The sequence below is a fragment of the Adiantum capillus-veneris genome, chromosome 25 (assembly GCF_014529385.1).
Source record: "Adiantum capillus-veneris isolate H3 chromosome 25, ASM1452938v2, whole genome shotgun sequence".
Taxonomy (NCBI): Eukaryota; Viridiplantae; Streptophyta; class Polypodiopsida; order Polypodiales; family Pteridaceae; genus Adiantum; species Adiantum capillus-veneris.
Window position 1 is genome coordinate 1,028,923 of NC_140955.1, and position 143,578 is coordinate 1,172,500.

The 143,578-nt window shown below is 43.3% G+C and overlaps 2 protein-coding genes across 5 annotated transcripts; both read left to right on the top strand.

The window, feature by feature from the left end:
• The first annotated feature begins 9,248 nt into the window (after window positions 1–9,248).
• LOC147424310 (NAD(P)-binding Rossmann-fold superfamily protein) lies at window positions 9,249–98,800 on the top strand. 4 transcript variants are annotated; one of them, XM_086499925.1, is made up of 8 exons: window positions 9,249–9,548; window positions 31,714–31,815; window positions 71,293–71,374; window positions 71,452–71,533; window positions 95,711–95,750; window positions 95,834–95,900; window positions 96,124–96,261; window positions 96,346–97,188. In XM_086499925.1, the coding sequence occupies exons 1-8, from the start codon at window positions 9,316–9,318 to the stop codon at window positions 96,367–96,369; spliced, it is 768 nt and encodes a 255-aa protein (XP_086356051.1). In that variant the 5' UTR covers window positions 9,249–9,315; the 3' UTR covers window positions 96,370–97,188. The 4 variants fall into 4 exon arrangements, with proteins under 4 accessions (XP_086356051.1, XP_086356050.1, XP_086356049.1 ...); XM_086499923.1 differs by having other exon boundaries at window positions 9,258–9,548; window positions 95,834–95,968; XM_086499926.1 differs by lacking the exon at window positions 9,249–9,548 and adding an exon at window positions 98,104–98,800 and having other exon boundaries at window positions 31,640–31,815; window positions 95,834–95,968; window positions 96,346–96,556.
• On the top strand, window positions 82,856–83,494 carry LOC147424311 (uncharacterized). Its single transcript, XM_086500553.1, has one exon. It carries the CDS (start codon window positions 82,856–82,858, stop codon window positions 83,492–83,494), a length of 639 nt encoding a protein of 212 aa, XP_086356679.1.
• Window positions 98,801–143,578: the final 44,778 nt, after the last annotated feature.

The following is a 143,578-nucleotide window of genomic DNA, read 5'->3' on the forward strand; positions in this document are numbered from 1 at the left end:
CCGTTTCCACTACAGGCAGTACTGCACAGGCTATTTTGTCATTTTGTGCAGAATTTCTATCAGTGCCGTTTTCTGCATAACGGGTGCCTTATAGTCTTCTACGGTTTGTGCTATATAGCACGTGTTGTTCCCGCTCCGTTTCTCCTATTTTCGGGCAATTTTCACATCAAGTGCAGCATTTACCATGGCTGACAACAACAACACAGATGTGTTCAAGATGTTTGCTGCTGAGGGCAGGTTGGATGGGGACAATTACCCTATGTGGGCTTATATGATGCAACATGTTCTTGTGTCAAAGGGCGTCTGGAACATTGTGCAGGGCATTGATGTACGTCCTGGTTCTGAGGATGTAGGCGATGTTGAGGATGTTGCAGGTCTTGCAGCAAGGATTTCTTCTGTTAGAGTTGTTTTGCCTACGGCAAAACAAGCTCATTGGGATGTTAAGGATGCGCAGGCTCATGCATTGATTGCATTGTCTGTGAAGTGTACCATTGTTCCTCACATCCGTTCAGCAAAATCGACAAAACATGCTTGGGATATATTGGCTGGTCTTTATGCAAGTCACAATGAGGCTAAAATTTCTTTGCTGCGTAAAGAGTTGGAGTCGAAGATTATGCATGAGGAAGATGATATGGACACTTTCCTTGCTAGTGTCAAGGATATCAATGAGCAACTTATTTCTGCAGGTGAAGTTATTTCAGACAGTTCCCTTGTGTAGACTGTTCTTGATGCCTTACCAGATTCTTACAAGACTTTTGCTAGTACTTGGAGACTTATGACCCAAGGAAATCCAGAAGTTGTCAAGTTTGATGCATTATGCACATTGCTATTGCAAGAGTCACTTTCCAAAAAAAACAAGACTAGACAGCGTGCAGTTGAACAGGCTTTTATTGCTTCTCAAAGAAAGGGTGGTAACAACAATGCAGCCACTTCTTATGGTTCTGCTGCGAGTGGCAAACATTCTCTTCCTAATGCTTCTGTTGGCAGCAATTCGTCTGGAAATTTTGGTGATAAGGGCAAAAAGAAGATGCGTTGCCATTATTGTAAAGCCAATGATCACTTGATCAAGTCGTGTCCTAAGTTGAAGGCCAAAGAGGCTAAGAAGAAAGAGGGTGGTTCCACTGTAAATGCTCGTTCCACTACAAATACAGCCATTGTTGAGTCTTCTGTGAAAGGAGACTGTGTTGCTGATGTTGATGCAGAATGGGCTTTTAGCGTAGAGTGCACTTACAATCCTGCTGTCCATGATGCATGCTTGTCAGTTGCTGTAGATTCACATGTGTGGTATTTCGACAGTGGTGCTACAAAGCACATTACCTCACATCGTGAATTGTTTACCTCTCTCGAGTCTGTCCCTCATGGGAAACCAGTCACTTGTGCCAACAATGCCTCTTATCCAGTTCAGGGAGTTGGAAAGATTGTGCTCACTGCTGCTAATGGTAGCTCTTTCACACTTGTTGATGCACTTTATGTACTTGGGATCAAGAAGAATCTCTTGTCTGTATCCGCACTTGCTAGACTTGGACTTGTAGTCAAATTTGTGGATAACAGATGTACAGTTCATGATCTCAGTTTTGGTGATGAAATTGTTGCATCTGGACTTTTGTGCCGTGGGCAATATAAGCTCACTTTGTATAACAAGTGTGGACAAAATTTTGCAAATGTTGTTGTAGATTCAAGGGCTATTTCAGATGCAAAACTTTGGCATGCACGTTTTGCTCATCTGAATTTTCCCAGTTTGCTGCGTTTGCAGAAGTCTGATATGGTTGCTTCTTTGCTGCCTCTTGAAGCACCTGTCAAGTATGTTTGTGAAGGCTGTATTTTGGGTAAGATGCAGCGTTCTAAGTTTCCAAATGATGGTTCAGTTCGGGCCACATGCAGGTTGCAGCTTGTGCATAGTGATGTTTCTGGGCCCATGCAAACTCCGTCCTTGGGCAGTTACCTGTACTTCGTGACTTTCATTGATGATTACTCCAAGCATGCATGGGTATTTCCGCTTAAAGCGAAGTCCGAAGTTTTTATGTGCTTCAAACAATTTCTGGCTATGGCTGAAAATGTCTCAAAATGTACTATGGGCACCCTCCGTTCTAATCGAGGGGGGGAGTATATGTCTCATGAATTTAATGCATTTTTGGCTAGTCGTGGGATAAAACACCAATGTACAGTGCCTTATACACCTCAGCAAAATGGTGTTGCTGAGAGGAAAAACAGGTCACTTACGGAAATGGCACGATGTATGGTCAAAAGTCAAGCTTTGCCGCATTCTTTTTGGCTTGAGGCCATCATGTGTGCCACTTATGTACTTAACAGGTGTCCTAAGAAAGCTTTGCAGTCTATTACTCCATATGAATCATGGCATGATAGAAAGCCTTCTATTGAGCACATGCGTGTTTTTGGCTGTTTGGCATATGCTTTGGTGCCACAAGTGCAGCGCAAAAAATTGGATGATAAGGCTGTCAAATGTATTTTTGTTTGGTTATAGTGCTGAAAGCAAAGGTTACAGGTTGTATCATCCGCAAAAAAAACATATTCTGGTTTCTCGGGATGTAGTGTTTGTGGAAGATTCTGTTCAGCCCTTGCTGTCATGTACTAGAGACAGTAATGTAGCTCACAGGACATTTATGACAGTTTGTTGCCTTTTTCAGTGGTGGAAATACGAATGTAATTTCCAATGAGGCAAATGTACAGCCTATGCGGGTTTCTGAAAATGTTTTAGATCAGCCTATTACTGATGCAGATGTACATGATGTACTTGATCAGGAAAGGGCTGAAAATGAGCAGGCTAGAGGTATGCCAAAATGGCTGGTGCACACTTTGCGTGACAGTAAATTGGATCCAGCTTTGTCTAGTCGAACGCGTTCAGGCTCTCGCCATGTATCTTATGCATTAGATTGTTATGATTTGGCTGTGTCTAACTTACATGATGTTGAGGAGCCGTTGTCTTTTGATAAAGCACAGAATTCAGAAAATTGGATGGCTGCCATGCAATCAGAATATGATGCACTTATAGAAAATGACACATGGACTTTATGTGATTTGCCTCTTGGCAAAAAGGCCATTGGTACAAAGTGGGTTTACAAGTTAAAACTCAAGCTGGATGGTGAGATTGATCACCATAAGGCTCGACTTGTTGCAAAGGGTTATGCACAGCAAAAAGGCATTGATTATGAAGAGACTTTTACTCGCACTTATCGTATGACTACTGTACATTTTCTATGTGCATTGGTAGCTCATTTTGGTTGGGATGTACATCAATCAGACATTGTTACTACTTTCTTGAATGGTGACATATTTGAGGAAGTTTATGTATCTCAGCCTTGCGGTTTTGTCATAAAAGGACAAGAGGACAAAGTGTGCAAATGTAAGAAGGCTTTGTCTGGGTTGAAGCAATCTCCTCGTGCTTGGTATGAGAAAGTTGACACTCATTTGGTTAAACGAGGCTTTCGTAACAGTCCAACAGAAAGCACATTGTATGTAAAGCGTGAGGATGATGTACTTCTCATTGTGGTTCTTTATGTCGATGATTTGGTGATCACTGGACCAAATGAGAGACATATTGCTGAATTTAAGGCTGATTTGAATGCTACTTTCAAGATGAAAGATTTGGGGCTGTTGCATCATTACTTGGGTATACAGCTTAAGCAGTGTGATGGTGGTATTGCCTTGTGTGAGAAAAGTTACATAGAGACATTGCTATGTAAGTTTGGACTTGAGGATTGCAAACCTATTGCCACTCCCATGTAAACAGGTTTGAAGTTAAGTCTACATGATGCTGGCGATCCTGCTGATGTCACTCTTTACCAAACTGCTGTTGGCTGCCTCATTTATGTATGCAACACGAGGCCGGATATTCAGTCTGCAGTCTCACAGGTCAGCAGATTTATGCATAGCCCAGGGTCTAAGCATTGGCAGGCTGTCAAGAGGATTTTCCACTACCTTAGTGGCACTTTACATCTTGGCTTGTTTTATCCCAAGGGGGGATCATTGCCGCCAGACTTACATGCTTTTTCGGACTCGGATTGGGCTCGTTGTTTTGACACGCGAGTGTCCACAAGTGGTTTTTGTTTCATGCTTGGTAGTTCATGTATATCATAGTTGAGCAAGAAGAAACCTACTGTGGGAACTTCAAGTTGTGAGGCTGAGTACAGGGCAGTCTTCACAGCTACGGTTGAGTGTGTATGGCTCAAACGCCTTATGACTGATTTCGGTGTTGGACAGGACACTGCCAACACTATCTACACTGACAATCAGAGCGCATTGGCAGTTGCGAGGAACCCAGTTTTTCATGCTCGCACAAAGCACATTGAGGTGCATTACCACTATGTCAGGGAGAGGCTCTCAGCAAGAGAGATCAGCTTGGCTTATGTGCCAACACAAGACAACCTTGCAGATCTTTTCACAAAGGCATTGTCTAGTGAGAAGCTTAAAGCTTTCCGCAAAGCTTTGGGCTTACTCCCCTTTGTGGACTGATCATGTCCTCAGGGCATGGCTCTTCCCTTTACTCATGTGCCAGCTCTCGTTCACTGCATCACTCCAGGGGAGATTTGTTACCATATACATGTGGTAGTGATGTGTGTGAACACACTAGGACCGCCGGGGCATTTTTTCCCTCTTTAGGAGGTTTTTTCCCTCGTGCATTGTATATACGCCCATCACTCTAGGGCTATCTATCTTTTCCATTGCATACTAAGAAACACACTCTCTATTGTGTGCCTTGAGCTTCCTTCGTCTTCTCCAAGCTGTGTGTGTTTCTCTGCAACCCTAATTCCAACACCTGATTGTGTACATTTTGATGACAAACATATCAACAACTCTTCCATGTTCATGACCCATTTTAAGAGTTCTTTGGATGTCTGGATACATTTCTGAATGTATTCATGTTTATTATGACTTTTCTAATTTTATGCGATAGACTTTTTGACTTGCAATTTGAGTTCGTGGGATTTAAAATATTATGTTCATATTTTAGAGATTGTAGTTTGAATATGTCAATTCTACGCCTTAACCCTCACATTTGTGAGAGGGTAGGTCCCTATGCTTTGTGTGTGTGTGTGTGTGTGTGTGTGTGAGAGAGAGAGAGAGAGAGAGAGAGAGAGAGAGAGGTGCGATAAGGAAGGGAGAAAATAATGCATGTTGCTAAGACGCGTGAGATAAAATCCATAATTTTTGTGTCTTTTTTTTTAACTTACACACCTTATGCTTTGTTTAGATAATGTTTTCTTTTGTATGATAAGATGTTACATTTGTAGTATATATTGCACAAGCGATTGTTTCCTTGGTGGTAATTAACACAGAGTTCATCTTTATATGCATTGTGATGAACTTTTTAATGATACAACTATGGAAAACACTAATAACAATGCCATCATTGAGAACGAGTTTGATGGTATTGAGTTCACTCCTCCAAGGTTTGCCAATGTTCGAATGGCAAAGAAAAAGGCTCAATGTGTGGGATCCTCTTCTGCTCATCCTATGGTACATGATGGAAATGACCAAGTTTTGGCTGCATTGCGGGACTTCTTTACCCATAGTGAGTCTAGGCAGTTGGACTTTGAAAGACACTTAGAAGCACTCCTAGATGTGACTCAGCAAGCCAATGACAACAAATTGTAGACCTTCACAATGAGGTGCGTTCATATGTAGAGCTCTTCAATGGCGGAATGAATCGCATTGAGGAGAATAGGGCCATCATGTTGGTGCAATGGAGCAACAACAATTTGAATCAATGCAGGGCTCACACATGACCAATAGGGAATTCCAGATCCAAATTGATGCACTTAAAGAGCAGGTTCGAGCTCTAGAAGGAGAGGTGGCGTAGCTCAAGATCCACATAAATTGATTGAATGCATTAATGACAAAGATGGCTCGAGCTTCTGATGCACGCTCCATATAGATGCGTTAAGTCTTGGCTACTAGAAATAATTGAACTTCTGGTTTTGTATGTTCATTAGATTGAATGTCGTGATGTACTAAAGCATAATTTGCTTTGAACTGTGTTGATAGGGTAATGTAATAGATGTTGTTTTGTTTGGTTCTATAATTGTGTTGCTTGATGCGCATGGCATGAAGCCATGTACTTAGATTAAAATTTTGAGACCTTGGTTGAGATTATATTTGTGTCAAAGCAATATGGAGTAATATCTTTGTGGCTTGGGAGAATAAAGTAACAAAAGAGGCTTCAATTACTACATTTATGATTAGCTATGTGAGCTTCAAGATGGAAATGAAATATTTGAAAGCTAGATAGATTCTAGAATATTTTTCTACTATCTAAACTTCATTGTGAAATTTATCTTTAGGTTTACATGTAAAAGTTGCCTTGCTCTTTTAGATTTGAAGGACTTTTTGCTTTCTCAAATAATAATTGGGTGGTAGCAGTTTTTAACTCCCATTAGAGTTTGTAATGACCATTGTAAACATCTTTAGACAACAAGTAGAGGTATGAAGAGAGCTTTTCGAAGGATCTTTTTTCTCATTTTTACTTGCACTAGAAAAAATAAAAAAACCTTCTTGCAAAGCTCCCTCGTGGAGAGAGCTTTAGGGGGGAGCTTTCTCCAATTCTCTCTCTCTCTCTCTCTAACTCCGTCTATCTATCTCCATCTCTCTCTCTCTCCCCATCCCCCCTCTCTGATATATTTTTCCGCTATCTAAACTTCATTGTGAAAGTTATCTTTAGGTTTACAGGTAAAAATTGGTTTACTCCTTTAGATTTGAAGGACTTTTTGCTTTCCCAAATAATTGGGTGTTAGCAGTTTTTAGACCCCATTATGATTTTGTAATGACCATTGTAAACAACCATCCCCTCTATACCCCCTAGACGAGTAGAGGTAAGGAGAGAGCTTTTTGAGGGAGCTTTTTTTAATTTTTACTTGCACTAGCAAAAATAAAAAAATAAGCTTCCTAGAAAGCTCCCTCATGGAGAGAGCTTTACACACACACACACACACACACACATACATGCATACGTATATACATACATAAATATATATATATATACCCCTTAAAGGGGGCTGTAGCTGAACGGTCACATAAGCTATTTCCCAAGAAGTTACAGTGCCCCTCTGCATGTCATTATGCTACAACTCCCTTGAAGGGGTTTATATATATATATATATATATATATATATATATATATATATTACATATATATGCAGTGACTAGTGTAAACAACCATCTCCTCTATACTCCCTAGACGAGTAGAGGTAAGGAGAGAGCTTTTTTCTAATTTTTACTTGCACTAACAAAAATAAATAAAAAAGCTTCTTCGAAAGCTCCCTCATGGAGAGAGCTTCACATCCACACACACACACACACACACACACACACACACACACACACACACACACTAAATACATAGATATGTATATGTATGTATACATACATCTATATTATATCTCTTTGCTTTTTTTGCATGGAGACATGAACAATGTCAATCATGAATAAATTTTTCTGGTGTTTGAAGGTTCATTGGTATTGCAGTTGAGGTTATTTGTTTTCAAAAAAGGCATCAAAAACTCAAATCTAAGAGTTGTCTTCCATTTTAACTTTTTTGTATATCTGTGGAATTTCTACTTTCATAAATGATAGATGTTTTACATGTTTTTCATCTCATTATGTGGGAATGTTGAAAGTTTGTGGCTTATATATACATAAATGAGTAGATTTGTGCAGCTCTTTATGCATGTCTACGAGTGCTTGAGAGCTAATGTTTAACTACGGATTTAACAGTTTTAGTGGTACTAATAGTGCACTCTTTTGGTTTGCACCAACACATGGGTGCCATATTGTAGTTGCTATGTCGATTTTAATTCTCTACGCACTTTCATTGTCACGATGAATCTACAAAATGCTAGGTGGTCAGGCTGATCCAAAAACGCTAGGGCTGAATTTGAGTCCTGCTGTTTCTTGGATGGGGTGGAATGTTCTATTTATAGATGCCCCGTCTTAGAAGGCATTGGACAATGTCTACGTTTAGTTGGATGCTTCATCATCCACCACGTCACATCTATGGTAATGAGCTCTAATTGTATCCTTAGTAAAATTTTGAAGTTGATGTTCGAATTAACAAATATTCTCGTGTAGATCCACCTGGTTGGAGAGGCCCACTCACTGTGTATGATGTAGTTCACATTATTGAAAGCTTTGAAGTTGTTAGGTAAGGAATATCAATGAAACACAATTTCTTTTCATATTTTGTTTTGTTGTTGAACTTATTGCTTTTAACCTGTTGGCTTGTAGGAATCACTATTATTGTGATAACATTTTGATGAAAGTGCATGAGTTTTTTGGAGGACCCCAAGGATATTTCACAATCCATGTGGCATTGAACCATAATGCAGGTTCAGCTCGCATACGAGTTCGTGAGCTTGGCGATCGCTTGCCTACCAATGCAATATACTCTTATAAGGATAGGCATGAGAATTGGAGGATTGTATTGTACAGCTTGCACAAGGGGCGTTGTCGTTTTGGTAGGAGTATTCGTTGTGTGGGCCCATGGATTTTGCGGGTGCCAAATGCAATGTCTCGCAAATTGTCGTTTTGAAGTCACAAGTTTTTTGTAAGTTAAGATTTAGTGGCTTTTTTTTAAAGAGACCAATCACAAGTTATGCTTAAAGAGACTACTTATAGTTAAGATTTAGTGGCTTTAAAAAGAACTTTTTGTTTAAGAGAACGATCACAAGTTATGCTTAAAGAGCCTACTTATAGTAATGGGAGTGGATTGTTGTTTTTCTTTTAATCTCCTTCTCCCTGTCTCTCTTTCTTGCCATAAAACTAAAAGCCGTGTTCTCCTACTCTTCTCTCTCTCTCTCTCTCTCTCTCTTCTTCCTACCTCCATTGCATGTAATCTTTTTAGTTCATGCACTTTCTATTGTGGCACCAGGTTGATGTGATTTAGAGCAAGACAGTAAGGGATGCAAATCTTATTGCAAATAATGAAGAGAAGATATGGTTGTCATTGCCTTGAATTGGATGCATAAAAAATACTTGCACATGTTGTCACCTTAAATCGGAGGGGAAAAAAATTGAACCATACTCCTTCTTGGCCGCAGCAACGCGTGGGTCACATACTAGTTCTTACTGTAGTGGGACGAGCCAACTACACCACTTCGAGGAGTAGTTGCTCTACGCCTCCTTTTCAAATAACTATAACACCTTTCACCTCGTGTGAACATCCCAATATACAATTATTTTTTTCCATCTTACAAATTACCCCCCTGCGTGTGGGGGGTACCTTAGCTTGCCCGGCCGTCCGTCTGTGACACGTGCCTTGTATTTGAAATTTGGTGTGGGAAGGATGGGTTTCAACCTGTTGTGATGGAGAGTCTGAGCTCAACGGCGACGTCTGATCCATTTTCCTCGCTACGAGTACCATTTTTGTGTGAACCTGCGACTACGCGGAAAGTGCTATGCAAGTTTGCATGCAAGATGAAGATACAGCAGAAACCGAATATTATTTGTGCTCTTCCACAGCAAGACAAACGCATGTTCATCTTTGGGTTGGGCTATGTTGGCCTTGCCTTGGCTCGCCATCTCCAAACCCATTCTTGGTATGTATTCCCATCGAAGTTTTGCTGTCACTGTCTTTTTCGTTCATATTTTTAAGCTTTCTCAAGCTAATGCAGCTTGGTCTCCATTCTGAAAACTCTACTTCAAGTTAAGTATTTTCTTATGTCACCAAGCAGGGCCTTTGCTCACGAGAACAAGCAGAGACTGCACCTAAAATCCCTCCTCCTTGCTATGGCCTACCTTCGCAAACTTTGACCCTAGCGGGTGAAGTGATTTAGGCCAATGCATGGAGCGCTCCCCATGTAGCTGTAGTCTCACCCTCATGAATTCAGCTTTTGGGTCTCGTCCCATTTTTGCACTCTCCCATGCAGCTCTCGCCTATATAGGACTGCCAATCCTCCCGAGCCTCTGAAAGTACACCTCATATGTAGTTAATCCTACTCGCTAGCGTCTTGGACGGCATCCCTTGCCGGCAGTTTACAAGCTCCCCAACTTCCCTGCGCTTTGAGATGTTGGGTTGGCAGCACCCGACGGCGTCGGCAATTAAACATCGCAGCCTTTTGAAACGTTGCCTGGAAGCATGTGCTAGGCGAACAACGGCCCTGTCTCCTGTGCGCACTTTGAAATGCAGCCGCCGGCGACCTTTGTTCCCAGTGTTTCGGCACGCTGTCTCAAGACCCCTTCCATTCCAGCGTTTTAACACGCTGTCTGCCAGCCCATTTACTACCACCCAACCCCCCCCCCCCCCCCCCCCCCCCCCCCCCCCCCCCCCCCCAACAAACCCTTTGCTTCATCCCTTGAGTGCCAACTTGGCACTCCACTAGTCAACCATAAGAGAGAGAGAGGAGTTTGAAGAGGCCGTTTTGAGTCGGGAGGAGTGCAATTAAAGTTAGAGAGGGCGAGGCAAAGTTTTGATTTGCAGAGCCTTGATTTGTTCGAGGGCTCCCACACGGCAATGTCGAGGCAGATTTCTGGAGCAGAATTGCGCGGCGAGCATTGTATGTGGGAGCGGCTGCGTGCCAATCTTGCGGCTCGGGAGAGGCGACCGGTTTGGAGTTTCGGACTCTAGAGAGGGATAGCGAATTTTGCGAATCGGCTTGGGAAGTGGAACTGCTTGGAGATTTTGAGGCTTGGTTCATGCGGCCACCTTTGGAGTGCAAGAAGGTTTTCCCCAACTTCCAGGTCTTGCAACTTCAACTTGGCCCCCCCTTGCTCGAGCACTAGCAACTTAAATAACCAAAACCAACAAGTGGCTATGGATAGCGGATCCACCATCCAGATAGCGGCCTATGCATCGACACAGTTCTCAAAGAACCAGACAAATGGTTTGACTCGAGATTGGGAAGTCAAAGCAGAATGGACGAGTTTGCTAGAGGATAGCGGCAATGGCAAGCTGGACAAGGATGGTAGTACTAGTACTCAGTTAGCTGCCTCGGTACCCAAGAGGTACGACCATAGCTGTTATGAATGCGACTCGACGTTTGGCTAGGGAGTTTTGAAGCCAAAGGTAAAAGAAGGAACTCACTGATAGACAAGGATAAAGCCTTAAGGCAAGCTGGACAGAGATTACTGTAATAAAGAATTGATAGAGGAGATTGGCATGGCACATGTGGCGGCGGTCACAGTGGCCTCGATATCAGATTTCTAGTCAAAGTGCAAGTGTCACCACTAGCTTCAACCAGAGAGACGCTTATGAGTGGTAGAGAGGGGCAAGCAGTGCTCCCTATAATTAATTTGGACCCTTGTGTTGGAGTTCAAGTTATCGGTGTTTGGACCCGTAGGCCGGAGTTCAAGGCACATGCATCTGGTAGGGAAACAATCAAACGTCTAAAACACTATGGATGGGCGTGCCAATTCATTGTTATTGGTCGGATCATGGACAAGATGTGTTCCACAGTTCATTATCTTGGAGTATTATATTTTAGACGTGATGTGTTCACAGTTCACGAATGGGGATTATTGGACGTAGTGTGGTTTACAGTTCTAGTTTTCTACAAAGGCAACCGATGCTCAAGATGACATTATTTTTAGGTACCAAGTTGAGGGGAACAACACCGAGGTGTATCCAGTTGGTGGCCACTTTTGGGGTGTCCATGGTAGCTTCTTCATCGACTTGGTCTCACTATTGATGTCCATTATGAGTTGCAGAGAGGGTGTTGAGTTTTGGCATCTCAAGTGAACTGCACAATGTGATCCCATTATTTAGTTTGGCTTTTAGGCATTTATTTTACATATTTGTCAAAGTCTGGGTAGGGCAAGAGGTTGCTATATAAGCAACCCCTTGCCTCTATTGTATAGACATTCAATTATTCATTGCCAAGGTTGATTGGTTCAGGAGACTCTCTCTCTCTCTCTCTCTCTCTCTCTCTCTCTCTCTCTCTCCCCTTGGTCTCTACGCTTCCGCATCGTCGACTTTGACACCTTTACCTCTCGGACCCTACTTTCATGCCTCTCCTTGCTCAAGGACTGCAACTCCCTATCTTGGGAGTTCCACAGAGCTGAGATAAGTGGTGATGGCCTTGCCCCTTTTAGGCGACGGTGTTTTTGCTCCATTGTTTTGGAGGTTCCCCGTCAAAAATAGTGTTGCGCGCGCGGCACGAGAGAGAGAGAGAGAGAGAGAGAGAGAGAGAGAGAGAGAGAGAGAGAGAGAGAGAGAGAGAGAGAGAGAGAGAGAGAGTTAGTTAGTTAGTTACAGCGTAATGGCGTAGAATCGACTGTAAAAAGCGGCGCAACTTGCGAGCCGTACTACTATTGATGTGATAGGTTGCACATGTTGACATGGTAGTTGTGGGGTAGCCATTTTGCGAGCAACTTTTGGGAGCGATTTGTTGCTAACAGCTTCTATTGTTGGGGGCGCCTAGTTTTTGCAATCTTGTTTTTGGGCCATAGTGCCTATTAAATAGTTCCTTGGGGGTTTGTTCTAGCAAATCTGTGCATGGTTGCACAGCTGTAGAGTAGACTCCCTTGCAGTTGTTCCTAGTGATTCTTAATGTAAAAAGAGTACTGAAGGAACGCTAGACTTTGGGGCTAGAGCATCTGGAAGTGGAACTCCGCCACTTCGTGTCGCGATTACAGTTTGCTTCAAAGGTCAATTGTTAAAGTTTTTCAGTTATGCTCGTGTGGCTGTGGAATTACAGCCTTGTCAGTGCAAAGCCGGTTATAGTGGTGTCATAGATTTAGTTGATTCTTCTACTAGGGAGGATCTGGTCTGACTTTTTGTAGCTTTTGTAGCACATGGCATGGATTCTAATAGAAATCCAATCAAGAATAGGAAGGCATTCCATTTACAGTCTTTCGGGATGAAGAACCCAATGGCAATGGAGATTTCAACAACCGCAATCGGTTGATGAGGAGTTGGATGATCAGTCGAAAAATCCTTGATCGAGGATCCACAACTTGGAGATTTTTCAATGGAAATTGTAAGTTAGCACTTGCGGAAAGCGACCCATGAAGTATTTGAAGGATCCTAAGTATCCAAAATATGTGAAGGAGCAGCCCTCGCAAGGGATGGAAGTCCAAGTCTTTCCTTGGTTTTCTTGGCGGACAGTCAACTCTCAAGAATTTGGTAGAGAAAGGGTCTAAAAGCAAACACTGCTTACATGTTCACCTTGAGGAGGACTCTGGTTCTCCTTCTACTTCTCTTTCTTTTTCTCCTTCTTCTCCTCCGCCTCCTTCTACTTCTAGTTCCAATTTGAGTGAGAGAAAGACAGAATTCGAGCAAACAAAAGTACCTTAAACAAAAGTTAAGAAAACATCACAAGAAATCAGGTCGTTTAGATACGGAGACTCCTTCTAACGAGTCAACGACTCTAGCGATGACTCTTACACCTTTGGAACAAGTTTTGGTAAAAACAAAATCACTTGATATGAGAATGGAAGAATGACAATTTGGAGCCGAGAAAGGGCAAGAAAGAATTCAAGAACGGTGGTGAAAGCGCGCTTGCCACAAGTCTATAGTTCAGTCATGGCGTCGAGAATCCGTTATTCACTTCGGAGTGCTTATCAATACCAACCGTATGCTGTGACTCCTAAGCCTTTTAGGCATAGTAACAGGGAATGGGCGGAACGGACCCTAAACGTTCCGAAACGATGTTCTGGATGGGTCTGGCTCCCGAAACGGAGTTGGGAACGGAACGTCGTTCTAGAACGGGGTGTAACCGGAGGGGGGGGGCGGGGGACGGGGCGGAAAGGCACCCGGAAGGTGGAATAGGAATCCGGAACGATCAACCAAAAAAGTCAACATTTTTTTAACTAGCCATATGGGGCATGTTTGGACTTTGGGGGCAGATCTGGGGGCTATTTGGAGGGCTGATTTGGAGCTGTTTGGGGGCTCGTCTCACCTCCTCAAGCTCTTAACATCTGTATTGAGCTACTCTCCTTGCTAAAGCTTTAAGCTTGGACATGGAGCTCTAGCTTCTACCTGTTCTTTTTTGGCGGAAAGCACAACACCCTTAAAGAACAAATGTGGCTTCTACCTCTCTTTCTCAAGCTCTATTCCTCCCTCTCGTGTCTCAAGCTCCATCTCCCCCCCCCCCCCCCCCCCCCCCCCCCTTCCCTCGTCGGCTAGATCTTTAAGGTCTCTTGGGATAGTTTTCTACGACGTTAAAACTCTTCTTCTTCTTCTTCTTCTCTCTCTCTCTCTCTCTCTCTCTCTCTCTCTCTCTCTCTCTCTCTCTCTCTCGTGAAACTCCATCCTTGTTTCAAGCTCCGTCATCGTAAAACATGTCTAAATATGGCTCTAATTAGGATGGTCGAATTTGAAAGCTTAGCTTATAGTTTCTCACTAACATATGAGCCTATAATACATATAATATATATAGTTTCTTTTGTCTACCGTTCCGGCCCCGTTCCTGTCCCCATTCCGGCCCCCCTCCTCCCTCCCGTTCTCGTCCCGTTCCGCACCCTCCCGTTCCCGTTCCCGTTCCCCGTTCCCGTTCCCGTTCCGGTTAACTGTGCTTTTAGCTTCTACACTGTGGTAAGCCGTCCATTGTTGGTCTCACATAGCGATAATGTGGCAATACAACCTGGCTCAAACAGAGGGGAAAGCATGCAGACCAACGTGATGACATGGTAACTTGTGATTTGTGCCACAAATCACGTCGCAAATCATGGCGCAATTTACGGGCTACTGACATAACTGGGGTCACATGCTTATAAGCATGAGTTATGAAAGCAATCAACTTACACGACTTTCGGGCTACGAGTTTTGGCTTTACAAAGCTTTTGGGGGCTTCATTGTTTTTAGCAATGTTTCTTTTTGGCAAGAGCCTTTATAAGGATGCCTTGAGGGTTAGTCTAGGAATTAGTGCATGGTTATGGAGTCACAAACGTGACCCTTTAGTGGTTGTTTTCAGTGATCTATGAATCTGTCACAAGACGGGCACCACGTGCCAACGGAAAAGAACAGACTGAATAGACTTTTAGCACATCAATAACAACTGAACTGAAGGAGAGAGGGGACACGCGACATGGAGGGGCGGAATTTTACCCCAGAGAGTATTGGCCCCAAACCTTGGAGCCCCTTTCGGTATTTCTTTATATTGCATCAACACAGTACAAGCTGGTACCCCACTCTCTGCACCTTCTCCCAGAAGAGTGCCAAAGAATGAGCCCTAGCCTCATATTTAAAGGCCCTAGGCCCAAAAGCAGTTTACATGAAAAGCCTTAAACTCAAAAGCAATTGGTCCAAAAAACATCTAGCCCTAAAAGCAGCCAATGCAATTTACAGAAATCCGTACAATCTGCCACGTGAACAAGCCAACGTGAATTGCGAAAAGCTGTACAATCTGCCACGTCAGCAAGCCAATGTGAATTGCGGAATTCCGTAGATCTGTTGCTTCTGCTTCTTCACTTAGGGTTTAGGCCCCTCGGTCGGGATTTGCAAGTTGGCTCCGTTCTTCAGTGGCTTGACACGTCAGCAGTTTGTGACAGAATCTAGTACCAAAAAGAGTGCTTGACTTTTGGGCCAATGCTTCTAAGAGTGGAACTTTGCCACCGTGTGTCTCGTCTACTCTGTGATGTTCTCTCTTTCAAGTTCAAGCGTTTGGTGTTTTGGTTCAGCTCAGTGATTGTTGTAGTGTTAGGTGTAGCGGAAGTGATTGATAGTGATAGCTCAGGATGAGCGCTTAGTACGTACACAACGTTTCTTTTATTTCATGAGAGAAGAAGAAGAAGAAGAGAATTTTTAACGTCATGGGAAACTATCCAGAGAGAGAGAGAGAGAGAGAGAGAGAGAGAGAGAGAGAGAGAGAGAGAGAGAGAGAGTAGCAAGAAAAGTGTGATGTGTTCTCTACAAGGGGTGCTCCTCAGTGCAGTATGTGAGAAACCTCACTCCAACAGAAAGAGAATATTACGCAGCAATGGAACAACAACTCAAAGCACAACAACTGACTCAGAACTCACTGGAACTCGACAAACTCATAGAACCATACACTCTGGCCGGCAGCACACTCAGCCCCAAGCCCAGGACTCAAAGGTACAACGGGGGTGTCGAGGCTTCAATGTGCAGATGTGCGGTGCTGGACTCAATACTCAAGTCTCAAGATGCTAGACCATATAAAGTGGAGGACGATGATATCGACGACCAGAACCAACTACAAATATATACAATCATAAAGAGCCATCGACGGCTAACAAAATATCTCAGTTCAACTAAGTCTATCCCCAAACTGTGGTTGTGGTGACCTTTCCACGGTGTCAACCACCACTCGTATCCGTCCACGTGTCACTGACTAGGCGAGAGTCCGTCCAATGTGAACTCCAACCCAATTGTAACTAACTGCTTGTCGCATGTCAGTGACACTGTAGCCCTACTACAAATTGCCCGCCACAAGACCATTCGCCGTTTGGGTGAGAGAAACACTGAAACTACAAGAAGACACTGGAACTGCAAAAAGAAACCACTAGTGCACGGAAATAGTTGAAAAGAAGGAATTGCATATGTACAATAGAGAGGCTAAGGTGAGCATACCGATCGTTGAAAAGAAGGAAGTGCTTATTTTAAATGGAGAGGCTAAGGTGAACATACCGATCTTGTTACCCAAGAGAAAGAGTCATCGCCACTACCGCACCCAAGGTGTCAGCCTCTGGAGGTGGAGCCATGAGATCGATGGTGGGAGCCCGTTGTTGGACTATAGGCTGTTGCACTTTGCTCTCCAAAAACTGGCTCTCTGTGAAAGGAGCAACCACCTGTCCCTCAACAGATGGAAGCACTTGTCCTGAAGTATTCTAAGGCTGTCGACTGACACAGCCATGGTGACGCGTGCACTAGCAAAGCCGTCGCAAGGAACTCTCTATGTCGGCTGCATGTGTGTCATGTGGGTCGGCTATTGAAAGCTCAGAGAATAGTATGGGAAATGCTGAGGCTGTGCACCTCCCATGAACTGTGTAGAAGGTTCCATGAAGTGTGTAGAAGGACTTGGCTGTGCATACCCTATAGGAGTCTGTACGTGTCCCATTGGACCAGTCTAGCCATACTCCATAGCAACAAGAGCCTGAGCCCCCATATCTCCGTCTAGTAGTATCTCTCGAAATCCTTGCACTTCAGCTTTGAGGTCATTGATGATTTGAGATTTTACCTTTAAGGCTTGTCAGAATGCAAAAATGATAGCATCTTTGTCCGCGATTGCATTCTCTGCGACATGCAGAGACCCCTCCATGGCCGCGTATGTGCCTGAGTGGTGCTGTTGAGAAGCAGCCAATCGCTATGCTCCTAGCTCAATGGTAGTGAGAGTATTCTTTGACTCTTGCAGTATCTCCTCAGAGTGCCGAAATAGTGAGGTAGAGTGCCATCGCGGAAGATCCAACAGAGGTGTCTGGTGGTATAGGGCTTGCAAGTGGCACAACTAGTGTGCTAGTAGCATGCATAGTGGCTGAAGCTGAGATAGGTATGGGAGAAGAGGTAATTGCAAGTGGGGTGAGGGAGAGTCACTGTGGTAGTGGTAAAGAGAAGTAGGGAGAGGAGCATGTCAAGGAGAAGCCTCAGATGGGACATGAAGAGGGTGTTCGGAAATAGCATAGCAGATCAACGGCCGAGTAGAACTAGGGGTGGAAGTAGAAAGGGAACGTTGTGGAAGGTGCACCACCCTAGTCTGACTCTGATACTGGCAAATGGAGCAGTGACTGTGCAGTGTCTTTTACCACTGTTCCCATGTTTTTCTTGTTCTTCTTTAGTGTGTGATCCACCGCATTGCCAAGAGATTTCCTCTTCGGTTTTGAATGCATTTCTTGCGTATCCTCATTCACATCCAAAGGGCCAACACGTATGTTGATGACCCAGGCCAACATAGGAGCTACAAAACTCGATTCACATTTAAAGCTCGGTTGCACGGATTGCACCTAGGCTCGAAACCTTTGGCCCCTCAATTGTAGTGATGTATATAGAATCCGATGAAACCCACATGGTATAGTGTGAATCCGGCAGTAGAGGCCATCACAATGTGGGAACGTCGTGGGTACATCACATCTTCACTTAGATTCGTTAGCATCTCTAACCAGAAAGTAATACTTGAAGATTACTTAAAGCTCTTTGTTCCTCGCGTAGTCGGGGTGATCAGCACGAAGAAACTCTTTACATGCTTGAATGGTAGCATCTTTAGAAAGCTCGGAATTGTCACGTGCACATCTGTCACAAACTGCTGACGTGTCGAAGCCGTGAAGAAGGGAGCCAACTTGCAGATGTCGGCCAAGGGGCCTAAACCCTAAGAAGAACAAGTAACAGAAGAAGAAGTCCTACCAACTTATGGGGACCCCGTCTGATGGGGCCCCAAGTGACATAAAGGATTAAAATAAAGCAGGACCCACACACACACACAGGAAAGGCTGGCAGAGCAGCTGATGACGTGGCAGCTGTACGGGAATTCCGGAAATTGTGCTGACATGATGATGTGGCAGACTATACGGATTTCCACGTTCTGTGTTGAATGCTGTACGAAATTTCGTGATTTACGCTGACAGCTTTTTGGCTTTGCTTTTGGACTAGATGCTTTTGAGTTTGAAGGCTTTTTACTGTAAACTGCTTTTGGGGCCTAGGGCCTTTAAATATGAGGTTAGGGCTCATTCTTTGGCATGCTTCCTGGAGAAGGTGCAGAGTCTGGAGTACAGGCTTGTACTGTGTTGATGCAATATAAAGAAATACTGAAAGGGGCGCCAAGGTTTGGGGCCAACACTCTTTGGAGTGGAATTCCGCCACTCTGTGTCGCCTGTCGTCTCTCTCTCTCTCTCTCTATCTCTCTCAATTCAGTTGTTATTGAAGTGCTAAAAGTCTGTTCAGTCTATTCTTTTCTTTTGGCACGTAGTGCGCGCCTTGTGATAGTGGTATCAGAGCATCATGCGTGTGCTTTTCTGAAAGCATACCGGTCCTATCAAAGAGTAGACAGAGCAAGATCACACTTCCAAAGTTCATTGGAAATTTTGGCTTTGTGCTCTGACCTCGGACTTACTAGCCACTCTCACCCTTACTACATCGCGCATCGGGCACGCTCCCGTCTTCACCGCTCATGTCTTACAGGGTATAAGTCATAAAAATCACTTGCAAGAGAAGGATCCAAGATATGTTTTGAGTCACTGTTTTTCTCAAAAGCAGTGCCATGTAGATGTCGATGTCTATAGCTACCAAGTAGGACACTAAAGACTTGGCAAGCTTTCAAGAAAATTTTTGTCCGAAGTTATATGGTTTCTGACATCTTCCTTCAGAGTGCAACTTCTGGTAGAGTGGGGTATTCTGAAATGCTTGCCATGGAAACTCTAGCAGAGTATAACTTGAAATTTTTCGACATCTCCCAGTAGATGTCTCTTCACGAGTAGATGACCTTGGAGGTTTAGTGCGATTGCTATCTTGGGACTAGCATCGCCACCAAAGAAACAAGAGCTGATGGACCATGTTGTGCTCGGCTACGACCCTATGGAATGAACCTAACCCTAATTTTTTTGGTCCAGGTTTCAGGATGGAAAGTTAGTCGACTTTTCGAGCTCGATTGATGTCGAGATTGCTTTTTTAAGTTTGAAACCGGTTTGAGATTTTGTTTGGTGATCATGTTTGGAATTTGTTTGAAATGGATGGTATCTGTTTTGAATCTGTCTTGGTGCCGATTTGAATTGTTTGACTCTGGTTTTAATATTGGTTTCAATGATTGGTGATTTTATTCCCGGGTGGAGAAGTGAGAAATATTGTTTTGGTATTGTTTCAACCTCGGAACGACACATGCCTGCTTGGGGAGCGTTTGGTTGTATGCTTGAACCTCCAAGCGACACAGACTACGGTCTGGGGAGTGTTTGGTTGTATAGTCTTCTGAGCTCATGGCCCGGACCTCTTTAGGTTATTTGCGGGGGGAGTGACGAGGTAGTCGTTCAGTAGCTTCATACCGCAGACCGTTTGTCTCGGGGGAGTGCTCAGTGGCGCTGTTTGTTGTGTCTTGTAACATGCATATGTAAGCTTTTGTGTTGCATTGTGATGTGCCAACTACTGAATATTCCTAATTGGATGAGATTGCCTAGGTATGTAATTTTAGTGCATCAAGACACCCAAAAAAAGAGCCGAAAGGAGAAGCTAACTCCTTAACAAAAAGAGCAAACTGACTGTCCCTCGGAAATTTTTGAGCTAACTTGAGTTGTTTTGCAGATAAGTTGTAATCGCGGACGATTACTCTCTTTCAAGAAGGGGAGATGTCACAAACTGCTGACGTGTCAAAGCTTTGAAGAAGGGAGCCAACTTGCAGATGTCGGCCGAGGGGCCTAAACCCTAAGAAGAACAAGTAACAAAAGAAGAAGTCCTACCAACTTATGGGGACCCGTCCGATGGGGCCCCAAGTGACATAAAGGATTAAAATAAAGCAGGACCCACACACACACAGGAAAGGCTAGCGGAGCAGGTGATGACGTGGCAGTTGTACGGGAATTCCGGAAATTGCGTTGACATGAGACGTGGCAGATTATACGGATTTCCGCGTTTTTCGTTGACTGTTGTATGGAATTCCGTGATTTACGTTGGCAGCTTTTTTACTTTGCTTTTAGACCAGATGCTTTTGAGTTTGAAGGCTTTTTACTGTAAATTGCTTTTGGGACCTAGGGCCTTTAAATATGAGGTTAGGGCTCATTCTCTGGCATGCTTCCTGGAGAAGGTGCAGAGTTTGAAGTACCGGCTTGTACTATGTTGATGCAATATAAAGAAATACCGAAAGGGGCGCCAAGGTTTGGGGCCAACACTCTTTGGAGTGGAATTCCGCCACTCCGTGTCGCGTGTCGTCTCTCTCTCTCTCTCTCTCTCTCTCAATTCAGTTGTTATTGAAGTGCTAAAAGTTTGTTTAGTTTGTTCTTTTCTATCGACACGTGGTGCCCGCCTTGTGACAACATCTATGATCTAACCCTATGTGCATGTGGACAAGATGTTCCTACTTCTCTGGTTTAGGAAGCCTAGGAAGTGTTCTGGCAGCCTTGTGAGCCTGTACACAGGCCGTGCATGTCCAAGCACTTAGAGTAGCTGTATACCCTCTTGCACACCTAGCATGAACATTTTTTACCACTACAATTTGCACTGCATATGAACCACCTCTTAAAAGGTCATTTTTATTAAGTGTCTTTTTAATTAATGCAATCGTGGGGGCTGTCAAGGAACTGCTTGACCTAGTTTGTGGGGAGTACATAAGCAGGGCCACGGGCACATGGAGAAGGCAGAAGATAGACAAAGCATAGGCCTTCCCGCATGCTCTCAAGCGTTTTCTCAAGCAAGCCTTGGCGTTTTTCAGCAGCAACATCAGCGTTTTCAGCCCTTGGCGTTTTTGCCCAGCAAATTAGCCTCCGGCCTTGCAGTACACACCTTCTGTACCTGCCACCTCGCCCGATTCCCCAAGCCCCTTCAGTTCAGCCAGCGTTTCCAAATCCTGAGCCATAATTTCAGATTTCAGCCCATCAGTTTTCAGCATAGCCTCGTCATCGCCGTCAACACCATCGTCGCCGGCACAATTGCAGAATTCAGCCCTAGGACAACGCTTAGATTTCAGCCAGCTTCAGCCCTAGCGTTTTTCATTTTCAGCCCCCAGTCTTCGCCGTCGTTTTCGTCTACATCATTGCCGTCGTGGTCATCGTCATTGACATCATCCTCGTCAATTACCACAACATTTGGAAGCATTGTACCAGACCTTTGTGCAATCTAAAGCAAGCAATAGAGAGGGGGGCCCTTGGAGGGGGTTTTGGGACCCCATCCGGAGTCGTCTCTTTTCTCTCTCTCTCTCTCTCTAGCACTCTCTTGCATTCTCACTCACAGTTTGCATTCCACGCTCGTTGCAGAATCATTGCACATTCTCTCATTAAGTCAAGGAAGGTTCTCCCTTCCCGTCACTAAAAGGAACTTGAGCATCAGTGATAGCTCATCCTGCCCATACACCATCATTCACTTCCGCTGCACATCACATTGGTATCTGAGCTCTTTGGTAGTGTTCGGTATCATCACTCAAGGAAAGAACCACAATATTATTATTTTTTTGCTTCTTGTGATCGCATGTAACCCAAAACCACTTGGGTGTGTCGATCTCTAATCTGTTTTTTGAAGAGTGGCATGCATCTTCTACATCAACCAACCAGCATTTTTAAGCCCCCAGTCGCAGATCCATTAGCACGCCATGAGTACCATCAAGCATCAATATTTTTAAGCCTCAAGTACTTAGTCCATTAGCATTTTTGCATCAACAGCATAGCAATTGCAAATTTCAACCTCATGGCATCAGCGTTTTCAGCATTCAGCCCTCAATCACCATTGATTGCAGATTTCAGCCATGGCCTCTCCCTTAGTTGCAGATCCCAATCCTCAGCACTAGCGTTTTCACTTTACAACACTTAGCTTTGTAGATCCAAGCATGTACTTCAAGATCCCATCAGCATTCTCAACATCTAGATCCATTGTATCAGCATTTGTGCAATCTAAAGCAAATACCTCTCTATTGCTAGAGAGGGGGGCCTTGGAGGGGGGTTTGGGACCCCATCTGGTGTTCTTCTTCTTCTTCTTCTCCTCTCTCTCTCTCTCTCTCTCTCTCTCTCTCTCTCTCTCACAGAACCTTTGCTCACAGTATCATTCCCTCTTCTCTCTCTAGTCTATTGCACATCCTTCTCATGAAGCAAAAGGAACCTTGAGTATGCACTGAGTACTCATCTTGAGTTATCACCATAAATCACTTTTGCTGCACATTATTGGTCTACTAAATCTCATTACTTCCAGATTCATATCACCTCTCACGTGAACCAAGACAAAATGTTGAAGAAATTTCATCTGACACATAATCAAACAAAGAGAGAATTATAAGAGTACACGAATCATCTCCTTTTTGGGCAATTTGTGACAAAGGAGTGGAGTGCCTCCCCTCTTGTGTAGCACGCATCGTCAACCTACTAATTTGACGTGCACTTTCACAAAAAGCTCAAGGTAAAGCTTCATGTTTGAGGAGTATCTGTAAGTCCTCCTCCTCCTCCATCCACTTACATCAAGAACTGGATAATTGCTAAACTTGTTACTTGATTAAATATTTCCAAACTAGCTTACTCTTTACTTCCCTCTCCTGGTGTCCTAGGACCTGTTCATGTATAAGGATCTCCCCGGTTTCTTCTACCTCTGGTTGCTTCCCCGTCTCCGTGTCCTATGGCACTTCTCCCCTGAAAGGTCTCAATTATCTACATGAAATGCATCAAGAATTATCCGAGTATTTTGAAATTTCATTATGAAGGATACATCGTTTATCTTTTGAAATCTGGAGGGACCCATAGTATCAAACATTTATCTTTTGTAAAAGCCTCTCCTTACCCTTCTTCTTTTCAGGGCGTGACTTCTCAAAGCTAAGAAGCACCCAGTCATCTTCCTTCAATTGCAAGTTGCATCAATGCTTGTCTGCCTCCTTCTTATGCCGTTCTTGAGACTTCTGCAAAGCCTCCTTAGCCTTGGCACATGCAAACTCCAGGTCTTGTACAAACTAATCTACCTGAAATATCTTGTCCTTAGTGCACAAAATGGGTGGAACCTTTGTGTCACGCCCCACAATCTCAAATGGTGCCTTTAAAAGCTAGAGATATAGCACTTTACACCATAGAGATATAGCACTTAATAAAATCTAACACCACAGAGTTGGTAACCTCTCAGTGTCCATTGGTTTGCAAATTAAACGACAAAGAGAATTTGAGAATAGTACCTACATGCTCACACATTTCTCTCCAAAATAAAGCGGTAAATTTGGGGTCTCTATTTGAAACAATAGACTTAAGCATTCCATGCAACCAAAGAATATGAGAGACAAACAGCTTTGCCAAATGATCAACCTTCACTATCTTCAATGGTACGAATGAGTCTGATAGCTGAATCTATCCACTATAGTCCAAATGTCATTATGCTCAGTCTGAGTCTTGGAAAGATTGAAGATGAAGTCCATCTCTATGCTCTCACATAGTCGATTTGCAATCAGTAAATCTGTAGGATTCTTGTCACTTTGTGCCTATCATATTTCACATTCTGACATACGATAAAAGTATAAACAAATTGTTCCAAGTATAAACAAATTGTTCCACATTTTTCTTGAGTTGTGGCCAATAGAGGTAAGTATCAACACCCTTAAGTGTCGGTGCCCTTGTGCCCAACAAAAGGAGGATTGTGATCCTCTGTCAACGCCTCTTGCCTCAAATCACGTGTCACACACAACACGGTCTTTTGCATCAAATACACTATTTGAGAGAATACCTTGAAACTTTCCCCACTACGTACCTTATTGAAGATCTCACCAAGATTTGGGTCTGTAGCATAGTGCTCTCGCGTTGCATAATAGTTATGATGATGATGCACCGATTTAACAATGGATATTTATGGCTTGTGAGACAACGCATCTTCCACCACATTCTTCTTTCCCTTCAAGTATACTATGTGAAAATGAGACTGCGACAAAATGTTTGCACATCTCATGCGTTTTTCAGATAACTTGTTTTGGGACAAGAAATATCTCAAACTCTGATGATATGTGTACATTAAAATTTGCCTCGAGCAAGTAATGCCTCCACTAAGTCAAAGCAAAATAACAACTAGGAGCACCTTTTGATACATTTGTGCAACCCTCTCTAGTTTTTGCGACATTTGACTCTCATATATGCTATGACATGGCTCTCTTGCGTTAAGACAACACCCAGATTACTTCCATAGCCATCAACACAAATCTCAAAATATTTCTGCAAATGTGGTAAATCAACACTGCCCAGTAGTCCGCTTCTGCGTGAGTCTCTCAAATGTTGCAATGTGTGAAGGTCCCTATCACGTCATCTATAGCATTGGAATCATGGAGCACGTATGGCATACACAAATAGGTGCGTAGATCACATTGTGTACGCAGAGTTCAGGGGTGGAGTCCACATAGGGTTTGAGGAGGCCAATCAGCCACATGGATATGTAACCGGGCACACCATAGGCTTGGTCATACATGGCTAGTGTCCGGCCAAATGTGAACGGCCAGGTTTATATAAAGGGGAGACAACAGAGGGAGAAAGACCAATAGTATGGCCCAAAAAGCACGCGAAGGTTCGCACAGCGTTCCACAAGCTGATATGGCCGGCGGCAGATCAGATTGCCACGTCATTATTGTGTGTCATACCCCCGCCTTAAAGAAGGTTACTTGCCCTCGATTACGCCTGCAAAACAGAGTTTAGTGGATAAACTCAATAGAGACTAACTTTATGCATACATACATTTGACTATTCAAACCATGCAGTAAGCACAACGGCACTAGTCACTATAACAATCACAATCACATTTACATCGGTATTCTTGTCGAGATCTCAAACATGAATCGTGATCATTATGGCTTATTTAGCAATCACATCATGATCGCGCTGATCTCTAATGGATGTCTTGATCTAGTAAATCGCGCCATTTCCATATTCATATCACCTTTCAAGTGAAATAAGACAAAATGCTTAAGACATTTCTTCTTACGCACATACTCAAACAAGACAATTGTGAGAGTGCACGAATCATTTATTTCCTAAGAAATTCCAACCATAGCCCCACAAATCATGGTCAAATGTTTCAGTATTTATCATAAAGTCACTCAGCAAAAGTATTGTCTGCAAGTCAGCACCACCAAAATGTCAAAGACAAATCGGTTAACTATATTCCTTTCAGGGCAATTTGTGACAAAGCAGCAGAGTGGCTCCCCTCCTATGCAGCACACATCACACCAAATTCAACCTGTTAATTTGATGTGCACTTTGAGAGTAGTCGTAGCTAAACCAAAAGCCTCAATGTAAAGATCTAATATATGAGGAGTATTTGCCAAGTCCTCCTTCATCCACTTTACATCAAGAACTGGATAATTCTTGAACTTGACCAAATATTTGTGGACTAGCTTACTCTTCACTTTCCTTTCCTTGTGTGCTAGGTGATGTTCAAATATAAGAATCTCCTTGGTTTCTTCTACCTCTAGTTGCTTCCCTGGCTCCCTATCCTTTGGCACTTCACCCTTGAAAGGTCTCAGTAGACTTACTTGAAATGCATTGTGAATCTTCCAAGTATTTTGCAACTTCAGTTTGAAGGATACATTGTTTATCTTTTTTAAAATGTGGAAGGGTCCATAGTATCGCATACTTAGCTTTTGTAAAAAGCCTCTCCTTACCCTTCTTCTTTGTAGGGCATGACTTCTCAAACCTAAGAAGCACCAGTCATCTTCCTTCAATTGCAAGTTGCATCGACTCTTATTTGCCGCCTTCTTATGCCGTTCTTGAGACTTCTGCAAAGCCTCCTTAGCCTTCGCACATGCAGACTCCAGGTCTTGTACAAATTGATCTACTTGAAATATCTTGTCCTGGTGCACAAAAGGGGCAGAACCTTTGTGTCACGCTCAACAATCTCAAATGGTGCTTTCCCCATCGAAGTGTGAACACTGTTATTATAAGCAAACTCTACCGATGGCAAATATTTCTCACACCAAGACTTATCTTTAGAGATATAACACTTTAAAAAGTCTAACACCACGGGGTTGGTAATCTTTGACTGTCCACCATTGGTTTGCATATGAAATAATTAAGCCAACTATGCTTCGGTAGACTGCAACAAAGGATGAGAAATTGAGACTATTCAAGGCTATCGCGGCAAGGTGGACTTTCACATTATGAAGTTAGGAAATTGTGACTGCTTGTTGGCCATACCGTGGCATCATTAGAACGATCATTGCTATTCGACAAAAACTCATTACTCTACAATAGGGTAGCATAGTCAGATCAGGGTAGTTCTCGTATGACGTACGGAACGTTTCGTTCCGTTCGGCCGGACCCGTCCTGTCCTATACCTTCCGTACGGTCAGTTTTTATGCGACTGTTTCTAGCGTTGGCAGCTTTTGACTGTTGACTAGGAACCGTCGAGCACACCTTTTGGGGCCGTTTTGGGGCGCAAATTTAAGCAGTTTAGGCACATTGGATTCTACGTGTTGGGGCGGGCCCCTTGAACTTTGGATGCTCCCCCTTCCTGTGACATGAAGCCCATGTGACATAAGGGCATAAGACATTTGATGCCACTTCTCTCATGCTCTCCCTCTCTCATCATCCATGCTCTCCCTCTCTCATGCTGGGTTTCTCGCATGATCACGCAAGAAGGTCGTCATCCATGCAGTTACATCGGCTACAACTACAAGAGGTAGAGGTGCAAGGGCTTCCACTTCCCATGGTGGTGGTAGAGGCAGAGCATCAACAACCGGCCACTTGAAATGTGCACTTAACTCCAGCCTCTTGATTCTTATAGTTTTTGGGCTTCGAAAACCAATTGCTGGTCCCCCCAAAGGTGGGCTTTGGAGTTATTGTGGGCATATGGAACTCATGTGCTTGAACTCGTCTTCATATCTTTTGTTTGTAAATAAGGATACTTTGTTTGAAATTACTGTTTGCAATTTGTTTGAACTTGTTAGGACCTGTTCAAAACTTGTTTGGCTGTTGACTGAGCTTGTTTGATATTGATTGAACTTGTAGGATGTGGTTGGTATCTGTTTTGACCTGCTTGACTTATTTGAACTTGGTTGGACCTGATGGAAGTTTGGAATCTTTATGACCCGCTTGGAGTTGATGAAATTTGGAATTGGTAAGACTCTCCTGAAGACTTGCTTTGAGCAGATGGACCCAGTGCAACGATGCTATAATGATTTTTCTGTGCGGTCGGCAGACAAGAGTCCATGGATCCTTACCATAGACCCGGTGTAACGGTCAAAGAAGAGGCCAGAACTCGGTACACAGTTACTCAAGATCCATAACGACTATTTTCATAGAACGGTCAAACAAGAATCCATGGACCCATTCTACAGACTATATATTGCACTTTATGTATTCATGCTCAAATGAATGATCTGGGACTTGTGCACTTGTATAGCATCTGAGAAACATAAACTCTAAAATTCTAGAGTCTGCCTCTTAGGGTGGATGTGTTCTTTATGCAGTGTTTAGAGAAATGGGACCCTGTATTTATTGGTTCAGAGGGGCCACCAATAATACAGTCAAGATTCGAAACGATGGATGACCGCCCTAGGATAGAGTTGTTGCTTATAGAGGCACTGATGAACAGAATCTGATGGAGGTACATAGCTTCATAGGATTTGAGTTTTTCTCACAGTGGTAAGAGTACTGGTATTTTCACAGGCAGTTACTTTTTGGTACCTTCCTTAGGTCTTTATCGTGGAGGATTATTTGATCCATCCCCCGTCCTTGTCAGTGAGGCTGTGCAGGAAGGCTGCATCTTATTTGGGGAATAGCATAGAGATTTGGTGAGATAGATGAAGGACATGCTTGAGGACAACGCAGGGGCTTTTCAGTCTGTTGGAACATATAAAATACTACAGAATGATGTTACATGTATGGTATGGTACTTGAGGTCATTGTGGCAGGGAGGGCTGGACAAAACAGTTTCAACAAAACATTTGACAGATTCATGCAGGTTTCACTAAGTCAACGGACAGTTATGGACTTCATGTCATTCTTCACTCATTGTATCATGGTTTTGTATATCTTGTGGTTGTATGGGCATTTTGCCCCCTGATATTGTTGTATATGCTGTAGGGTTTTTCCCATATTTTTTGTATAATGACCTATGGACGTTTTTACATAATGCATCATGGTACAAGCCCTCTTTTTTTTTTTTGCGCCTGCATACACACACACACACACACACACACACACACACACACACACTTTGTCACAGCAGGTGACCACAGCTACACACACACACACACACACACACACACACACACACACACACACACACACACACTCACTCACACACACACACACACTTGATCACAGCATCTGACGTGGATAGCATCTATGGGGCTCAGATAATGTTCTGGATCACTATTTCTGGCCACAATATATGACTTCCAATCTGTTGCACTCAAACTATTTTTGAGTTGTGGCCTTAGGGGATTTTTACCTTATGCTTTACATATTAAATTACTGCCTTAGGGCTGTGGTTGCTCTAGCACCTCATCTGGAGGGAGTTGTTGACTATACTATGAATCACTGTATCATCCAATTTTATGAGCTCGAGTGGATAAAATGAGTTGTTGCCTTATGAGAGATTACCTTGTACTGTACAACTGCTAGCTTTTTTATGTGGATCACATTGGTTGAAATTAGAGCTATTTACCATAAATTTAAAACCTTCCCAGCATCTTGTTTTGGGCTACCCTATGGGTACTACCCCCTAATCTATCTCTTACCCGTTTCTAGCTAAAACCTATTCTTTGGCCTCTTAAGAACTTGGGCGGCTTTCGAGTTGATTGATTCTACTTGGTTTTCATCACGCTGTCGCGGCACTCATATTGCATCACGACCACGCTCTGATAACCTCGCATAATGAAAGGTTGCCTGCCTTGGTTTCTTTGCCTCCCTCTCATTGATTGAATCTTACCTGGATTACCTCTTACACTCATCGACGCTAGGCGGCCACGACACCACCACAAATGAGCATCTTTCGGAGGGCTTCACTGCCTCCTCCATTATAAAAGGTGAGGGGTTCTTCCCTTCACTTAGGCTTGGTTTCCCTTGGCTGCTTGGAGAAATACTTGGAATGGCGACTGCTCACAGGTTTCTTTAATTTCATAGCTTCAAAACCATGCTCTGTTATCTGATTATAAAACAAGTTTTTTTATAAAAAAAAGCTTTTGGAAGAACTGGTCTTTTGGGATTTTTTCGAGGAACCGAATAATGTTTTTTCACATTAGCAAAGGGTTTTTCTTTGGCTTCTTGATTGGTACTGACTGCATACGTACTAAGCTAGAATATGACATCAAATCTTAAATGCATATTGTTATTATTTTGGTTTTTTTGACACTGATGGTGAGTATAAAGGCTGAATGCCTGGTGGGGGTGCTGGTTATGCATGCATTTTTTGGTTACTGGAAGGTGGGATACTAGTTATGCTGCCATTTTCTGATGGTTGCAGTTGGTTATGTTACATTCAAAATTGCAAAAAAAGGGGGAGTTTATACTTGATGATCTGGCCTGGTCTAACTGGTTATACACAGACTTTCCTTAGTTGAAAGCAAAAGGCTTGATAAAACCTCGGCACTAATAAATACACATCATTAGGGGTTTGTTCTGGTACTGATTACATACACTCACTCTAGCTTTTTTGGTTGCTTGACATAAAAATAGCATCAAATTGTTATTGGAATATGGTATACTGGCTATGCTGCCATATTCTGATACAGTTTTTTTATATCAGCATAGGATGTTGTTTGGCTTCTTGCCTGGTACTGACTGCATACTCACTTAATCCTCTGCTACTGAGCTAGAATATGACATCAAATACTATTTTGGTTATTTTAAATCAAATGGCGAGTATAAGGGCTGAATGCCGGTGGTGATGCTGGTTATGCATGGGTTTTCTGGTTACTGGAATGCTGCCATATTTTGATAGTTTTAGTTACATTCAAAATTGCAAAAAAATGGAGATCTGGCCTGGTCTAACTGGTTTTACACAGACTTTATATCTTCGGCTTAATATTGGGTGTGATTGGATGTTAGCTGGATCTGGTTTTCCATTATACTGATCTGGTTTGGAAAAACTAATCTTTACAAATGGATAATGATTGGGTTCTTTTGTGCTTTGCTACCTTAGTTTGGTATGGTATTGGGAGAATTATGTTGTGACTTACAAAGCTTCTAAACTTTACCTAATGCTTGGTTATCTGGCATAGATCTGGTTCTTCACTTACATCTAGTGATGAAGCTAAACAGAAAATAAATTTTGGTTTTTTTGCTTTGAATTAATGGAACCTTCTGAAATGCCAGGCTCTGCTCTGGTCCAGGTTTGATAAAACTATGCTTGGAAAACTTGGAGATTTAACCCAATTGCTACTGATGATTATTTCCTTTCTGATACTTAAGTTTATGCTGTTGGATAAACGTGCCTATTATGATTTGTTGGGATTAGTGATTTGCATTACACTCTTCTGGTTTTTACCGAGTCTCAAGATAGGGCTTGCTTGGTCAAAAGATAATCCTAGGTGTTTCTGGCTTTGAAGGGCTTGACATCGGAATACATTTTAAGGATGATATTACTTAACTAAAGCTTTGCTTGCAAGCTTTTTACTTACAATAAAATTGATTAGTCAACTTTTTTTAAAGAAATTAATAGATATGATATAATAAGAAGCTAATTGTATGTGTACTCTAGCTAAAAAAACATGATGGAGACTTTAAATATGCAGGACAGTAGCTAGTCTAAAACTTTTTAAGTTTGACATGGATAACAACTGATAGATTCCTTGAAGCCTACCATACGTAGCCAAGTCTAACATATCTGTTGTCTTGACTATATGGATGCAAGTGAGAATTCTATCTTGGCTTAAAGAGGTTTAGCTTGCTGCAGTCCGACTTTGGATACATTTAATGATGCAATTGGGATAGTTTTTGATACCTTTTTACTAATTCCTTTGGAATGATACTTCATTCTTACTATATTGTATAGTTATGATTCAAAGACTGAATTGTTTCTGTACTTATCTTTGCCTTGACATCTTTAGCCAATCGTCTTTTTGAACATCTTGTTCACTGGTGTGCTATTTATTTCGTTTAATAGACACACACACACACACACACACACACACACACACACACACAGGGGTTTGCTTTAGTAATTTTTGATGGAAATATGAAGGGAACAATTAAGCATTATCATGTCTCACCCTTTCCAATTTCTACACCGGGCAGGGATGTTTCAGGAACTTGCTCTCATGAGGAGAAAAGGATGGCTCTTCAAGAAGCTGGTTTTTGTACTTTTCTTTTCGATTCAGATGAGAGTGAACAACTAACGTGAGTAGCATAAGTACACCTCATTTTTTTTGTGTGCTTTATGAGGATAAACGCCATCAAGACCTTGTTTTAATTCAAAAAAGAGAATGTCAATATTAACTGTTGAGAGAGAGAGAGAGAGAGAGAGAGAGAGAGAGAGATTTGATTTACATCTTCAAACGCCGAACTCGACCTATGAGACATGCCGCCGTTTGCGTAGATATGAAATTTTCAAGTCCCAATCATCAAACATAAAGAGAGCGGGTTGATCCTTAAGTTTTCCGCAAGCCTTGCGTACAACTCTTGCTTTTATCTTCATGCGGTGCATCCCCTTGTACATCCGGAATCATATGCACTTTAGGCTTTGCATTCTTGTTATCATCATTCTTCTTCTTTTTGGGACAGCTTTGACAATGTGCTGTTTGCTTCCACAAGTAAAGCACTTGCCTTCGCACATATACTCCTTTTATGCTCCAAAGTAAGCCCATAAGTTGCGGGTTTAAATGGTCGCTTATTGAACAACTTCTTTTCGACTTTTGGACTTGATTTGGTGGAGGTTTGCATCTTTTAGATGGCTGCCCAGAATTTTGCAGGCTATGACTCGCCCTCTCTTTTGTCTTTCGTAGGGGTCACATCCTTGTTAGATTGCGAAATTTTCAATTCCGATGCCTCTGTGGCAAGAGCCGAAGCAATAAGCCGAGGTAAAGTATCCTTAGGAGGCAACTCTATGCCCTTTTGGTACGCAGGAAGTAATTCTCCAATGAACTTTCTCTTCTTCTCTGCCTTAGAGATGGACAAAAATGGAGAGGTTTATAACAAAGCTTTCCAAAACTTCTCTACATATTGGAGAACCTTCTCACCCTCTAATTGCCGAATTTCGTCCCATCTTTGAGTGATGGTTTGCATTGCATTTGGTGATAGGAATTAAGCAAAGAAGCGTTCTTTTAAGACTTTCCAAGTCTTGATTGGTAGAGGTGATAGCTTTACAAATATCCACCAATGTGGAGTTGTACCTTTCAAAAACATACTCACATGACGAAGCACGGATGTTTTGGTGAAGACTTCATCGCCAAAAGCAATACAATCTGAGCATCAAACTCACCATAGAATGCATCGAGCGTCACAAATTTATTCCTGTCCTTGACATCGTAAGGCTCCATGGATTTGTTTGCATCCTGAGTGTTGTGAGTCCAAAATTGACACATGAATGAAGCTGTTGGCTGATGCATTACTTCCCCTTTTGAAGGAGGTATATGCGGCTGAATATTACAATTATGCAGTCTAAATGGCTCTACATGATTTGCATAGGAACATGTTCTTCCACTTCATCCCTATTAAAATGCATACTTTGAAGCATGTATTGTATGGGACTTGTGACCATGGTGTACATGTGACCAATTATGCAGTCCATCACTAGATCGATGCGCATTAAGTTTTTCAGCTGAAAGTTGTGCAATTTCTGCTTCATGCATTGCTTGTGACATTCTCGCATAATGTGAACTGACGGAGGGTTCCTCCCTATGGGCATCCATCCTTTGCCTCTTTGGTTCATTGTCCTCCAATAAAAGTGTGCGCTCAATTACATTTTTCTCTCCTACACCTTCATGACGAGCCAAGTACACACAGGCTCGATCCAAGGGTTGCATACATAGCTCCCTCGCCATATTCTCAATATATGTGAGCTGGAGAAAATGCTCTGTATATGTAATCATCATCGTGCCGGGCCCCTGTATAGGCTGTATCCATGTCCTCTGGGTATCCAACTGAAACAAATCCCATTGTATAAGTCTAGTGATCTCCCTCCACATGAGAGAGAGAGAGAGAGAGAGAGAGAGAGAGAGAGAGAGAGAGAGAGAGAGAGAGAGAGAGAAATGAAATGATATATTAACGTCTACAAGAGGCCAAAATGACCTATGAGACCAATCAGAGAGAGAGAGAGAGAGAGAGAGAGAGAGAGAGAGAGAGAGAGAGAGAGAGAAATGAAATGAAATGTTATATTAACGTCTTCAAAAGGCCAAAATGACCTATGAGACCAATCAGTTACAAAATAGTGAATCTAATACCATGTCTGGGTACAAAAGAACTAGAAAAGAACTAGAAGTGGAACAAAATACTACTACTACTACTACAATCTAAAACTACGTGGGTGTAGCAGCTGATACAATAGGTACCCGGTAAACTGGATGTAACAGTGTGTGAAACAAAGATGGAAGAAATGGTGAGGATCCATCCTCATCTGCACTCTGAATGTCGAGAGAGTATGGCTCGAATCTTCTGTTGTAGTCTCCGTCGATGCTGTGTAGCTCCTCTCCTCAGTCGCGGTCGTCTGTATCTCTGTAGCTCCAATGCTCGGTCGATGAGAGTGCCAGTAGTGGTCGAATGAGTGTGGGACGAGCTCTGCAGTGGTGGCTGCTCCTCTGGCTGTCCCATATCTAGTGAAAAGAAATCTGTAATGTGTCTCTGGGACTGCCTCTCTCTAGCTCTCCCCAGTAAAGTGTCTCTATACCTGTGTAACTCAAGTAGATATAGTCCAAGACATCTCTGATCCTCATAACTCATGACCCTAGATAGAGGACCAAAACCCTCTCTGAATAAGCAGTGGAAACGCCCCCGTATCTCATAGAACACTGTGCAATGACATATGTAGTGCAACTCTGTCTCTGGCTCTCTCTGGCATAATCGGCATATCCTGTTGTCTGCTGGTATCCCCCTGAATCTACCAGTCTCAATCTCGAGCTGATGTGAGGATGTGCGTATCTGACCAATGGCACAACGCAAACCATGAGACATATGTGTGTCCATGTAGCTGGGTCGAATCACAAACCCATCTCCTGTGAGGTGGAGAAGATGCTCTCTATAGAAAGCCATATTCGTGCTCAACTCTTGAGGCGGCTCTATCCATGTCCTCCTGGTGTCGAGCTGGATCAGGTCCTGACGAATGAGTCTAGTGATCTCCACCCGTGTAAGAGACAGCGAGGGTGCCTGAAGAGAATACTGGAAAGGGGGCAACCTGTCCATGGTGAAGCCATGCGTCTGAAACCATGAAGTCATCTGTGCATACCAGCATGAAGTGTCCCCCTGTAGAGCTAACTGTCTGGAAGACTCAAGGGCCAGTCTAGCATATCTGTCTCTAGTAGTATCCCATAGGCTGTGCACAAAGGACACTGATCTGGTAAGCGCCTCAATCTCCATGCGGGGGGCAGCTAGCTCTGCTCGAATGATCGCGTGAGGTACGGAGGCCTTGGCTCTAATCAATCGGGAGATCATAGATACCAAGGGCCTCTCCATACGTCTCCAACCATCCTGGCCTACAGGAGGTCCCCATACCTGTACCCCATACATCATAGCTGAGGCTACTAAAGTATCAAAGAGCCATAACTTTGTCCGAGGTTCCTGGAACTGAACCTGCGAACACATCCTCTCCAAGCCTCCCAAGGCCGCATAAGCTCTGGTCAGTCTAGTCTCTGCTGCTCTCCCCAAAGAAAACCTCGGCCCAGTGAAGACTATCCCAAGGTAAGTGTATGCATCTGTATACTCCACAATCTCTTGACCATACGTGAAGGTCGGTGCCGATCTCCTGATCCACTGCGGTGTGGTGTTAAACACCATGACCTTGGTTTTACCAAGGTTTACAGACAATCCACTATCCTCTGCAAAACTGTGTAATGCATCCAACTGTCGCTGCATACCCTCTGGTGAGTCAGAGATCAAGACAATATCATCAGCATATAACAACAATGGGATCCACGTCCCTGCCAGCTGGGCACCTCTATCACCCTCTCTGTCAATGTAATCAGACACCTCATCAACATACATACCAAATAGAGTAGGAGACAATGGGCAACCCTGTTTCACCCCGATAGTGGAGTGAACTAAGTCAGATATCCCCTCTGGGGTGCGTACATGTCCCATCACTGATCTGTATAAAGCCATAATCCCCCAAATCAACACTGTGGGCACCCCCATCTCCTGCAGTCTGCGCATCAGTCGAGCTCTCGGTACCATGTCAAATGCTTTGCGGAAATCCACAAAGCTACAATAAATCCGTCTCCCATGTGACCTGCCCTCCTCAATGATAGCTCTGAGTGTCAGAATATGGTCAAGAGTGGAGAAACCCCTCCTGAAACCTGCCTGTCCCTTTGCCCGTACACCCTCACCCTCTGCCCAGTTACTCAACTGCTGCTCAATAATGGATGCATACAATCGTGCCAGTGTGTGTCCAACCATAATAGTGCGGTAATTTCCAGGCTCTGTAGGATCACCTGCCTTGAATATAGGCACAATAGTAGACAACCTCCAAGTCTCAGGTAATCCCTCACACATGGCACGATTGAACAACACTGCAAGAACCTCCATCAGCATATCCCTAGCATGTATAAAGTGCTCCGCCACTAGACCGTCATGATCGTAAGCCCTCCTAGTCCTCATCCTGTCAATGGCTCTCTTTACCATCTCAGTGGTAAAGAAGGTGCTCGTAGGTGGACATGGCTCTGTAGGATCTGGAAGGGGATCCTGCCCAGGAACCGTATATAACGATGTCGCATACTGGCCCCACACATCAGGAGAAGTAATCACTGGGGGAGGGGAGTGCTCATGGAAGAGTCGCCATGCCTCGCCTGAGTCTCTACTCAAGAACAACTGATACAAGTCTCGCTCCATCTGGGCCAGGTAAGCTCGTTTCTTCTTTCGCACAAGACGCCGGAAAGCAATCCGCGACTGTCTGTAGGTGATGACTCCTAAATGAAGATCCCTCTGAAGCTGGGCTCTCATCTCTCTGCACTCCTCATCATACCAACTATTCTGGGGCATGCTCCCAGAATGTCGCCTCCGATCCGGTTGAGTGTGTGGGTATGCCTCTGATGTTGCATCATGTAGTGTCTCAGTCAGTAAAGTAGTGCACTCCTCTACTGAGAGGCCTGGAGCAACTGTGCATAGACGATCCCAGATCGCCTCTGTATAAACCGAGTCAGTCTCTGGTGTAAATGTATAACGGGTGTGTGACCTGCCTCCTGATTTCTGGGCTGTACTAAACTGAAAAGATACGGACAGTGTCAAGAGAGCATGATCCACTGCTACGCCCACTGGTCTGGCTCCCACTGTGAAATCTTGAATACAAGGAATAAAGCTCGGCTGTGTCATAACATAGTCCACTGTACTGGCCCCATGTCTGTGTGGAAAGCATGTGAAGCCTGCTGCTCCAGGAAACCGCTGTAAGCCATTAAGTATGGCTAGCCCATGTGTAGTCGTCATCTCCGTGAGGTATCTCCCATACTCAGTCTGCTCTCTGTCATGTGAGCATCTGTCAAACCCCAGCTCACCCACATCCAACTCTCTAAGCATCTCATCTGAAGTGTCGTAGAAGACTGTCTGACAGTTGCCCGTTCGAGCATTGAAGTCTCCTAGGAGGATGATATCACCATCCCTAGAAAACTCCCATATATCATCATCTAGAATTGAGAAAGGCGACTGCCCTCTGGATACAGCATATACTGACGTACTGGGGGGGAAGTAACATATAGCAATATATAGAAATCGACCTGTGTCAGCTCTCAGCCTCACCCACATGTATCTAGCCTGATCATCTCTCCGTACAATATGTAGTAGTGGCTGTAGCTCCTCCCTAAACAACACCGCTACTCCTCTTGAACCTCTACTCCCATGCTCAGATCTCGTGACTGTTCTGTGGGCTGTCTCCCATTTGTATCCCACCACATGTGGCAACAGTTGGCCAGGGGCGTGGTGAGTCTCTGAAAAGAAAACAATGTCCTTGTCTCTGAAACTGTCCTCAAAGGCACCAACATCCAACCTCATAGACCCATTACAATTCCAAGTCGCCATCCTCAATGTGGTCCCATAGGTCTCGCACCGTCATGTAGAGCGCCGCTCTACAATCACCACCCGACCATCTCTGTAAAAGGCCATCTTCCCCTTCTCCCTTGCCGCTTGAATCTCGGGCATTACTTCTCTCATATGCGCAAGTTGTGAGAGAGTGAGGTCATCGCCTAAGAAAATACCTATCTTCTTGAGAGTAGGTCTCTTCCTCAAGAATTCCTTCTTCTCTTCCAATGAAGGGAAGCGTAGTATGAGAGCTCTTTCCTTTGAAGATTCTCCGGGGCCCTCACTCTTCTTGCCCACTCTCCATGCCTTTGTGTGTGAAGGCTTCTCCACCCCCATCATTGATGTGAGGCTTGTGACCTCTTTTTCCACATTGTTTATGTCCTTGAGGCCGGTTACCCTCACATGTAGAGCCCGCACCCTCCTTCTTTGTTCCTCTTCGAGGGTCATGTTGATAAGAGTGGGTGTACAAGGAGCTTCCTTACCTTTCCCTTTCTTGGCAACCTCAATCCATTTTTCGGCCTCCTCTACTTTCTTTTGCGTTTCGGATATGACCGCGGCCCATGACTTCTTCTCCTCATTGATGTTGTCAATTTCTTCCCTCAAAGAGGGCTGAAATTCCCCCTCTTCAAGCCCATTTTTTGACCGTGTTTCCAACACTTCTTTGTGGAGGTCCAAAATGCTATTCTCCAACGTGGCGATCTTGTTGAGAAGATGATCCTTCTCGTCCTTCCACCTCTTCTCCTTTTCTTCATTTTCTCGGAGGAAAACGGTCTTCGCGTTCCTCCAATCTTCCATCTCTTTTCTCCATGCTTTCATTTCCAATTCAATGATGGAAATTCGTTTGGAGTGAAGCATATATTTGAGTTTGCTTGTTGCCATAGGTGAGGTTGGGGATGACATGAGAGAGAGAGAGAGAGAGAGAGAGAGAGAGAGAAGAGAGGAATGATGTTTCTAAAGTGCAGAAAATGCAGCAAACCCTAAAACGCAGATCTGTCCAACAACCCCCCCAAAAAAAAAAAAAAAAAAAAAAAAGTTCGCGAACCCTAAAATACAGGTCGCGAGCCCTAAAAACAGGTCGCGAACCCTAAAATACAGCAGCGAACCCTAAACGAAAGCATGGTAAAGAGAGAGAGAGATGGCGTGATGTGAGAGAGAGAGAGAGAGAGAGAGAGAGAGAGAGAGAGAGAGAGAGAGATGCATCTAGAGAATACTTGGGGGTGGGCGGGGGGGGGGGGGGGGGGGTTGTCCAATAGAGAAACCATGTAGCTCAAACCATACGGCCATTTGTGCGAGCCTGAGAGGGGGGGAGCTTCTAGTGACCTCCCTCTGTGTGAGAGAGAGGGTGCATCTAGAGAATACTGAGGAGGGGGGAGCCTGTCCATAGAGAAACCATGTAGCTCAAACCATGCTGCCATCTGTGCATACCAACATGATGTATTTTCGTGTGGTGTCAAGCGCCGTGAGGACTCCAGAGCCAGCCGACCATAACAATCTCATGGGGGCGCCCCTAAGATATGTATGAATGCCTTTGATCTCGTAAGAGCCTCCACCACCAAAGGAGGGGCAGCCAATTGTGCTCGAATGATTGCATGGGGAACTGAGGCCTTAGCCTTGATCATCCCGGAGATCATGGAGATAATTGGCCTCTTCATGTCTGACCACCCATTTGAATGTCCATGCTAACGACAATGATGATCTATTGAGAGTCCCCATATCTGCACTCCAAATAACATAGCTGAGACAACCAGCGTATCAAAAAGCCATAGCTTGGTGCGAGGCTCCTGGAATTGAACCTATGAACTTATCCTCTCCAAACCTCCCAAAGCTGCGCATGCTCGAGCCAGTCTAGTCTCTGCTGCTCTCCTCATGGAGAAAATGGGGCCACTAAGAGCCACCCCAAGGTAAGTGTACAAATCCACATACTCCACTCAGTCCTGTCCATAAGTAATATTGAGTGCCGATCGCTTGACCCATTGCATTATAGTGTCGAATACCATAACCTTGGGCTTCCCAAGGTTAACAGACATACCAATATCTTGTGCGCAAATGTGTGTAAAGCATCAAGATGGCGCTGCATCACCTCAAGTGAATCTAAAATAGGCACAATATCATCCGCACAGGACATTAGGGGTATCCATGTCCCTTCCAACTGTGCTTCTCTGTCACCCTCCCTCTCTATGTAGTTTGAAGGCTCATACACATACATGCCAAAAAGAATGGGGGATAGTGGGCAGTCCCGTTTCTCCCCAATAGTGGAGTGAAAAGTGTTTGACATCCCCTGTGGCGTACACACTCGTCTTGTAACTGTTCTGTACACGGTTATGATCCCCCGTATGAGTCTACAAGGTTATGAAACCAGCCTGGTGTGGTGCTCGGATGCCCTCTGTCTGTGCAAATTAGCTTAGCTCATGCTCAATATAATCTAGCTAGTGTGTGTCCAATCATGATAGTGCAGTAATTCCCAGGTAAACTAGGGTCTCCAGATTTGAAAATAGTTACAATCATGGACATGCTCCAAGTATTAGGAGAACCCTCACACATAGCTTTGTTAAACATTAATGCAAGAAGATCAGCCAATAGATGCTTCGCATGTATAGAATGCTCAGCTACCAAGCCATCATGATTATATGCTCTCCAAGTCTTCATCCTATCAAAAGCCTTCTTTACCATCTCTGTGACAGGTTTTAAGGTTAGGGTTTTTGTGTCAAGGTCACAGACGCTTCGGTCCAATGTGTTTGTTTAGCCTGCATGAGACTCACTCAACCTAGAAAGGTTGTCCATGCCAATTTCTAGGTCAGATTTGGAATCCTATGTGCCGTGTCAGTTTTCCCTAGGTGGTAGTTGCATTTGAATGCCATCTATGTGATGTCAGGATTTCTAAGGGGCCTTCGGGTCCTTGACGAACTTGACCGGTTTTTGCAAGAACTGGCCGAGAGGCCTAAAATCTCGAAGAAGAAGAAGCAGAAAGAAAACCCAACTTGTGAAGTCTTGCCGAGGGGGCCCAAGTTCCTAGGGCCTTAAAGCAATATAATAAAGGAGCGCGCACACACACACAAACACACAAGGTCTCCCACGCTGAAGCTCATGATGTGGCAGATCTGTACAGACAACCCGCAATTCGCGCTGACATGCTAGCATAGCATTGTTCGGAGTACTGCAATTTGCGCTATTCACGTGGCACCTGTACGGAATTTTTGCTTTTTGAACTGGCTGAAACTGGCAGTTTTTAGCGCTAGCTTTTGAGAGCGGATGCTTTTAGGAATAAGTGCTTTTGAACCTAATGCTTTTGGGGCTCTGCTCTTAGCATCCCATGTACTCTTTATAAGTTCCCTAGGGCCATTCTTTCAGGAATCTGGACGCAAAGCTGGAAGACCTGGGCCTAGCGCGAGTTGTACTTTTGCAGATCAATAATAAAGAAATACCAAAAGAGTTGCAGCCTTTGGGGCCAACATGTCTTGGCGCGGAACTCCGTCGAGTCGTGTTGTCTTCTCTCTCTGTTATTTAAGCTGTTTGAAGTATTGAAAGTGTTGCCAAGTATGTAGTTTACAGTTATCTTTGTGTTTCCGTCCGATCCCTTGCCGGAAGTAATTACAGTGGTATTAGAGCTTCGGGCGTGTGCTTTTTGGAGAGCATACCGGTTCTACCAAAGAGCAGACAGAGCAAGACGGTGCTTCCAGAATTTATAGATTTTTTTAAATCAAAGCTTCTTCGTTTCCTTGCCCCGGATTTACTAGCCACTCCGCCCTTAGTTCATTGCACATCAGGAGCTCTCCCATCTTCATCGCTTTGTCTTAAGGGGCATAAGCCATAAAGAACCCAAGATCCTGTCGAAATGAAGGAAGCATTGGGAGATCACACACCCAAAGTCTCCCTGACGAGACACATGCCCAGTATGTGGTACGATGATTGGTATATTTAGCAGAACAACAAACACAAAGGCCGAAGATGATAGGATTGATTTGGAAGCTTTGCATAGCTATTTGAGCACCTTGAATCCCCTTGCTAACCCTGTTATGCCACCCCGATCTTCCCAGATTTAGTCCTCTGATCCTCCCCGAAATTACCCGACTACTCCTTCACGATAGAATTCTGGAGATGCCTCAATTTTTAGGAGGCATTTTCAAGGACATGGCTTCACAAGAACAGCTGCGTGTGGTCTCCGAAGTACCATTACAGATTCCCCCCCGCTCTATGTTCCCCCACCACCAAGTGCATCCACTTATGCAACGGATGGGCACCATCACCATTATTACTATTACTTAGCACCTCCTGTGGCAGAATCATGTCCAAAACCTTTCAAGGATGGTGGTGCTACGGTTAAATTTTCACCTTCTCAAGCATCCAAGATTCCTACAATGCTGTCTAGTTCTTACAACAATTTGACGTTCTGTTCAATAACGGAAACTTTACAGAAGAATCCAAGTTGGTACAAGTCACTTCTTTTCTCAAAGATAGTTCTTTGACCTGGTGGGCTGCCCTAACCAAGAAACCGGAAAGTCCGAAGACTTGGCATGACTTCAAGCTCGCTTTCTGCCCTTCAGACATTCTTCAAATTTACAATCAAAGATTTTGGGACGCTTATTTACCGATTTCCACCTCTCGAGACATTACTTTTGCACAACAGGTTGAGAAGTACATTGTGGGCCTACCTTTTCCATTACGAGATTACTATATAGGAAAAGTGGTATCAAATATGCGACAACTTAGGCCACATGCAAGAGTGGGCTATCACATTATGAAGAAAGAATTGGTATTCACTGACCCTTCCCAAAAGAGAAATCCAAATCCTCGCTTCTCTACCCAAGATACCCCACAACCAAGAGTAGATTCAGTTTCCAAGAGTCCTCGAACGCTCAATTCTAAAGAGATGGCACAGTACCGATTAGAAGGAAGGTGTTACAAATGTGGCCTTCATGGTCACATTGCTTGGGATTGCCCAAAAAACCCCAATAACAAAAGACCCTCTATGTATGAAAGCACAAGAAATAAGAAGTCTTGACCTTTAGTTGGATTGATTTCCAACTTGATGGGTGTTCCTGCCGTTGATGCATCCAATGAACCATGTAGAGCTATGGGAGAAGTCAAAGATCAAAATGCCCTTATCTTGATCAATAAGTAACTGAGCGAGCTCGCTGCTGCTCTCGTACGCCTCCCTCGCCTGCATCTGTCGCCCCCCTCTCGCCATCACTAGCTGCTCTCCCTCCCCTGCCCTCGCGCTGCGCGCCGCCCCTGCCTACCCTTGCCTGCGTGCTGCTGTGCTTGTGCCCAACCAACGACCTGCTTAGCTCGCTCTCCCACTCCCTCGCTGCTCGCCATCCCCCCTCCCCCCCCTTTTCGTTTGTTGCCCTCAGCCCCCGCACACCCTGTCCCCCCCCGGCCCCCCCCCTTGCTGCCTATCTCTTTACCAGCAGTCGAGAACCCAACCCCCCCTCCTCGGTTTTGCTCGAAGGACTCGCCCTACTACTCACTCGCAGTTTGGTGTGCTCTCTTTAGCAAGGCTTGGCCTCGCTTTCACTCCTTTCGCATTTCTGTTAGCAGCAGACACAGATGGAGGCTCATGCTCCGCCCCAGAGGGACTCTCCAGAAGCCCCCTCGCCCGACCCTGCAAAGCCCAACATCCGACTTGCTCTCTCACTGCCAGAGCAAGCGAGCCTAGCCGCAGAGGTGGAGCGACTCCAAGCGACTTCCATCATCTGCAAGATCATCGGCACCCGACCTAGCAGTGGAGAGGAGCGTGATCTTCTTTAGGCCCGCCTTCTAGCCGAGGTCGGCAAGATTCTCGATGTTCAATTTCCCGGACGTGGCTACTACCAGATAGAGTTTGAGACTCCCGAGATGGCGTCCAAGGTCATTGCGATGAGCCTCTTGCCATCCGAGAAGTTTGCGCACACTTTCGACATTGGCGCCATGGTTTCGATCCAGCTACCGACGTTCTTGTCGAGGGCGTAGACCTGCCCATCTCAGCGTGCTTCCCCGGCCTGTGTAGGGAGTACCTTCCGCTCCTTTCCAGGATAGGCTCAGAGATTGGGACTGTCTTGGAGACACCTTGCACGGCAGCCTCTGTAAGCTGCCAAGGCGGCCGACATCCCCACAGTACGTGTTCTGGTTCGGGACACTCGTCCTCTCCCGAAGGTCATCCTACTACCTAGGGTGAGTGGAGGTTGGTTCCGTCAGAGCGTGGAGTATTCGGGCCTCCCGGATCAATGTCTTATTTGTCGTTAGATGGGCCATCTTGCGAAGGCCTGTCCACGGAGGAGACCCCGACCTACACCTCAGGCTCAACCCCAGCCTTCAAGGGCCGGCCAGCATCAGCAGACAGAGTCACAGGTTACGCAAGCAGAGCCATCCTTCGAGCCTGGGGCTCAAGCGGAGGAGGGTTGGCAGCAAGTTTGTGGTCGACGTCAACAGGGGCCACCTCGCCAACCTGTCACTCAGAGTGGTCCCCAGGCTCCAGTCCAGCAGTAGTGGGTTCCCACAGGGGACGGTTCCGACCCTCTTTAGCAGGACGAGGTCCTTGCTCCACCCTCCACCTCAGCCTCACCTCCGACAACACCTCCCCTCTCCGAGTTCTCCCCCCCTCGTCTCCTCCCTCCGCCTCTCCACCTCGCCCTCCTTCCTCTGTCGCTCCCCGCCCCCCCTCTCCTCCTCCCGCTAGCCCCCCTGCTTCCACATCTCTTCTTGCTCCTTTCCCGCAACCGACCTAGGGGGCAGGACCATCCTCGGCTGCTAGGAGATCTCTTGGCAGCGCTTTTGGCACGAGTCGCTTGGCGAGAGAGGGACAGCCTTTCTTGCATCCCTCTTCTGGTGCAGACATCCCCCTTTGCAGCAGTTCCTCGTGGACTGACGAGTTTCAACATTCGTCGTCGTTGGGATTTCTTTGCCTACGATTTTACACGGTTCCTCGGTGACTCCTCATCAAACTTTGAGGCAGCTTGCTTCAGAGTTCATGTACTATTCCTTGTAGCTAGAGGGATAGAGGCCCTGGACTCAGCAGTTGGCTTCTTTTTCCCCTCCTATGCGGTAGGGACCAGCCTCAGTGGACCTTAGACTCAGTGTTGCGCGGCTGCAGGCACATGCCCTCGAATTCTCGCATCACATGGGAGACCTAGGGGTTACAGACTTGGTTCAGACTCTGTGGCCGTTGGCCAAGTTTTCAGTGACACCTCCAGACTCGGCAGGATGTAGACACATTGTGGTTCACTTCTTTGTTGACACGCAGAGCCCGCCATGCTATGTACACATACATGAGGACTCCTGGACAGAGGAGGTTGCCTTGTGGATGGCTCCTTCTTCTTGGGCTTGGGCTAGACACTCTTTGCAGTCACGCCTATCTCGAGGACGCTCGGATGCAGAATATTCCACATCCAAGCCAGCCTCGAAGATAGCACGGTTAGCTGCTGCTGCTGCAACATCAATTCTCTCTCGCTCTCCATGAGGATTGTCTCATGGAACGTGCAAGGATTAGGTTGGCCCTAGTTTCAGTGCCAAAGGGACTGACCATGTCAGGAGCTTCAGCGATGCCTTGTGGGAGGAGAGATTGACCTTCTTATGCTACAGGAACATCATCTGTGTGAGAGCCGCATTAGACGACGTGGTCAGCTTTTGCGTGGGCGGTATGAGACATTCTGGTAAGCTGCATTTGGACTTGGTGGCATCCAGGGCGGGGTATGGATGACTATTGCGGACTCTTGGCAGCAGGCCATCGTGGACAAAGGTATTATTGTGCCTGGCAGGGCTCAGTGGATTACTGTCCAGTGTTCGACTGGGACGTCACATACTGGCAGCACGGAGAGAGGCTCGCCCTACTGTAGCACCTCATTGGTAGGAGGAGGGTCTCACAGCTAAGTTCTTGTCAGCTTTTTGAGTGAGGTTGTGGGATGCAAGACAACCGCAGCGAGTCACTTTGTTCAAGTGGCTGGTTGCACATAGAGCTACAGCAGTGGGAAGCTGGCATGTACATAGTGGTCTCTCGGTAGCATGTGCAGCTTGTGACCATCCTGTGGAGAGTCAGCGCCATTGTCTTTGGGACTGTCCTATGGCACAACAGGTTTGGCTTCGTGTCCTTCGGCTGATGCCAACTCTTTTTCCACAGCACGACAATACACTTGGGGGGTAGCTGCTTTGAGCTGTCTTCCACCAACAGGATGATAGTGATACAGGGGGGTCGATCTACACTCCAGCCTACTTTAGAGCTTACCCCACAGGAGTGGTGCAGTGAAAGAGAGGTGTGTTGGGAGCTCGTCTGTGGCCTGACACTTTGGTTCATCTGGCAGGCCCGTTGCTTCCGCATCTGCAAGGCTCGCCTTGTGCCACCAGTGGAGACTGCTCGGGATTTTTGGCTGGAGCTGATCCATACTCTCAGGGGACAGTTTGAGAGACTTTAGGGCAGCTTCGACCGCATGTGAGAGCGCAGAGAGGGAGTTCCTTCGACTCTGACGCCCTGGGCATTTCTTCACCGTGGTTCGGGGGGAGCTCAGTTGGCACTACCGTCCACTTGTGTGGCTTTTTCCTCCTCCCATCTCTTGATCTAGCCTCATTGTACATATGCTGTTTTTTCACTGGGAGAGTCTCCCCTTATGAGTGTTGTAGCCCTCTCTAGTAGAGGTGGTTGTAGCCCTATGGGCAGTTTCATTAACTAATAGAAGGATCTTTTTCTCGGAAAAAAAAGATGCCCTTACCCTCTTATCTCCCCAGAATTAGCTGCAAGATTAGGTATGATGAATATGTCAAAGGGACACAAATTGAAGCACAAATGGCTAATGGAAGCTACACAACATCGACACCGTTGATCGAATCACTTCGACCTTAGAGACCCATTATAGTTCCAAGTAGCAATGTTGAGTTTGGTCCCATAGGCCTCGCATTGTCATGTGGTGGTATGCCTCTCCATAAGCACAACACGATGTCTCTATAGAAAGCCGCTTACCCCTTCTCCCTTGCTGCCCTGATCTTTGGCGTGACCCCATCATGTGTGCTAGCTGTGCCAAGGTAAGACCATCTCCTAAGAAGGCACCTCTCTTTAAAGTTGGCCTTTTCAAGAACGCCTTCCCTACTTCCATTGAGGGGAAGCGCAAAATTAGTTCCATTTCTTTGACTGAGGATATACCTATATGTGCCTTCTATTTCCTCACCCTCCGTGCTTTGTTATGTATATGAGAGAGAGAGAGAGAGAGAGAGAGAGAGAGAGATATTTTTTAACGTCTATAAAAGGCCAAAATCGGCCTATAAGACAATTCAAAGTACATGAGGCGGGTGTCCTCTGTGTATCTGTAAAGGATAAAAGGTACAAAAGTAAAAGTGACTATCTTGTATGATGACTGGGGGAGAAAAGCGATACAAGGGTGGGGATGGAGCTCCAAAAGTGAGTAAAAGATGCAATCCTATATGCTGGGGTAGAATGTACAATCATAAGATGGAATGCTATCCTATCTCTAGCTCCATCCAGTACCATAATCCGGGTGTAGTACAGGATGCATGGGCGGATAGGGTGTGAACAATCCTTGTAAGATGGCTGCTGGATCTGCAAAAGCCCGGAGGCATCTCTCCTCCAAAGATCTATAGTAGTGCTCCTAAATCTCCTGGATCTCGCTCTGGTGTAGGCGAGGCGCCCTGCGTCCATGCGTACGGGGGCGTTTGGGCCTCCTCAGCCTGCTGCAGAGTCACTCCTCTCTGGATAGTCGAAGGTGATGGTGCTGCTATGGTCGTCTGAAAAAAGTCTGTGAGCTGTGTTTGGCGCTCATCTCTCACAGCTGATGCTACCTGGAGGAGGGAGTCCCGATGCTGCTGTATCTTGAGGAGAAAGCGGCCGAACTGTCGCTGGCCTCTGGCCTTAAAAATCTGATGTAGAGTGGGCTGATCTGCAAACAAGGTCGGGTATTTGCCTCTGATCTCCTTATGTGCTCTAAATCTGCAAACATAGTGCTCCTCGCTCTCAATCTCTGCTGCGGAAAGTCTGCATATCCTCTCTGCTCTGGGGATATGTGTAGCTTGTCCTCTCTCAATCTCTAACTGGTGTGACGATACTCCGAGCTGGTCCGATGGCGACCCGTGCTCTATGTGGCATGTGGATATCCATGTATCTCGGTCTCTGGATGAATCCATCTGCTAGGATAGTCAGGAAGTGATCTCTGTAGTATTGCCTCTTCGTGGAGAGAGGCTCTCTGGGTGTGATCCATGTCTCCCTAATGTAGAGCTGCCAGAGGTCCTGTCTGAGTACACGATTCCTCTCAGTGTGTGAGAGGCGTATATGAGGAGAGTCAGGATCATAATGAAAAGGGGGCAGGATTGTGATGTCCAAACCATGGGATGTAAACCACTCTAGGACCTGTGAGTACCATGCTTACGTGTCACCCTCCTGATGCAGCTGTATCGATGCCTCAAAAGCTCTACGGGTGTACATCCATCAAGGTTTTTCCCATATTTCTTGTGTACGGACAGATGGTTGATTTTATTTAATGCAAAGGGTTAAAGCCCCACTTTCAATGCAAAACACACACAAACATACTTTTTTTTTTTTGTAATGTCAGATTGAATTACAAATGGGAAACCTCAAGGCGAGGAAAACCCATAGAAAGTATTACAAACTGTAACTCAGAAACAGTCAAAGTAGAGCTGGTAATGGGTAACAGGGAGCTCGTCCAAGTCATAGGCAACTTGAAGAGACTGTCTAAGAGATATCTTGAAGAAAGAAACATACTCCACTTGAATCTGCTGAAACATGAGGGAATTCCGTGCTCTTCACACTATCCATAGCACCCAGAATCTAACCCATCCGAAAAAGTATGCATATGACCGAAGCAAAGGCGGAAGCACTCCAAAGATCCAGAAAAATTTACCAAATTGTGAGCCAGGGAAACGGAGCGAAGAGCTGAAGAGATGCTATCCACAAATTGTCGCATACGAGAACAAGACCACAGTAGGTGTGGAATATTCTCAATGGCTGCACCACAGTGAATGCATTGCGAAGAGGCCAATCTCCTAGAGCGCAATAATTTACCAGTGGGGAGAACCCCAACAATACATCTCCGCATGAACAAATGCTCCTTGAGAGGTAGCTTAGCATGCCACACTTTCATAACTTTACTCCGCCACCAAGTAACACTCTTATTCATATTCCATACCTTGTTACAATGTTCTTGGATCCAGGAAGATGACTGCAAATGATAGTGCACTTTCTTTGCAGGTATCGAACCAATCAAAGAACCAGCGTAGAGCCAACCGCAAATTCGATTGTGTTCAACCAGCGGCGGGATGGGAGATATAGAGTCGACAACTCCTTAATGGTGTCCCACATGCGCCTGTAGTGTAACCCAAGTCCAAAGGTAAGAGCAGCTTGTCTGAACGAGAGCACCCGTCCTTCAACGTCTATTACATCTATCATCCTGTCAATACCTTTGCGGGAGAGATACTAAGCCTATCTAGGAGAGCGTTGAACAAGAGTCTGAGCAAAAACTCTACTCCAATGCAAACTCTCTAATCGCAGTGAATTTCCACAGGCGTCATCTCTACCATTCCACAACAATTCCCTCGTGACCAACTTCCAATCTGCCACTAGAGTGGAAGCAAAGGGACATCCTGGAATTGTAGTTTCAATTTTTCCAAAAACTACATCCCAATACGACGGTTGCCAATGGCCGAAAGCTGGCGTGGAAACCGCATGAGAGCACAAAAATGCAAGCATCTGTGTCCAGGGCTGTTTTTGCTCAACCAGCACCAAGAACAAAGTAGCCTTCCTTGCTGTAACATGAGAACTCAAATGAAGGATATTGAGACCACCACAACGTTTTGGAGTACAGAGCTTATCCATCGCAAGCAATTGCAATCCTTTTTTGTGAGAGGAAGTGGACCAGAAGTCCTCCAGAATCTGAGACATGAAATCCCGAAGACGACGGGGTGGCCAATGCAACAATGGCAAGAAAAATTGCATGTATGCCACCAAGATGGACTGCATTATTTTGAGTCTTAAATGGAGCGGTGAGGTAGACAATTTCCAGTAATGCAATTTAGACCTTAGTTTATTCTCAACCCATTGTAACAACTTCGCATTGTTAATCGACCAAGCCAATGGATAACCAAGATGCCTCTCACAATTTGATCAGGCTTCACTATTTCACCTGGCCATAACATAGCATGCCAATCCATTTGATGCAACAACAACAATTTAGATTTTTGGAAATTTATTTGTAGACCTGCAGCCAACCCATAAACATGTAGTGCTTCCATAACACAACAAACATCCTCAGGTTGATTTCTTGGCCAAAACATGGAGTCATTCGCTTACTAAAGTCGTCTCAGATATCTTTGGCTCTTTAGCAATAGGCTTTAGGGTCATTGGCTGATGCCCTGATGCTTGCGAGCTAATAGATTTAGGCTCAACAGACACTCTTTCTCCTTGAATCATTAAATTATCCTCCAATTGGATCGCATTGGTGGTGATTGCTTCCCAAGTGGTGATACCTCTAATGACTAGGCCATTGTAGATATCCTCATGTCGTAGTCCCCTAATGAATCTATCAAGCATTTGGTTATTGTTGAAGCGCTTGTGCCACAAAATGATCATGAGCTGGCAGTTGCAATCCATGTAGCCGACCAGAAGCTATCAAGGAGTCCACATACAATAGAGAGGATGTGTAGCAACAGCATACAACATGGCACTCAAAGGGCATCCTTGCCTGACCGATCGACCAAGATCCCATAACCAAGTAAGCTCACCATCAAGAATTCCGGCGGATTGACTGTTTTCATAAAGAAAATAGACTACTCGACGCATCGTGGGCCCAAAGCCCAAAGCCGTCATGATCTGAGCAGTGAAGTCTCAATGAACAATGTCAAATGCTTTCTCTATATCAATTTGCATAATGAGCACATCTTGTCGCAATATATTTTGCATACGCAATTCCAATAAAAGCGTTAGCAAAAATATCCATAATTTGCTGGCGAGGGATAAATCCATATTGAGCCGGATGTATGCCTGAAAACAAATGGTCAGCAACACGTGTAGCTATCATTTTTGACAACAATTTGTAAACGACCGGCATAAGCGTTATTAGATGCCAATGTGAGAAGGATTCACACAATGCTTGCTTAGGCAACAATTTCACCAGTCCTTTCGATGATTGCGGCAATGATGGCGTGGTCCATGCATGATTTATCATGAAAAGGAGAGGCTGCTTAAGAGATTCCCAAAAGCGAAGGAAAAATTCAACCGTCAATCCGTCCCATCCAGTCGATTTCCAAAGGCCAAGATGTAACAAACTATCGTGCAACTCATCCTCAGTAAAACTGGCCTCAAGGGAAGCTGCATCATTCATTGTCAATATAGGTTGTACATAAGACAACAATAACTATTTGGCTTGCAAAACCTCACTCGAGGGAACCTCTGACGCTTGGCAAAAACTCGTTGAAAGTGACCCACCATTGAGTCCGCCAATTGATCTTTCTTGGTTGTCCATTGCCTAGCCTCGTCTTTAACCCTTTTGATAGAGGCAGATATCCTCGAATGATGCAAGTGCTTAAAGAATTGTTTCAATGAACAACCTTTATCCATAAAAGCGTATTGCCTAGATCTAATTTCCATTTTTCAAGTTTTCTCTTATCATTATGTATCAATGAGGTTTTAGCTGCGCATAATTCCTCTTGTTTTGAATCAGTAAGCCTTCTAGTATCTGCAAGACTTCCCAAGGCTTATCGCCTTATCTTCCTGTACTTTATTTCTCAACTGGTACATGTACCACGAACCATAATCCTTTATGATTGCCTGGGCCCGCGTGCACACACACACACTGTTAGGCTTGAGTCTATGGGGGGTGATGGCGTGCAGCCATGGCAAGAGAGCATGTAGAATTGCAGAACGAGAGAGAGAGAAGAGGCTCGACACCAAGAAACAAAAAGCAATGCTTGTATATTATTTTTCTTTGTAAAAAAACCTTATATAAAGTAAAAGTGCGATGCACACTCCACATAGATTGGACTTTTCTCTGCATGCTAAAGGGGAGTTTCCCACGGGCTTAGACCACAGGGCATGAACCCAACAATCCTTCCCTCAAGCCCGAACTAAACAGGCCACTCTCATGATACCTCGAGTTTTTGGTGTACTCTACAACCGTGAGTTTTAGGTTCTCTCCCAACCAAGGATTTTGGTGTATCCATAACCTGGTGCTATGATAGTAAAACTCCCCCTTGAACAGATAGGTTATAGGTGGAAAAATTAGCTACCAATAAATGGAGTTTTTGGTTCACAGCCAACCTTGGGTTTAAGGTGTACCCAATAACCTCATGAGAAGCAAAACAAAATAGGACTTGAACAAAAAACTGATATTTTGGGAGGTCTTACCACTCATGTGTGGCAGTGTCTATAGCCCGTATAATTTATTTTGACGAAGAAAAACATGAAAGGAGTCTAAAAAGCTTGATTGTCTACAGAATATATTGGAGATTCAATGTCTCCCTCAATCACATGAATTTGATTTTTACCCTTTTGAAAGCATCTATTTGAAGGATGATTTGTTTTACCACAGTGAACACAAGGATTCTTCTTGAAACAATCTTTTGTTTGATGATTGTTGCGTCCACAAATGGCACAAGATCTGGTACCAATGGATGGTCGAGATGAAGCTCAGGTAGAAGCACAATTAGTGATGGCATAGGCACTGGAAGTATCAGAAGAACTGATGGGGTATACTGCATGGGAGACGATATATGCACTAGGAATAATGGGAGAATTGGTACGGGATACCCTTCGTTCTTCTTCCTGCAATAAATTGATGATACCATCCAAGGAGGGCAGTGAATCTTTCTCCTTTAAAACAATAACAATTTAATGGAATTTATCAGGCAAACTTTTCAATAAAACAGCTATGAGATCTTCTTCTGGCACTGGGGCTTCGACATAAACAAGTTGAGTTTTAATACTCTTCAGTCGGTTAACTAAAGATATAAAGTTATCATCAATACGCATAGCAAGAGAGTATAACTCCATCTTTAGACTCATCATTGAATACTTAGCTTTAGCACCAAAAACCTTCTCTGGCTGTATCCAGGCAGCGTTGGCAGATTGCATGTCATCCAGATAATGAATAAAATTATCTTCGAGAGATGTCAGAATAATACCTAATGCTTGCTCGTCCTTGCGTTGTTGCTCGGCAGATAACGCTCTGGTAACTACTGTCGATGTGTCAGCTTTGTCAGTTGACAGACGCTTGACCACGCTGCAAAGATTCATTCGCATCAGATATCCCTTCACTTTGATTTGCCAGGTGTGGAAGCAGGATCCGTTGAATTTATCCACTTTGAATGCCATGCTTGATAAATTTTTTGGCTATAATTACTGTCGTTGAAGTCAAAAAATGATGTCAAATTCTTGTTGCTTGCTACTATTGTTGATAAGAAGCAGTTGTTGAAGGCAAACATTGAGGGCCTATCATTTATTATGAGAATTTTTGTATAAGAACTTGTCCTTGCCCTTGAGCTTTTGAAGTTGAGTCCTGCATTGTCAACAAGCCCTTCGCAGACAACCTTTTGAGAAGTTGCGTTTTTGAGGTTGTTTGTCCCTTGTACACAGCAACATTTCGAGACGCAAGCTCTACAACGTTTCAATATGCTGCGGATTTCCCTGCGTGCGGACAACGTTTTGAGACGTTGTGATTGGAGAGACCGCCTTGTGCTTGTTGCCTTGTTAATTAGCTTAGCTGCTGCGTTTTGATATGCTCGCGTTGGAGCCCCTTCACCTACCGATTGCACTGCGTTTTGATATGCTCGCCTGAGAGCCCGCCACACAATGCCGATGCCTTGCCTTGCCAGCACCAAGAGCACCAACAACTGCCTGCAGCTCTGCACGCCTTAGCGACGTCTTAGAACGTCCTGCGTCTCTGTGCCTTAGCGCCACCTACCAACGCCTGTGGCTCTGATACCAAGTGTTAGGCTTGAGCCTATGGGAGGTGATGGCGTGTAACCATGGCGAGAGAGCAGGCAGAATTGTAGAACGAGAGAAAGAGAAGAGGCTCGACACCAAGAAACAAAAAGCAACGCGTGTATATTATTTTCCTTTGCAAAAAAAAACCTTATATAAAGCAAAAGTGCCATGCACACTCCACATAGACTGAACTTTTCTGTGCATGCTATAAGGGGAGTTTTCCACGGGCTTAGACCATTGGGCTTGAACCCAATACACACGCGCACACACACACACAGAGGAGGAGAAGAAGAACAAGAAGAGAGATAGATAGATAAATAGATTTTATTATCGTTCTTGGAGGTCAAATATGACCTATGGGACCAAAGTTGCATGTGATGTAGTATGTGTATGGCTGATGAGTAACTTTCGATGCTCCAAAATTGTGGTGATGAGAGTCGTAATGGAGAGCCCACACTGTGGCCGGGAGAGGAAAGTGTGTAGGTCTAAGTTATGGCTGAAAATGTGAGAGAAGCAAGTTCGGATGTGACCAAAACCTGAGCACTCTAGTAGTGTGTGGTACTCAGACTCTCGAACTTGCAGTGAGCATAATGTGCACAGTCGATTTGACTCTTCTCCATTGCCCCAACGCCCTATCTCGCATCGAAGGAAATGGGAGCTAAGCCGAATGGTTGCGATAGTGCGTATCGTGGACAAGGGGATAAGCTCAAGCATGTAAGTGTCAGTACGGTTTCCTCTTTCAGCGAAGAACATGGTTTTGTAGTTGGGGGCAATATGGGTGGTGTAACGTATGAAGCGTGACCCACCGGATTTCTCCCAAGCCGTAATACATTGGCGTTGTAGAAAAGCTTCATTCACTTGGGTGTCGATTGAAGCATTATGTAGCAAGTGTAATGCATCCCATCTCCCAAACCACTTCTTATGTCTTGCATCCATCCCGTGCTCAAGATCTTGCTTTCATGCGTCTTTTGAACTTTTTTGCTTGCTTTCATGCAATTGTAGGAAGTCGATGTGAGGGGTTTTGACACATCTTTATCATGTACTCCACAACCCTTTCCATGCCCATAACCTCAATTGGAAGAGATTCTGACTCAAGAAGTAAGAGCATATATGGTGTTTGTTTCTTAACTTGGAGAAAGTTTGTAAGAAAACGCCTTTGGACATTCTCAAACTCTTTCCAAGTAGACTTTGAGATGCTCCCGTCCGACACTTCAACTCCATAAAGAAGAACCGGTGTCACCAATGCGTCAAAAAGATACTTCTTGAGAACCCAACACTTGATGTTTCCCACATTACACATGTTCTCAAATGCATAATATGCTCTCTTTCCCGCTTCCAAATGACGCATAGCACATTCATGCCACTTGTGATTGGACAGAACCTCAAGGCCAAGGTACTTAAAGCTCTCAACAACTTCAAGTGTCTCGTTGTTGTACACAATGCATGGCTTCTCCTTATGGTTGGTTTTCACAAGCATAACCTTTGTTTTGGATAAAGGTCGCTATGCAAGCAAAAGTTCTCAAGGACAACCATAAGCCTTTGTGCATCTTCTAAAATGTGTGCTAGAAGCACTACATCATCTGCATACAACAAAAGCATGATTACCGCATTGCAAATAGTGACCTCTTCAATGCCTTCTTGCATAAAGTAAAGTACCATTTGTTCCGATTGATCGATGCATAGACCAAAGAGAGTTGGTGACAACGGACATCCTTGTTTAACCGCAATAGTGCTTATAAAAATTTCTGAAATTTCTCTTCTAATGCGCAATTCACAAATCACCTTCTCGTAGATTCGAGAAACCGTAAGCATAAACTCACTTGGCACTTGGAGTTCTTTCATCCTTCTCCACAAATTGTTACGTGGAATGATATCAAAGGCTTTCTTAAAGTCCACAAAACAACAATACAATCGCTTGCCTTTCAACCAAGTTTCCTCCATGAGAACAGGAAGAGTGACAGGATGAACAATGGTGCTATGGGATCGACGAAAACCCGCTTGTCCCTATGCACGCTTGTCATTCTCTTCAGCCCAATCACTCTATCTCATCTCCATTATGCACCCAAACAACTTTGCTATAAGAGACCCAATCATTATAGTCCGTTAGTTGTTTACATTCTTTACATCCCCTCCTTTATGCAAAGGGTTAACCCAATTAGTACTCCAATCATAAGGCATACCATGTTGAAGTGCAAGATTGAACATATCACACATCCACTCATGGGTGAAATCTCCCGTCCATTTGATCATCTCCGGCTTGATACCTTGAAGATCTCTTGCTTTGCGAGTGTCAACTTTTCAAGCCCACCGCATACATCCTCAATAGTAGAAAAAGAAGGCATACATGGGAGTGAACCATAAAATGACATTTTTTCAGCATTTGCTTGCTCATATAATTGCCTACAATATGTGTATATATCGACAAGACTCAAGTTACCAAAATTCTCAACCCGCTTGTCCCTCAAGTTTCTCTAAAATCTTCCACATGCATGTGCCTTTTCTTGGACTTAAAAAAGTTGTTGCTTTACTTCCCATCTTCTTCTCTTCTTTTGAATCAATGCCTTGTATGTATGCAAATGACTTTGATAGTTGTCTTTGTCCATAGTTGCATCAAGCTTTTTTTTTTTTTTTTTTTTCCGAGAAAAAGATCCTTCTATTAGTTAATGAAAACTGCCCATAGGGCTACATCCACCTCTGTAGGAGAGGGCTACAACAAGCATGATGGGGAGAATCTCCCAATGAAAAAACAGCATATATACACTGGGGCTAAATCAAGAGATGGGAGGAGAGAAAAGCCACACAGGTGGACAGTAGTGCCATCTGAGTACCCCCTGGACCATGGTGTAAAAAGGCCCAGGGCGCCAGAGTCGAAGGAAAGCCTCTCGGCGCTCCCGGCATGCGGTCGGAAGCTGCCCTGAGTCCCTCAAGCTGTCCTCTGAGAGTATGGATCAGCTCTAGCCAAAAGTCACGAACAGTCTCTGCTGGTGGCACAGGGCGAGCCTCAAAGATGCGGAAACAGCGGGCCCGCCAGATGAACCGGAGAGCTAAGCCGCTGATGAGCTCCCAACACTCCTCCCTCTCATTGCTCCACTCCTGTGGAGTAAGATCTGTAGCAGGCTGGAGTGTAGGTCGCACCCCTTGGATCACTATCATCCTGCTGGTGGAAGATAGCTCAAACTGAAGTGCCGGGCCCGTGAGGGTGGACCAAGCCACTGTCCCCCAAGTGTACTGTCGGGCCGTGGAGAGGGCAGGCATCAACCGAAGAACTCGTAGCCACACCTGCTGGGCCGAGGGACAGTCCCAAAGACAGCGACGCTGACTCTCCACCAACTGGTCACAGGCTGTGCATGCGGCCGAGAGACCACTATGCACAAGCCAGCTCCCAACTGCTGTGGCTCTGTGTGCAACCAACCACTGGAACAAAGTGATGCGCCTCGGCTGTCTGGAGTCCCGCAGCCTCTGCCAAAAAGCTGCCAAGAACTCAACTGTGAGGCCCTCCTCCTGCCAATGACGTGCTGCAGCGGGGCGGGCCTCTCTCTGCGCTGCAAGTATATGACGTCCTAGCCGAACAGTGTACTGAAAGAAAGGGACTCCTGGGCGGTCTGCAGAAGAGAAGGTGTCACCAGCGTGTGACTACTATCTATCCTTTTTGTTGATTTCTTTCTTATTATCTATTTACTTTCACTTTTTGGAAACACCCCTCGGGAAATCTAACTGCCCTGCATTGCATAGCTAGTGTGGAACTGTCCAGAGGGAGTCGAGGCCTGAGGGCAAGAGAGCACTAAGGTTGGACAAGGACTATGGTTAGCCAAGTGGGGTCATTGACTAGCCAAAGTGGAATCCTTTGCTACAGAGGCTACATTTCAGTTCTGGATGTGGCCGCAGTGTACAAAGAGGGTCGGATGACCTAGAAAGATACAATGGCAGCATCTCCTAAAATTTAGGGAACTGCTATTTTGGGACCTGAAAATGTGTTGACGTCATTACCTTCGGAATGACAAGGGGAACATTTTCTTACTCTGCCGTGAAGTCAATTGGGCAACCGGTTGGGAGATTTTTAGGCGGCAACCCCGAAACGGGAAAATGCTTATAAATGTGCCAAGTGGCACATTCTGGTGCACTTGCCTCATGCAACAAGAAGTGGCGCTGAATTTAGGAGGGGGAGAGCCTCATTTTCAGCTTTTGTCACAGGTTAAGAGCTATGGAGTGCTTGCTTTCCCTCTTATGCACAGTGCGGTGCCAGGAGTGATGCCCTGCATGCTACGCACTGCCCTCTCTCTCCCCTTTGGCAGTATGTTATGCCCCTCTAGTGGGCTCTTCATTTGACCAATGTACAGTTGTGTGGGTTCATGCGCGATCGCCGAGGCAAGAGCCTCTTGCACAGGTACTGGATTAGCTAGCGGCTAACCCCCCCGCAGGTACAGGTGAATTCGGAGAGGTTTCACGCCAGAAATCTCGTCCGATTCAGAGGGCAAGTAGCCCTACAGGTGCGGGAGCTCGAGGACTTGCTACGGATGCGACCGGCACGCGAAACGGAGCCCGAAACAGTAAATTACAGCCTGCTGTGTAATTTTGCAGGTTTAGGGTTTTGGCCCTAAACGGACCCTAATACCCCCAGGAGGTTCGGGGACGCAAGGGGACCGCTGTACAGGTGATCTGGCGCAATTTCAGGGCTGAAAACAGAGAATTCAGCGTGCTGCAGATTCTCGCCAGGTTTTGCAAAGTGCCCGTATGCGTCGGGAAAGTCGGTCAATGCGTGGGAATATTGACTGTGAAGGGTTCTAGTACAGTTATGCTGCCGAAATCGCGCTGGAACAGTGGAAATTCAGCCGAGTTTGTGCGGGGCAGCTTGTAGGAACCATAGCGTTTATTCCCTCTTTTGAACAATAAAGAAATACCGAAAGGGGCGCCTAAGTTAGGGGCCAATCTGGTGTCCGTCTACTCATACAGGTGCAATCTAGCAGCCTGTATCCCTCTCCCCTTTGTTGTGTCTTGAAAGTACAGGTAAAATAGACGACTAATAATGGGTGAAAGCTAAATCAAGGTTTAAAGTAAAGTCTACCGCCCTTTTTGGATTGAACAGGCCGGTTACAGAAGGGGTCCCTCCATAGCCACTCACCAGGATCCCACTGTACTCGTGCCAATGGACAGCACTCCCAAGCCCATAGCCTCCAGTGTCCTGTCTCAAGAGCTGCTGGGTCAGGGTCTATGACGCAAGTTCTCCCACAGATGCCCACAACACGGATCCTCTGGAAACAACACTCTGCTACCTGCGGGGCCTCTACTGCAACTCGTTGTAATCGTCCCCCACCCTGAAGCTCGAAGAATAGGGCTGGGATAGTCTCTGAACAGGCCCTGACTGAGATGAGAACCTCCAGTCGTGTGAAGGTTCCCATCCATCGGGGTGCTACTGGCTCGAGAGGCGTGAGCCACTCAGCTGGAACTGACTCTGAGATGTCCTAACACATGCTCTGAACCCCTCTCATGCCCTGTAGCTGGACAGACTGCACCTCCTCTGACAGACCTGTGAACTCTAGCCAGTCACCTAGAGAGCGCGCTGGACCTGCTGCCATGGGACCCCAGGAAACATGAGGCCTACTCCCAACCAGGTGGCCTCTCTGAGTGCTAACCATGGGGTTCCAGACGAGGGGCTGTCGTAGGCGCTCCTCCGTGCATGTCGGCTGTCTCTGCTCTAGGCCATGCCGTAAGAGCTCCCAAGAACGAAGCAAACTCACAGCGAATCGGTCCTCCAGTCTCCTGCTCAAACCAACTCGGCGCAACTCTGTAAAGATCCATCTAGTTGAAAGTTGCCAAGGTCCTCCTGACTGATGCACCCTGGCACGAAGCCTCTGCAGCAAGAAGTCCTTCCAGGGCTCCTCGCCTGGAAGAAGTCCTCTGACGACGAACTTCCCAAGAAGGGCTCTGCTCTGTTGTGTTGGATCAATGATCCCAAGCCCTCCCTGAGAGCAAGGAAGTGTGATGACCGACCAAGCCACCTTGGCTCGGGCAATCTGAGTGTCGCGTCCTGACCAAAGGAAGTTCCTGATCAGCCTCTCTACCTGGCTGATACAAGAACTCGAGAAGATCCAGCAAGAAGTGATGTACCACATAGTTGCCAACAACACCTGGTTGGCAACTACTACTCTACCAGCCAGCGAAAGTCGTACTGAGCTCCAATGTAACAGCTTTCTCCTGATGGACAGGAGAAGAGGAGCAATCTGCTGCTCGGGGGACAAATCCAAACCAACCTGACCCAAGTATCGAACTGGAATCCATCCCTGCACCTCTCCTCTCTGCATCCACTCTGGCACAAGAGCACTGCCAACCGAGAAAGCCACTGTCTTTCTCCAGTTGATCAGTGCGCCCGATGCACAGCAGAAGGTCTCCAGAGCCTGCCCACACCTGTGTAGATTGGCCTCCTGGCCCTCTAAGTACAAGGCCGAGTCGTCGGCAAACTCAGCATCCATAAGCTCATCTCCCCGTATAGGGAGTGCTAAGCCCCTCAAACCAACCTGCTGTGACACCAAAAATCTGCTCATCGCCTCCGCATAGAACAGAAAGAGAAAGGGGGCAAGAGGACAACCCTGTCTGACCGATCGTGTGAGCATGAAGCGCTCACCTCTACCTCCTGCCAAAAGCACTTGACTGGGAGCCTGTCTGTACAAAGCTGACACCCCTCTGATCCAAGCATCTGAAAAGCCCATCCTGCGAAGCGTGCCCTCTAGAAAGTCCCAGTCAACTCTGTGGTATGCCTTCTCAAAATCGAGAAGAAGAATCACAAGGTCCTCCCCATGGAGACGTGCCAGGGCAGAAGCCTCCCAGAAAGTGAAGATGTTGTCAAGAATACTACGTTCCTTGACAAAACCTGTCTGAGTCCCATGAATAAGGCTCTCCAAAAGTGGCTGAATCCTCAAACTCAGAGCCTTGGCAAGAATTTTGTAGGCTGAGTTGAGGATGGTGATAGGGCGCCACTGTCGAATCTCATCCAAGGAGCCACCCTCCTTTGGAATGAGGTAAATCAGGCCCTCACTCATGCTATCCGGCATCACTCCTGTGTGCAGAATGTACTGAAAGGCACTACAAAGATCTGGGCCAAGCAAGTCCCAGTACTCCAAGAAGAAGCTGGGAGTCAGCCCATCCTCACTTGGACAGCTACCATGAGGAAGGGCCCTAAGAGCCGTGTGCAGCTCCTCAAGCTGAAGAGGTATCTCTAGCCTCTGGCGCATCTCCTCAGTCACAAGACAAGGCATCTGCGCCCAAACCTGCTCCCTGCATGCATCCTGTCTCTCTGTCTGAGGCTCAGCCGACAGTAGCTCACGGTAAAAGTCAGTAGCAACTGCACGCATATCCTCAGGCTCACAAACAACTGACCCATCGGGTCTCCTCAGTTGATTGACCTTGGCATGCGAGTGTCGAGGTCCCACTGTCTCAAAAAAAGCACATGTCACTCTGTCACCTACCTGAGTCCACTGAGATGCCTGTCGGTGAAAGGCAAACTCATGGCGCCTCTCCTTTGTGCAAGCAAGCTCCTGTCGAGCTTGCTGTAACTGCTCCTCCAACCATGGATTGTCTGGATGCTGCTCCTGCATCCTTTGTAGTGAAGCAATGCCTCGTCTGAGACGTTGCTCCTCCTCTCTCGCTGCAGCCCGTCGAGCCAAAGACTCCTGGAGAAAGAATTGGCTAAGCTGAGCTAGGCCTGAGGCCACTCTGTCTGCCGGTAGAGCCTGGCTGTCCGTGCCCTCTGTCCAAAGAGCCTCGACCCTCTCTCTGAGTGCTGAGTCCAACAAGACCCGCTGTGGGATGCGAAGCATCGTGCTCCCACTCCTCTGCCTGTCTGCCACTGTGAGGATCACTCGTGCATGGTCCGAGAAGGATGTCCCTGCCAGGATGCCCACTGACCCCCCCATGTCACTGAAGTGGTCACTAGTGTAGAAGCGATCTATCCGCGATAGATTCACTCCTCCCACTCTGCGGTCCGATCTAGAGAAGGCAAGACTCTCTGGAGGCCTCACAAAGCTAGAATGCTGCCATGTATCCGAGACCCTCAAAGTCATACACAACCTCTCCCAAGCTGCTAACTCAACTCCATGCACAGTAGCATGGATGCCTCCGATCCAGTCAAAGGGGTCCTCCAACATGTTGAAGTCCCCTCCTACACACCAATGGTCAACCTGTGGCAAAGACTCAACAATCTGTGACCAAAACTTTGCACGAGCACTCGCCACATTGGGCGCATAAATGTTCAGGAAGCCCACAAGGTCACCCTGAACCTGCAGAGTGATCCACTGAGCCGTGCCTGGCACAATAATCCCTTTGCCCACAATGGCCTGTTGCAATGAGTCCACAATAGTCATACATACCCCACCTTGGATGCCTCCAGGTCCAAAAGCAGCTGACCAAAAGGTATCATAACGTCCACGCAGAATCTGACCACATCACCGAATGCGGCTCTCAGACAAATGGTGCTCCTGAAGCATAAGGAGATCAATCTCTCCTCCCACAAGGCAACGCTGCAGCTCCTGACGCAATCGGCCCCGCTGTCGCTGAAACTGGGGCCCACCTAATCCCTGCACATTCCACGAGACGATCCTCATGGGGAGCGAGAGAGAACAGATGCTGCTGCAGCAGCAAGACGGGCTATCTTCGAGGCAGGCTTGGATGGGGAGTAATCCGCATCCGAGCGTCCTCTAGATAGGCGAGCCTGTAGTGAGTGTCTGGCCCAAGCCCAAGCAGAGCGAGCCATGTGTAAAGCAACCTCCTCTGTCCAGGAGTCCTCATGTATGTATACATAGCAAGGCAAACACTGCGTATCAGCAAAAAAGTACACCACAATGTGCCTACATCCTTCTGAGTCTGGGGGTGTCACCGCAAACTTGGCCAGTGGCCACAAAGTCTCCAGCAAATCTGTAACTGCAAGTTCTCTCATGTGGTGAGAGAACTCGAGAACTTGTGTATGCAACCATCCCTCCACTGAGTCGAGGGACCACTTCGTCTCGGTCCTACCACAGAGGGGAAAGGAGAAACCAACTGCCGAGTCCGAGGCCTCTGTCCCCCTAGCGGCGAGGAACAGAGCGTGGACCATGAAGCAGGCTGCCTCGTGGTCTGTTGCGGAATCGCCTAGAAAGCGAGTGAATCCGTAATCGAAGAAGTCCCAGCGGCGTCGAAGGTCAATGCTCGTCAGACCACGAGGGATAGCTGCAAGGGAAGATGTCTGAATATGCAGAGGGGGCCGCAAGAAGGGCTGACCCTCTCTCGCTAGGCGACTCGTGGCAAAAGCGTTGCCAAGAGATCTCCTAGCCGTCGGCGAGGGACCAGTCTCCTGAGTCGACTGAGGTACTGGAGCAGGAGGAGGGGGAGCAGGAGTAGGGGGGGGCGGAGGAGAAGAGAAGCGGGGTGGGGCGACAGAGATAGGGGGCGAGGTGGGGAGTGGGCGGGAGCAGAGGGCGGGGGAGGGGATGAGGAGGAAGAGGGGAGATCTGGAGGTGGGAAGGCTGGCGAGGGTGAAGCGGAAGTGGAGGCTGGCGTAGGGGACTCCTCTTGCTCAAGAGGACCAAAGCGGTTCCCCGTGGGAACCCACTGCTGCTGAGTAGGCACCTGAGGGCCACTCTGCGTGCCAGGCTGTCGCTGTGGCCCCTAGCGTCGATGGCCACGGGCCTGCTGCCACCCCTCCTCCGTTGGAGCCCCAAGCTCGGAGGGTGGCTCAGAATCTGTGCGCTGTGTCGCTGGCTGAGGCTGCGGCCTAGCCTTGGCAGGCTGGGGCTGAGGCTGAGGTGCAGATCGTGGCCTCCTCCGTGGACAGGCCTTCGCTAGGTGGCCCATCTGTCTGTAAATGAAGCACTGGTTCGGGAGACTTGAGAACTCCACACTCTGTCGAAACCAACCCCCACTCACCCGAGGCAAGAGGATGACCTTCGGGAGCGTGTGGGTATCTCTGACCAAAACTCGAACTGAAGGGATGCCAGCCGCCTTGGCAGCTACTGATGCTGCCGTACGAGGTGTCTCCAGAACAGTCCCGATGGCGGAGCCAATCCTGGAGAGAAGTGGAAGGTACTCCCTCTGTAAACCCGGAAAGCAGACTGAGATGGGGATGTCTGCCTCCTCTACTAGCACATCCGAAGTCGGGTCAAAACCATGTCGCCACTGTCGAAAGTGGGCGCGTGATGCTCGGATAGCCAGTGGACTCATCGCTATGACCTTGGAGGCCATCTCAGAAGTCTCGAACTCGATCTGGTAGTACCCCCGTCCGAGGATCTGAACATCCAAAATCTTGCCCACCTCTGCGAGAAGGCGGGCCTGGAGAAGGTCTCGCAGCTCTCCTCTGCTAGGACGGGTGCCGAGAACCTTGCAGATGACAGAAGTCGCCTGCAAGCGCTCTACCTCTGCGGCAAGGCTCGCTTGCTCTGTCGGCGAAAGAGCAAGTCGAATGGTGGGCTCAGCGGGGTCGGGCGAGGAGGCTTCAGGCGAGTCCCTCTGTGGCGGAGCTGGAGCCTCCATCTGTGTCTACTACTAAGTCGAAGAAGCGGACGGAGAAGAACAATTTGCAATCGAGGACGCCGAACACTTGTCCGAAGAACAAATGTTGCAGAGCCAGGCGCAAAAAACCCTTCGGGGATAATGCGGACAAGGGGGGGGGGGGATGGAGGGAAGGGGGAAAAAAAAAAAAAAAAGCGAGCACGGGACCAGAGGGCTGCCGGGGGGGGGGGGGCGGGAGAAAACAGCCAAGGAGTGGGGGGAGGCAGAGCGGGCGGGCTAGGGGGCAGCTAGGGGGGGAGGGCGGCGGGCAGGGCTAGGAGGGGAGACAGCGCTAGGCGGGAGGGGGTGGGGGATGCAGCGCAAGGGCGAGGAGGGGGGGGCAGCGCGAGGGGGGCTGAGGGTAGCGCGAGGGCGAGAGAGAAAAGGGGGGTGAGGGGAAGTGATGGCGCAAGGGGGGGGGAGCGTACAGTAGCAGCGAGCCTGCATCAAGCTTTATCAAGGACTTTCGAGCATCTTGACATTCTTTATCAAACCACTTGTTGCGTGATCCATCTTTGTTGATACCATGGAGATGCTTCATGGCAAAGCATTCTTCGACACAAGAACAAATATGTTTCTTGAAAGCTCCCCATTTAGTTTCCAATGGTGCATCATGTTGAAGCTTTGTCATATATAATTTTTGCTCAACCATTTCAGTGTACATTGGTGCCCGTTTGAAATCCATACATAGTGATAATTTCTCTTTCTTTTGGCTGAGATTATCATGCTTAGTTGCTTCTCCACATGAAAAGTCAATACATAAGGTGCGATGGTTGGATTCCGAGGTCCATTGGCTAAACATAAAACTCTTTATGCGATACACGATGGCTTCGAAGAGTAGCATATAGTCAATCACATTGTCCCCATTATGTCTCCTTCATGTAAATCCATTGGTTCCACTTCACAAAGATACACCATGGGCAATGAGTATACTCGTGCTATTACACATGTCTAAAAGTAACTTCCCATAGTGATCCGGCTCTTGCTTATCCATTGAAGTACGATCATACAAGTGAACTTCCTCCAACTCCCTTGAAATGTATGGCATATCAAGTTATTGAGTATTATGTTGCAATGTTTTTGTGCGAGCATTCATATCCCCAAAATACAATGACATCACCTTCACCTTTGAAATAAGCAATGTCCTCTTCTAAATAAAAAAATGGCTGATTTCTATCCATGCAAGCATAAAAGGGGGAATCATGATGAGGAATGTAGCAACCGGCTACAAAAATGGGTGCTCTTTTTTGTGTTATAATTTTCAGCCATACATAACGTTTGTACTTGTCATCTTTCACAATTGATACAAAATCTTTCAATCCTTTCTTAACCATACATGCTACTCCTCCTTGTCCTCTTTGTTGCTTGAGATTCTTTGACCACATCAATGAATGTACATTGTAATCCTCCAAGCCGTTAATCCTTTGTGTATCATGCTCCCAAGTTTCAACAAGTACACATCGGCTTTGCTTGTTAGTTCATCAGTGCCAACCCTCGCATTCCATAGGTATCCATTACAATTCCAAAAGCATATTTTCAATTGTAACTCGGTCTCATAGAACACGCATTCCTATTTTTGCTCGAGGGTCTTGCCTCCTCCTTGGGCACATTTTCTTCATGAGAGATCTCCTTGTTTTTATTATTCTTTTTCTTATATGCCTTGTGGCGTATATTTTGTTGCTTAATAGTGTGATCTTCACATACAAAACATTTTGTATCCCTCAAATAGATCCAACTATTATCAATGATAATCTTTCGCTTGGTCTCATCCGGCGTGGTGCATACAATTGGCCGTTCTCCCAAGCGAGGAGCTCCTTGCTTCCCTACTCTATGTGCTTCATAGACCATAACTCCAGATGGCAGACATGCCAAAGTGGGTTTTGAAGAAATCTTCGATAACAATGGCAAGAGAAGGAGGTGTCTCTAACTTCTCTTTGGGAATTCCACAAATAACAATGTTGTTGGAACGTCGCTCCCGTTCCTTCAACTCTTGCACATCCACATTCTCAACATTCTTTGTTTGAACCATAGCTTGCATGAGTGAGGAATTAGAAACCACATTGCCACCACATACATCAGCCCAAGACTTGTTTGTGCATACATTTTCATGTCGTATATCCTGGCTCATGGTGTCAAATTTCTCCTCTTTCAATACATGGTCATGCTCTACTTTGCTCATCCACTCCTTCAAAGCATTCAAGTCCACAAGAGAGAGTTTACATTCCTTGACTTCCTCTTCAAGTTGCATCAAACGTGTTGTTTGCATCTCAAGTGTCCTCTTGAGATTCTCATTCTTAACCACAAGTATCCTTAGTGTGCCATTCTCCATTGCAAGTGCTCGTAAGTCTTCGCCTTGTTTGTTTACGATCTCTTGCAATGATACCAAGTACGCCATGATCATGGTTTTCGATGTCGTTGGTTGGGTGGTTTTGTGGCTATCTCCACACTTAGGAGATTTTGGATCATTTTCCACAATGGTTGTGGAGCTTGTTGAAGGAGAAGAACCCTTGCGAGTGCCGGAAGACATTGCATGTAAAACAAGAGATGAGAGCCAATTTTCCTAAACCTGTTCACTTCGGAAATGCTGCTACAGAAACGCCTTCCATAACTCTAAAAATTTTCGTGTTTACATCAATGCGTAGAGGGCTTCGTGCTCTTCGATTGAGGCTATAGATCATCCAAATCGGAGTTCGGATGAAGAAATTATGATCAAAAGAGCGAACTGTTGTTTATAGAGAGAGAGAGAGAGAGAGAGAGAGAGAGAGAGAGAGAGAGAGAGAGAGAGAGAGAGAGAGAAGAATAGGATTTTAACGTCGTAGGAAACTATCCCAAGAGACCTTAAAGATCTATTTGACGAGGAGAGTTGAACTCAAGACTTGTTATTCAAGAGGGAAATGGCATAACCAATCTACCCCACTTGGTAGAAAGAAAGGTTATACCATTTTTCTCTTTTTATTAGCGCGCGCGCACACACACACACACCCACACACATCTGAGAAGAGAATTTTAACGTTGTAGGAAACTATCCCAAGAGACCTTAGAGATCTATCTGACGAGGAGAGTTGAGTTGTTATGGGGGGGAGAGAGAGAGAGAGAGAGAGAGAGAGAGAGAGAGAGAGAGATGAAATGTTATATTAACGTCTTTAAAAGGCCAAAATGACCTATGAGACTAGAGCATTACAATGTGGTGGATCTGAAACTGAATAACAAAATGAAATGACAAAATGATGAAATATAAATACTATGAAATCCTAAGCTAGTAGGTGTGAACTAAGCAGCTAGTCGGGATAGCTAAACCACAACTCACAAGAGATCCAGCATTGGTTGCTAGCGGATCTCATCAATCTTCTCCATGGTAAGCAGTCTGACTGGGCGTCGTGCATGTCGGGCCAAAGCGATCCAGATCCTCTGATGTAGCCTCCGTCGATGTTGTGTAGTCTTCCGTAGTCATGGGCATCTGGATCTCCCCAATTCAGTCGCTCGGTCGATTAGTGTGTCTCTGGTGTGAGGCGACAAGGTCTACTGTGGTAGTAGCTCCTTCGGGTGTCCAGTGTCCGTTCTAAAGAAGTCTGTGATGTGTGAGACTGACTGGCCTCTTCTCTCAGCAGGCTCTCTTTGTGTCTGCGCAGCTCGAGCAGAAACAAACCCAGGCATCTCTGATCCTCGTACCTCATGACTTTGAAGAGTGGTCCAAAGCCCTGAACAAGCAGTGGAAGCGGCCTCGTATCTCGTAGTAGACGGGGCAGTTGCATGTGTAGTGTAACTGTGTCTCAGGCTCCATGTCACACAGGGAGCATGTCTTGGCCTCTGTTGGTACTCCGCTGTATCTCCCAGTCTCGATCCGCAACTGGTGTGAGGATGTGCCTATTTGGCCAATACCACACCGTATCCTATGAGACAAGTGGGTGTCCATGCATCTGGGCCTCGTCACATAACCGTCCGCCATAAGCTGGAGAAGATGTTCTCTGTAGAAATCCATCTTCGTGCCCAGCTCCTGTGCTGGCTGTATCCATGTCCTCCTGGTGTCTAGCTGAGTCAGGTCCTTGCGGATGAGCCTGGTGATCTCGGATTGTGTAAGTGTCATGGAGGGTGCGTCTAGTGAGTATTGGAAGGGGGGCAATCTGTCTATACCGAACCCATGCACCTGGAACCATGATGTCATCTCCCCATACCAACATGCTGTATCTCCCTGCATGGCCCACTGTCGAGAGGACTCAAGTGCAAGGCGGGCGTATCTATCTCTGGGAAGTTTCCACATGCGGTGTATGAAGGAGACAGATCTGGTGAGCGCCTCAACCACTAGTGGGGGGGCAGCTAGCTCTGCTTCGATAATGGCACTTGGTACTGAAGCTTTGGCTCTAATGAGCCGCGAGATTATAGAGACCAGGGGCTTCTCCATGTCCTCCCATCCATCAGTGGGACCTGTCCTCCTGTGATGATCCAATGAAGGCCCCCAAATCTCAGCTCCATAGAGCAATGCAGAAGCCACTAATGTGTCAAAGAGCCAGAGCTTCATCCGAGGCTCCTGAAACTGAACCTGTGAACACATCCTCTCCAATCTCCCCAATGCCGAATAGGCTCTGGTCAATCTAGTCTTTGCTGCTCTCCTTAATGAGAATGCGGTCCACTAAAAACCACTCCAAGGTAAGTGTAAGCATCTGTATACTCCACCATCTCCTGGCCGTATGTGAATGCGGGCGTCGACCTCCTGATCCACTGTGGGGTGGTATTAAATACCATGATCTTGGTTTTGCCAAGGTTGACAGACAGACCACTTTCATGGGCAAACCTATGCAAAGTATCCAAATGACGTTACATTCCCTCCAGAGAGTGGGAGATCAACACAGTATCATCAGCGTATAACAATAGCGGGATCCATGTCCCCGCCAGCGGTGCACCTCTATCCCCATCTCTCTCAATGTAGTTAGAAACCTCATCCACATACATACCAAATAGAGTAGGAGAGAGCGGGCAGCCCTGCTTGTGAACCGGTGTAGATAGACCCCTTTGAGGTGCGTACATGCCCTACTACTGATTTGTACAATGCCATGATCCCCCAAATGAGCTCTGTGGGTATTCCCATCTCTAATACCAATGTAAGGTGCAACGGAAGTGAATGTTGAACTTTGCTCAAGATGAGTGCTCCGAACTGTGCTCAAGGGTTCCTTTTACTTATGGATGGGAGAGCCTTCCGTTCCTTTAGTGAGAGTGTGCATATGATCATAAATAAAGTGGATAAACACTGTGAATGAAGGTGCTGAGACTGAGAGATAGAGAGAAGAATACGACACCAGAATGTTGTCAAACCCTCCTCTAAGGGTCCCACTCTCTATGGCGAGAGAGGTGTATGCTATTGATTGCACAAATCTCGTACAATGGTCTAAATGCAATGGACTTGCTGACGATGACGACGACGAGACGGGCTGAAATCTGGAAACGCTAGGTGCTGAAATTTGCAAATCTTGTATCTGCTGAATTTTGACTCTATGTTGGTGACGACGGTGATGACAAGGACGTGACAACGATGCGCTGAAAACGCAGATGCTGAAATCTGTGAATAGCGGGCTGAATTTGCAAACGGTGGCTGATCTGACCGTGCGGCCAGGATCTGCTATGGGAAGGTGAGGTATGCGAGGTTTGGGGCTGCTATAGTGGAGTCTAAATGCTGAAAATTGAAAACACTGATGCAATGGATGGTTCTGTCGCGGGGAATTTGCAAAACATTGGGCTGATCTGTTGGAAACTGCTAACGCCAAGCTGATCTGCAATCTGCAAAACGCTGGGGCTGATTTGCAGTTGCTGAAAACGCTAGGCTGGTCTTGATGGCTGAAAACGCTAGGTTCTCCTGCCGGGGTCTTGTTGAGAAGGTGCACTGTCAGACACTAGGTCTCTGCTGCCTCTTCTGTCAGAAAGTGCTAGCGCTAGCTTTCTTAAATAGTCCCTTGCATAATTGCCTTTCCCAGCTTCCCAACAAAGTCACTTATTAATAATAAGTGAAAAATGGCTAAAATAGGGAAATAGGTTCTATGCATTGTAAAATTCTCCTGATGGGTACTGACTGTAATCTGATGATCATGCTGTGTGCAACCAGAGGAAATGCACGGTCTGCGAATAGACTCACAAAGGTGCCAGAACACTTCCTAAGCTAACTAAACCCTTGTCATGAAGTAGCTTGTCCACATGCACATAGGGTTAGATGTGCATGTGACATCCCCTCCTTTTTAAAGTGAGGTACCAGTACCGAACTGTATGGCGTCGAGGGAGATCGCCAACAACGTCTGGATGAATCCTGGGAAGGACTCTTCGCCGGTCCACTCTGATGTGTGGGTCGTGCGATACTTGAACTTCATAGAGGTTTGCAACGCTTGCTTCTTTGGGCAACACCGGAAGCGCACAAAGTCATCTGTGGCTGCGTCAAAGCTCCAACTTCGGCTATAGTCGTGGATCGACCTTCTTCAAGAATCTCCAAGGACGAAAATTCCTGAAACCACTTCTATATATATATATATATATATATATATATATATATATATAGAGAGAGAGAGAGAGAGAGAGAGAGAGAGAGAGAGAGAGAGAGAGAGAGAGAGAGAGAGAGAGAGAGAGAGAAATGAAATGTTATATTAACGTTTTCAAAAGGCCAAAGTGACCTATGAGACCAGAAATTTACAATGTGGTGGATCTGATACAAAGTCAGAGTCAGAGTAACAAGATGACAATAATGACAAAAATGAAATGACAAATGTCACAATAAAATACTATGGAATCCTAAACTACTAGGTGTGAACATCAGCTAGCTGGGATAGCTAGATCACAAGAGATCCAGCATCGGTCGCTGGCGGATCTCATCAATCTCCTCCATGGTCAGTAGTCTGACAGGGCGTCGTGCATGTTAAAGTGATCCGAATCCTCTGATGCAGCCTTCGTCGATGCTGTGTAGTCCTCTGCAGTCGTGGGCGTCTGGATCTTCCAAGCTCAGTCGCTCGGTCGATCAGTGTGCCTCTGGTGTGAGACGACGAGCTCTGCTGTGGTAGTAACTCCTCCGGGTGTCCAGTGGCAGCTCTAAAGAAATCTGTGAATTGTCTCTGGGACTGGCTAGCCTCTCCTCTCATCAGGCTCTCTCTGTGTCTGCGTAGCTCGAGCAAAAACAAACCCAAGCATCTCTGATCCTCGTACTGCATGACTCCAGAGAGAGAGAGAGAGAGAGAGAGAGAGAGTGACTTTTTCTCTGATAATTTTAGTGAGGAAGGGCTTCTTGCACTACAAAATGCAACTCATATGATTGCAACCATCCCCCCAGTAGCTGATTTTGATAAAGACCCGGTACATCTTTACAAAGAGCTCATGCTAAGTTACTCATATTTATCTTTTTGCTGAGCACCTTGTTTATGTTGCTATAGGTCTTATCAGTTTACAGGGAGCAAGTCTCTCAGATTTCTAGACACTTGAATTTGCATTGGATTGGCTATCTTTCTTCTACAGGTCAATTAATTTGTTTCAACTTGTCTTTCCCCCCCCCCCCCCCCCCCCCCCCCAAGTAATGTGATGAGGTCTTAGAAAGGGGACATCATGGCCAAAAATTCTATGCTCAATACTTCAGTCCTGAAGACTTTAACTGATAAAATAGAAAACACCTTATTTTGTCGTGAGGATGATATGTTGTCTAAATTTTCACCTTGCCTTTTCGACATCGAAATCATACACCCATATGGACCATTTTGTACATAGGCCAGTTTTCCATATGGCCATATTCAGAGGTTTGGTTGAATCTTTCTTTCTTTCTTCCTCAATTCTGCGATGTGCCTCACACAATGCTGATTTCCCTGGGTATTTTTCCTTCTCTACTAGCCTTGATTCTGTGATTAGCTGTGAAAACCCATGCTATTATTCCTAAGAATGCACGTGCAGCAGTCAAAGGGTGCATCGTTTTTCTTCGTATTACAGCTGTGTAACTACCACCTTCGCACCTAATTACAGTTCAGCCAGTATATTTATTCTAGCGAAGGTTAGTGGAAGCTAATCTTTGTGTCAAAAGCCTTGAAATTAAGTCTCTGGTGGTCCATCTCTTATACCTTCTCTATGCCTGGCTGACCATAGAAGGCCGAGACATTTTGTCGAAATACACGATGGGGTACCAATGCTTTGCAGCATTCATCTTTAGTTCTGAAAAGCGAAGGCTGTCCAATGCACCGCTGTCACTGAGGAACCATTCAATTTGACTTACTGTCTTCTTCAGAGTAGTTTGCATTCATTGACAGTCCGATGGCAAAGAGAGTTGGTGGTTCAATCTTTTGGTGGATTGATCTAGGATGCTACATCAAGAGTGGCACCATCCAAATTGCGTTATTGTCTTCTTCGGTTCATTTTGCAAGGGGGGTTTGAATTCTTTAAAAGTTGTGCGCGTTTATTGCCTGCCCAGTGGCTAAGAGGGCCAGGGTTTAGGGTTTTCTCTGATTGATACATATTGGGATGCCTGTTGCATGGAGAAATTGCCCTGCATGTTGATGAAAGTAACCGCCAAATAGCTGGGCACTTGTATGCATTTCTATATGGGAGATGCTTCCATGTCAAGGCATCCCTTGGTTGTTTAGGCACCGCCCAAATCCACTTGGCCTAGGCCTAGCGATCCTCTTTGGTTAGATTCTAGTCTCTTGCCAATGTGTGGCTGTATTATATGCATGCGATTAGCACTTTCGTGTGTGTGTGTGTGTGTGTGTGTACGGGTGCGTGTGTGATTGTCAAAGGCTCTGCATGGATGGGCATGTGGTGTATACAAGGTAAATGGGGTCTAAGGGGATACATGGACTGCGGATGGACCTCTGCTCTCTATAGTGCTCAATGCATGTCCATATGCTAGGATAGTACATTAGCATGAAAATGAAACCCTAGTCAATCCATCCTGTGGCAATGGGTGGCTGCATATGTCATATATAGGGGAGCCCTTTTGAGGGCTTGCATGATCTCTGTAGGCTCAGCCGTGTGCGTCACCACCTCTTCTAAAGGTGTTTCTGGTGTCTATTTTTGATGCTTGGATCAGCCTCTCAAGTCAATGGGTTGGTCTGTAAGCACGATCTCTTGATCATTGGCGTGCTCTAATCTTTTCTGTCCTAGTGGGGGTGATTGCCTGTTATCACCCCCTGGTGAGATGTCATTGTGTAGGTCCAAAGAAATCCGTGAGCTTGGTCTGCCTAATATGTTCTCTCCACTCTTGGCTATTGCGTTTGCTCTTGATGCTAGTACAGCTCAAACAAGAAGCGACCCATCCATCTCTGATTAGGGGTCATCTTCATTGATTGGAGGGAGAACTTTGTTCCACCTAATAATGAATAGAAGAGAGAGAGATGGCAGGGGTGAGAGCCAACAGGAGTTGATTTAGAATAGTGAGGAGAGACAGAGACAGACGCAACTGGGTAGACAGGGCACAGCTTGTTTGTTTTATAAGTCGAAGAAGCTGGGCCTGTCTGATATGATCTCTCCCAATCCCTGCCTGTAGCGTTTGCTCTTGATGCTGGTACATCTCAAGCAGAAAGCAGTCAAGCTGGTGCTGATCACACTGACTAGAGGAAAACCCAGTCCCACCATAGAAATAGGATAGAGAGAGAAATGACAGGGGTTAGAGGCTCAGAGCCAGCGGCAGTTGAGTCACAGTAAGCTAAGAGAGACAGAAGCACAGGTAGAAAGGAACAGGTGCAACCTGTTTGTGTTTATAGGAGGGTGGAGACATCAATGTCAGATAGTGGGGGTACCCTTTTGATAGACCACTGGATGTGAGTGTGCCTGTGCAGGAGTCAAAGGCTCCATTAGATTAGCTTGTTCAGCATTTTGAAGTTTCTATTGAAATTGACTGGCACTTCAAGTATAGGTAGTAGATAATTTTTAAAATACAACTCTAGACTGCAAGCAGTGCTCAAAAGGGAACACCCTCTGCTCGCATTAGAGACCACTCTCAGAATCTGACTACAACTGACAGCTGGTCTTGACTCTATAGGCCCTGATTACTAAGAGCAACTCAGGAGGCAACTGTTAAAAGCATCTTATCCTATAGATGTCACTTGTACACTCAGCTTCGCATGTAGGAGATGCTCCAAAAAGCATCCGTGACGTGGAACTGCCACTTCAGAAGCCTCGCGGCTGTATAACCTTGCCATGTCATCACATTTCTGTACCATAGTGCCACGTCAGCACGTGTATGCTGCTACAGCGCTCCATACAACTCTTTCTGACAAAGAAGAGTTGGTACAAGTAGATCTCTAGGGATGGTCGTGTGAGCCTCTCACCAGAAGGAAGTACAATGCTGTGAGAAAAGACAATGTGCAAATACTATCTGTACATCACGGTTGCATGAATGAAGAGTGAACAATGAACCACCGGGGAGGTGTGTAGTGCCGTGTCCCCTGATCCACACTGAAGAAAATTGAAGTATGAGCTCATTGCCCAAGAAAATGTCACAAATTGATGATGTGGCATGACCACTTGGCATGAAAGAGCGACCATATGGCCACTGGAAATCATGCGGAATTTCTGCCGTAAATCATGGGCTGACGTGCCAACCTTTTTTGTGAACGCAGTCGATAGTGAGAGCTTTCGAAATTTGGGCGCCTTGTTTTTAGTAGAGTTTTCTTTTGGGCGCCATGCTTTTGTATCAGTTGCTTTTGGACCACAGTGCCTATAATAAGTGCCCTGGGGGATCACTCTAGCAGATTCATTTGCAAAGCTTGCTCCTCGGCAATTGTACTTTGCGGATTACTAATATAAATAGAAGTACCGAAAGGGGCGCCAGACTTTGGGGCCAGTGCATCTAGAAGTGGACCTCTGCCACAACTACAAGTGTATCAGTCTCCAATTTTGTTTGTGTGTTTGTTGTAGACTCATCGCCTTTCTAATGGCTTGCCGGTTAGTATCAAAGCTTCAATCAATTCTTCTTCTATGGAGGATCCAGTTCGACTTTTTTCTGCACACCATGGTTTCTAATAGTGAATCTGACAAAGAACATGGAACTAACTTGGCGACAGGTCAACTACGACTTAGAGTAGGAAAGGCAGGCTGACAAATGTGAGTTAGAGGCTCAGCTTGATGGGACTCTGACCATCGATTCGAATCTGGCAGATTTGATAACGGCTGCAAGTTAAATTTTGTGCCAGTCTACTTTTGAAGTATACAAAGGATTCTCGGTATGCGAAACACATAGGGGATCAACCGCTGACCAAGTTTACAAGAGGTGACAGATTATCGAAAGAAATTCAACGCTACTGTGTGCAGCAGAAGCCTTTCAATAACATTCAACAACTTATTGACCATGCTTTGGCTAGTTATTCAATGCTCATAGGTTCCTTGATCTATGCTATGGATGAGCCAATGTCCAAAGTTGCCGAGAGAGACTCTTTAAAAAGGAAGAAGAAACGCAAGAAGTTTGTTCAGAATAAGAAATCCATAGCCCCTCAAAATGTCTGCTGAAAAAAGGGCAGAATATTACAAGCAAGGAATGTGCTATGGGTGTGGTGAAGTGGGCCATATTCTAGCAAAGTGCCGTAAGAAAGAGGAAAAGCTTGAAGGCAAACCGGAAACTTATAAAGTTGAGTAGCAAGCAAAGTAGGGAAAGACGAAAGCAGGACTTGTACCGAATTTCATGGGGACTCTTGGAGACCTCAAGATGAGAGTATATGAAGCTGAAGAGCATGGGTGGGGAAAAGTACAGGATCAAGAAGCCCTAATTTTCTTCAACAACGGAGCCAAGGCTAGCTTCGTTTCACTAGAGATGGCGGCTCTATTGGGAATCAAGCTTGAAGAGATGGGAACAGAGATGGACGCAATGTTAGCGGCACCTAGGGATGGAGTCGTTGTAACACGTGTCATTGGAAAACTTCACGTGCATTGTCGGGATTACAGTGGGGATGAGGCCTTTGGAAGGGTGTGATGTATTATTGGAGATGCATGGGCACCACAAAAACAGCGTCAATGTGGATTTTCGGGCTAGAAAATTTCATCTGAAGAATGCTAAGGATAGAGGTGTGATCATTGATGTATAACTTAAAGGCAAGTCGGTCCCTTTTATATCGGCTTGGGCCATTTCAAAATTAATGAAATCAATTCTTTTTGTCTCCTCAATCTCTCTAAATAGTATGATCAAAAAATAAAACTCGAGTTTGACAGAGTCAAAGTCAGAGCGTGAAGCTCTTGCCGATTGTTTCTTATAGGGTTTTCATGGCGAGTCACCCTTGCACGATCGGGGGATCATACGATAGAGTTGATATGTGGAAGTACTCCAAACTTTCAGCCGACCACTTTACAGAGCGAGGAGAGCTTAACAAGAAGAAATCACGAGCCAAGTGAAAGACCTTTGTAAAAGAGTTGATCCAGCACAATACTTCACCTTTTTGTTCTCCAGTATTACTTGTGTAGATTCTAGAAGAAAGACGGAGGACGTGAATCGACTTGATGGCTCTCCATAGGATTACCCTCAAGAACATGTTTCTAATACTGAGGATGGATGATATACACGATCGTTGACAGGGTTCTACTTGTTTCAATAGGATCAATCTTAAAAGTGGTTACCATCATATTAGATGACGGATTGCTCAAAGAGGTGTATACAAGACCGCGTTCAAGACATCCTTCCAATTGTATGAGTATTTGGTGATGCCTTTGAAGTTTGGTCTCACAAATGCTCTTGCAACGTTCAACAGGATGATGGACATGATCTTTCAAGAGGATAGACAATTTTCTGGCACATCCTTTGATGCCATTATTGTTTTCTTCAAATCTGAAGCAAAGGATTGAGAACGTCTTTTGTTAGCATGACACACATTCTACCAGAGATACATTGTTTGGGACACATTGTTTCATCCTATGGTTTTAGCATGCATCCAGCTAAAGTGGCAGCTATTCGTGATTGGCCTACATTGAGAAACATACATGGTATGCGAAGTTTTTTGGGCTTGTGCTCTTATTACAGGCAGTTCATCAAACAACTCACGGAGATTGCTTTCCCTTGCATATCTTGAGTTAGAAAGGGGTACCGACCACTTGCGCACCTTCACAGATTGCACCAGTTGAGAGACTCGAGCAAAAATTAACTACTTGAGGATCTTCACAGATTGCAGCATTTAAGAGATTCAAGAAAAAATCGACTACTGGGCTAGTGTCGATTTTATCATATTCAAAGAAAACTTTTGAGGTTTATTGTGATGCTTGTGGTAGTAGGTTGGGTGCATTTTAATGCAAGAGAGCCATGCCATAGCTTATGAGAGTCGAACATTGTCAAAAAACCAGAGAGGGTTGCACACATCTATGAAAAGGAGCTCTTAGCAGTTATTCATGCTTTGACTCAAGGGAGACATTACTTGCCCAGGGAAAACTTTACAGTGTACACTGATTATCAGAGTTTGAGATACAATATACTTCTTGTCTCAGTACAAATCAGAAAAACACACGAGATGGACGAACGTTCTATTGCAATTTCATTTTTAGATAGTGTATTTGAGAGAAAAGAAGAATGTGGTGGCAGATGTGTTCTCTCGTAAGCCACAAATATCTGCATTTACATTAGTGCATCCTCAGGAATTTGATGCAATGGGGGTGGGAAGCAATATGTTACAGATTAGGATATTTGATTTGAAAGACCATGTTATGTGTGACATGTGGTTTTTGGAAAAAGGTGTTGATTGAGTGTCAAAATCCTCCTTTTGTTGGGCACAAGAACATAGATGGAACACCAAAGGGTGCGGAGACTTACTTCTATTGGCCATAGCTCAAGAAGGATGTGGATGAGTTTGTTTGGGCTTGTTTGGCATGTTAGAAAGTGAAGTATGACAGGCACAAAAGTAACATGACTTCTATAACCAGTTTATCTTGGAGAACAATGTGTGAGAAAATGGGTATTATGCTCTAATTCTCTTCGTCATTGATGGACAATCAAAGATTACCAATTTTGTGGTATTAGACTTGTTGAAATGCTATATCTATGAAAATAAGTCTCAATTAGAGGAATATTTGCCATCCGTAGAGTTTGCTTACAATAACACTATTCATTTTTCGATGGGGAAGGCACCATTTGAGCATGTAGGGGGTGACAAATAGGTCTTGCCTATTTTGTGCACGAAGGACAAGATATTTCAAGAGGATCATTTTGTACAGGATCTGGGGACAACCTGTGTCCAGGTTAAGAGGCTCTACAAAAGTCTCAAGAAAGGCATAAGAAGGCAGCAAACAAGCATCGACGTGGCTTGCAGTTGAAGGAAGATGATTGGGCGCTTCTTAGGTTTAAGAAGGCATGCCTAAGAAAGGAGAAGGATAAGGAGCGGCTTTTTCCAAAGCTAAGTATGCAATACTATAGGCCCTTCCAGATTTCAGACAAGATAAATGATGTATCCTTCCGACCGAAGTTACCAAATACTTGGAAGATTCACAATGCATTTCATGGGAGTCTATCGAGACCTTTCAAGGGTGAAGTGCTAGAGGAAAGGGAGCCAAAGGAGAAACAAGAGGTAGAAGAAAGTGAACAGATTGGAATTTTATATACATGAACAGGATTTCACACATAAGGAAAGTGAAGGGTAACTAGTCCGCAGATATTTGGTCAAGTTTAGTAATTATCCAGCTCTTGATGCAAAGTGGATGGAGGAGGAGAACTTAGCAGAAATTCCTTAGATATTAAAGCTTTACCTTGAGGCTTTTGGTTTAGCTTGTAAAGTGTGAGCTTTGTCCTAGTGTCCTAAAGTACAAGTCAAGGAGAGGAAAGGTGGAATTATTCCACATACAATGGTGCAAGGCTGTACAGCTACTTAAAGATCATTTTATGAATGAATAAACATAAGTCTATTTTGCATTACATCTCTCTTGTTTATGGTGAGCTTGTGATGGCTTAGCAACAACTCAAGATCGTGTTTATGAGTCCAATTTAATTGATCTTGGAACCTAATTCGCTTGAGTGATAATCTAGCCAACACACACTCACTTGTGTGCACGATGTCTCTCTTTCATCCACCATAGCTAGCTTGATCCATTCCCATCAAGTGGTATATTAGAGCTAATATCATGATTAGCACATTCTAATCATCTCTAAGATCCTTGATTATTAGCCCTCTCTCTCTCTCTCTCTCTCTCTCTCTCTCTCTCTCTCTCTCTCTCTCTCTCTCTCTCTCGGACCACATTGAAGATGGCTACCTGGAACTGTAATGGGTCTATGAGGTTGGACGTGGGATCACTTGATTTGAGGAGAGTTTCAAAGACAAGGATATTGTGTTCTTCTCAGAGACTTAGCAGGCCCCTGGACAGGTAATGCCACATGTGGTGGGATACAGATGGGAAACAGCTCACAGGACAAATGCGAGATCTGAGCACGGGAGTAGAGGTTCCGGAGGAGTAGCAGTGCTATTCAGAGAGGAACTACAACCATTACTGCATATTGTACGAAGAGATGATCATGCTAGATATATGTGGGTGAGACTGAGACCTGACACAGGTCGATTCCTATATATTGCCATATGTTACTTTCCTTCCAGTACATCAATGTATGCCGCATCCAGAGGGCAGGCGCCTTTCTCTATCCTAGATGATGACATTTGGGAGTTTTCTAGGGATGGTGATATCATTCTCCTAGGGGACTTCAATGCCCGAACGGGCAACTCGCAGACAGTCTTCTACGACACTTTAGATGAGATGCTTAGAGAGCTGAATGTGGGTGAGTTGGGGCTTGACAGATGCTCAGATGACAGAGAGCAAACGGAGTATGGGAGATACCTCATGGAAATGACGACTACACATGGATTAGCCATACTTAATGGCTTACAGCGATTTCCTGGAGCAGCCGGTTTCACATGCTTTCCACATAGACATGGGGCCAGTACAGTGGATTATGTTATGACACAACCGAGCTTTATCCCCTGCATTCAGGATTTCACAGTGGGAGCCAGGCCCGTGGGCATAGCAGTAGACCATGCTCTCTTGACACTATCCGTTAAATTTCAGTATAGTACAACCCAGACATCAGGAGGCGGGTCACACACCCGCTATACATTTACTCCAGAGACTGATTTCATTTATTCAGAGGAGATCTGGGACCGTCTATTGGAAGGCACAGCTGGCACAAATGGTACAGGCCTCTCAGTGGAGGAGTGCACGACGCTATTGACTGAGACATTGCATGGGGCTGCATCAGTGGCATACCCACACACTCAGCCAGGCAAGAGACGACATTCTGGGAACATGCCCCAAAATAGTTGGTATGATGAAGAGTGCAGAGAGATGAGAGACCAGCTTCAAAGGGATCTTCTTTTAGGAGTCATCATTTACAGACAGTCTCGGATTGCTTTCCGACGCCTTGTGCGACGGAAGAAGCGAGCTTACCTAGCCCAAATGGAGCGAGACTTGTATCAGATGTTCTTGAGTAGGGACTCAGGAGAGGCATGGCGTCTCTTCCATGAGGACTCCCCTCCCCCAGTGATTACTTCACCTGAGGTGTGGGGCCAATATGCGACATCATTATATACGGTTCCTGGACAGGAACCCCTTCCAGACCCTACCAAGCCTTGCCCAGCTACGAGCACTTTCTTTACACCTGAGATGGTACAAAGGGCCATCGACAGAATGAAGACTGGGAAGGCATATGATCATGACGGTCTAGTATCGGAGCACTTTATACATGCCAGGGATATGCTGATGGAGGTTCTCGTAATGTTGTTCAATCGTGCCATGTGTGAGGGATTACCTGAGACTTGGAGATTGTCTAATATTGTGCCCATCTTCAAGGCTGGTGACCCTACAGGGCATGGGAACTACCGCACTATCATGGTTGGACACACATTGGCACGGTTGTATGCATCCATCCTGGAGCAACACTTGAGTAATTGGGCAGAGGGCGAGGGGGTACGAGCAAAGGGTCAAGCCGGCTTCAGGAGGGGTTTCTCCACTCTTGATCATATTTTGACACTCAGGGTCATCATTGAGGAGGGCAGAGCCAGTGTTACCAGGGAACGCCGGAACGGCGTTCCGGAGGGTCTTCATGGCCCGGAACGGCCAGACGTTCCGCAGGGGTTTTTGGTACCGGAACGGCCAGCCCGGAACGGCTCGGAACGGCCCGGAATGGCTGGGAATGGCAGATTTTCAGATTTTTGAGCTTTATCTTGTGAGGCTCCCCCTTCTTAAATGCCCTTCCCCCCACCCCTTACCTTCACAGTGCACACAAGCTCTCAAGGGTGAAAGCTCAAGCTCTACCCTCTCGAGTCTCGAGTCTTGACTCTCAAGCTCTAGCCTTGTTAGTCGGCAAGGCTCTCTCCCTCTCCCCCTCTCTCTCAAGCTCTCTCTCGAGTCGAGTCTCCCACTTTTAAGCTCTCTCTCTCTCTCTCTACGTCCCTCCCCCCTCAAGCTCTCAAGCCTATACGACATACGTTGGCCATAGTAAGGTTGAATGGTCTTCAAATCAAGTTTTCTGTGAGTATTAGAGTCAAAGGACTCTGACACTACTATATTTGAATCACACAGAGCTTAAAATTGCATTATTTGGGTGTTTTTATGCCTCCCGTTCCGCGCCGTTCCCGTTCCGGACCCCTCACCGTTCCCCCGTTCCGCGGGGGATCCCGTCGCTGTTCCCGTTCCGCGTTCCGGGTAACTATGGGCAGAGCACATGGGAGACGAATATATTGTAGCTTTGTGGACTTTCGTAAAGCATTTGACATGGTACCAAGAGCTCGATTGATGCGCAGACTACAGGAGATGGGGGTGCCCATAGAGGTGATTTGGGGGATTATGGCTTTGTACAGATCAGTGATGGGATGAGTACGCACTCCGGAAGGGGTATCTGATTTAGTTCACTCTACCATTGGAGTGAAACAGGGCTGCCCATTGTCTCCTACTCTATTTGGTATGTATGTTGATGAGGTGTCTGATTACATCGATAGAGAGGGTGACAGAGGTGCACAGTTGGCAGGGACGTGGATCCCATTGTTGCTATATGCTGATGATATTGTGCTGATATGTGACTCACCAGAAGGTATGCAACAACAGTTGGATGCACTATGCAATTTTGCAAAGGATAGTGGATTGTGTGTAAACCTATGTAAAACCAAGGTTATGGTGTTTAACACCACACCGCAATGGGTCAGGAGATCAGTACCCACTTTCAAATATGGTCAGGAGATTGTGGAGTATACAGATGCATACACTTACCTACGAGTAGTCTTTACTGGGCCGAGATTTTCCTTGAGAAGAGCAGCAGAGACTAGACTAACTAGAGCTGGTGCGGCTCTGGGAGGAATGGAGAGGATGTGTTCACAGGTTCAGTTCCACGAACCTAGGACAAAGTTATGGCTCTCTGATACTTTGGTTGCCTCTACTATGTTATATGGGGTGCAGGTTTGGGGACCTTCTATAGGCCAGGATGGGTGAAGGCATATGGAGAAGCCCCTGGTATCTATGATCTCTCGGCTGATTAGAGCCAAGGTTTCTGTACCGCATGATATCATTCGAGCGGAATTAGCTGCCCCCTTATGGAGATTGAGGCGCTCACAAGATCAGTCTCCTTTGTACACAGTCTGTGGGATACTACCAGAGACAGATATGCCAGGGTGGCTCTAGAGTCCTCCAGACAATTAGCTCTTAACAAATACATCAGGCTGGTATGCTCAGATGACATCATGGTTTTAGACACATGGTTTCACCATGGACAGGTTGCCTCCTTTTCAATACTCTCTTCAGGCACCCTTGAGGTCTCTGACACGGGTAGAGATTAATAGACTCATTCGTCAGGATTTGATCCAGTTGGACACGAGGAGGACATGGATAGAGCCGTTACAAGAGTTGGGCACAAAGATGGCTTTCTATAGAGAGCATTTTCTCCACCCCACGGGGGATGGGTTTGTAATTCGACCTAGCTATATGGACACGCATCTTTCGCATGGTTTGCGTTGTGCCATTGGCCAGATACGCACGTCCTCACATCAGCTCGAGATTGAGACTGGCAAATTCAGAGGGACCCCAACAAATAACAGAATATGCCGCTTATGTCATCTAGAGCCAGAGACAGAAGTACATTACATATGTCATTGCACAGTGTACTATGAGATACGAGGTCGTTTTCATTGTCTATTCAGAGAAGGTTTTGGGCCTCTATCTAGGGTCATGTGTTATGAGGATCAAAGATGTCTTGGGCTTTATCTACTTGAGTTACACAAGCATAGAGAAACCTTATTGAGGAGAGGTGAAGAGAGACATCCCCAGAGACAGATCACAGATTTCTTTACACTATATACTGTACACCCAGAAGAACAGACAAAGGAGCAACCAGCGACGGTGGAGAGGTCTACCCGCACTATTGGCATTCTCATAGACCGAGCATTGGAGCTAGGGAGATCTAGACCACCCCGAGGGAGGAGAGGAGCTACACAATTTCGAAGGAGGCTATGGCAAAGGATTCAAGCCATACTCTTTCATCGTCCAGAGTGCAGATAAAGATGGATCTCTACTCCCCTCCCATATTGTCTTCACATTGTACTGCTTAGTTTAGGATCCCGCAGTATTTATATTTTGTTATCCTAGTTTAATTTATTTTGTTAATCTTACTTTTTGTTAGTTTAGGATCCCGCAGTATTTATATTTTGTTATCCTAGTTTAATTTATTTTGTTAATCTGACTTTGTATCAGATACACCGCATTGTAACTTTCTGGTCTCATAGGTCACTTTGGCCTTTTGAAGACGTTAATATAACATTTCATTTCATTTCTCTCTCTCTCTCTCTCTCTCTCTCTCTCTCTCTCTCTCTCTCTCTCTCTCTCTCTTCTACTCTCCCTAGGCCTAATTAGAGCTTTAATGGTTATCTTGAGCATGTTCTTGAGTCTTGGAAGTCTTAGGCCACTACTCTTTGATCGTTAGTTGCCTAATTAGAATTACGCTTCATTAATTAGTGATCAGGGTTTCTAATTAAGCTCTAATTTTCATTAATAAATGTCATTTTAGCCATTTTAGGTGCATCTATTCCTTACCCTCCCCTCATCATTTTCTTTCTGTACCTACATCAGAGAAAGTCCCTGACATAAGCTTGCATTTGAGCTATCAAGCTCTGCATTTGAATGTCATTTGACCAAGATATGTGCTTGCAAAATCTCGGATTTCTCTGCTTATTTTGCAGGCCAATTTAATTTCACTTTGGGAGGAAAGGTCGCACACAAAAGATCACGTTGGGCAAGTGATTGGGGAGTTTGACCATTTCTATTTCGGGGGTGTGTGAAAAGGCCGCCCAAGCTCATGTAGTCACCCTTGGCATCTACTGGCAACACTCCAATCCGTATCTGTTGACGATTCAACGGCGGGCCCACCCGATCAATTTGCCCTGTGTGCAGCTCACACCGCCCGTGCTCCTTGCTATACTCATCGGCGATTCCTACAATTACCTCATGCCACAACAATTGCATCATCATCGTCGCTACCTCCTACCCGCCGCCCACTAGCTTCACAGTTCACTGCAACCGAGTGTAGCGCTTGCTTTGCTCTGGTGGCCTAGGTCGTCGTCACCTCCTTGAGACTCCCTCGTCATTGGCTACATGACACAAGAGGCCTGCATGCAGTTATTGTTCTTTTTTTTTTTTCATTTTTGAGCTTGAAAACTTAAAGTTCGTTTCCCATGGGCTCCATTCGAAATCTTAAGGCTTGTTTCCCACGTTGCTACTCCTACTCGACGCCCGTTCTTTATTCTCTACATACAAATTTGGCATGGCACAACCCAAAGCCTCCTCACGCTCAAGACCAAGGCCTCAAAGCATTCTTCGAAGGTTTCAAAGCAAAGCAACGGGCATCTTGCTACTTCCTACTGTGAAGAGTGGCTTCACCTCGATAAAGTAGTTTCATCAACAGTAAAGAGGAGCTTCACAAAAGGAGTGAGCTTTAGTAAAGGAACTTTCTCTCTCTCTTTCTCTCGCAATTAAAACTCTTAAATCTTGCAGCCAAGCACAATAATTTAAATAAATCATTTGTAAAGAAAATTTGTGCTCCTGTAAAGAGGTAGACACTGGCTAGGAGAGTCTCCTAAGCTAAGACTCCTCTATTAGCGCAATGGAAGAGAAGAGGCTTGGGAAATTTAACGGGGAGGGCTTTCATACTTGGCAAACCAAGTTGAAAGGCTACTTAATGAAAAACAGTTGTGGGGAATAGTCAAGCCAACGCTCATTGATCCAACATCTGCTACTGGTGCACAAGTTCTGACACGATCTGAGTGCACAAAGTCAAGCCAAGGACGAGCAGACATTAGGAATCATAATCATTGCACTACATGACATTTATGTACATTTTATTGATGATTGTGATACTTCATCAGCTGCATGGAAAGCACTAGAAAAAAAATTTGGAGCTAGGAAAAAGAAGAGCAAAGTAAGCTTAAAGAAAGATCTATACAAATTGCAAATGGAACATAATGAAGATGATGCAAGCTTGATCAATCGCCTCAAAAGCATGACACCACAACTAGCTTATGTAAACAGTGCAGTACCAGAGGAGGACAAAATTGCGGTTCTTCTAGCAGCCTTACCACCTAGCTTTGACTAGATCATGACCATCATTGTGGAGAAGGATCCAACACCAAATTTTCAAGATGTCATCAACTCTTTAATGTCCAAGGAGAAGAAGCAAGGGAGGAATGCTTCTTCAGGGGGGGGAGGAGCTTTTGCAGTTACCTCTAGCAGCAAAACTTGTTTCAAGTGTGGCAAAGAAGGGCACATAGCAAAGGACTATCTATCATTGACAGCATTTGCGGGAAGAAGGGCCACCTTCCTTCCAAGTGTTTCAAAAGGGACAAAGGCAACACCAACAGAAATCCAAGGCCCAAAGTGTATTTGGCAGAAAAAGACAAAGACGAAGATGAAGAAGAAGGCGGCAATAACCTTCTGGTCTACGACGACATTCTCTAGCTTTTTTTATTTTGCCTTTCCCTTTCAGTTGTATTTGTTTGGAGACAGCTTTGACTAGCTTGGTCTCAGTTTTATACATCTGTTCGAGGGGAGGTGTGTTTGAGTATCTCTTGGATTAGAGATAGCTTGTCTCCTGGATTGGGAATGGTCTCCTCGATTCGAGATGTTCTTTTTGCTCTTGGATTGGAGTGTGCCAAAGTTGTCAGTTTCTTCAGTTTCTTCCTAGTTCAAACCTCAAGGGGAGCATTGTAAAGTGTGAGCTTTGTCCTAGTGTCCTAAAGTACAAGTCAAGGAGAGGAAAGGTGGAATTATCCCACATACAGTGGTGTGAAGCGGTAGAGCTACTTAAAGCTCATTTCATAAATGAATAAACACAAGTCTATTTTGCATTACATCTCTCTTGTTTATGGTGAGCTTGTGATGGCTTAGCAACAACTCAAAATCGTGTTTATGAGTCCAAGTTAATTGATCTTGGAACCTAATTCGTTTGAGTGATAATCTAGCCAACACACTCACTTGTGTGCACGCTGTCTCTCTTTCATCCACCATAGCTTGCCTGATCCATTCCCATCATAGCTCTAAGTATTCTAACAATGCACTTCGAATCAACAAGTTGAATTTGGTGCGGTTATGTGCTGCACAAGAGGAGAGTCACTCCATTCCTTTGTCACGGATCCTAGAAAGGAATAGAGACAACTATTTTTTCTTTGACATTTTGGGGGTATTGACTAGCTGACATTGCTTTGTTGAGTGACTTTATGATATTTGACCATGAAATTGTCCATAAAAAACTGAATTATTCATGTACTCTTAGAATTGTCTCTTTGCCTCAATATGTGTGTAAGATGAAATGTCTGCAACATTTTGTCTAAGGTTCGCTTGAGAGGTGACATGAATCTAGAATTGACAAGATTTAGTAGATCAAGACATCCTTTAGAGATGAATGTGATCTTGATGTGATTGCTAAACAAGTCATAATGATCGCGATTCGTGTCTTAAGTTCTTGAAGGGAAATATGATCAGAATGTATTCGTGATGGTCTATTGATTAAGTGTCTTTGTGCTAGTGCATGGTTTTGAGTGGTCAAATGCATGTATGCATAGAGTCGGTGTCTACTAAATTGGTTTCTTGTCCATTGTCTATTTTGCCAATCAAGGGCGATTACTCTTTTCTTCTTTTAAGGGCGGGCATGCCACAAAATGATGAGGTAGCATGACCACTTGGCAAGACAACAACACAACCACCCGAAAATGACGTCGGAATTTTTGTTGTGATTCACACAATGAACTGCAGATTGATGTAGCAATCTGTCGCAATTTGAATCTAATCATAGGTGCACTCTTTGGATCTAAGAAAGGTTTGGCGTCCTTTAGACATCTACAAGAAAAACATGTTGAGACATAGTCGCCCACCCCTCAAGGATGTCTTTGAAATCTCCATGGACCACAAGCAAAGAAGTGAGGACGTAAAGACATTGATAATGGGACATCTTCCGGTGATGCAGACCATGCTATATAATCAAACTCCTCAGCTAATGAAGGAGACACACTACCTTGCTCTCCCCCAATAGTGCGTGCTGTAAGAGGCACCTGCGACTGAATCTCCAAAGAATTAAGAGGTTGCTGAACTAGCCTATTGTGGGGCACCTTAGACTGATCCTGAGCTGCCTCCGATTGTTGGTCCTCATGCTCTGTCTATCTTCCAGCTGCTTTCAAACATCCTCTTGATCTTGATTTGGTAACCTCTCCTCAAGTGGTCTATCTATGGGCTCCTCTCCCTCATCAATCCTCTGTCTCACTACCCATCTGTAAACAAGGAGAGGCTATACTCAACCCTGTCTACTTGCTTGTCTCTCTTTCTATATCTGTGCCCACTCATCACTATGCTACTTCTGATCACTGTGTTGGTGACTCTGGCCCTTGTAATCTCTATCATGAAGTTGCGCGGGATCGTGTTGCTGTGTAGAACTTTGCCAGGTCTTCTATGGCTGAGAGAGTTGTCCTCTCCTGCGACTAGCGTGTCTTTGCTATTGCCTTCTAGGGCAATCCCTCACTAGATACCCCATCACACGACACTTGCAAGGCAGTAATCTCGGATCTCTTTAGGGAGTCCGCAGGAAAAACCGCTCAATCTGTTCTTTGAAAGTGACCTTCTTAAACGAAGAGGTCGGTAGAAAAGAATCCCAAAACGTAAGGATTCAAATTTCGCCGATTGTCCATCCTCTATAAATTCCTTAGTCTTTTTGTTCTTATCTTCGAGGAAATCATATTGGTTGGCTTTGTAAAAGTGTTTCTTCTTTGCATAAAACATGTGATCATCGGAGTCCGAACTGTTAAAGGATGACTCCTCAATAGAACTTTTAGAAACTGGTCGGAATCTGATCTTCTTTGCCTTTTTCTTGTTCTTCCAAAACCTTGAGTCTTGCTTCGCTTCTTGCGCTTTTTGTCCTCCTCACTCGAGTCGCAAGAGGAAGAGCTAGAAGAATTGTCGAAAAAAGAGGAAGAACTCGATAGTCCTTCGAAATGCACATGCTTCTTCTGTTTTCGTGCAGCTGCAAAAGAAGATTGACGGCCCAAGTAATTGGGGTAGTCAGTCCCCTTGTTGTGCTTCTTCAGTTGCTTCTTCGTGTCTAGAAGCTGATTGATTCAGGTTTCGAAAACATCATTGAGTTCTTCTTTAGTGAACATCCTTGGAGTAGGAGGTTTCTTGATTGCCGGTTTAATTGGTGACTCAATGGCTTTCTGCCAGTGAGTATGCACTTCATCCATTGGGTGCTGGGTCAAAAATTTGGCATACTGTGGGTCCTTGGCGAACTGAAGCATCTGCTTTGCGCACTCATTAACCTACTGTCGACGTTGTATCTCCATGAGTTGATATTGCGAAGGTCGAGGTGGCCCGTACTCGTTCTCTTCTAATTCGCTTGAATTTTTTGTACTGTCTCCCGCTTCAGAGGTGGCAGATGGAGTCTTCTGATTCTTTTTGGAATCCATATGTGCCACGAGAAGAAGGATTGGATTTCCCAATAGAAGAGAAATCGGCCGTGCTCTGATACAACCATAACAAACTTGGACACCCCAAGTTTAGATTTTGTCGCGACACAAGAGAAATTCCTTAAAACGCTTCACAATTTAATTGAGTCGACATGGCCCGGTGTAGTTCCCTGCCAAGAGAGATTGGCCCCAAAGACTGATGTCCCTTTCGGTATTTCCTTTTGTATTAATCCGAGAGTTGCTAACGGGATGTTTAGTTGCTACCAATGAAGTGGAAAACATCATTTTGTTGGTGGGCAAAGGTATTTTCATTGCTATTTTTCAACACGAGTTTGCCTCTATGGTAGTCGATCGCTCTCCTCTCACCTATCATAAAATCTAATATTTTCTCATATTAAACTGATCATTTAATGTGGGAGAATAAACGGGAACAAGGGTTAGAATATAGACATGTGGATTTATCTCAACACAGGGCCAAGGTTAAAGGGGTCCATATGAGAGATGATCCGTCAAAGAGCAAGGCTAGCTAATGGAGCTTATAGACCTTAGGGTTAGCTTCATTAAAGACCTCCAAAGGTAAGTGTTAAAAGTCGTTTGACCTTAGGCAAGTTGGGGCTATGCTTGAGGTGGGAACCCGGCCCAAGCTTGAGGTGCTTGTAGTGCTTAATGACTAAGGTACTTGAGGTGCTAGGGTTGATCTTGAGGTGGGAACCTTCTCCAAGCTTGATGGGGTTGAGCTTGAGGTGGGAACCTTCTCCAAGCTTGAGGGGCTCAAGGTGTTTTAAAAGTCAACAAGCATCCCTATTCATGGGGGGGCGAGCCCTCATTGTAGGAGCATGAGAGAGAACACATACACCCTCAAACAAGTCAAGCCTTGCCTAAAGAAGCATTAGGGACACATGTCAAGTTCCTCTCCATGTTGCCCTCATAAGGTGCTTACAGCCTATTGGTTGGCCTCTCAAGGGGTCCAATGATAATTTAGCTAATTTAATTAATTGTTCATGCATTTATCAAGTCCTCTCTCTCAAAGGGAAAAGGGGGACACTTGTCCCAAGGCTAGCATGTTTGCTTGAGCCTTGATATGCACTCTACATGTGATTGGCTAGGCTTGAAGGGGTCCAATCAACTTCCAACATGAGCTACAAGGGGGGGTCGAACAAGGAAGCTAGGGGCTAGCTTGGGGGGTATACTCTCTCCCCCTCCCCCCCCCCCCCCGCACACACACACACACACACTCATTGTGTGAAGTGCAAAGTGCAGAGCTCCATCTCCTTCTCCGAGCTTGTTAAGAAGTTGAGAGCCTACACCAATACTCTTGGCTATGGAATACAAATCCAACCAAGAGCCATGCTCCAATGCTTAAGCTTGCCATCTTCATCATCATCATTATTATGCTATTATCCTATGCTATGCAAGAAGAGTGATGATAAGTGAGGAACTATTTCTTTCTCGTATGTTATTTCTTCTTCCTCTTCCCTACCCTCATTCCCCGCTAGCTCTCTCCACCTTTGAAGGTGTTTGAGGCCTTGGGACTGAGGCCGGGAATGGTTAATGGTTTTTTTACAAGATTATGTTATGCTCGTGAATCCGTCCCCATGTGACTATGAGAGAGACTACCCTAGGAGCAGAGGACCTACACATAGAGGATCCATACAAAGCTATATCACTACTTTTTACAGAGGGACTGCCGGAGGTTACCCAATCACACCCTCATTGGGGCATTCTTCTTGATCGAGCCATCCAACCGTGCCGCTCACGATGCCCAAGGATGCAAGGATCTTTACACCATAGACGAGGTCTACATTGGAAGCTACGGAGCATCATTGAGTGGCATCGAGCACGTTTCCCCCGAGAGCTGACGATGGAGGTCATTAAGGCCGTACTATAGAGACCCATGGGAGAGCTCATGGGGTGATCACCATTGTCCACTCACCCCTCCCTATATGTTTTGAGATGATGTATTATATGATGAGGATGTAGATTAGGCTTACATACCTATCCACTCTAGGTACCCTCATTTAGGTAATCTTTTGGTTTCATAGGTCATTTTGGCCTTTTAAATACATTAATTTAACATTTTATTTCATCTCTCTCTCTCTCTCTCTCTCTCTGCCAAAGAAGTGAGACTTGGTACCCTTTTGTACACATATTGAAAATTACATGCTCGAAGGCATTACATCAGCCCATAGGCATACAAGGATAACGGATTTGGTAGTGAAAAGACCCCTAAGATATTTAATGATTATAAACTTTAGGGGAACAACTACTAGTGATGCAAAGTTACAAAACATGGGTGATACAACAAAAACTAGCAGCAGGGGAGTGAGGGAAGAAAGTAGCAAAGAGCTAAAGCAAAAACAGGCCACCTTGACGTTGAGAGGAGGCCGAAAACTCTCCCAAAGAATCTCTGATAGCCAACTCCGAATCTCCAAGGTCGCATGCAGTGGCGCATCCCAAGCGAAGAGACATCGCCACCGCAAGAAGACTCTGCATCAAAAATCCGGGGGAGAGATAGTCTCTAGCCATCCCTGGCAATGATCAGCAAGACTATGACATTCTTCAACCAACAATCAAAAGCAGTATATGGTGCAAATATCAAGTCTCTCCCTCTCTCTCTCTCTAATTTTTTCAAGCACTATTGGGATTAAACAAGGATGTCCGTTGTCACCAACTCTCTTTGGTCTATGCATCGATCAATTGGAACAAATGGTACTTGACTTTATACAAGAAGAAGGCTTTGAAGAGGTTACTATTTGCAATGTGGTAGTCATGCTTTTGTTGTATGTGGATGATGTAGTGCTTCTATCACACACTTTAGAGGATGCACAAAAGCTTATGGTTGTCCTTGAGAACTTTTGCGTGCATATGTGCTGAATTTGAATGAATCCTAAACAAAGGTTATGCTTGTGAAAACCAACCATAAGGAGAAGCCATGCATTGTGTACAACAATGAGACATTTGAATTTGAGAGCTTTAAGTACCTTGGCCTTGAGGTTCCGGCCAATCACAAGTGGCATGAATGTACTATGTGTTGTTCGAAATCCGAGAAGAGTGTACTAATCATTTGAGAACATGTGCAATGGGAGAGATATCAAACGTTGAGTCTTTAAGTACCTTTTTGACACATTGGTGACACCGGTTCTTCTTTATGGAGTTGAAGTGTGGGGCGGGAGCATCTCAAATCTTCTTGGAAAGAGTTTGAGATTGTTCAAAAGCGTTTTCTTACAAACTTTCTCCAAGTTAAGACACAAACACCATATATGCTCCTACTTCTTGAGTCAGGATCTCTTTCAATTGAGGTTATGGGCATGGAAAGGGTTGTGGAGTGCGTGATAAAGATGCGTCAAAACCCCTTACATTGACTTCCTACAATTGCATGGGAAGCAAGCAAAACAGTTCAAAAGACGCATAAAAGCGAGATCTTGAGCACAGGATGGATGCAAGACATAAAGAAGTGGTTTGGGAGATGGGATGCATTATGCTCACTACATGCTGCCTGAATAGACTCCCAAGTGAATGAACCTTTTCTACAACGCCAATGTATTACGGCTTGGGAGGAATCCGGAGGGTTCATGCTTCAAACATTACACCACCCATATTGCCCCCAACTACAAAACCATGTTCTTTGCTGAAAGAGGAAACCATACTGCCCCTTATATGCTTGAGCCTATCTCCTTGTTAGCGATACACACTATCGCATCCATTAGGCTTACCTCCCACTCCCTTCGATGTGAGATAGAATGTTGGGGCAATGGAGAAGAATCAAATTGTTTGTGCACATCATGCTCACTGCAAGTTCAAGAGTTTGAGCACCACACACTACTAGAATGCTCAGGTTTTGGTCACATCCAAACTTGCTTCCCTCGCATTTTTAGCCATGACTTAAACCTACACAATCTCCTCTCCGAGCCACAGTGTGGGCTCTCCATTGCGACTCTCATCACCACAACCTTGGAGCATCAAGGATCACTCATCAGCGCCTCACATACTACATCACATGTAACTTTTGGTCCCATAGGTCATATTTGACCTCTGAGGACGATAATACAATCTATCTATCGATCTGTCTATCTCATAGTTATAGGGAATGGCCATTTTCAGATCCCCGTTCCCCGTTCTAGATCCCCGTTCCGTGTTTCAAACATGAGCGTCTGAAACAAGGAATGACATTTCATGCATGTTGCCGTTCCCCGGTTGCCGTTCCGATTTCCTGTTCCGGGTAACTATGGTCTATACCTCTCTCCATCCAGCTACAGCGGAAGATCACAGATTTCTTTCAGTCTCAGATAGAGGAGTTCGAGAGCCCCCACAGCATAACAACACCAGAGGTGTCAGAGGCATATTGCTTGATTGGGCGATAGAGTTGGGGCGGTCCCGTCGCCCACGGATGAGAGGGCCCTCTCGATATTGACGCAGACTGTGACAGAGGATCCATACCATATTGGCGCGACATAGGAGCCGTGCCGGATACTGATGTATATGTATATGATGCCTCGACTGTCAGAGAGCTCCATTGTATCAGCTCCCTTTGTCTTCCCTTTGTATCAGCTTTCACCCCACCCCTACCCACTATTTTCTTTTCAGTTCTTTGTACTTTTTGTACCGAGACCTGGTATTAGATTGACCACATGTAACCTTTTGGTCTCATAGGTCATTTTGGGGAGTACCCACAGAGCTCATTTGGGGGATCATGGCATTGTACAGATCAGTAGTAGGGCATGTACGCACCCCGGAGGGACTTTCTACACCGGTTCACTCCACTATTGGGGTGAAGCAGGGCTGCCCGCTCTCTCCTACTCTTTTCGGTATGTATGTGGATGAGGTTTCTGACTACATTGATAGCGATGGGGATAAATGTGCACAACTGGCAGGGGCATGGATTCCACTTTTGTTATATGCTGATGATATTGTGTTGATCTCTGAATCCCCAGAGGGAATTCAACGTCAATTGGATGCTTTGCATACGTTTGCCCACGAAAGTGGTTTGTCTGTCGACCTTGGTAAACCAAGGTTATGGTGTTTAATATCACCTCACAGTGGATTAGGAGGTCAGCACCGACATTCACATACAGCCAGGAGACTATGGAGTACACAGACGCTTACACTTACCTTGGAGTGGTTTTTAGCGGACCTACATTCTCACCCAGAAGAGCAGCAGAGACCATACTGACTAGAGCCCAAGCAGCATTGGGTAGATTGGAGAGGATGTGTTTGCAGGTTCAGTTTCAGGAGCCCCGGATGAAGCTCTGGCTCTATGACACCTTGGTGGCTTCAGCATTGCTCTATGGGGCTGAGATATGGGGACCTTCATTGGATCACCACGGGAGGCCGGGTCGCACAAACGGATGGGGGAACATGGAGAAACCTCTCGTCTCTATGATCTCGCGGCTCATTAGAGCCAAGGTATCAGTACCACCGTCCACGGGCCATTATCCGAGCAGAGCTAGCGGCCCCCCCACTAGTGGTGGAGGCGCTCACCAGATCAGTCTCCTTCATAAACCGCACATGGAAACTTCCCAGAGACAGATATGCTCGCATAGTACTTGAGTCCTCTCGACAGTTAGCCATACAAGGAGATACAACATGCTGGTATGGGGAGATGACATCATGGTTTCAGGCGCATGGGTTCAACATAGACAGGCTGCCACCATTCCAGTACTCATTGGATGCACCATCTCTCATTCTTACAGAGTCGGAGATCACCAATTTCATCCGCCAAGACCTGACCCAGCTAGACACTAGGAGGACATGGATACAACCAGCACAAGAATTGGGCACGAAGATGGCTTTCTACAGAGACCACCTTCTCCAGCTCACGGAAGATGGTTTTGTGACGAGACCAAGATACATGGATACCCACTTGTCTCATGGGATACGATGTGCTATTGGCCAGTTATGCACTGATCGACCGAGTGATTGAACTGGGGAAATCCAAGCGCCCACGACTGCGAAGGACTACACAGCATCGAGGGAGGCTACGACAAAAGATTCGGAGCACGCTGGCCAGGCATGCACGACGCCCGGTCAGACTACTAACCATGGAGGAAATTGATGAGATTTGCCAACGACTGATGCTAGATCTTTTGTGATTCAGCTATCCCAACAAGCCGCCCATTTTTGCTTAGTTTTTTGCTTAGCTCACATCGACCAATCTAGGATCCCATAGTATATATCTTTGTTTTGTACTGTTGTTAGGTTATTTTGTTACTCTGACTTTGTATCAGATCCGCCACCTTGTAACTTTCTGGTCTCATAGGTCACTATGGCCTTTTGAAGACGTTAATATAACATTTCATTTCATTTCATTTCTCTCTCTCTCTCTCTCTCTCTCTCTCTCTCTCTCTCTCTCTCTCTGTGTGTGTGTGTGTGTGTGTGTGTGGCACTCTCATAGTGAGATTTTGACTTTGAATGAGGGGCTGATTCTGACTTAGTTTTGCGAAGACATAACAACTCACAAAGTAACAATAAGTGTGTAAAAGTTGGCAATTTGTTCAGGTTCGAAGGTGGCAAAGTAGAATAAAACAGTTTAAAAGCTTTCAGCTTTTGGCTGACTCTTTCAGATTCCTTGGGTGTTTAGTACATTTGAAACATACGTGTGGGTAGAGAAAATGCTAAGTTAGCTGCCAGAGAATGTGTAACGTATTCGGATTTGTTGCATGTGCTGCTCTAACATAGCGATGAGTTTGAAGGTTCTTAACTTTCCCATGAAGGTTTCCTGTTGGCTGGAATGATGGGCCCAATATGCTAATGTGTGTGTTGTGGACGTGGGGTTTTGCAGGTGTTTATGGTGACTACCAAGGTCAGTGGGTCGACGAAAAGTGAGTCTGCAGACAGTCTTTTGACCCGGCTTGCCCAAACATTTACTTCTTGACTATTTTTAATTGTGTTTTCTATGCATCAGTTCTCAAACTAAACCAGTGGATAAGAGAGGTGTTGCAAGGCTCGAGGCTGAGAGGGAATGGCTACAGGTAGGAGTTGAATCAGGAGCGTGCGTTCAGGTTTTTCGTCTTGGAGGCATTTATGGACCTGGAAGAAGGTGACCTTTGCTTGAAAAAACCAGTATATATTATATTGCAATGTTTATCTTAGGTGCTTGTGTTTTTTTTGGTTGTTTGAATGGCCTTTAACCTTTCACTTGTTTGAAAGAAATGATTTACCAAAGAAATATTTCTGTGGTGTTTTCACATGTAGTGCTATCAATACTCTGCTTCGTCCAGACAGAAAATCGTCCAAACAGCGCAAAAGAGAGAGCCGACAATACACCTCACGCATTCATGTCTCAGATATTTGCCAAGTAGTTATGGCAAGCATCCAGTCACCTTGTCCTGGGTAAGTAAACACATTATATTTTTCTCTAGAACTGATGGATTGGGTGCACTCGAGTATTAATTACAGGGTTTTCATGTTCCTCAGACAAATCTACAATGTTGTCGATGATGATCCTGCATCACGAAGTGAAGTATTCTCTTATGCCAAGAGTATATTATGTGAGAGATGGCCTCAAATGAAGCATTTGGTAGAACCAACAAATCTGGAAGGATCATCAAACGTGGAGGAGGTCCATAAGTTACGTCGCAGTCCGGAAAAGAGGGTTCAAAACACACGTCTTAAGGATGACCTACAGGTGCAGTTGATGTACCCCAGCTACAGATCGGGATTAAAGGCACTAATTTATGAAATGACCGAGCAAATTGAAACTTTAGCATGTGGAGGGAAAAGGGTTTAAACCTGTCTACATGTTGATTTGTAAAGGTGGAGTTGCTACCTCACATCAGGAGTGAACTGTGAACAGCAGAGATTTCCTAATGAAGAGAACTTTGCTTTCAAGTACTGAAAAATTAGGAGGCATTGATTTCAATAGATGTGCTTATGTGTTTGTGTCTCTACAAACTATGGGTCTTCATACATGTTGAACGAGGGTGGATGGCGTCTGTTACATTTACCAACCTTGCTTAGAGCAGGGTTTGCTTAGAGCAGGGTTGGCTCAGAAGAAACTGGTTTGTAATAGCCCCCACCTTCCCCCTTTTTGGCCTGCCCCAAAGGAGTGAGGCCTTAGTTATGCCTCCCCCTTTTGATAATGAAAAAGGGGAGGTTGTGTTTTAAAAATGTAAAATTTTTTGATTGATTGGTGGAGATAGAAGTTACTCATTACAAAGACGAGCAATATTCACATCTCCACTTCATCATGGAGAGGAGAGTCGAGACTCATGAATCATTTGATCCTATCCTATAATTAATTAATAAGGGATATTATGGATATTATGCTCCTTGTCATCGAACATTGCCGCTATTGTGTGTGAGAGAGAGGTTTTCCTGCCATTGCCACTTGATCGAGTGAGGGTGCGCAACCTACAGCAGCTGAAAGGAAATAGCACCTATGCGGATCAACGCGGTCTATTTTGGGGTCATTCCATGTGCCGACATGTTGATACTATAGAAGTGGTATGCAAGTTGTTGGGCACGATTTGTGGTGAGTATCCTTGCAACCCAAGAGCACCAAATGTCTACAACCAGAGAGCATAGGCTGGAGGCAACCCAAAAAGAGTTCGTGTTGCCTTCCTGGAATTCATGAGTGCCTGTAAACATCGCTAGCGTCTTGGCATGATTTCCTTCAAGCCATCAGCTGCAACCTTTTGTAGCCTTCTCTCCTTTGACCAGTCGCACCGTTTGCACCTCTCTCTCTCTCTCTCTCTCTCTCTCTCTCTCTTTCTAGAAGGTTGTGGAGCTGTGAAAGTTGGGTCATGGTTGAGGCGGCTAGGAACTTGGAAGGGGGAACAAAAGCGGGTTCTAGAGGTTTTCCTACAATGGGATCACAGCCCTTGTGCAACATCCATTTGCATCAAATATGGGCGTTGGCCAAGAGAAGTTGGTAGTAGCTCTGGCACTTGTGCTGCGGGGTTTGATGCATGTGTGCACACAATATATAGTGGATGCAATTAAGCCTTCTTCTATTAGTGCTTTATACTTCAATGCAGGTGTTAGTGCTTTTGCAAATACTATTTACAATTGTAGCACGATGTACATGATTTTTTTTGCAGCTGAAACTACAAGAAAATGTCAAGTATAGTGCCAAGCGACCTCCCTTACACCTTGCAACCTTCTCTTTTACCTGCATCCTTCACTTGCTCACTATGTTAAGCGTGAATATGAAGCTTTGTGAAGTTGCAACAGGGTGAGACGGCGATGAAAGGAAGCAACATGCTGGAGAGTGTCAGGTTGTTGGGCACAGCCGCCGAGGTGGAGTTGTTGAAGACGATGATGTTTCAAAGAATGGCATGATGATGCTTTATACGAGGGTGCACATGCATGGAAATCCTACAACGAGGTAACTAGCCCTTGGGCAGTCATTTCCTACAACATAGATGTGTGTATTGGGACTGGCTATTGGTCTCCTCACCCATATTGGCTACGGGTTCTTTGCCTCCAACCAAAAGCGGTCATTCCCTCGCGCTTTGCCAACCAAATATCTCTAAAGTCATGTCTTCACCCATAAGCGCAAGCAAGAGACCCTTGCCATCTTGTCTTCACACACAACTTCTTCCCATTTTCCCTTTATAATCCGTTCATCACTACCATCTACAATGCTTACATCCTCCCCGCCAACTACATAGGTCAAACACTAGGGATTTTGCTAAGTTAACAAAAAACAGTAGTTTATAATTTTTATGTAGGCCTCATGTTCCCCCCCTAAGCTTAGGATACCTATTTCTCTAAAGTAGTGCATGTATTTTTGTGAGAGTACTCTTGATGGTCCCAATTCTTGATTGCAATAAGCTCAAATATTTGAGGAGACGATCCTTACAAGTGCTATGATCACTGTATTAAAACCCCATAGATGCAAGTGGCATTCTATTCGAATTGTGGGATACTTAAGTTTCTTGTTATGGTTAGCAATAAGCCTCTCTTAGTAATGGCGAGAGGGTGCATGCATGGAGGTCCTAAGCGAGCTGACCTCACATTATTTTACAAGAGTAGTGATGTATGAAGATCCATACCGTACCAAAGTTATATATAAAGGTTCTCAACAGGATTATACATGAAGAGACTCTGCAGGAGCACCTCCTTGGCCCATTATTTCACAGGGAAACACTTGGATAATCAGGTTTAATTGATAATACATGCACCAAGTGTCTAACATGGATGACAACTACACCCTTGGCTTTGACTAGCCCTCTTGTAAAAGAGAGAGAGAGAGAGAGAGAGAGAGAGAGAGAGAGAGAGAGAGAGAGAGGTCAAGGGAGGGAGGAAAGGAGTCCCAAAGAGAGGAGAGAGAGGTCAAGGGAAGGAGGAAAGGAGTCCCAAAGAGAGGAGACAGAAACGTGTCGATGCGACCATCATGAATAGTTTTGCAAATGTTCTAAGCCAACATGAAGTCCTTCCTATAGGTGATGCGATTTTTTCCAAGAATAAAGTATAAAGTACAAAGTTGGTGCGTGCATTAGCAAACTAGGAGAGAGAAATTAAGAAAAAACAGGAGGAGAGAAAGATGTGCTGCACACATGGAGACGTTCAGTCGGACGTCCGATCAAAAAGGCGCTGCCACGTAAGCCAGGCCCGCCACGCCCCTGTATGAACCAAACGGCTCCTCCGCCGGTCTCAACGCAATGAACACCCCCCCCCCCCCCCCCCACATTCACGCGAACGCAGCGACGTTTAGGTGGCGGGAAGATAACTGCACTACGTACAGGGACTGCAAAAAGCTGCAGCGGCTGATGTGGAGCTCACTGCATCACTTGAAGACTTGCACGCACTTTGCCAGCATGAAATTAGCAGCAACGACCGCAGCTTCCACCGTCTCATGTGCGCAACCAGGCAATCGGTGAGCTGCCTTCCTAGTGCCAACGAACACAGCTTCCACCGTCTCATGTGCGTGCTACAAGAGAGGATGGCCGGGTGGGGGGGGGGGGGGGGGGGGGGGGGGGGGGGGGCGTGGCTCACAGACGAAGAGGGGGAGAACGGAGAGAGAGAGAGAGAGAGAGAGAGAGAGAGAGAGAGAGAGAGAGAGAGAGAGAGAGAGAGAGAGAGAAGAGAGGGTGGCTGGAGGCTAAGAGAAGAGGGGGATTGAAGGTTGGCTGCGCAACTTGGAGGAGCAAGATGGGTTGCGAAAGCTCAAAGAAAATCCACTTATCCCTTATCCCTTATCCCTTATGGGGGAGGCAGTAATGGGTGGCAACTGGTGGTAGTGGATGACAATGTGGAAAAAAATAGCTAGCTCCACAAAGCTCGCTCCATATACATCCCTTGTTTTTCTTACTTGGACACTTGGTGCCCCTTAGAGAAAAAGAGCACTTATAAAGACAAGAAAGACACTTGAAATTTCTTGCTAATAGTAAGCGGAAGTTTTAGTTCATATGCAAGGTAATGTTTGACCCTAAGCCCCATGTAATCACAAGTGGGAGGATCAAAATACTTCAAGCATATAGCACATTTTCATTGATTGAACATTACCTTGTAGCATGAGGCTAGAATGTACAACCAGCTTAATGATGTTCCACTCCATAAAATGGCTTTGTTGACTCATTGTACAAATTTGAGAGGTTGTGGTCCATCTCTATGAACACTTACGAATGTGTTTATGAAGCAAGAACATCTTTGGTTTCTTACTCCTTTTTACTCATTTGCTTCTAGAAAATCTATCGCTGATAAGGTAAATAACCTTGCCCAAATTACTCTATGGTCATAGGATATGAGCCCTAGGGAAAAACTATGAGGTAAATACTCTATTTGTGCACATCTATAAGGTCCAAAAGTAGTTTAAAAGGTCATGAACTTGGCTAGAATCATGGGGAGGTAAGCCCACTCCAATGGAGAGCAACCCCATTGCTTATGTCATCAAGAGACTTTCCCTCTTACCTTTTAAACTCCCATATACTCTCTCTTTCTCTAACTAGTAATCTAAGTTTATCTTTTATCCACATCATTGTTATATTGGTGTCTACCCTCTCTCTTAATCTCATGATTAAGTTCACTAACTATGAATGGTAGCTTGGTGCACCCACCATAAGAAAACTCTAATCTAGGATTCTACTAATCGTAGATTTCTAACATAGTGGGTCCCTTCAATACAAATCGTAGCATCTCCTTCTTGTGATGCCCCCGACTTGAGAGTGTGCATAGACAGTTTAGATGAGGATTCCTTGATTTTGTACTTGTTAGAGCATATCCATAGTCATATAGAAGGTACATGAATGATTACAAATACTGCAAAAAAGCAAAACAATTTGATGCATAATAGAAATACTCAGAACCTAAAAGAGTATGAGTAGAAAATGATGCATCCAATTTCTTGTCCCACACAAACTTGACGCTAGCCTTTTGACATACTTTTAGCCTACTCATTTTTAGTCCTTTCCTCATCAAGTATTTCATGTATGTTTGCATCAATAATAGGATGTGTAGAGCACATTGTCATTACAACCCTTTTGTTTATGATACATGCATGTAAATACCTATGGCTTCACACGTATTGTACTTTTGTAGTGGTGTTATGTGCCTCACCATGATATGTTGAATTCTCTTTAGGCTATCCCTAATTGGACGAACACTCAACAAGCTACGAGTCCTTGGGAAGAGGGGCTAGAGAGCTTTTATTCTTGGAGTTACACCTAATTATAGGGGTCCTTAATATAGAGGTAGGGTTTTCTATGTTATGCGATTCTAGAGTCTGAGGGCCAGGTCACACCAATATAGTGTCCCAAAGAGTATCTGCATAAACTAATTTAGGGCACATGCAATTCAACAAGAATCAATGCTTGTATCAGGACCCAAAATAACAAATTCAATATAGCTTATCTCATATTCAATGGCAAATGAGGAAAACATAAGGTGTCCAAGTGATTCAATAAACGCATCAGACAAAATGTTGAAATAGTATTTGATGTTAAAAAAATGGCCGGTTGTTATACAAAAAATTGATGCAATTACAAAGTACCTTGTCTTTGTGTGATTTTTCTCTTGTAATTTAGCACAAGGTGAGTTAACAAACCAAAACATAATCTGGATGATAACCTTGATAGCTATAAGGCTAGACTTATGGAATTGGTTGAGCATGGATTTTGATGATACTTTTTCTCCCACTTGTGATATAATTATCAATCATAACACGTGCATTTGTAGCTCATAATGGTTGGAATTGACTTCAATAAAAATACCTCAAACTTTTGAATGGTGGTATGCATGAGGAAGTATATGTAACATGGCCTCATGGTTTTGTTCAAAAAGCTTAGAATAGTTAAGTATATAGCTTGAAAAAGGATTTGTTTGGTTTAAAATATTTCCTCGTAATTGGTATGAGAAGAAACAAGCATATTTCGCTACCCATGGTTTTAAAAATAGTCTAACTAGAGCAAGCTTTTTTCTATGGCTTCACCAAAATAGCTTGATAAGAAATTTTGGGGGGAGAGAGAGAGAGAGAGAGAGAGAGAGAGAGAGAGAGAGAGAGAGAGAAATAATAATAATAATAATAAGAAGAAGATGACGATGGTTTTAACATCGTAGGAAACTATCCCAAGAGACCTTAAAGATCTAACCGACGAGGAGAAGATCTATCCTGCGGGGGGGGGGGGGGGGGGAGATGCACTTGCATCACTTGCAAAGATCACCTTTCCTTACAACACTCTAGAAACATGCAATTGATGTTCTTCATTCGCCAAGGGAATCACTCATCGCTCGCTAATGAGAGGAATGCTAAAATTCTATGAAATCATCTACGTTTTCCCATTGATGCCGACTCTTAGAGATAAGGCGATCGAAATGGAGACAGATCAACGCTGGGTGGTGCTCACACCATGGGTAGACGGGATCAAACACAAGTTGCAATGATCACCTTTCCTTACAAGCCGACGCAACCTCACTCTACTCCCTCTAAATCGCACAGTGTTTTTTCCTCTTTGCCCAACATCTGAGGGTTCTTGGTGTCTGACCACTTTGACACTAAACATGCCTCCTCAACACTCTATAAACATGTTGTTCATGTGCTTCATTTGGCAAGGGAACCAATCCTCCCTCACCAATGGGATGAATGCCAATTTTCTCTAAAATCCACTGCATTTTCTCGTTAGCACCGACTCTTGGAGCTATGAGTATCCCAATGGTGTGTGATTCTCACACCATGGGTAGACGAGATCCAACACCACGTGCAACGATTATCTTTCCTTACAGGCCGGCACAACCTCACTATGCTCCCTCTGAATTACACTGCATTTTTTCCTCTTTGCCCAACAAGTGAGAGTTCTTCGCGTCCAACCACCTTGACTTGAAACATGCCCCTTCAACACACAGGAAACAAACAACCTTGATATCAAATACACATCTTCAACACAATAGAAGCATGCAAACCTTCATTGCAAGCTCTCTCTGCTCTCTCTAAATTGCACTGCAATTTTCAATCCATACAAAACTTCCAATAAATTGATCATCATACATGTAGAACAATTTTCACTACCACTTTGGTATGACAAGCACATTATCACATTAGTTCACATTACAATATCACAATCAAAACAAAGAAGAGAACATAATTGACAATACACATATGAGTGCATCAAGCAATACACATCATTACAACTTTTCAATTTCTACATCTCAAATGGTAATTGTTGTCTACTTGTATTTGTGCATATCCCACAATCAATGATCTAATGCTTTCCTTTTGTTGAGCCGTGATGCCTGTGCTTTCATTATCTTTGGAAGCTTGTCTATATACGCTTCACTACGCTCCATAATTGTGAAGTATCAGTCCATGTGGCTACCAAGCAATTCAAGAACACCTGTGTCTCCTCCATACTCCACAATCACATCTCCCTTGGTGTATACCTTAAACATTTGATACAAATAACAATGTCCATGTTCCATTCAGCCTGCAACAAGAGAAGTTGTGAGATATTGGGAGAGAGTAGAGAAAGCAATTTTACTTAAAGAAAGACTTACCTTTCAATGGTGTTCCATCTTCTTGCATGGTCCTTTCATCATCTTGAATTGTATCCAACCACATGTCCTCATCTGGTTTCAACACCACTTTAGTAGTTGGGGTTTAGTTTTCCTTGAACATGATAAGAAGAAGTGATCTTATGGTCATATTAGCATCCTTACATATTGGTCTCTTGCAAACTGTTGGGGTCCCATCGTTGCAATAGCTCCAATGACCAACAAAATTATCAATCCGGAGGGATGAGCTACCTGGCTAATAGGGCATGGAAACACTCACACGGTTAGTGAGCTAATCGTGGCAACACAAATGGTTAACTCTATGAGGTGAGCTTCTCTACCTATGGAGGAGCTAAGCCCCAATGAAGGGCAATCTCCATATCCACTTCTCTTCATCTCTAATCAACCCAATCACACACACTACGATTGCAAGACGCACACAACACTAATCCTATCATGCAACACACTGGTCGCAAGCACACACACATAGATCTATCGAGCACCACACTCCAATCAAACCTACATGCACACACTAGCAAAAGAGGGCAATCACACAAAATTAGAGAGGGATTAACCACTAATCAGTTAAGATCTAGTTAATCTAAGCATCATAGGCAATCATAAGAAGTAAGAGAGAGGCATAGTGAGAGATAATGAATCATTGATTAGTGTTAATCAAGTCTCATGAGCAAGGAGAAGCTCAAGGACTCCATAGCCACACACCTCAAGAGCTCTCACCAAAGAGTGCTCTCAACAAATGACTTGAGAACCCTAATTTCTTTTATACACTGTCTTATATACCTAGGGTAAAAATATACAATGTCCGGGCACCCAAGGCCTTTAGGGCTCACCACTTACTGAATTTGCAACCTAGGCAAAATAAGTGACCTATTCTTTACAACTTGGAACTCCCATTGAGCCCGTAACACATTAAAATATTACAATGGCTTGAAATAATTCGAGAATTTACAATACGTGACCATTTTGGGAAAATGTGAAAAATGTGTAACTCCCATCTTTACTGCTTATTTTGCATTCATCCTCGATGTGAATTCGTACGTCTTCGATCTTTAGCAGCTTCTGTTAACTGACGTTGACTCAGTTAACATTCCCCCCTTCCTATTTTAGTGCCCGTCCTCGGGCACTGTCGAAAAGTGTTCGTGGAGGCAAGGGAAGGTTTTGATTAGTTGTTGATGGGATGATATTCTTCATTTGTCGTTGGATTTGTTGATGAGGTTCAATTTTCTGCAGCATCTTCATTGGTCCGACTATGTCTGATGTGAGAGACGATGTTGCATTTGTCCGTTGTAATCGCATAATGATGAGGCTGATGTTTATTTATGAAAAGTATGTACAAGGGAAGTAGAATGATGGGGTTCTAAATTAGGGTCTATAACCTGGATGACCAAAGGGAAAAAACCCAGTGGGAAAAAAGTGCCTTTGAGATACGCGCACTATTGGAGTACTTTTTAGCATGGAAAATATTAATAAAGTACTCAAGGGATTATTTGCTGATAGATATGGAAATAAAAAGGCAGCAAATGTGAGAGGGTAGCATGATGGAACATAGGTTTGCCTGTTGTAGTCCACTCAAGGTGCATAAGTGGAAGCAAAAAAGAGTGTCTAATGTATATGTCCAATGGTGGGACATCCTATTTATGCATACACAAAAATGCATGGAAAACAATATGCTGTGCAAGAAAGATTTTGAGGGGATCTTCAGAAAGATGGTGTATCTATAAAAGCATATGACATGGCTTTGCAAGCTGGCACCCCTGTAAGAATGGTTTTTGTTGATGAGGATATGTGTTCTCATCTCACTGTGCAATGTGCGTGAGATTTGGACTCTACTGCACTCCACCGATTGTAAGTTAATAGACTTCGACTCTTATGCTCATCTCATCCAGCATGAGCGACACGACTTAGATATGCTCAACTCTTCCAGCTTGAGTGTAAGCCTAATAACTACGACTGTTAGCACATAGTTTAATATGACTTGAAGCTTTGGGTCTAATGCTTTGCTCATTTTATGGCTCAGCAGCTCGACTTTGACTATGCCAAAGAGTGTTTTTTACACCCCGGCGACTTGAATTTTTACATTCTTGTGCTTACTACAAACATTTCATCCGGTAAAAGTAAGCTTGAATCCTCAAAAGGAGGATTAGTGAAGGACCAAGATGGCATTGAAGGTTTCTTTTGCCATACCTGTTTTATCTTCTTTGAATCTGCATTTGCGTTGGTTGGGTTGTCCTTATTTGACTGTGAAGACTCCATTATCTATTTGATTCTCCAAATAGGCCTGTTGTAAGGAGTCTTTGATGTTGTTGTAGGTCTTTGTTGGCTATCGACATTTGGATTTTGACTAGGAGCATTAAAAGACTTAGGAATCCAAACCTGTTGATGACCTTTGTATCTCCTTTGTTGACTTTGCTTTGATATAGGTCTTGTTGAGCTCTTGAGATCTTCATGTAGGTTTGGTGTAGTTGCAGTTGGCTTGTGGTTGACTGGTTGCCAAATATTTTTATATCCTGTGTATAATCCTTGTCTAAGAGGAACATTCTTTGAGATCTGTCTTTGTTCTATATCCTCTTGAAAGTTGTGGTAGACTTCTGTTGTATACCTGCTTCTTAGGTACCCTAGAATATTGTCGATGTTGATACCTTGTGGGCCTTCCTTCTTGGGAGGGACTTGAAGTCACTTCATATGCCCTAACCTGTGGTTTTGGTACCCATATCTGTCCGTTGCCTCCACATTACTCATGTTCTTTTAAGCTCCATTGTGATGCTATCCATTCCATGTGTTTGTCTTCATGTGTTGATTTTCTGTCCTTAATCCAAACTGGATCATTGACTTTAACTAAATTGCTCTGAACAAACACTTGCTTGACTTACCTTCGCTTTCTTGAGTACTTTGGTTGATGTATCTTTGCTTTTCTGGGTGTCTTCTTAGAGGTTTCAATTGGGTCAGCAATTGATTTGAAATTTTGAAAGCCTGAGTTGCTCGAAGAAGCTGATCCATGAGGATTCTTTGATGTAGAGGCATATGCTGTCACACCTTCTTTGCTAATCTGTCGAAGTTCCACCTTAGCTTTAACTTTGTCTGTTGATTCGACTGGCACTGTCTGATTGATCTTTGGGATTCCTATTTCTTCTTGGTTGTCTGCAACCCCGTTCTTCTTAACTTCTGGCTTTGATGGCATTCTCTGCTCAATAGCTTCTGTGGTTGCTCTTTGTTCTGTTTGATTTGCACTTGCTATTGCCTGATTTGCTTTACGCTCTTTTGAAGTTTTGTTTGATGGAGATGAATGATCTTCAATATGATTTTCTTTGATATCAATCTCCATGTCAAATGTGTTTGAGGACTTTGTGCTGTCGTCCGTGGGTGACCAGTTTCGGTCTTTATTCTTTGCTGTCTGTGATGACTCTATCATGTTTACATTCTGTATCTCTAACATCTTCTGGGCCATTGGCATTCCTAATATGATGTCGTCTGGTGTATCTTTTGTTGTGATCACATAGAATTGAGCTATGATGATCTGTGAACTTACTTCAATGGTGGTGGAGACGATTCCACAACATTCTGCTTGTTTGTTTCCACATATGCTCACAAATTCAGGAGCATCTTCCAGCTGTGGTTGGGCACATCTTTTCCAAGTGTGAAAGGACATGAGGTTCTTATCTAACTGAAAATCTACCTTTACTTCTCTTGACAGCTTTTCTTCGTTTTCACCAATAATGTTGCACTTGATTGTCTCAGGATTTGTGTCTGAATTGACTGCTTTTGTTGTGGTAGCGTCCTTGAATTGAACTTTTTCTTCAACTTCTTTGCTTCGACCACCTGCTTCAATCAATGTCGACTCGTATGACTGTTATACTGCACTTTTTTGCAATTGCTGAGCATTGTCCACCCGCATCTGGTTAACCCTTGATCTTAATAGATCCATTGTACTCTCTGGCAGAATCTGTCTCTTTGGAGGAGATTTTGGTGGTGACCTTTGTGTAGATTTCTAAACATTAGCTCCCATTGATTTTGAATTTTCTGTCGCCTGTTCTGGAAGCTTGAGGCTTTGCATCATCTTCAGATAGTCTTTGACTTTAGTCATACCATCCATAGGGGTTTGTACAAGGCCATGATCTTGCTGATATTTGTTACCATGTGCATCTTGATATGCATATGTGAGCGTGATCACATGTAACTGCTTGAACACTATGGGCTTTGTCGGCTTTTGACTTTGATTTGTGGAGATCAGCTGAAACTTATGTCCTTGATGATATTCATAGAAGCATTTGTCTGCAGATTTTGATGGAATCTGGGTCAATTGGAAACTTCTAACAACCATATGATCTTTCAAAGGTTTCTTCCTTGAAGGGGTTTGCTGGCTAGAAGCTCTAGGGCTTCTAACTGGTGTAACATTTCTTGGTACATGAGTTGAGCTTGATGGATTTACAGCTCCCCCCTTCCTAGGGTGATCACTATAGGGTACTTCATTGTAAGAGTTTAAAACTGTTTGGCATTGGTTTAGTCTCACCTTTTGGGACTGTGAAGGTACACTCTGGGTAGCATTATTGGCATTTGGCATCTGTAACCCTTCTACATAGTTTCCTATGTATCTTTGTGAAACATGAAAAACTATTCCCCAAGTCAAGCTGTAGATAACATTATCTTTGCCCTGATATTGTCTATCCCACAGGTCTCCTATGATATGAGCTTCTGTGGTTTCAAGACCCAATGCATCATAGATGCTAGACTCTAGTCTATATCTACGACTGTTTTGGTCAAAGTATATGTTCGTTTGGTCACAACATCCGAAGCTTGATTTTTGATGGAGGAGAGTTGGCTCTGAACAGATTTCTGAGTTCACTCGGGTAATATCCTTCAGCTCTAGAGAGGATGGGCTATAATAGATTCTTTCTTCTGAAATGAACTATCCTTTCTGATCTATCACTGAACATACTTCTAAGAGATGGTATGTGGACCGTTCAAACACAGGTTGACCCTTTTTGTAGAGTTTCCCTTTTTGGTCTACATAGTGTGCATATGAATGATGCGTACCATACAAAGCTAACTTCATTCTGTCTTATGTGTCCCTTTGACTCATGAATGATTGCACACTTGTGTTAGTGGATGCAAAATCATTTGCAAATTTAACAGTCTTTTCAACCTTTGGTGATATCTCGACACCTTGACTAAATTCATACAAGAATTTGTTGTTCAAAGAATTAATTTTAAGCTTTTCAGGTGCCTGTGCATCCTTATGCTGATTTTGAATTTGCAATGCTTTCACTGGTGCTTCTAATGTTAATGCAGAATCATCTGGTTGCATTAAAAGTGACAAGTTAGTTTCACTTACATCGAGATTCGCATTTCCAATTTGCTCTGTACATTGCTTGGCGGTTGATATGTCTCTATTGTTTGGATTTCTTGGACAATCTTCAAAAAAATATCCAGCTTTTCGTCCACAATCTGAGCAATACGCCATGACTGGTGGTATTTCAACTGGCTCTGTCATGTCAAGCTCTAGCTGAGAAGTTTTTGCTTCTATGCTTGCCCAGTTGTCAGCATCTTCTTTTAAAACACTGAGCATCAAGCTATAGATTGCTCCATCTTCACCTTTGTACTGTCTTTGGCTTGGTTCCCCAATTAGATTGGCTTCAATTGGTTGATCTGTTGGATCTTGCAATTGTGGCTCTCGACTGTAGATTTGACCATTGTAATCCATGTACAATGATCCTGATTGCATATGCACCAATTGGATGCTTTGCGGACATGTGCAGATTTCTGGATAACCACTTGGGTTGATTTTTTGCACTTCTATATGCACTTCATCTTTGAGCTTGCAATACCTGGCTCCACTGAAGTCTGTGAACTCCTAGGAGCTCTCTGAATCTGGCTTTACTTTGATCAATAGGATCTTGGCTTCTGTGTTGCTTTTGCTACTCATCAAGTATCTATGGCCTTCTGAATCTGCATATAAGACTTTATCTCCATTGTAGCCATAAAGCTGTAAAAATCTGGTCGGTTGCAGTTGTGCATATGTTGCCACTTCTACTAGCATGCTCTGTTGTACTTGAACTCTTAGCTCGATTTGAGTCCATGTTGAATGGTTTTGTAAAAACTGTCTGCTATGAGATTTTGGTATTGATTAGCAGAATTTCTCCTGCTCAGTTTTTATAAAACTGCTTGTGGCAAAGCACTTCTGTAATTGACTGCTCTTCAATCTCAGAAGAGGTGATTAACTCCGCTATTGGTCGATTTTAAACTTGATTTTGACAAATTTAGAAATTGTCTACCCCTCACAGCTTCGAGTTGACCGTTTTCAGTTTTTTTTTGGCTGATCTCTGATTTGGATTTGAGCAGTTTGCTCGGTGTGATTTTTGGCTTGCGGTGTTGCTCGATGTGCGATACACTACTTCCTGCGTTTTGGTTTTTGCTTTTCTGACGCTTTCTGGCTCGTTTTGGTTTTTTTTGTCTTTTTCTGGCACTTTCGACGATTTTCTTTTTATTTTTCCTAAAATTTTGAACTTCCTTAATTTTTTAGTATTTTTACGTTTTTTTTTGGAAAAGTTTTGATTTTATATGATTTTTTTTGAGAATTTTCGAATTTTTTTGATATATTTTGATTTTTCGGATGTTTTGAAATTTTTGTGAGTTTTTTACAAATTATTATGCTTTTTTGATCACTTTTGATTTATCTGTGAATGTTTTTGATTTTTTGGTGAATGTTTGGTTTTTTATTGATTTTTCCTATGTGCTATTGATTTTTTGTGAATTTTTCTAATTTTTTGGGATTTTTTTTGAAGGTTTTATGAATTTTTAGATTTATTTTGATTTTTTTGATTGATTTTGGATTTATTGTGAAATTTTTACTATTTTTATGATTTATCTGTGAGATTTTTGGGTTTTTAAAGATTTTTTGTGTTTTTTATTTTTGTGTGAATTTTTCTAATTTTTTCATGAATTTTAGGATTTTTTTGAGGTTTTTACTTTATTTGTAATTTTTTTAAATTTTGATTTTTATGAGTTTTAAATTTTTTATTAGATTTTTATTCTTGTTTTTGTTTTTTTGGTGATTTTCTATTAGTTTTCTATTTTTCTTTTTATTTTTCTATTATTGTGTGATTGTTCAAGCCTTTTTTTATTTTTTATAATTGAATTTTTGTTTATTTATTTATTTAACAAAAATTAACAAAAACAATACCTGCCTCAGCCTGACACTGCTGCTTTGATTTCGGTGGCGCGCAAGTCTGCCTATGATTGTGGGTACCAGTCCTGAGGGGGTACGCAGTCCTGGACGAAACAGGTGCGCGCGCGTACAGGGCAGGGAAAAGGAGATGATGTGGCAGGTGCTACGCGACAGGGCAGGGAAAAGGAGAGCGTCGCACGCGCGTGTGATAGCCTGGCCGAAGCGAGAGCGAGAGAGTGAGTGAGTGAGAGTTGCACGCGGGTTGAGGGGAGAGAAAGTGGGAGAAAGAATAAGGGAGAGAGAGAGAGTGAGAGAGAATAAATTTTAAAAGAGAGAGTTAAGAGGGGCAGACAGAGAGGGTTAGTGAGAGAAAAAGGGAGAGAGTGGAGAGAGAGAATAAGAGAGTGTGTGTGAGATGCCATTCACGCGCCAGCCAAAGCAAACTCGAATTCTTTCGTTTTTTTGTCTGAAAACCGGGATTTTTAGGATTTCAATCGGTTAAAATACATTAAACCTACGTTTTTATTCTATCTTTGGGTTCACGCACTGCCCCGAAAGGCAGAGAGAGGAAGTTAGAGAAGAGAGAGCGGGTGAGGGGGTGTGTTCATGCGGAACGGGAAATAGGGAACAGCCGGCGAAAAGAAGAAGATTTTTTTAACGTCGTAGGAAACTATCCCAAGAGACCGTAAAGATCTATCCGACTCGGAAATTTATTATGCGTCACAAGGCACGGTATCGAAGCTCGAAACCCGCTTTCTTTTTTTTATTTTTATTTTTTTATTTTCAAATTTCCAAAAAATGCCAAAAATGACAAAAAATTAGTCGAAACTTCAAAAAATCACCAAAAATTTCCGAAATTCGCCAGAAAAATCCAAAAAATTAATGGAAATTTCTAGAAACCTTTGAAAATCATAGTCATTCACAACCAAGCATTTATGACACGCAAAAGCACACCGAAAATAGCAGATTTTATCCAAAACGTGATTTACGACACAAATATCAACCCAGCTCCCGGAAATAGCAAAACGCTCAAAACTCGACCACGAAGAGCACAAATGCGGACAAAATGATGCCATAAATACGCACATACAAAATAGCTCGTGAAGATCGCAAAAACAAATTTTTATGGAATTATCCAAAAATTAATGCAAAAATTAACAAAAAATTACAAAAATTATCCGAAAAATATCCAAAAAATTTCTACAAAATCTCCACACATTGGGGAATGGTGAAACCAAATAAAATTACGAGAATCACATCAATTCAATAGCCAACAATTTTATCAGTAAATTCAAGACTAAGCAATTAAACCTACAAAATTATCGATAAAATTAAGTAAAAAATTGATGCAATTAGAGTGTGTAAATCCCTCTTTTAAGCACAAAAATGTAGCATTTAATCATTACACACATTATTTATGCAATCAAAACATTGAATTAACCATGCAAATTAAACACTTTTTTAGGCACACACACACACTAAAAAATTGGCAGTTTTTACCAATCTTTAGGTCCGCACACAAAAGGGTTAAATTTGTCGGATTTGCAATGTGATTTCACAAATCAATAGTTAGGCTTGAGCACAACACACATCAATCATGACAATTCACAAATCATAACGCACACGTTGATTTCTAGGTGCTCAAACATGGGCAAAATAGTGCACACACACCTAAAATTAGCATACACACACTCAATTAAAATGCACACACACTTGATTTTAGTGCACACACACTTGAAATTGACCATCCAAGCATGCAATTAACTCAATTAGACACCCAATAAGCAACACACATTCATCAATTAGCAATTGAAACTTATCAAATTCATGCGCTGCCAATTCTTAAAAATTTCGGCATTACGACGGCGTGAAAATGAAAAATCGTAAAATTTTCAATCCACAACATCAACATTGCATTAAATCAACATAGCATAGCATTACATTGCATCATGGTGGTATATCTACATAATTCTACATATCTCTAGATTCTAGGGAGGTTGAGAATACCACCTTAATTACCTTTCCGTTGAAGATCAATTGAATGGCCGAATGCTCCAATCCTTCATAGCACATTAGTAAATTAAAAAAAATCAGTCAAATTAGCAAGGGGTTAGTGAGAAATTAGAGTGTGTAAACACACAATTGGCAAGATATGGTCAGACATTAGGGAATTATGAACACAATGCTTCATGCACACACATTCAAAATCCACAAAAACATAAACACACAAGTGAAATTAGTAGTGAAATTAGTGAGGGAACGCATTTGTTTATGCCACAATTACAGTAGCGTAGGCCATCGTCCTCGATAGCGGCGCCAAATGTGGGGTTGGGGGGGGGGGGGGGGTTCCATCGTTGCAATAGCTCCAATGACCAACAAAATTATCAATCCGGAGGGATGAGCTACCCGGCTAGGGCATGGAAACACTCACACGGTTAGTGAGCTAATTGTGACAACACAAATGGTTAACTCTATGAAGTGAGCTTCTCGGACTATGGAAGAGCTAAGCCCCAATGAAGGGCAATCTCCATATCCACTTCTCTTCACCTCTAATCAACCCAATTACACACACTACGATTGCAAGACGCACACAACAATAATCCTATCATGCAACACACTAATCGCAAGCACACACACATAGATCTATTGAGCACCACACTCCAATCAAACCTACATTCACACACTAGCAAAAGAGGGCAATCACACAATATTAGAGAGGGATTAACCACTAATTAGTTAAGATCTAGTTAATCTAAATATCATAGGCAATCATAAGAAGTAAGAGAGAGGCATAGTGAAAGAGAATGAATCATTGATTAGTGTTAATCAAGTCTCATGAGCAAGGAGAAGCTCAAGGACTCCATAGCCACACACCTCAAGAGATCTCACCAAAGAGTACTCTCAACAAATGACTTGAGAACCCTAATTTCTTTTATACACTGTCTTATATACCTAGGGTACAAATATGCAATGTCCGGGCGTCCAAGGCCTTTAGGGCTCACTACTTACTAAATCTGCAACCTAGGCAAAGTAATTATGTGGCAAAGAAACATCAAGAGGTGCATCTCGTATTAGGGAACACTTCCTTGGATCAGGGAATGGAACAACTAATAGGTCTAATGGAGACATCTATAATGGTGTAGGTCATGAGAGTGCTACAAAACGATTGGGAAAGTTGTTAGGAGGTGTAGCCAATGCAAGGCGACCTAGAATGCTGACTCCAAGCCGTTATGCTTCAGAGCACCAAGGCAGTGTTGCCTCAACACAAGGCATACAAAATAGTGGTGCACCCTCCATGCCAGCCAACACACACACACACACACACACACACACACACAAAGAGCTAGCACTCAAGATGGATCGCTCGAGTACCAATTTGCAATGCATAGAATGAGGCAAGTAAGTCTAGAGAAAAGATTTTGATATGCTCTTGAAGAGGCACAATCTGCTCTTGCACAAGCTATCTATTTTACAGGCAGCTCTATGTTGACGGTCACACAAGAGTCATGGAAGCATGCATGGAAGAAGATCAGTGAGTATGGGGCAAGTTTTTCCCCTCCATCATATCATCAAATGGCCATCATATCATCAAATGCTGACAACATTCTTGGATAAATGCTTTGTAGACACCCAAAAAGAAGCTGATAGATTGATCTAAAATCAAGTGATCAAACAGGATACACTATCGTCAGTGATGGATGGTCAAATGTCCAACGTAGGCCACTAATTAATGTGATGCTATTCAATCCTCAAGGGGAGTGCTTTATTAAAATCGGTTGGCAGCTTGGGTGAGATAAAATCAGGGAGCTATATAGTTGATATAATCATAGAAACAATTCATGAAGCTGGTCCAAAATGTAGTATAAGTGATAATGGACAATGCCAAAAATTGCAGAGCAACGGGTCGTCTCCGTGAGGAGCGCTTTCCTAGCTTGTACATGTTTGGTTGCAATGCACATAGCTTGAATCTTGTGTTGTAGGGTTGGTATAAGAAAGATGACATTGATTGGTTCAAAATCATTATGTATAATGCAAGGAAGGTGGTGAAGTTTATTTTGAAGAGACAACGTGTGCTAGACATGTATCGACAATGTATGTCCACAATATTGAAGCTTCCATGTGAAACCAAATTTTGCACTAACTTCTACATTGTGGAGAATCTTTTGCAAAATAAAAATATTGTTTTGCAGACATTGGTTTGTGTTGGCTTCTATTATTGGGAAGCAGAGAAAACAGTACGAGTAAAAACAAAGGTTCGATCCGTGAAAGTGCTTATTGATGATAGACACTTTTGGTTCGATCCGTGAAAGTGCTTATTGATGATAGACACATACTTGGTGATGAGGCCTGTGATGATATCTTTGCATCAGTTTGATCTTAAGTTACCCAATATAAGGAAGGTGTACGTGGGATGGTATAATGTTCAAGAGAGCTTGAACTCTCCTTGAGAGTCAAAAAATTGTTTGATCAAGTCCTAGATAGCACCTTTTAATAAGGCTAAAAGAGATACCTTGAATAAGTAAGTACACGCTCGATGGGTTAGTGCGCATAGCCCACTACACAGTGTTGCTTTTTTGCTTCATCTAGAGTACTAAAACATGGATTGTGATGAATTAGATGAGGAGATGATTGAAGACTTCTATGATGTGGTAAGTAATTTCTACAGCAATCTAGATGATCAAGCCCAAGCAGTCACCGACCTGACAAAGTACATGGTAAAGGATGACCTTTTCAATTCGGAGTTTGTGCAAAACCTTACATCAAAACAACCATCATGGAGATGGTGGCTCATGAATGATGCTTCAGTGCCTACATTGCATCGATTGGCTGTTAGGGTTCTTGTACAATGTGCTGCCAATTCAAGTTCTGAGAGAAACTGGAGTACGTACAGCTATGTACACTCGACTATTCGTAATCGTCTTCTCAGTGACTGAGCCAAGAGATTGGTTTACCTATATTGCAATCACAGGCTACTTAGCAATATTCAATGAGAGAGGTATGAAGAAGATAGACCACGATGGACTGTGGATATGGATGAAGATGACAAGGAGGAAAGGGAAGAGGTGATAGTCAAAGAACTTGAGTTCTGTGAGCTTGGTGGATGTACTTTGCTTAAATTGAATGCGAACCTTGAGGTGGATGATTTTCCTCGTACTCAACAACGAAGAGCATTGCGGAGCAACGATGTAAACATAGATAGCATTGTAGGTTAGCACTTCATTGAGGTGCAAAACAATTGAATGTAATGTAAACCCTTTTTTTTTTGTCTTGTGCCCCGTGGACCAAGTGACATACCACAATTTTTTATTGTCATTTAACACGGTAGTATGAGTATTGTCATTTATGAATTTAAAAAGTATCATAAATTTTGTTTGCAATTCCAATGGGAGACTGTATACACTTTGCATTTACAACATTACTTTATGCACCAAGGAAGACTATCAAGATCAATTTACCAACATTCAAAAAGTCACAGCAAGTTTTACAAGGCTTCAATGTTCATTGCAAGGGATATATATACAGGGATCATAAGAGTCACTACTAGCCACTCCAGGTTAAGATGTTTACAATTAACAAAGATAAATTCAAATTATCCAAAATAGAGTCTCTCTCCCTTGGTCTAGAATAGTCCAGTGGTACACCTTGGTTTAAGTTATCACAACACACCACATTCTGTATTAATCACTTTGCACCATGAGTCCATCATTCCAAAAAGACTTTACTTGCAAATATAGTGTCTAGATTTCAACAAAAACTATAACAACACACCACATTCTGCATTGATTACTTTGCACCATGACACCATTATTATAAGAAGAATTTACTCTGTGAATAGATGTCCAGAGTGCAATAGAAAATATCACAATACACCACATTTTGTTTTAATCGCTTTGCTCCATCATTATGAAAAGACTTTATTTTTGAATACAAATTCCAAAATTCAACAGGAAATATCACGACACACCACATTATGTATTAATCACTTTGCACCATGACTCCATCATTATAAAAAGGTACAATTTATTTCAATGGTCCATGAATATACAGAAAGCTCGAGTTACATTTGTCAGATAATCCAAAAAAGACCATTGTTTACAAAAGTGACCAACGTAAACTAAAATCTAGGCATCATATCACTAAGCGGACGCAAACACACCTCCGAGGTGAGCTCTAACATATCTAAATGCTCACTCATATTCTGTAATGTCTTTCTCTGCTTAGGTGGTTGTTGTAAGTAGTTTTTTTGCATTATAGAGGCAATCATGCCGCAATCAGTTTTCTTTTGCTTTTGCCATGACACATTGTAATGCTCTGAAAAATCTTTGCACCAAATCACATAGTTGCTCAATGCAGAAAGCAGCTACATAGGTGTTAGTGGATTTTGAATACGGACAAGCCGATTTTGGGTTACAAAGCTCAGGGGTCCTCCAAGGACGTAGGGCATGCTCTATGGGGTCTTTGATGTTGGTTTCTCTCTTCTCAATGCCCACTCTCAGTGCCAATCCCCAATCAATGACACCCACACGGAGCAGACCCTCCTTAGTGAAGTGAGTCATGATGTTCCATGGATGCAAGTCACAGTGTATATTTCGTTTGTTGTGTACATGTGCCATGGTCTTCACCAGAGAATCCATAAAAGAAGGCACACAATTGAGCATATGCTTGCACATCTCTAACTCTTGCTCTATGGGAGAGCGTCTAGGATCTTCTTTTTGAGGCTCCACTATGTTATAAAATTTTTGGGTGGTGGAACACACTCTAACATGTCACCCACATCCATTCCATTGAAGCGAGGAAAAACCAGGGACCATGGATCTTGGTGTGTTTGTGCTATGCATCTAATGATGCCCCTGTGGAACAATTGCATGGTTGCCTCTAGGGCAAAAGATTGGCGGCTCACTGCTGCATCTCCTTTGAAGTCTTTGACCACATACTGCGCTTCTGGTGGCAACCAAGTGACTCCTTTGATTGTGCACTCTGACACAATTCCGTAGCATCCTTTCCCAAGATTTTGACCATGTTTGATATCTTTGGGTGTGAGGTAAACACCAATGGCACACTGAGACATAAAACGGGTGCGTAATAAATGCTCATGGTCCGTCCCAGCTTCTGTATTTGATCTTTCTACTGCTACATCTTGAGAGGATGCTGTTGAATAAAAGATGGATCTAGTTTGTGTCTATGGACATATTGAGAATCAATATTGCACGCTCTTTTCGACTTTGACCTCTCTACACGTCATATATTAGTCCAATGATGTAACTTGGGCTAGATCCACATCCGCTGGTGCATCAACACCCAAGTCTCTTAAGCATTGTGTCATATTTCCCACAATACTATCTATTAGCCTATAAATAGCCTTTGCATCTACTGCTGAGAAGTATGCCTGAACTGCTTCAATTATGGTATCAAAGCAAAGATCTCTGCACGTCTCACTCTCCAATATAGAGGTGATCTCCTCCGTGGTTAGGGCACATATATACGTGACCAATAGAGTTTTGATCTTGGTTTTTAACTCCTTCATTTCCAGAGGATCCATGTATGCTACAATCAACACATATTTCATGATTTTTAAAGACAACATAACTTTAAATTTTATAACAAATATATACTTTGTGCATTGAAACTAACGACAACACTAGCTTAAAGAGTAGGAAATCATTCAATGAGAGTGATGGCACCTCCAACCCAGTAGTAGGGTTGATGCCAAGACCACCACTGAACTAACCCAACAACACATGGCATCATTCAATGCAACTAACGACACCTCCAACCCAATAGTAGGGTTGATGCCGATAGAACACCGAACTAAGCCTAAAAAGCAGGGCCTTATGTGATGAAACTGACAACACCTCCAACCCAATGGTAGCATTGATGCTAAAAGAAACATCAAACTAGCCTAAAAGCAAGGGCATCATTCAATGCAACTAACGACACCTCCAGCCCAACAGTAGGGTTGATGCCAATACCAACACCGAACTAAGCCTAAAAAACAAGGCATCATTCGATGAATCTAACAACACCTCCAACCCAATGGTAGAGCTAATGCTGAAAGAAACACCAAACTAGCGTAAAAGCAAGGGTATCATTTAATGAATCTAGCAATACCTCTAGTCTAGTAGTAGGACTGATGCCGAAAGAAACACCAAACTAGCCTATCAGCATGTATACCACTCATAGAACATAGAAATTAGTTTATTAGCTTGTACAACGACACTTCCAATCCAATAATAGAACTGATGCGGATAACAAGGCTAATAGAACTACCTATAAATTTAACAGAACAAACCATGTTCAGCAATGACACTTCCGCTCCAAAATAGACCCGATGCCAAATGAACACAATCGACACATTGTAAAGCAGTGCCTGCTGGTCTAGCATTTCACAACGACACTTCCAGTTCAATATTAGGACCAATGCTGGCATGAAAAGCAAGATTAGCATACTTTTAAAACTACAAAAAATAATTATTTAAAAAAAGTATACCAACTTAAAAACAAAGTAGTTAAAGAGCTTATGAAATTAAGCTAAAATTTATATCGTAATTTTTTGTCTTCCTTGTGAGGGCGTTGAAAATTTTGACAATTCTTTGGTTGGATACCTGGGCAAGTTAGAGGTGCAGAGCATGAGAATTGTGAAGAAAATGGGGCCCCTAGGGGCCCTACTTATAGATATCCTGGGCTACAAAGTGGGCTCGTCGGGGCCGCAGCTCTCCGGGCTTCCCTCCCGGTGGGCTATAGACCTATACCGGCGGGCAAATCTCATCAAACCTCCCAATCCCCTTCAAGTCACCATGCCATTTTCTGTGAATGTAAAGACTTGTGAATTGAGAATTTTTTTAATTAACAGTGTGATCACAAAAAAAAACACGTGATCACGTGAATTTGAAATCCCTGGTCGAATCAATTGTCATAAAGACAAGATCCTCGGAATTTTTTAAAACTAGAATAATGCCAAAAAAATTCAGCTCACTTCTTTTCTTTAGATTGCTTAACTAGGGTTTCTTTCCTATGTCTTTCGGAGTCCCAATCTGCAACCAAATATTGTTAGCAAAGTCCCAGTTTAAAAATGATGCATTCAAAACATTCCAAGATAAAAACATACTCTAGAATACAACACTTGGCCAACTTTCTTAGACTCTAGGGATTTTTTTTTTGTAGAGTTAGGTTTTCTAGGTGTTTCTAGCGTCTCTACTTGGATAGTCCTCCATGCACATTCCTCCCTCTCACTGACAGCATGATTATGTTGCAATCCTTTGTTGGCAGGGAATGTGCCATCATTATACTCAAGAAACCATGGACACAAAAAATAAATTTTTTTGTTGAAGTTAGGTGCCAATTGCACTGGGTTGAAAATAGTCTCTTTGTTTGAGATATCCAAGAGGGCGGATAGACTGTGAGCACTTCTAAGGTTGAAGCTATGTCTCATCAACCACCTATATAATCAAAAGCTGTCAATTCAATTATATGCATTCCACAAAGAGACTATCAAATGACATAAGTTCTTAGAGAAATATTCCAACCTGCAAAGGCATATGTGAGTGGTGTTGGAGAGCGCTTTCTTAGTCTCTAGGCTATCTCTTTGTGAAGACTTAAATTTATTGAGCTTGTATTGGAATGCCTCATTTTTGTGAGCCAACTTTGCTTCATCTAAGAAGGAATCAAGCATCTCTCATGGACCAAGCTTGGCTGTAATATGTCTCATGGTATTGTATAAGATACGAGCTTCAATCAAGGTTAGATCACAAGATAGGAGGAGGAAAGAGCCACATTGGTGACCAGTAGTGCAATCTAAGCATGCCCTGAACCATGGTGAAGAAAGGCCCTAGGTGCCAAAGTCACAAGAAAGCCTCTTGGTGCTTCCACATACGATCGGAGTTTCCCTAAAGTCTCTCAAGCTGACGCTTGATTGTATAAACCAACTCCAACCAAATGTCACGAATGGTCTCTACCGGTGGGATAGGGTGAGCCTTGAAGATGCAAAAGTAGTGGGTCCGCCAGATGAACCAGAGTGTCAGGCCACATATGAGCTCTGTTAGCAGATCTACCCAACATGCACCCTTCTAGTCGGCCACACCATGGCCATAATTTTTTGTAATCACACTTTTTTGGGAAGACCTTGTATAAAAGAGGAGTTATGATTATTGAGCCGCATCATTATAAACTCTAAGCTATAATCTTTTTGTCCTGAGCTAAAAACCTTGTAAGCCGACCACTGGCCAAAAGAGCCCTAGTTATAAAGTTCAAATTTTCAAATTTGAACATATCCTTTGTATCTTATCTAAAGTTTTGAAGAGAGCTTCGAGTACTCATTTGAACATTGTAATCCATTTTTTAAAGCATTGGTAGTCAAATTTTAGTTCCAAAAAGTATATTGCATTCCTTGCATCTTGTTCTTTAAGTTAAGTGTAATCATTCTCAAATTTTTTGTGATTCGTGACTGCCTATTTGTTGTGAGCTAAATTTGCTATTTTGAGCGAAAAATGGTTGATTTTTGACGTTTCAACCATAGGAGAATGTTCATAGACCATAGGGCAACCTTTTTGGATAGTTCTGTTGCAGTTTTTAGGACCTTGATGATGATGGAACGTGATTTTGATACCTTATTGGATCGCGATCAAACTTTGTAGGATAGTGTCCATGGCCCTCCTCCTATAGTTTCGTTGCATTTTCAGTTTATTCGAGTGACGAAATGGCGTTATGACCTAGAACGGTGAGACATGACATAGGCCGATTTGCCCGAGTAGAGAGAGATAGATTTGCTAGTTTTGATGATATCTTAGTTTTGTAGGTTCATTTCTTGGGGACTAAAAACCTCAAAGAGCCTTCCTGCCACACCCAAGTCACTTCCATGAGTATTAACATTATATTAGTACCACACATCTATGTTGTAGACGTCCAATGTAGCAATCATTACCATCAAATTGGGCTGAAAAGTTTACGACAAAAACTGTTGGAAATCATATTTTGGTATATGAGACCATAACTCTAAAGGGAAATTTGATCGTTAGAGCTTTAAAGCTGATCAAAACCCAAAAATTGGTGCAAAAAAGAGATTATGAAACCCATAAAACAAAAACTGGGAAGTTTCACAGTAACTGGTGGAGGAACATGGATCGCGATCCATGTACCTCTGTGACAGTTTGAGTAGATATTGATACTAGTGGTTCAAGGGTGACTCCTAGCAACTAAATACACAACTTTGAAGTGAAATTTACATTGAAAACACACTCAATTTCAAGAAATATGATAAAACCTACAAAAGCTTGAGAAATTGACCAAAATTTGGGGTTTTTCAACTTTCAAAAATCCAAATTCAAAAAAGGGCTTGGGAATTGACCTCTACAGGGTATAGGCAATCTGCTGACCAAGTTTCATGCCAAAATGATGCCAGACATGGATCGCGATCCATGTACATTTTGAGCATCTAAGGCTCGGGTTTGAGTAGTAGGTAGCTGATACCATTAGAAACAACTTTTCCAAAAGGCACCAACCATAGAAGAAAATTGTAAATTTAAATCCAAACCAAATTTTGGGAGTAGATTGATAATACTGCAAGTAATCAGTATGCCAAATTTGGGATCCAGATCTGATGAAACTTGGATTGCAATCTGTGTATCTTTAATGAGTTTTTGGACGGAGACCATACTAACTTGTAGCAGATAACATTACAAACAAAACTTTCAAAAGCAAGAGAGCCAAAGAGTTCAAAAAGTAGGTCACAAGTAGGCAAAATCAATTCAAGGCCAAAAACCACCAAGCAGACCTAGGGTTTGACTTTGGGTGACTAAAACTGATCCAAATCAAACAAAAATCATATAGCTGAGATAAGTAGACTAAGGGCAAGTTGTGCACCAAGTTTCAACAAGTTCTAACACAAAGGCACATGGATCACGATCCATGTTCCTTTGTCACAAATTGAGCTCAGTCTTGTACCATAGCTAGAACTAGTAACAAGAGGCATAATGGTCTTTTCAAAATTGAATTTGAAGTTGATTTATGGATTTTACAAGCAGAATAAGAATTTTTACAAAAAAGCGACAAGATTTTGTCCACTTCAGATTGTGACTAACAGAGCGGCTGTGAACTCATAGCTACCAAGTGTTTTTTTGGGATAGATTACAAGAGCTAGAGTGGGATACTGTAATGTACCCAACATTTTTCAATAAAAGTATTTTATTCACTTGCAAATATTTAAGATTCATATTTTGTTAAGCCATAATGCGTTCAAATGGAATGATCGGATTGGAAATCGGACTCTGGAACTATTACTTATGGTCTTTATTCACTTATATCAAGAAATTACTATTGCAAATCCTTGACTTGTTACCTTATTTGATGTATCTGTGAGGTCCCCAACCCTGAAAGATTGGGGTGACTTGATAGATGGCCTCCCTTTATTCTCCTTTTTCGTTGACAACACCCTACTCCGTTTCCACAAATTAGAGATACGAGCAACAGAAGAGAGGAAGTCATTTATTCATCATGTTCATGGTTACAAGGGTCATGTCAATAAATTAAGGATTCTAATGGAAGTTAATTCCTATAACATAGAGATGAAATCCCAGTGATATATGTAGAATCCATAAAAAATGTCTTTTTTCCCACGTTTAAGAGGCATGTCCACCATTCATAAACCTTGAATATGATATGAGATATAGTCTAAACTAACTAGTAATCTTGTGAAAAGTATCCGACTAATTGGATCCATAGCTTTCAGGGGCACGTATATTTGGGACTTCTCAACTCTTGGTACAACGAGTCTCTAATTTTGCTTCTCTTAAGAAGAGGGAGTGGAGAGTTTCTCAACTAATCGAGACCACCCATCCTTGACTGACAACCTGATCCAGCCCCCACTTTCGATCCCACACTCACACTTTTTAGCTTGTTTTCTAATTACTACCACACTATTTTACATATACAAACATTGTTCCTTAATTAAATTCAAATACAGGTTCTTTTATATAGCCCTTTAAACAATACCAAAACAATTCAAACAAAGCCTAATGAAGACAACCCTATAATTCAACAAAAATAACCTTTCCAAATTTTCATGAGTTGTCGCTACTTGCAGACTTTTTCTGTCTAACCAGTAGAGCCTTTGCAAAGGATTTATTCGCTAGCCGCAAATTGTGCAACCTTTCCATCTCGCTAATCGTGAGGCATTCCACTAACCGGGAGGCATCTTGCTAACCGCCAGGCATCCCGCTACTCGCGAGAAACAAAAGAGAGCTGATAACCTCAGCTTAATCTCCGCTAACCGCGGAATCATCTGGCTACCCGTGAGAAACAAGAGATATTCTTTCAACATTTCTTCTCTTTAAATGGTTCTTCAAACATAATCAACCAACTCTTCATATCAACCAGTAACAACTTATTAAACAATGTCAATTTATCAAGCAATAACAATTTAACAAACAGTGAGAATTTATCGAACAGTTCTTTCACTAATCTATGAAAACATATGCTTGTCTCTTGTGATAGAATCACGTTTCTTGTATGGTTTTATGGAATCCCTATGCTTAGCTTCCCGAGTCAACATGAATAGCAATACAAAATTATAAATTTATCTTACCGGATTAGCGGCATGTTCAATTACCTCCCGTGATTGAGGTTGGACAATTTCACCTTATTTTGGAGTCGATACCTCCACTTGAGTTATGATTGGAGTAGATGATATCTTCTTTTTCTCCTTCCTTGGAGATGGAACGACATGAGCATCCTTCGAGCTTCGAGTCACCCGCTTCAAGGCTATCCTAATAATGAAGTAGAGAAAATGGAAAGAGAGAAAGAGAACTCAAGAATCCGAAGGGCAACACGACGATGGTAGAGAAAGACTTGGAGATGGAGATGGCTTGAAGGTAAGAGCTTGAGGGAGAGAAGGTAAAGAGAGCTTCCGCTTCTGAGAGAGTGTGTTTTTCTTGAAAGTGAAGAGAGAGGGGTCTTTGTATAGGCTCTCAAGGCCAAAATCACAAGCTAAGAGTAGAGGGAAGCAAAGAGAGATAAGTTCGCGCACGTTCATAGGCTTCTTTTTTTTAAGACACGGATTTTGATGCACGATTTCAAATCTCTAAGTTTAGAAAAAGCTTGGATTCCAAGAAAAGAGCTCTAAACTACACTCCTCCTCTCTCTTTTCTAAAAATATTCTTTCTTTCCTAAAAGTACTCCTCCTACTCTTTCTCTTCTAAAATTACTCCTCCTTTCCTAAAATTACTCTCTCTTTTCTAAAGGGTCAACTCTTATCTTTAGATACAATCTTGAGGCTTACGTTTCCCATCAACCTATTTGATTAGATAGACTATATCAGAGTAGAAACCCTATTATAAGAGATCAGGTTAGTAACATTTCAACTAAAGAGAGTGTCAACCAAGGACCTTTGCCGACCTTAGAACCCATTATAGAGGAAAGTATTTTTCTAATACTTCTTGGGAGAGATCCTATACCTACATGGTTGAAGGGTTCAAGCGTGTGAGTTTCAAAAGGGAAACAACCATGGGAGCAGGACCATCCAAACCAACACCAACCATGAAACTAATGCACTTGAAATTTCAATTTGAAAACGAACAAGATGCAAAGATTTACAAAGGCGGTATGGATTTCTATTGAGTGAAACTAGAAGAAAGACCTAGCAAGTTCAAGGACATAGTTCCTGTGGACTATAGTGGTGATAGATATTTCGATGATGAAGGTACAATTAGTTGTGACAATATTGTGGGCAAGTGGGGATTAATAGGCACCAAGGATAAGGTTGATGTCGAGCCTGAAGAGAAGCAACTAAAGCAGGACAAACCTAATGTGAAGCTTAGGTGAGTGAATATGGAAAATTGAGTCAACACAGACAATAAACATGTGGGTTTGTACAAGTACGATAATGGAGAGAAAATGCTCTATTATAAGTGTGACGAGCCCAACATGGGGGAATTATTGGAGCAAAAATTCTATATACAAAGAAGGTAGAGATACCCAAGTGATAATGCTTGATAAATATAGATGAAGGTACTCTACCATAGACCACAAGGAGTTGGAAAGATCACGTACTTTTGAGGATCTCTTTATCAATTACTATGTCACTCTAGACTATCTGTCTCTGAGACAAGACTAGAAACTACAAGAGCAAGTCCTATGAGAACTACTGAAATATTCATTTAGTCAGTCACATTTTTTTGTATCTAGACCGATGGTATCCTTAAATTTAAGGGTTTTGATGACCATATATCAAGGCAGTGATGCTCCAAACACTACCCACACTATGAGGGTTGTAGACACTTGGACCGAAGCTAGATACTTATGACCCGATGAGAGAGCAACTTAGAGAACTTCCATCAGAGTTCCTAATGGTGAATATGAAGCTACAGATGTTGTTTTAGGAGAGCCTAGAGTAATGATAATGGTAGCTGAAACTCGGAGGATGCGACCTTCTCAGGTGGCAAAATGTGTTGCCAAAAGAAGTACAATGGAATGGGGGATCCTTACGCACATGTTTCATTTTTTAAGAAAGTCTTAAGAGCTGAAAAAGTCGTGGATTTTCACATATAGTACGAGAGATTTGGGTTGACAATGGAAGGAACTACATTGACTTGGTGCTAGTCATTGAATAGCAGAGATTTTCCAAATATTGAGCAATTCTTAGGAGAGTTTGCGGAGGAATTCTCTAAAAGAGATATCAAGTACAATAAAGTTTCCCACATTTATACCTTTAAGCAAACAGAGAACAAAAAAGTGAAGGAAGATTTGCTTCACTTTAAGCAATACATCGAGAGATGTCTTGTGCGAGAGTTATTGCAAGACGAACGATTGTCAGTTTTCTTCATAGAGGGCTTGAGAAACAAAACTCGCAAGAAGGATTTGCACTTAAAGGTGTGCATCACATTTGAGCAGGTCACAAGAGAAGCATTGTATCTAGTTGACAATTGCAAGACTTATGAAGAGGTGACAAAAGACACAAAAACAACACCCAACAGTGCCTAGAGCAAGTGGTCACAAGAAAGTGATCCAAAGGATGAATCCAGCTTATCGACAAAATTTGAACCTACGACAACAACCACCATAGGAAGTAAATTTACCAAGAGCATTGAAGTGGTACATAGTCCAACAAAAAATATGCGAACTACAATATGAATGAGTATTTTTACAAGAAGATAAACCACAATCTATGTTGAGACGACAACCACCCTTATCTCAAGAAAATAGAGCCATTGTTTGATATATGCATCCAATAGAACCATTTATGAGTCAACAAATATGACCACAAACTTCTTATTATGAAGAACCAATGGAAACTTACGGGAGAGAGATCCTAAAGCAGTCACCTATACCAATGAGGATTGTCATTTTTGGTAAGTGCAAGTGAGGGTACAAAACCTTCATATGTGGCCCAAACAACAAAAAACCAATACACAATAGACAAAAACACACTCATGTTCATAGCAAACCAAAACTACAAACCTAGAGGATATTATCCTAGGATAGGACAACCGATGGAGGCACCACCAGCAACGCAATTGGAAGGTCCTTGCTATGAATATGGAGGCAGCCACTAGGCATGAGTTTGTCCAAACAAGAGCAAGAGAACAAAGATATTTGGGTTTTGTGAAGGTTATGGGAAAGATCACCTAATCCAACACTGCTTAAAGAACCCAGAAAACGAGGAAAAAACTACTATGAATGTCATTGGGTTTTTCCTTGTTCAAGTGGATTTGAGTCAGAGCTGACAATTCCTATTAACGTGGTGACTAGATCTTGAGCTGAAGAAGCTGAAAAAACATGCGAGTAGTAGACGAGCCAAAACTTCCTAAACAAAAAGAATTTGAAAGCTTAACGATAAGGATTCAAAGAATTCTTGGAAAGCAAAAAGAAACAAAATGAAAGCAAAGAGACTAAGAAAAAAGATGGTCCTAGAGGCTGACCTTCAACAAACAAGGGAACAACTCAAGCATGAGCAAGAAAACAAAGGAAAAGTTGAGGGAGCAGAAGTTTCAAAAAATTTATCGAGTGGTTTAGTCTTAGTAGAAAAAGGTAATGAGCATTTAGATGCCATGATGCAAGTCTACGAGGCAAGACTAAAAACCAACCAGACATTAGAACAAAGATGGTTGATGTATCTGCATCCAAAAGTTGAGACAAAATGATTGGGAATGTACAGATGGATCATAGAGGTAGCCCAAGCTCTAATGCAGCTAGAAACTTTGAATATTCCCAAACAAGGCATACTAATACCTAAAAAGGAGGACAAAAACGTGCACAAAGAAAACAAAATAAGTAAACCAATGGAATTTGGAAACGAGACACCATTGGATACAAGGATAGTAGCCAACACAACGGATGAGGCTAAGTCTCAAGAGACATAGCCTATCCCTAAAGTAGAAGAACCATGGCCAACACTTAGAAACCAAAAATATGGTAGTGCTACTTTACAGTCAGCACTAGGCCAAACAATCAACATGGATCATGAGATTTATCACAGGGATAGACAATCATCATATGGAGATGCAGGGACTAAAGTATGAGCAGAGAGTAAACTTTGAACATTAAAGACTTTACCTTCTTTTATAGGGGGATACGAGACAAAATTAGAGGTGAAGATAGTGCCATCTCAATAAAGTCCAATTCCACAGATAATGGACACAAAAAGCCTTCATGAATTGATGTCACCTCCTGTAAGATGCACCATTACTCTCCCGGAACTTTTAAAGATCATATTACATTTATGGAGTCAAATGGGCAAAAACTTGGAAAGGATGGGCTCAAATGTTCCTGTAAATAAGAACGTGGATAAAACTCAACTAGAGAAATCAAAAGTAAAATTTGTTCCAGTAAACAAGGTGGGTGACTATTGTGAAGGGAAAGAAGAGAACATCACCTTACCACTAGAGTACACAATAGCCATACTTGATAGTGGGGCTGGTGTAGCCATAGCTACAATATAAATATGAGAGAAACGGGAAAGATCGACTCTCAAAAAAACACGTATGAAATTGCAACTAGCAGACGGGTTTGTAAAGAGACCTTTGGGTATGCTTGAACAAATAATTGTATCTTCTTGTGGAATTGATTCTGATCATACTTTTGCCAAAGTAGACTTTGGGAAAAGCAACAACTTCGACGTTATTTTGGGGCCACTATTCATGCATCAACTCAAAATGGTGCAAGATTGGGGCGATGATCACCTCTACTTGAAGCATAAGGGCGTAACAATGAGGGTCATCACAAAGGACCATAGTTATAGAGACGTTAATCAAACCCCAGTGGAAGACTTTGACGTAACTACATGATCCGATAAACTATTACCTACCTAGTTGACAAACAAACACATGTTTGGATGTGCAGAGCGTCTGAATGTGGGATCCTAAGAAAAGAGGATTGCATCCTAGAGCGATTGGTAGAGGATAAAATCTACATGCGAGAGCCATTTCTAGAAGATACCCTTTGGATGGAATTAGATATTGGTGACTCTAGATGTGTGTGTGAATCAACTAACACCCACAAAATTTTGCGATGGGGATGATTTTGTCATAATTCTGTTCCAGATAGTGATTGCTATCGAGGAACCAAAAATCAAAAGTGAGACAATGGAAACTAAAAAGAGAGTTGATGTAAGCGAATAGTGGATGAGGTTTCCATTTCATACATTAGCGATGGAAGTGACAACAAGTTTCAAGATTTGCAGAATGAAAAATTAGAAAATGATGTTGAGGACGAGCTATCTAGTAGCTTTGAAAACGGCGATAAACAAAAACAACACAAGGCAATCTTCTATGATTTTCCAAAAATAAAAAATAAATAAGACAACAACAATACCAAACAAAACACACAAGAAAACAATGAAATAAAGAAGAGAAATCAATGCCTCAATTGATGAATAAAACGTAGTGTCTTATGCTCATGGGAGTAGATGACTGTGTCCAAGACAAAATCACCAAAAAAATATTGAAATCAGCTTCAATAAGTGAAAATCCAAAGAAAAAAGGCAAAGGGAAACACAAAGATACAGTAGAAACATCAACAAAGATGTCCAACACTGAACGCAAATGTGAATAGCAAAAGCTCGAACACACCTTAAAAGAAGTTTGGACAATGGACATGGAAAGTGAGGAAGAATTTAGCACGAAGAAATTTGACGCACCCTCTCACTATAAAAGGTACACCATCCAAGGCATACAAATTGTAAACCAATGAGGGAACTCAAGAAACTAGATACATCATACAATGGGCTTGAGAATGCCAAGAGAACTGATCTACCTAAACCAAGGAAAGAATCAAGACTGGCTTTTATAGCCATAGACCTCATTGAGGAGAAAGAATAACTTCTAATAGCTACTCTCAAGCAACATAGAGATGTGTTTGCTTGGTCATATAAAGACTTTAAGCTATTAGAATAGATTCTAATAGGTAGTCTCAAACAATATAGAGATGTGTTTGCTTGGTCATATAAAGACTTTAAACAAGTTGATCCAAGTATCTGCCCCCCACCATACGATACCCTTAAGAGTGACGCCGAGTCGCGCAGACATCATCCCTATACTTATAAAGAAAATCAAAGAGGAGATTAAAAAACTCAAAGAGACATAGTTTATCTATGAAATCAAACACATAGATTGGGTGTCACCTATTTTGGTAGTGCCAATGGAAAATTTTGAGTGTGTATAAATATCAAGCAGGTAAATGTTGCCTCCATAAGAGACAACTATTCCTTACCTATCACAAATCATGTGATTGAGAGAGTTGTGAGCGAAGCAGGTACATTGCGTTAAAAAATGGCATTCCCACAAATCTAGAGAAGATACAAGTTATTATTTCTTTCCCAAAATCCACAAAAGTTAGAGAGGTACAAGACTTTATGGGTCACTGTGGCTACTATTGAAGGTCCATTTATATGTATGCAGTCATTGCAAAACCTCTCTATGCTCTCATCACAAAGTTCAAATGGACTAATTTCAACAATTGAAGTAGAGATTGATTTTTGCTCCAACTTTGAAGGCTCTTGATTGGAAGAAGATCTTTCATGTCCACATAGATGAATTGGCATATGCAATCTGACGCAACCTAGCACAACTTGGAGAGAGCAATATGGATTTTTCCCATCTGTTACTCCAACAAACAACTCAATAGTACGGAGAGAAATTACACGATCACAAAAAGAGAAGGATTGGGGATGGTCTATGCAATCAAAAAGTTTAGACATTACCTTCTCGCCAACAAATTTGTACTTTTGTGGATTGTCAAACATTATTGTACTTAGTGAATAAAGCATGCAATACCCGATGAATTTTACGATGGTTTACTATATTTCTTGATTTTGAGGTCATTATACTAGTCAAGAAGGGAACTACACATCAGAGGGTGGATCATTTGTCTTGATTGACTCATGATGAAGAAGCACCTCATGGAGTAGATGATGACCTGCCTGACTCATATCTATTCAATATTGAGATGATGTAGAGCAATATGTGAAATGATGTGACGATTGCCAGTGCACCAAAACACCCATAAGATGTGACAAAATGCCATTACGATCGATTATGGGAGCAAGGGCTTTCTCCAAATGGGATTAGACTTTGTTGGATCTGTCTCACCACTTGCCTATAGGATGCATGTCCCATAGATCATAGTGGCCACATATTATTTGACCAAGTGGATGGAATCCAAAGCCACACAAATAAATGATTCCAGAATGATAATGCAGTTCTTATATGAGAACATCTTCACCAAATATGGGTGTTTGATTGAAATAATGAGTGACCGAGGGAATCAGTTCCTAAACGACATGATTGATTTTCTATTGCGAGAGTTCATGGTGCTTCATTCAAAGTCAACATCATATCACCCTCAAGCAAACAGATAAGAGGAGACCACAAACAAAATTGTGTATGCAGTACTCATCAAAATTGTGGACGAGTCAAGAATAGGATGGGACCAGAATTTACATTCAGCTCTTTGGGCATATAGGGTAGCATACAAAACAAAACTTGGTACAACACGTTTCAATTTGGTGTTTGGGATCAATACCATATTGCCCTTAGAATTCTTGGATCCCACACTATGAATAGCCAAAAATGTAGAATGGAACGAATATGAATTGTGGGACAGATTAGTCTAGCTAATTAGGTTAGATGAATTGCAACTCAAAGTTGTTGCGGCCATATATGCGCAAAAAAAGACAATTGAAACTGTTTCAAGACCAGCACATTGTCAAGCATTTTTTGGATGAGCATAAAGTCACTAAGTTGTGCCAAAAAGCTTGCCCACTAGCCTCATGTATATATGTGTACATAGCCCTGCAAGTCTTGGAAGTGGCCCTGTAAAAATTCATGTAGAAAGGTGTGATTTTGCCAAGCTTGGGTGCTGATGTTTTAAGTTGTTAAAGTATCCAAAACATGGTTTTTAATAAGTATTTTCAGCCGTGCTTTATAGCACTCCTGAATTGGACATGTGCATCATGAGTTATGGACATCCGAAGTGGGAAATCTCAACTTAGAAGGTGATTGTGGGTGCATGCGACAAGGGCAGCTGGGCCAATTTGACAATTGGAGTTAGAAATGCTGAGGTTTAAGAATTCTAGATGTATCCAAGATAATGGGCTTCGAACCATGTGTAACGGTGTGTCATTTGATGACCGGAGTAGCAAGTTATGCTTGGGGGAAGTTGTCCAAGAAGGTCACATGTTTTGGGGAGAATCTGGAAATTTTTGGGCATGAGGGAGTTGGGAAGCTTGAGGAGGTTTCCATGTGTCATGGGAATAATCCCACATGAGAAGGGAAAAGTGGAAGGTGGCGGGTATATAGCCTAAAGGGGAAGTGCCCTTTAGGTGTATCACTTGATGCAAGCTTGGCTTGGTGGGCTTGGTGGGATTGTGGAGGCTAGGGGAGAGAGATGGTGCATTTTCTAGCCTGTTCACACCACTTGCCCAGGCACCTGGTCAAACTTTTGGTCCCCGACCACTTGCCCCCACCCCATGCCTTGAGAGAGAGCCTTGTCGGCTAAGAAGAGAGAGAAAAATATTGGGGATAAAATATAATAAAGCCCACATTTAATAGCTGCAACACCTGCACAACTACTAGAGAGCTCATTTTTTGAGCAAGAAAGAGTACACCCCTATGTTCAAGCAGCCATAACTCTTTCATCCTTCATCTGTTTTTTGTCTATGGATGCTCTACGGACATCTCCATGAGACGAGCTTCATCAGGATGTCCTTTGTTTCTCCTAATTTCAAGTGTGTTCTATGCTTAAAGGGTTTTTAATAAATCTCTATAGGTGTTTATAACAAGGGATTTCGGTGGAAGTTGCCTTGTGCATTATGGGCCTACAAAACTGCTATCAAAACGAGCACATGATTTTCTTCTTACCACTTGGTTTATGGCAAGGAAGCTTTATTGCCAATTAAGTGGATATTCCTGCACTCAAATTGTTATCATTGGGAGATGAAGAGCAAACAAATACCTGGCAGAAAAGGTTGTTGGATCTACAATGTTTGCAATTGGACAGAGTTTTAGCTTTGAGCTACTATGAAGAAGCATCAAAGAAGGTTCATCTAAAAGCTAATGAATGCGTGAAGGATAAGGGAATTGAAAAGGGTGATTTGGTGTTGCGATACAACACTAAGTTGGACAATACCTTTCAAAAAAAGTTTCAAATCAAATGTGAAGGTCCTTTTACTGTTGTCAAGAAGTTTGATAATGGCACATATTAGTTAGCAGATTTGAGTGGTGCACATCATAAATATCATGTTAATGGTTATAGATTGAAGAAATATCTGGTACGTTTGATGACCATTGTGACAGATGAGATGTTGTCAATAGAGGAAGATAGTGTGGAAACATCTGAGAATGTAAATGAGGTTTTTGGGAATGAGCTACAACAGTTGTTTACCCTAGAAACCTCTGCTTGTCATGAAGATCAAGCAGGCCTGGGGGGGGGGGGGGGGGGGGGGGGGGGGTAAGCTATGTGAGGCATTTTTTGGATGAGCATAAAGTCACTAAGTTGTGCCAAAAATCTTGCCCACTAGCCTCATGCATATATGTGTACATAGCCCTGCAAGTCTTGGAAGTGGCCCTATAAAAATTCATGTACAAAGGTGTGATTTTCCAGGCTTGGGTGCTGAAGTTTTGAGTTGTTCAAGTCTCTAAGACATGGTTTTTAATAAGCATTTTCAGCCGTGCTTTATAGCTCGATATCGGACATGTGCATCATAAGTTATGGGCATCCGAAGTGGGTGGTCTCAACTTAGAAGGTGATTGTGGGTGCATGCGACCAGGGCAACTGGGCCAACTTGACAATTGGAATTAAAAATGCCGATGTTTAAGAATTCTAGATGTATATGAGATTATGGGTTTTGAACCATGTGTTATGGTGTGTCATTTGATGACCGAAACAACAATTTATGCTTGGGGGAAGTTGTCCAAGAAGCTCGCATGTTTTGGGGAAAATCTGGAAATTTTTGGGCATGAGGGAGTTGGGAAGCTTGAGGAGGTTGCTAGGTGTCATGGGGATAATCCCACATGAGAAGGGAAAAGTGGAAGGTGGAGGGTATATAGCCTAAAGGGGGAGTGCCCTTTAGGTGTATCACTTGATGCAAGCTTGGCTTGGTGGGCTCGTGGAGGCTAGGGGAGAGAGATGGTGCATTTTCCAACCTATTCACACCACTTGCCCAGGCACCCGGTCAAACTTTTGGTCCCCGGCCACTTGCCCCAACCCCATTCCTTGAGAGAGAGCCTTGTCGGCTAAGAAGAGAGAGAAAAATATTGGGGATAAACGATAATAAAGCCCCCATTTTAATAGCTGCCACACCTGCACAACTACCAGAGAGCTCATTTTTTGAGCAAGAAAGAGTACACCCCTATGTTCGAGCGGCCATAACTCTTTCATCCTTCATCTGTTTTTGTCTATGGATACTCTACGGACATCTCCACGAGAGGAGCTTCATCAGGATGTCCTTTGTTTCTCCTCATTTCAAGTGTGTTCTATGCTTGAAGGGTTTTTCATAAATCTCTATAGGTGTTTATTACAGGTGATTTCGGCCATGCAATAGTTTTTCCTTCCGACGGCGTGACTCGTGCAAGGCGATAGAGGCTCTCATTTTTCTTGTTGTTTGCACTCTAACAACATGACCAGTAAGGAGCCCCAAAATGGCAACTATATATTAGTTTATACCTTGAGACAACACTCCAAAAAGTTGAAAAAGCGAGGTAATGGCCCATTTGTGGTCAATGAAATATCACCTAGTGGACCCATAAAACTTGCGACATTAGAGGGAGAGGAGATGCCTAATTGGATCAATGATTGCAAATCCAAAAAATAACATTTACCTCTCACTATTAACATGCTAGACAAGATTCATCAAGCAAAGGAACGGAAGCAAAAAGCTCTAGCTATCCAAGTCTATGCCAAGGAGGAAGCTAAGTTGCAAAATTTGAAGCGCAAAGAACAACAAAACACAGCTCCAATCCAACAACTGGAAATCCCATCTCCTGCTATCAAACCAATCTAGATCGACCCAAATTGGCTTGGAGGTATAGACATAGAAATCAATATCCAACTTGCAAATGTCTCAACAGAAAGAGCACTTGTGGATACTAGTACACGAGTGAATACCATGAGGTATTGACGTACCTAAAGATGTCAATTGAGATCTTAATGCTAAGAAATATCAAGCTCAAAGAAGCCAACAAGGGCACCATGTTCACTGCTGGGCCAATGTATCAATCAACATTTACGTCAATAAATGTCCACATCAATTTGACATAATGACGGACACTAACCTTAACCAAGCAATTATCTAAGGAGTCTTGTGGATGCAAACATACAACGCAATTCCAAATTGGTAGGATGATACTCTCAAGTTCAACATTAAAGACACATCGTATGTCACTCCCTTGGCACAAAAAGATCAAATTTGGAATGTCTAGCTAGCAAAACCAGAACCACAGCTTACAACAATCACACCCAAGTCATCTATACAAAATGCATGGGAAACAAGTTCAATAAGTTTATGTCAAGAAATCAATAAGGGCAACCAAACAGAGGAAGATATGGCCACCCAAGGCAATCAATTCAAATCAGCCTTCCACTTTAGCGCAACCAAACTCAAGAGGTAACACAACTCCTCAAATTGGTTATACCTGCAGAAGAAATCCACACAATGGATCAACTCTACATTAAATCAACCCAAATATAAATGGTTTCCAAAGTTAAACTTCAAGATACCACCAATTTCCAACTTGGAAATGGAGACTAAAACAACCACCATGACCACAGCCTTTGCAGTGGGTACCTAAAGCTAAGCCAAGTCAAATCTCCAACCCACCCGCAGTAGTCACAAAAACAACCATCAAAGAAAGGGCGTACCAACTTCAAAAGCTTTTGTTTGAAAAACACAGTTTCAATGGAGCTTCGCCAATAAAAACTAATGAACACTCAATTTAGTACTCGCATGCTACATAGCATATTGTTACCCATTGCATCTCTTCCATAATCATGATAGGGCCACATTCCACGGCCTTGCATAGACACGATGTCCACGCCCATGCACATTGTACAAACCTTCGTCGGGACGACTCACAATGGGAAGGGGGAAGTAATAGTAACTTGAACAACTTATTGCAAGACCTAAAGCTACAAAATGTTGGGATATCGTGTATATAGTGTGTTTTGTCACTTAATTTTTTTTTCTTATTTAATGCTTTTTAGTAGAATTTAACACTTATCGGGAATAATAGTGAGCCATAAGAACAAATTTTGACGCACATGATGCTTAGAGTGAGAATATGTACATATGAGTGTAAGGAAAAATTTTATCAAATAATAATAATTTTTATTTATTTTTTCTTTTTTTAACCTAATAAGGATCAAAATTTAATAAACAGAGCCAAGCATGCCAAGTTTGAAAAGATTTGGCAAATTCAAAATTCGGGGATCAAAACTGCAAAATCAAGAGCAATTCATGACCAGGCATCCAAATGATGAGTTGTTTGAGCCACAGGGTATGCTATGAAAAATGTGAGTAAACAAGGTAAGTATACACTCAGCACTCGGGGTAAGTAGGGCACATGTGAAATTGGACAGATGAGAGCTCATTTGCACTTTGTCAGAGTTTGAGAGAGAGAGAGAGAGAGAGAGAGAGAGAGAGAGAGAGAGTAGGTGACCTAGAGCTGCTTGCCAGATTTCTACTTGCTACGGACACTTGAGACCCGTTTACACCAATAGATTCCACAAATATGAGCCTTCCCTATAGGCTATGCAAGATCAATTGTGTATGGTCAAAATTGCACAAAAAGCATCACATCAACTACACCAATCAAATCAAATGCAAGAATTTTGCAAACTATTAGACGTCCATTGGGGCACCAAATGAAGTCAAAAACAAAAAACATTTCACAATTGAAATCCTCACATATGACAAAATGTACCCAAGTAATCACAGTTGCAAAAGGTAGTGGAACATGGATCGTGATCTATGTCCCCCACCTCCAAATCCAAAAATTTGTTCTGCAAAACTATTTTCTCAAAAGCTCGTTTGCACATTCAATTTTAGGAAAATTTTGGCATTACGACGGCATGCAAACGTGCAAAATCAAAAGTTTTAAATCATCAATTTGACAAGTTAACAATGATCTAATCACTGTTTGAAAATGTTTTTGAACATGGATCACGATCCATGTACCCCAACTTGCGAGACAGAGGTAAAAAGTAGACCCACAATTAGATAAAACCTTTGGAATAGTGCCCTGTAAATTTGGGAGAAAATGGACCTCTGATCACCCAAAAACTTAGCAAAAGGAAAAATCTGTCTACAAATGGCCATTTTGACCTAGGAGGTACAAAATTGATCCAAATTCAAGAATATGTTGACCAATAGCTTCAGAACATGCCCATATCCCTCCCTTAAAGTTTGGTCAAATTTGGTCACCAAACATGGATTATTGTGATCCATGTATCCTTAGAGCAAAGTTACGTGGTGAAAGGGTGGTCACTTGCCATGGGGTGGCTCCCCTTTCAGCTCATGTAATGATGACTTTGGAAAGTTGTCATGGTTCGGCTTGAGCATGGCAAGAACTTGTAATTTTTTAGCTATGTCAATTTAATCTACTCACAATTGTGAGTTTTGCAATATATATATATATATATATATATATATATATATATATATATTCTCAAATAAAATGTATGAGGTGAAAGCATACTAATTGAGAAAATTAAAAAGGTAGATAAGGAAGGTAAAGATTTGGAGGCACACACATATAGCACGTAGTTATTAAATCTTCAATGGAAAAAATTTGACATTACAAAAGATTGGAAGATTTTCATCTTGTAGTCTTTACATTCAAAACTAGACATGTTGAATCTTCCACACATTTCTTGTAAGCATTGAGTTTTACATCCCATAAAACAATGCCATATGCCAAAATAGTATAACCAAAACTAAAATCATGCATACTACATATGTTATTCACAAACTTTACTACAAGACCAAGTTTTTAGATATAGACAAAATGTTATCCTTGATGTCAAGTATATACGAAGCATGAAAAAGTGTGGACCACTATAGTAGTAAGCACAATCTTTTCAAAGCCCTCAAGTAGATAAGAGGCATTGTTGGCACACATATCAAATTCCCATTAGGGTTAGTCTTAAGCAAAGTGAACACAATGAGAGGTGATGTGCTTAGTCACACCATTGCAAAGTACCTTTGAAAGATGAATGTGGAGATTGTATTTGGGTAAAGTGCAACATACTAAGTTTCCTAAGGATGATCTTATGCAGGCTACTCACAAATTTTAGCTTGTCCATTGTGATGTTTATGGTCCAATGCATACTTTGGGCATAATTTTTACTTTGTTAATGTTATTGTTGATACATCATTTTGACATGGGTAGGTCTACTTACAACAAAGTCCAAAGTGTTTTTGTGCTGCAAGTAATTTTTTCTTTCATGTGAGAATGTGATTGATCGTGTTGTGGGCACCCTCCCATGGGATCAAGGGGAGGAGTATACGTGTGAAGAGTTCAATGGATTTCTCATAACTTGTGGGATAATACACCAACATACAATGGCATATATCACTAAGAGAAATGGTCGTGTTGAGAGGAAACATATGTCAATTATGGAGATGACACATTTTATGGTTGACATACAAATTGCTATCAATTGGGCTAGTTTGAAAACCATGCATGACCAAGTAAGAATGCATCTTTTTGTACCAAGCACATGGAGCTTTCCTTAAACCATTCAAAGTCTTTTTAAGCCCATACACCTTTTTCTTCTTGCCCTTTTTGAGTCAAGCCATGAGGCTATGCTACATACACTTCCTCGTGTAAATCACAATTCAAAAATTTAGTCTTTATGTATACCTTATTCACAAATGCTAGAAATGGTAGTAATATGACAAGTTGAAGCAAAGGTATCATCAAAATAAACTCCCTTTTCTTGGGCATACCCTTTTCCCACAAGTCTATCCTTATAACAATGCACAGTATTGGCATGCTTACGGTTCAACTTGAAACCCACATAGTACATACGATCATTTTTCTAGAAGGCAAGTAACACAAAGACCTTGTGCTATTTTTTATAGTAGCATCATACTTCGGTTGCATTACACCTAACTAGTTTTTTAAAAATTGTGCTTCATCAAATGACAAAGGTTTTTTTCCATCATACTAGTAACAACCAAAGAGTAACAATCTGATGGATAAGATGCATGTTGAGAACCTAAAAGAATATGACTAGTCAAAGATGCACCAGATTTATTTTCATGCAAAGTCTGCACCAACCATTTTTTCATATCTCTAACTTGCTCCTTTTTAAACCTATTTGCATCAATTACTTCTCGTACATCTATATTACAAAATGATTGATTTGTTGTATCATTTAAAACTTGCATAGATTGTACATGTGCCTCATCAAGAAATTTTTTCATCCCCCCATCTTTAACGAAAGGTAACAACATATCATATACATTTTGTTTAACTTACACGTCTCCTTGGTACTTGCTAACATGGAACACATCCTTTCCAGTAACAACATTGTGACTAATCAAGATCTGCCTTATTGCTGGATGATGCAACCTATAACAATTTCTCTCTAGTGTAATCGCCAAAAGTATATATTTTTAACATTATTATCTAGTTTCTTTTGTTGCTACTTAGGAATCAAAGCATAAGCCAAGCAACCAAAGACCACAAGTGACCTATAGATGGCTTCTTGCCCTGCCATCCTCACATGGTGTGAAAGACTCCAATTCTTTAGTGGGACACTTGTACATACGCAACATACATGACAATTGTTCGAGAATATTTCTTATGTAACTCTAGCACTATGCTATTGGTTGCTTGATTTATGAATGAAGTATGAGACTAGATCTTCAAGATATAGTCTTGTAGGAGAGAAAACTCGTGCATAGCATCGGTCTACACATTGGAAGGTTAAAGCATTGAGTTGGTCTAGTCGCTATGACAAGTGTCCATTAGTGATTTTGTTTCAAGCTCAAAAGCTCATGAACATCTTGTTTTAGGAAAAAAAAAACTACAATGACCACTTATAGATGTGAGGTTGACTACAGGACAATTTTCACAACTCTAGTTGGGTTTGTTTGGCTCAAACTCCTTATGATTGATTTGGGTGTTGGTTGTCACCACTATCTTCAGTAACAGTCAGAGTGCTTTGGAAATTGCAAGAAACCCACTACTCCATGCTCAGACAAAAAGTACATCGGGGTGTAATCATTATGTCAAGGAGATAACCTCGAGAGAAGATGCAAGTTTGACTTATGTGCCTACGTAGGATAACTTTTCACAAAGTCTCTCCTTATGAGATAAGTTTGAAGCTTTGTGCTTGCCCTATAGGTGAGTATGAGCTCATGTTCATGGCATCACTCTCAAGGGGGATTCATAAAAATATCATGGTACTGATGTGCGTGAGCCCACATGCCTATTGGGGCACTTTCCCCCTTCACTAGAGCGTTTTACCCCATTGCTTATATATACATCCATTTTTTTAGGGTAAGACTTATCTTTGTATTAGCACACTCAATAATACTACTCCTTTCATGTGTGCTCTTGAGCTTTTCTTTCATCCTCCATGTTTGCATGGAAGCCATATTTTTGACAAGAAAAACTATTTAGAATGGGAAATTCTTGTGCGGTTTCTTTTCTAAGTATGCGACAATTGCAAAAGGTGGTCACTGGACATAGTTGGCAACAATCATGCATTTTGCAAGACAAATTGGATGGAGACAACTACCTAGTGTAGGCAATTATGATGCAACAAGTGTTTCTTAAAAGGACATGTGGAGTATTTTCCAAGGCATTTATTGTATGTGTACGTACCTATTGGGGTTACAAAGCTTGTTGAGGCTATTCATGCATACAAGAGGGGGCTACCAAACGGTGGATATGGTAAGGTGGATCGGCCATTGGTCTAGTCAATCAAGAGATCCTCTAGGTTGTATGTTTCACAATATTAGAGATGGCTAAACTATTAATGGACTATGTGCACACCTATGGATTGGTAGTTTGAGGCAGATTGTGCATTTTGGTTTTATTACAATTGCAAATCTATACTCAAATCTTCTCGTGATCTTGTATGCAAGTAAGTAGTGAAAGATAAAATATTTGAATGGTAGGATAACGATGCAAGAAAGTAATTTTAAATAGTTATGGCTTAAAAATTGTTTGACTATGATTGTGTCGCTTATCTAAATATGTGTTTAGCTAATCTTCTTTGCATTTCATTCTTGTAGGCTAAATACAAGAGTAGTGTTAAACAAGGCGTCCAAGAGACGATGGCACTACTGGAAGAGAGATGGTGTACAACAGAATTATTCCACAATAAAGCAACAGAGACGAAGAGACTCTATTCACAGGGGAGTCTTTTGCTATAGCATGAGAAGACACCATGGAAGAAGAGAAACGAGCTTTGAGAGCAAACCCTAAGATCTCTTTTGCAATGTGGGAAGCTCTTGAGAGGAGATTCGGGGCATGGGTTTTGATGATGACAATGTAGGCTTAACTTTAGATTTTCTGTAAAATAGGGCAAAAGATTTTGCGGATTCTGGAAGAAGATACATCCATGCATCTGCTATGCGAGCTGTTAGGCTAGGCAAGGTTATGGTGAATGATGAATATTGTTTTTGGATGACTTGCGCTCTAGTGTTTCTATTCCAAAAGATAGGCACACCATCATATCCCTGTGACAAGCGAACATCCGATTTCACTCGATCTCCTTAAAAAAGTAATTTCCACGTGATAATCAAGGCCACATTTTTGTAGTAAAACATTGAATTTTTGCATTAGCAAGTGCCTCTGATAGTGCCAACAAAGTTGATATACTCGTCTATTGCTATATGGCCATCTGTAATTTCTTAAGTTTCCATGTGGTTTTTGTGTGTCCACAAAAGTGAGTGTGCGCTAGACAGAAACTCAAATCTAGAGCACTAGACATGTGATTTGAGTGCACAAATGAGCCATCTCTTAGAAAGGGATAGATACCACAGAACGTCATTTTCAAGCACTTTGTCTACTCGCACGTCCACCCCGTGCTCTAGTAGACACAGACCTTTGGACATGATTTAAATAGTGGTATTGGTTCTCACCTATTGCCATATTGTCTCCCATGCTAGTACATGCATTTATGAGCATCTACGACCTTCAGATTCACTTGTTTGCCCATGTCCACTTAGTAGGTCCATAGAGCATTCTGTGTGTTAGTGAGGTGACACCTTTTGCGATCATTGCCTAGACTCTAGTGTGACTTGCCTTGCCCTCTCGTAGTCTCCAAACACTTGCAATATTGCTTTCATGCACTAGTCAAATCAATTACATTGTTCGTAGACTTGTTTAGGAGTTCTCACTATGCTACACACATATGTTGTTGTGACCCACAAACACATTCATATACATACACACATACACATACGTACAGAAATACATAAATATGTATGTACATACTTATATAAATACATACGTACATACATACATGCATGCATATACTATTTGCATTTCCTAGTCTAGGGTCCTACTTTTATTGAGTATGACAAGCTATATAACTACATACATACATGTATATACCACTTTTTTTCATGTATATATGTAGAAATATACTTGGTGAGCTACAAAACTAGTCACACAGATTTGTGGAGCCATAACTATTCCTAGTTGGCTCAAGTTGGCTTTTAGATGAACATGCATACATATGTACATCTATACATGCATGCATGCATGCATACATACATACATATATTTACTCCTCTCTTTAGGGTCAGCATTCAACATCCTATAGGCTCATTTACACAAGCCACCCTCATAGTATGGCCTTCTTTCATACGTACTTACATACATGCAATAGTATTGGGCATCTCCTGCAAAAGGACTCTAGAGGATCTCCTTACATTTGTTTTTATAACAAAACACCCTAAAAATTGGCTTTCCCTTATACTATTCGCTGACAAAATTGGCATTGGAAAGGTCCAATGACACTCTCAACCTATGGAGAGACTCTGAAAATAACACAAGGCGAGATACCTCGCTTTAGAGAGAAGCATAGAATCCC

What these genes read in the sequence shown, in the direction of transcription:
- LOC147424310 (XM_086499923.1), top strand. Translation starts at nt 9,316, where the DNA reads ATGGAGAGTCTGAGCTCAACGGCGACGTCTGATCCATTTTCCTCGCTA. An exon ending in CATCTCCAAACCCATTCTTG is followed by an intron (nt 9,549 to 31,713) that starts GTATGTATTCCC and finishes TACACCGGGCAG; the next exon opens with GGATGTTTCAGGAACTTGCT. An exon ending in TGGCTATCTTTCTTCTACAG is followed by an intron (nt 71,534 to 95,710) that starts GTCAATTAATTT and finishes GGGGTTTTGCAG; the next exon opens with GTGTTTATGGTGACTACCAA.
- LOC147424311 (XM_086500553.1), top strand. Translation starts at nt 82,856, where the DNA reads ATGGCTTTCTATAGAGAGCATTTTCTCCACCCCACGGGGGATGGGTTT.